Source organism: Taurulus bubalis (genome assembly GCF_910589615.1).
Source record: "Taurulus bubalis genome assembly, chromosome: 4".
Classification (NCBI taxonomy): Eukaryota; Metazoa; Chordata; class Actinopteri; order Perciformes; family Cottidae; genus Taurulus; species Taurulus bubalis.
In genome coordinates this window covers 14,590,925-14,735,103 of record NC_136592.1, presented here as the reverse complement: position 1 = coordinate 14,735,103, position 144,179 = coordinate 14,590,925, and the positions used below count along the sequence as shown (strand labels likewise).

The 144,179-nt window shown below is 42.2% G+C and overlaps 1 protein-coding gene across 1 annotated transcript; it reads left to right on the top strand.

The window, feature by feature from the left end:
- Positions 1–38,040: 38,040 nt before the first annotated feature.
- On the top strand, positions 38,041–123,026 carry zfhx3b (zinc finger homeobox 3b; the record flags this gene model as incomplete). Its single annotated transcript, XM_079216990.1, has 10 exons — positions 38,041–40,512; positions 40,665–41,244; positions 43,593–44,089; positions 67,302–67,533; positions 100,330–100,437; positions 109,702–109,835; positions 110,389–110,589; positions 114,053–114,176; positions 114,710–120,307; positions 120,841–123,026. The coding sequence occupies 10 exons, from the start codon at positions 38,041–38,043 to the stop codon at positions 122,562–122,564; spliced, it is 11,670 nt and encodes a 3,889-aa protein (XP_079073116.1). The 3' UTR covers positions 122,565–123,026.
- Between the last annotated feature and the right edge of the window lie 21,153 nt (positions 123,027–144,179).

Genomic DNA, 144,179 nt, shown 5'->3' with positions numbered 1-144,179 from the left:
TGTAAATGTAATTTTAACTCACTAAGCTCTAAAGAGTATTTTAGTTTATTTTGACCTGTGTTGGTGTTTTGCTTGCAAACACAAACCACACATGATCAGAATATATACTATTTGAATGTAGGTTGTGAAGGACCTATTAGAAGTGAAAAATTGCTAACTGCTCTCGAAAAGCACATTCAAAGATACACACATTTTATATTTTTAATGAGCTATGAAAAATATTTTAAGTATTTATTAGAACTTAACATTCAGCAGAGTAGTAATGCTATTCCGTTTTTTTAATACTTGAGTGTGTGAATGCCAGTAAATATCTAGGCCGATCTGATTGCCGCCGCCACCTGATAGTCATTATCAAATCGAACGATGAAGCCCCACTGTTATAGATGCTGAATGAACGATAGAGATTTGGATGCCTCAGTTCTTTGGCCCAGCACTACTTTGTTATTTTACATTTTCTTTCAGTTGTATTGCAATAGTGATACAAATACACTGCATGATCGTTAATTTTTTTTTCCGTTTGAGAATGTATTATTATAATGCATATTGTTGCTGGTATTGTGTTTGATTGCACTGATGATTGTTTATGTCAGAGTCCCACCTCTGCAGACATTGTAATTAAAAAAAAGATATACTGCATGCGCGTCTGTCGCCATCCCATCTCATCTCTTCAAATAAGCATCTAGCTGTTGCAGTGAGCATGTCCGTGGATTTATGAAAGAATTCTGATAGCCGACACTGTCCCGAGTGTAAAGCATACAGTATATGCCAGGTGTCATACAGACCACATTAAATATTGCACCAAACTGTAAATAAACCAACATTTCCTCAAAGCCACAATATTAGACCTCCACATTATTCTGCACGGCGTCTCTGTTTCGTGTGCCTTTGCCACCCTTCTTCTCCTCTGTTGCTCTACTCCTCCCTGAACACATGTGGTTTCTTGGTCTCACTGTACCTAAGACAAATGCTCGTTCCCTGTTTCCTTCTGTTAAATGAACAAACATAAGGACCCCGGTGCCTCATAATAAATTGATTAGAGAGAAGCAGACTCCCACACAGCAACACCGAAAACTAGAGATGTACAGTGTGTGTGTGTATGTGTGTGTGTGTGTGTGTGTGTGTGAGCCTGAGGAGGAGGACACTACTCTCTTTTTCTCTCATATACCAACACAACAACTAGACATGTATATTTATCCAGTTTAATGGCAGTTCTGGTCTGCTGTTCCTGATGCTCTCACCTCAGTAGCAGGCTATGCTCTAACTACTGTTGTTGCGCACAGTGGCAGCAGCTGATGTCTCATGACAGCGGCAGTGCCGTGGCTTTTACATATTGGACATGGAGCTCTCTGCGAATGTTTGGTTTTCATTCTGACGTTCAGTGCCACATAGCAGAGATTTGGTCTAGGCTGGAGGGGGTGGGGCAGGTCCCATGGGGCTGACACAGGGCTAGACGACCGTGACAGGCTGGTGACCTCGGCTTTGTGACGTCATTTGCCTCGTCTGGTCACCATGGCATTCATTTTCCCTACTGTTTAATGAATGAAGATAGGGGCCCGGCTAGTTTATGCAGCTATTGGAGATGTTCTGGTGAATTTGGAGACCCAATGCGAACAGAAGAAAGCATTAATCCTTTTTATGATAATAGCGTGAGCTTAAAATATCCCGTTTATCACCTGTATAGCTGCTGTATGTCTGCAAGTCTGTCACTCTGCAGTTTAGGTTTAACTAAAAATAACATTGTCTTCTCTTTTTCTAGCAGGGCGTAAAATTAGATTTTTTTTGGTTTAACTCAGGTTGTAACAAATGGCAAGAGAGCATTGTTGTGTGAAGCAGTAAAACAAAACACACCCTGACCACATATAGGAAGTCAGACTGAGGAAAGAGTGAAACTCAAAACGGATACTGACTCTTAGAACATATAAATCATATGCATTTGATAGAAATTAAAGAAATGGCCTCTTAAATTAGGTATAATCTGGTCGGCATCTTCTCTGTAGATCCAGTGTTGCCTCTGCAACTCAGGTAAGGTGCGTATCTATATCAGCAGGAGGATGTCTATAAAATAGGCTCCTCTCATTGCCTGCTTTGTGTTGGTGCCAGGTGTTTCCTCGTGTTGGATCATGCCCTGATGGGGAACAACAGGCCACATGGCAGGTGAGAACCAGGTTTTTAGAGGATAGATTTTCAATTTGTGGTTTTCCTGTGCCATGAGCAAAGCTGAGAAAAATCTTGCAAGCAGTGTAGACTGTAGTAGTAAAGTTGCACTCTGGGCTGAGGATTAACACAGGAAGTAGCCTATGTATGGTGCAGGAGCTCTGTGCATGTACTCTTTCCCTCCAAGCAGCACCAGGAACAGGACAAGTGTGTAGCTGACACAGCCTTTGTTTATTCTGGAGAGAATATGGGTTTGGAGGAAGGAGAGAAACAAGAGAGGCGGTGGTCAGGGCAAGGGGAGGGATGTGGGGCACAGACAACAGTCTCATCACTTCCTTCCTTGCTTGTAGTTTTTCTCTTCTTTTTTTTCATGTATCGCCATTGTTAAAACAACAGTAGAAAGAAGAGGAAGTGTAAAACTGAGGCACAGGTCCCGTTATAAACAATAATACATGAAAAGTTGAAAGTGTAAACTGTAATTCTAATCAACCAGCTTGGTCAGGCACAGTACAACACTTCCCTTGTTGCTCTGCCAGATAGGGTACATTAACAAGCCTGCATGTTTTGACCCTGATCAAAACAGAACGCTCATTTCTCACACTCTGTAGACCCCTGGCTTCATTGGAACAGCTCTGTGCGTTTTTATGTACAAATGTGCATGAGTGTATGATTGTGCCTAGATATATCTATATGAGGTATTTCCTGTCTTGCGCATATCATTTCTGTAAAAGAAAACATCCTGCACCCTCTGTCTTGTTGAGCGTCAGTCCTGTGGTCAGGGCAAACATGTACTTTCACATGACAGATGGCTGTGTGGGCCTTCAACAGGAAGCCTGGCTACACTGTTTCACAATCACTTTAGAAACAAGAACTGAGTACCCGTGCTATGGTGTGCCGTCTGCATTTTGTGTAATGGATGCCAGCTTGCCTGTAGTGGGTACAAGCACAAGGCAAAGGGAGGGGGTACCCCGACATAAGTGGACCCCTGAGACCTCCTGGAGGGCTAGAGGTGTGGCGAACGTCTGTTTTGGGCATGGCTTGTGTCAGCGTGTTTAGCGTTTGCCTCTAAGGGCATTTATATGCAAATGCTAAACAACCTATTGGGGTGGCTAATTACAGCAGGGCCTTTGTGTGTGCCAGGCAGTGAGAAGCGGGGAGTTACTAGCACGCCAGGCCTGGACTTCCCCTGCTTGTTTACTCATTGTCTTTCCTTATTACCCCCTCATTGACACTCCTCTTTTCTGTGCAGTTTGCATGCATGCTGGCTCCTCCCCTTGTGGTGCCGAAGTTAATGTAGTAGATTAAAGAGGCAGCACTCTGGCCCTGTTTACTTCCTCCTTCATCTGGTGGTCCAGCTCTGCTTTACTCTGTCGCCATTCCTCCTGTAGCTAACGTCTAGCCTCATGGTACTCTCTCTCTTTCCTACAATTAATGCTCAGCTAATTACTTTGGGTGATAAAAATGCATTTAGGTCAGGTTCTAATGCAATGCAAATTTATGAGCAGGCAGAAGCAAATATTAACTTGTAGAGTCACTGATAGTCATTGGCTGGGGACAAAGGTACACCTCCCTTAACTGTCAAATACGAAGGTTTTTATGTGCTTTCGGTGTCGCTGCCTGTTTTTTTCTTTGTTGTCAGGGATCTAACAACAATGACAGCAGGATGCATTGGAAATGTTCCAACTGCATTTTACCAGAAACTCTATTTTCTTCATCATATAAACTAGAGACTGAAATATGAATTGAATAATTCCTTTTCCTGTTGCTGCCAAAATGTCTGTCATTATTTGTAGTAATAAAACCACAAACAAGTTCTTGTGGTAAAAGGTGTGTACAATTTCATAATTATATCTGGATTAGTTTCAGTTTTGATAGTGTTTCTGCAGATAATTCAGTTTCATTTTGCTCTCCTTAAAAAATCAACTTCAGCCTTATCTTCATTATAGAGTAACAAAGACTAGTAAGTGTTCTCAACATATGTGTGCACTAGTCTGTCTCATTATTCCCACTATATTCTGAAATCTTTGCTGAATGCACAACCATATCGAACCAGCCTTGCTGTATTCTTGTGAAATGATTTGCCTTGTGTTAAAACAAAGAGAGAGGAAGAGAGCAAAAGCACTGACTGGTTTAGTGTTGCCTCTCACTTAATTTTTCCACTTAAGTTTCACAGTTTTTTTCCATGATTTGCCACTACTTACTACAACAATTACACCCACACTTTTATTTGTTCTCCCTCAGACATACACATACCCTGACACACACATACTATATGCAGGGGGAGACTTGGCTGGCCAAGGAAGTCGGACTGGATCAAAGGCCGTGTGTAAGGGAGCCAGGGTACCTCGTAGCAAACAGCTGCCCCTTGCTGTCTCTGCCGCTCACCCCAACCTGACAGCAGCCAGAAATATGAGGCCTCTCCAGACCTCTGTCCTGGGAAAAAAGGACAGGACGGCACACATACACTCAGAAAAGCTTTTGTTTCTGCTCCCTCTCTCTCTCTCTCTCTCTCTCTCTCTCTCTCTCTCTCTCTCTCTCTCTCTCTCTCTCCCTCTCACTCAGACATACAAAGAAGAAAGAAAGCCGTTTGTCTATGCTCATTCACTCATTCAGACACAAATAGAAATCTTCGTTTCACATATACACTCCCTCTGCCAACCTCACACAACCATTCAATTATCACATGCTTGATTTCTCTTTATTGTCTGTTTGTTAAACTCTTTCATTAGCTGTTTTAGTCAATTTGGCGCAATTTGTCTGTCAATCTTACTCTGCATTTGCCTTTCCCCCACTTCCCTCAACATTGTGCTGCTCTTTCTGTGCGCTAGGTCTTCCTCAGCACTGTCTGAGGCTGTTTTTCTTCTGCTATACTCTTGTCTCCACCTTTCCTCGCCACATGTCTGGGATTTCTCTTCCTCTGCTCTGCGTCTCTGGCGTGTTCAAACTCTGACAGAGTTGAGAAAGGCATTCAGCTCCCTAATCCAGGCTCACTCTATCAGGAATGCTAATACGTGTGATTGTGTGACCCGGCGAAGCCTGGCAACATCTGCAGGAGCCTATGGCGAGCCCCCACCCAGCCACCCTGCCCCCTGCCTTTGAGCGTTCACTCGCTGCCATTATTTCATTGTTTCACTTCACGCCTGTGCCTGGGCAGTGCAGTTAACCCTCTGTTGCTCAGGCTGCAGTCCTGCACACAAGGCCGCAGGGGTACTGAGGAGGGGCAAATGGGTTTGGGACAGCCCTTTCTCAGGACAGGCCTCCCCGCCTGCCCATCTGGACCTCTACACACAGCTCTACCCCTCACACTGTTTACTTATGCATTCTACTACCAGCATTTGTGCTCATATAGTCTGTTTAAACATGCGGCCACTCGTCAGTTTAGGTATAATTGTAGGAATTACCATCTGTGTCTCAGTGAGGGATTGTGGTGTTGGCCAATGAAAACCTGTTATTCAATTTCCACCCACCCATTTGCCAGGTATTGGAGTTGAAAGGAATTATTGTTGGGATAGTGTCTTTTTTTAGAAAGATGAATTACTGGTAAAGCACAACTGTCAAAGGGAATCTGTGTCAGGCTGGAGTGCTGCTGATTGAATTACCCCTCTCCTCAGTCCTGGCTGTACTCCTATATGTATTCAAGCTACACCATACTATAGACAAGCAATGGGGCAGATTTATATGTTCTTCATTCACATCCTAACATCAAGCATTTAAAGCTTTAGGATTTGTATACCTGTCAGAATTCGGCCCATATCGAAGAAGCAACTAACTTTAGGCATTTGAACATAATGAACTTCTCATGGTCGCAGTGGTTCTAATTATTTCACCTAAAAAACCTACAGCCACAGTAGTACACAATTATTTTTACATGTGCAGCAGCACAAAATAAGAGGTTCTAATTATCTAACCGTGAGCTAATTTAGTTTGTTTTCTACCTCAAATTTAGATGTGAGCCCACAAACTCTTTCCAATGCAGAGAACTGAACCGCACAAACAAACAAGGAAAGGGAGACAGCGTTGTACCTGGCTGCAAAGTCTCTGGTAACCACCAGGGATCCACATTCAGTGACCTGTGTCACTGTTCTGTTAATGTTGGAACAATGATCTTGTCCATTGCTTTCAAAACCACGATTAATCATTATATTTTTGCAAAGCAGAGGCCGTGTTACCATGGGGACATAAAATTACCCATGCTGCTTTGCATATCAACAGAAAAGTTTACAACTGCAGTACAAATCTGTGTAGGAGCTGCCACAGGCCCGAGTCTTTACAGAGGGGAGCCGATCTTCAGGGACCGTCTGTCTCTTCCTCTGACCTGTTGTTCAGCTTCACAGGCTGTTTGTAGTGCGCTGAAACAGATTATTGGGCCTTCAGAATGAATGAAGCTTTGATGATTTCCTGCATTCTCTTGCTGTTGAATGCCCTTGTAGATTCCCCCCCCCGCCCAGCTGCTTTTAAATTCCTGAAAAGTTTCGGTTTTCCTACTGGTCCAACTGGCTCTTTTTTTAAATCGGCTTAGTAGAAATATTAAAGTATATTCGAAAACCAAAAAGTGAATCTGTAAAATCAAGCGTTTATTGTATTTATCTTGCTTTGCAAGAGACCATGATATACTATTTAGGACTGGTTAGAAAGCAAATTATTTGAGTTGCAAATAGAATTAACTTACATTCTCTGAGTTTTTATTTTTATGATTGTGATGTTCAGTTACAGAACTTAAAGATAGTGAAGAAAAAAAAGATAGTCAACATCTGTCCATCTGAATTTTAGTTGAAAGTTCTCCACCCTTCTGTTGTTGCTGCTGCAAAAACGATTAAAACGGAATACGAGCCATAGGGGAATATAAGTTGGTTTACCGTGCCAGTTCCCGTGACGGCTCATTTAAACCAGGGATGGAAGGATGTCCTCCATTTTTAAGATCAAGCTTCGCGCCATAACAGGCGTTCCCAGGCTTCATTTACATCGACAACAACATACTTCTCTGCAATGGTTGTGTGCTGTGCTATGTACACACACTCTGGCATTGTTATGAATCTGTACATTCTAGCTACATTGTGTCTTACTAATATAAAATATAAATGTTTGATTGAAATAACTGCAGATTACAGCTCCCCATTCCTTTGTTTACAGACATGTTTCAGGGTTTCAAGACACTTTAAAAGGAATGGGCTCTACAGAGCCAAATTGGATCTGGGTATGTAAATACTCCTCTGATGTTTAATGAGAAACAAAGTTAGCTAATTATAGCAGCTCTGAGAAACATGAGGAGGACAGTGGGAAATGTTTCCATCACTCCCTAGCTCTATAGATTACTGCCTAATTGCCTCAATCGAATCAGGCGGAGACATTAGCCAGAGAGGCAGAGAGTGAGAGAGAAACATGGGGATGGGGCTGATTACACATATCCGTCGGTGGCTCTTTAGATAATCCAGCCGTGGACCAGCAAGTCGGGCTCTCTGACATAGCATGAGCCTGTCTGTCTTCCCTTCCCCCATTGCAGTTAAGAAGGTGAGGATAGCAGGGTGCTCTATGCTCTCCTGCCGCACCAACCAGCTGCAGAGGTGATTCATACTCCCATGCGGAAGTTTTTCAACTATAATTACATGTAATTCTGACACATGTTTATGCCTGATTTTACCAGACAGTTTCTCCACTAATGACAAAGTAGCGCATAACATCCTCCCAAACATTTGTTACAACAATATTCCTCTACCTTATTACTGTATGTTGTAATGTTAAGTACTAGTGTAGTTAAAAACATACAGTGCTTGTTTGGCTGACCCGTTGAGAAGCTGGGAGAGTAGTTTCTTCCCTTCCCCAACAAATGCTGCATTATCTGCTTTGTCAAATATGAGAAGTGCAAGACAGTGAAACACAAGACAAATAGTACAATGAAATGAGAGACTGAGTTTGTTATTCTATTTCTGTTAGTTCCTTTAACTCCTGTTGATGATGGTGCATGAGAAAGGGAGACTTTTTGCATGTAACTGTTAGATGTGTGCCCTGCTTATGTTTGTAGGTAGGGTGAGGGGAATAAAAAGCTCCATTGGATCTGTTTCGTCCTCAGAGCCCCATGATATTGAGGTCAGCTGTCCAAAATGATCTCATGTTAAGGAATCGGCGAGTCAGCAGGGTCAGAGCAGAACCGCCATGACGACACTTTCTCCACGGTGATAACGCTGCCCTCCTTTCCCTCCCCTTTGCTACCTCTGCATGGGAACAGCAGAGAAGAGTCTCAACTCTGTCTGTGCCCTTTCGCTCTGGAGCAAAACGGTTCTGCCTTTGTTCTCTTACAGAACCATGTTCAGAAATCACAGGAAGATGGTAAGATTAATTTAATCTTCACAGTTCTGATGATCCAGAGCTGCATGGCTAATCCCTCCATATTTTTCAATCCTAAACAAACATCTGACCTGCTGAAATTAGTCAACAGAAAATAGCTGTTTCCTGGATGTCATGGCGGTGTAAACGGGTGCCTGAATAATCCTTCCCTTAGTTTCCCTGGCAGGATGCCATCGAGCATGGCGTTGGAACTGCACGTAGGAGTCTGTGTTGGGAACCCAGACCCCAGCCGAGTCCTTTTTAACAGTTCCGTTGGGAAAGTAGGCACTGTAAACAGATAATGCCGCTCATGCAGAAAGGGCCGGAAGTGGGAGGTCTCACTTGTCCAGGCAGTTAGAATGAGCACTCTGGGTGTGAATCCTTGGAAAGTCACATGGGAGTTGGGCATTTTGCATCAATGTTACTGCTCATTTACATTCCTCTTCTTCCTGCCATTGGCTTCAGTGTTGGTAGACATGGCTGTATTGATGAAATACCAACAGTTGGTTTACCAGCTGTTGAGCTGAATATTGTTGAAGTGTATTGAGCAGAGCTTTAAAAGTGTGTGTGTGTTGCTCTCAGGTCTTGTGTACCAGTCTCATGTGACTGACTGTAAGTAGGCTACGGCTCATATCTCTATTCTATCCAAAAATCAGTCACATACGACCAGGCTATTTCACTTTCTAATCCTCACACCACCTTCACACCCTTTCTCTCTGTCTCCCTCTCTCTCTTACACACCCGTGTTCCCATAATTTATGGCTGCCGGGTCCTTGATCAATTGATAGCAGGGAATCCTTTGGTAAATAGAGTTTTAGACACATTGCCAATAGACCTGGGCTATTGATTGGTGTGTAAATTAAAAACTTAATCAGGTCTCTGAGATAAGATTTATCTCCGCCCCAAGCAAATTACAGGGCTGACTTCGAGACATGAAGGCAGGCCGGTGGGCAGAAGAGCATGGCCCCTTCGTGGGTTCCAAGTCTGGCCACGGTCTCAGTCCTGTTCCTGTTTCACTTCCGGTTTCAGTCTCCACTACTTCTGTCTTTTGGAAGAGACCATGAAGACTTTCAGTGTTGACATAATGGATCAAGGATTTTCCTGTACTCTTTAGTTTGAACAAGGCTGGCTAAGAGTAACCATTTGAAGCATCTGGTGGACATATTTATCCAATATGTCTTATTGTTCCATGATGCTCTTGCAATATGGCTGACCCAAGTGGGAAGTGGTTTTATTTCTTTATCATTTTATTCTGTTTAGCAGTTTGTCTTGTTCAGTCTTGTCAATATTCCCTCTCTCCCCCCTCTTACACTCTCTCTCTTTTTCTTACTGTGTGTTTAATCACTTACTTTCATTGCTGCCTGTGATGAAATATGTAAATCATTACACCCAGCTTTTATTTCTTCAATAATATTCTCATCTTGTTGAGGTCATTTTACGCCACAATAAATTCATGAACACTCATACGCACATGCAGTGTTGTCTATATTTTATATGTATTAAGACAATCCTTGGTATTGCACATTGATCAGTATATGGATTTCCACAGTAATTGCTGAGGGAAATTTGCTCTGTCTCTACTCTTCTTCATTATTAATATTGGGAAATGGGTGTACATTCAAAATGTCTCTGAGTATAATTTCATCTTAAAATAACGAGGGCACTTTTAATTCATGCCAGCTAATACAGTAGAATTCATACTGAGAGCTGGGGTCTCCTCAGGTTTCACAGATAACAAAGACATGCTCACTGAGGATACTGGGATAGGTACTTCACAGGTATCTGTCTGGATCTTTTAGTCAGTAATTAAAACATACATTTTTTCCCCCTTGTGATTAAGGCTGGTATTAGGCTATGCTCAGGATTATAGCACATCCCATTATCTCTGGTTAATGTCCTCATATACAGAGGCCATATAAATGACATTGACCTAGGGAGAGGGAAAGAGGACGATGAAAACAGTTGAGGAGGTCACAAGTCCATGAGCAGATAGCAGTAAATACACATACATATAGTAAAGTGTGCAACATCCCTGAGGACTATTATTTTGGTGATGAATATACAGATATCATTTTGGGTTTGTGAAGTGCCGGGTAAGTGTTAGAGGTTCCCAAAAGAGCCGTGCAACCTAACCCATTCGGTGGCTACATAATGGTATCCACACTTTCTCTTTGTCTAGTTGTGGGGGAGGCTGAGACCATCAGTAATAGGCTTTTTGCCTGATAAGCCCGGAAAATACTCGTTTAGTTAGTGAAAGTGCAGTGGGATCCTGGCCTGATAAACCCGCTGTTTCCGTCTGTAATACCCAACAGCTAAAATCAATAGTTGGGATAATTCTCCCGCTAGTTGTCCAGTCTCCTTTATCTGCAGCCTTCCTCAACCCATGTACATGGGGGTGGTGGTTAGCTTGAGCATGCTTTTATGTATTAGATGTTATATAGTCACACTTAATATTACTGTTTTTTGCGAATGTTACTTGCATTGGTCTGAAATGCCATTTTCAGTGCCACTATGGAAAGGAGTGGACCACTACTGCCAAATGCTTTCCTTAAACTTCCTGTCATTGTCCAACTGTTTATTAACCAGTGTGCCACTGTTGGCACTGAGTACTCTGGAGGGCATACTCATGGTAATTTTCTTGGCGTTGTGGGTCCAACTCCCAGCAATTACCTCAGGTGTTGTCTCTGAGTGAGTGCATGTATAAATCTGGTGGGAGGAAGTGGCTGTCAGCGCTAATTCAGCCCCGCTAAAATACAGCACAGGTAGCGCCTCTGAAACAGCCACGGGATCGAAAGGTTCTGACAAAAGACAAGATAGATCCCTCATAGATTTAGGATAGGAGGTGCATGAGTTAGACGACGCTGACGAAGGCTTTAGACCAAAACATGCAAGTTTTTACAATTCTTCGAATTTTCAACCCTGTGATTACCCCCTTTCTCTGTGCACATTTCTAGAAGGGGAGGTTGTGTCAAAACACCTGATCAGACATAGTAAATAAGACAGAATTCCCCCCTATATCACATATATACTCCACTGTCCCACCTCAGCCAGCGTTATCATTTTGCTGGCAGGCTCTCCCAGAGTTGGTTTCTGTGTAATCTCTTTGGCCATCACAGCACTGCTGTAAAATACGGCCTCAGGTGTTAGAAGGCAGGGTGGTTAGCCTACGACGCCGTTACCTAAAGTGCAGTGTATTAAAAAGCAGTCAGGGCCCTGGATCACAGTATATCACAAGGCAGAGGCAGCGATAAGGCCTGCCTGCTCGCCCGCAGATCAATGAAGGTTACTGACATCATATCACAAAGTGAAAGCGAGTGCTGCAGCCCCTAGCTATTTATCAGCAGTGGCTCGGACATGAAAGGGGTGGAGGGGAGGGAGGACAAGACATTGGGGGCTCAAACCTTGACTCCACCCCTGCCCTGTCACCTATTCCTCCCCTGGACTGCGGAGGCTCCCGTAGGGCTGCAACAAGGATGCTAGGAGGATATTTAGAGCTAGTGGACTGCTAGTACTGAGTGATTGGGAAGTCAGGAAGATTGACACTGACAACTTTCCATGATATTTCAGTACGGGCAACAGCTCATGATGTTTCATTGTTAAGTTATTTGTGTCTCTTTCACTTCCTTCCTCTTTATTTCTTTATGTTTGGGAGTGTAAAAGTACTTCCAAGGTCCTAGATTATCAATTAAATTCAAACATTTGTATTGAATTTAGTTTTAGTTTAGTTTATTGCTTTAGTTGCCAGAGACACTGCACATTAATACCATTTCTGAAAATATGCCAGTTAGCCATGAAAGCCAAATTTTCATTTGTGGCCCTCGGGGCAAGCAATTATAAGCACAGGCATTAAGAATAAAAGCATTGGAAATGCAATCATTGATAAAAGCAGTGAAAAAAATGCAGATCCAAACAAGTCGCCCTTGTAGATAGTGTACGTGTTCCCTACTTGTCCTGTAATCTACAGCCACCTAAGGTAACACAGGCCTGTAGATTTTAGTTGTATGATAGGTTAGAAAGATGCAATGTCAGCTTTGATTCAGAAACACAGGATAGCTTCAACCACTGCACACTTATCTGTAACCCTCTTTTCTTCTTCTCTTTACTTTTCCACAGCTTTACCTGTTTATTGCATTATATATCATAAAGCCCTATTCTCCTCACTTATGTCTGCATTAGTATGGCAGTATTGAGCGGTGTGTATGCGCAAAGGCACTTTTGCGTGACCATGTGTGGAGATCATGCTTACAGGTACTGTATGAGTTCCATTTATCAGCTGCCTGGGGCACAATGTGGAGGATTTCCCCCAATGGGTTAGTGTGTAACTGCTCTGTCAATACATGCTTGTCAAGGCTGAGAGAGTGTGGGGAAAAAAAGGCCCCTCACTCCAACGCACTGAAGCCACTTATTGAGCAGCCAATAGCTATTTACCTCTTGACGGTGGCAGGCGGAGAGGGGACCCAGCCCAGCCAGTGGAACTCTGTGGCTCATTCCCCACTCCCAGGACTTCACAGCTACTAGCTTGGTCTGAACCAAGCCCATCCTGAGCCAGGAAGCAGAACCAGTGGCTCAGACAGGAGACAGGGAGGTCTGTGTTTATGTGGAGCAGGTTGTCCGCTCCTGGCTCCTGGTCTTTGCAGGGCCTGGCTGTGTGTGCAGCTTGCTGCTGTAAAGCCCTGCTTCCTCTCTGGAATCTCGGTGTTGACAGAGAGCATCTGGGCCCTGGGAGAGCTTCCAGCTTGCTGGGTCCTCACATGTACACACACAGGGAGTGAGGGATGGAGGGGGTAGAGTAAGAGAGGTAGAGCGCAGGTTTCAGCTAATACACTGTATATCATCTCTGTATATCCTTTCCAACTTTGCTGCGCTCATTGACCAGTTCATGATCCTATCTCTCAATCTGCTCCCCCCTCCTGTCACCACAAGCACCTAAAGTTGGTATGTTTTATGAATGGGTTTGTTGATGGGTGCTTCTTTTATTCTCACCTACTTTCATTCAACAAAGAAAAGAATGTTGTCAAGGAGGTGTTCATCCTCCCTCCTCTGCTTTTGTTTTATTAGACCTTCTTGCTCTAGTGAAAATCCCCCTTTTCTGTGCAGATCCCTGAACTGTGTGTTGGAGTTGCGGGTCGCCTGTCAGGACATGTCCCATATAACTGAGTCACAGAGGGATTAGTTAACCCTCACAGTACTATTGAGGAAGCTTCTGCCAAACAATGCACAGCTGAGATGTGTGGAAGGAAGGAGAAAAGATAGAAAACAAACATGTGCAACACATAGTGGACAATACAATTCAACAGGCTGTATCACCTAAAGAAGTCCCCTCTCCCAGCCAAGTGTTATGTAATTCATGTATATTAAACTGAAATAAGATGTCAATTTTACACAAAGTAAACTTTTCAAGAGCAGCACAGCCAGATTTCCGGCTGTTAAAGAACAGCTGTACAAACAAAGACAGGAGAAAAAGAACAAGAAAAACACATTATATCAACATTTAACAACAGTTGCTCTGTAATCTGGAATTACTTCCACAAGCAAATGAGGGGCCTGTGTCAGGCCAAAATGAACTTGGATACTATTGGCAGGAGAAAGTGCTCATGAGAGGTTAGCCCAAGATGTGAAGGTCCACAGACTCATCTTAATCCAGGAGGCTTGTACTTAATCGCTTTTGATGTGCATGTGAATATGACCTGCTTCAACATTCCAGCCCTGACCATACTAAGTTCAGAAGACCAGGGCAGATCTGAGCAGAGGGGAGGGGGTGAGGGGAGTGGGGTTGTGGGGGTGGCTTCAGCTCACACTAATTGGCTGCCAGGCTTGTCTATACTGCCTGGGGCAAAAGGAATACCCTTTTCACAACCCAACAGCTCCAGTGTCTTCCAACTGTCCTCTTCCAAACCCCCGTTATTTTCTCCAGGCCCTCCTGTGTCCCCACAATTAAGTATGCGTCTGTGTGCGTGCTTGTCTGCGCACGTGCATGTACATGCTACACTGTGTAAGCTGGCACATTATTAAGGGGAATTCCAGTGAAAGAGAGAAGTTGAACAGAGAAGGGTCTGTCCCCTGGATCTGCAGTGGGTGGCATCCTAGCATTCTTCTTTGTGTGTGACTTCTGCCCACAGTGGCCCTGTGTATTTCTCTGGTTGTGTCAGTGTTATATTACTGCCTGATTGCACATAGGGCTACTATATGAGAACCATGAGAACTCCCATCTGCCTTGAGTTCACTGAAAGAAGTTTGAGGAGAGTTGGAGCTGTTGTCAAGCCAGGCTTCGAGAGACTAAGTTGAGAGATTTGGCTGAGGCAGCCTAGGGCTTTGTAGCCAGGCAGTCATCCAGAGTGACAGAGCACAAAGATGGAAAGGGAAAGACGAGGGTAATGAGAGTGACGGAATATTATTAACAAATAAGAACAAATAAGAATGATTTGGCATCTGCGAGTGTAGTTCACATCCAGGCACACCCATACGTATGCACACACACTTTGGTATAGCGAAGAGAAAAAAACTGGCACACTGTAACGCCTTGCCAAAGCATTGGAGAGTAGTACGAGCGTATGCCTCTTCCTGTTTTGTCCCTGTGAGTGTGTGCGCGCTGTGGAGTGGTTCAGGTGCGGTTAATGCTGGCACCAGATCTTCAGGCCCGCGGCAATAAACAACAGAGCAGGCAGGAGGCCAGATGCAACTCCACAAACTTTTAACCTCTCCCTCAGCTAATCCCTCGCCACACTAGTAACTCTTTTTTTTTTTTTAACTCATTCTTTCACCTCTCACTCTCTCTCTGTTCTTTATTTCTCCTCCCACTGCCTACTCTTCTTTATTTATCTTTCTCTCCTTTAGTCCCACTCTCCTTTTAAGTGAAGTCAGTGTGCTGACCTCTGAATAAAGGCTGGAACACTACAGCTGTTACTAACTTCAAACAGCCAATGGCTCAGAGTGGAGCCTGTGCAAGTGTTAGGGGCAGAAATAATGTGCCTATTAAAACTAACTTAGAGCCCTCTTTACTCTTAAGGCTCCCTGGGTCTAAGTTGACCACACCAAACCAGGCTTGATACAGCTCAGCCGACACAATCACAGTGCAGCCAGCCCTGACCCAGCTCAGCGTGAGATAAAGAATGAGCTAAGACAAAGACACTGTTCATTTTGAGTCCACGGTATCTGTATGATTTCCACTCTTTGATATGATCTTTCCATGGTGTAGGGCAGTAACAAAGGGTCACCTACGCTTCCTCACATTAGGCGCCAGTTCCATCATTTGACTGGAAGCCACCTATTGTAGCCTCATGCAAAGCTGTTGAGGCCCCCAAATCATACACTAGTGGTTAATTCTCTGTTCAACACAGTGCTTTTATATTTCTTTTTCCTGGCACACACAACAAGTACAATGCAAAAAGAAATAAAGAATAGTAAGTTCACTAGGGCACAATAAAGTTTTGAAACAAATGAATGTGTGCTGTTCATAGTTGTTATTAGTTAGATCTCGATCAGTGGAAAAAGTTAACCTCTGTATTCATAGAGCAAGTTAGGCTGACAAAACCCAGGTCTGGTCTACAATGAATCATCTACCTCAAGCCCATATTAATAGAACTTGTAAAAATGGAAGCTGTCTTTTATCCAAACACTCACAGAATGTCTTTATGATAGAAAGGCTGAGCCAGAACCGAAATGGAAAGAGTCAGGATTAGTCACTCCACTCCCATGTTTGCTGTCTCTAGCTATAAAGGGTTTCATGATTTATTATCTGTACAGATGGTTTTCACACCTTGACCTATTCCCCCTAACCTATAAGTAACTTTTAAATTTAGATTCTCAGTCGTTGTCCTGTTTCTTCAGAGAGCTGAGTTGCCCTTTAGGGCTGGCTGCCCGTTTACTGGGTTAACATTCCAGTGGATGCTATTGCCTTCCAAAGCCCCTCATTTACTTAGGACACAAGCAGGGTATGAAAATCAGGCAGCTAAGTACATTTGTGTTAAGCATAGTTATCCAATTTGTTTAAAACCTTGCTTGTACTGAACATGTACTTTACGTTGTAAGCTTTAATCTATGTTCAGAACACCAAACATACTGTCCAGCACTTGATTTAATTATGCTCTCATGTTTCTCTGTAGTAAACCACACTTCTTGCACTTTAAACCTAAATGAGATGTTATAAGATAAGTGTCATGATTTTTGTTTGTCACCCTTGTTGCTTATTAGTTGCTACACATCTTTTCTTGAGTGCTGAAACTTGTCTTCATAACCATTATTTTCTGCAGGCCCTCCTTTTTGTGTGCGTATGTTTTGTGCCTGTGTTTGTCCCTTCTGAAAAATAATTACAAGTTCTAAGGGTTGTCATTATGAGTCTGTCTGTCCAGTCTTCCATCTGACTACATGGCTGCAATAGGTTAATTATATGTCTCATGTTGATGATGTCACCATGTTGGCAACCTTTCCCAGGCTTGTTGACACAGACTTAACTGAGCTGGACTGGGTCCTCTTGACGGTCCTAAGTTGTGATAGCCGCTTTATTTTTTTCTCCCTTTTTTGTATGTCTTCCTTAAAAGTTTCAAGAAGAAGTAATTATTTTAGGACAGTCCTCGTCATCGTCCCCAGAGAATCATTTCTGCTTATAGCCCTCCTCCTGATGTTTAGTGTATGTTCCATTATCCAAACCTCTTATCGGTGGGCGCTGGAGCCGATCCCAGCTGTAATTGTGCGAAGGCAGGCTACATCCTGGACAGGTTGCCAGTTTATCGGAAGGCACATATATAGACAGACAACCATTCACACTCATATTCACACCTATGGGCAATTTAGAGCCTCCTATTAACCTGGGCTGCATGTCTTTGGACTGTGGGAGGAAGCCGGAGAACCCAGAGGGAACCCACGCTGCCATGCGCAGGACGTGCAAACTCCACACAGAAGGACTGCCCGTGATCGGGGATCAAACCCGGGCCCCTTTTGCTGTGAGGTGACAGTGCTAGCCACTACATCGTGCAGCGCATGTTTGGAGATTTTATTTATTACTACGGTGTATGAGCAAGAACAAGAATGGACTTGTGCCAAAAAATATATAGAAAAAAGAATATGTGTGTTTGTGTTGTGTGACTCATATTATTCTCAAAATATCCCACTTGACCTTTTATTTGAATGGTTACAGGTGATATAAGTATTCAAAAGATATCCATAACTTGGTTGCCTGGAAAGCAGTAGAGTAGTATAAAGGCAAAAGCAGAAGTACATGTAGAATGCATTTCAGGCTGACGGGGGCGAACGAGCACGTCTAGGAATGGACATAACATTCCTCCTGGAACACCTGAGAGGTTAGGCGGATGGTGACTGCAAGCTAAGAGAATGTTGAGTGCAAATCTCTGTCGACAAGCTGTGCCTCCTGCCCTGCTTCACCTGGGGAATGTGTTACCTAATGGGCCACAAAACTGCCTGGAGACCACTGCTCTCTTATCGCTGATATTAGATGACCCTGCAAAAATACAGAAATCCATCATGAAGAATAATACTCTTGCAGAAAAGTAGGATTGAAAGCTTTTTCTCTTTTTCTGTGGACAGAAGGAAAGAATGGTAGGTAATGTTATCTTGTTCACAGTTACAAGAATCCTGCTTGCAGAGGCTATGGGTTTCGAGTTTCTAATATGTATATAAAGTTTCACTGCACAATGGACCTTTTGTCTAGAGCAAACTGAACACTCCCCCTCCTTCTCTTCCTCCCTTCTCTTGTAAAAAAATGCATTCATGTGCTTGTGGGGCTGTGAGGACTCAGGTTTCTGCTATCTTTGTGTGCCATGTCGTCACTCGCCCCCGCGAGCTGAAATGTGCATCTTGCACAGGCAGGCACACTGCCAGGGCTGCTTCCAGCCATGGATTAGGGAGAGTCCGCGAAACAACGGACTCCTGACAAAACAGCAGCATGACAGGTAACTGAAGTTGCACTGGGGAGAGGAGGCAGACGATAATTACAGAGCTTTTTGTTTTCTGGGCACTCTTAGCTGGCTACTTAAGTGCCTGATCTGAAATCTGTGCCTTGTAATTACAGTAGTGGGCCCCATTAGGGCAGAGGTCTTGATGGGGATTATTCTCCTTCTCTTATTTCCTCTGTATGTGTGAGTGAGACCTCCCCAACTCCTCCTGCGTCACATAGAAACCACAGCAGTCAGGGCAGAGGGTAGAGCAGAAATTAGCCTTCCTCATATCTGACTGTCCTGTGTGCACAGTCACATTCACACTCGCTGCCTGATCCCAGAGCCACTGAGATGACAGCACCACGACCTGTACTTAATGTGTCTGCCTTCCCTTTGCCCGCTTCCCTCCCCTCTTTTCTAGCTCCATAATACCTTTGCTCCTCACGCTGACGCTGAGAGATTTGTGTTGATTATGACAGGGTTGTCACAGTGATGAGCGTGCAGCGTGACGTGTGTCATGTCGAGTTGACAGGGACTTTTGGCATGTTTTCTGTGGAGATGTGTTGTGGCTCTTGGTGAAGCTGGCCTAAACACCACCATAACTGTGTCCCCAGGTAGATGGAAGAATGCCAAGAGATTTGCCGGTGGAGTTGCAGGGGATAAACCTTGGCAATGAAGGTATCACTGTGTCACCATAGAGAGAAGTACAGAAACGGAGTGGGAAAAAAAGTAACAGAAAGAGAAATAAACAGCATCCATGTGATAGGGCTCAAAGTGGGTTAACATAGAAGGGGTCATCAAACGTGTCCAACTTCTAAGCACAGAAACACAGATCTACAAATCAACATTAGATAGATCCTGCCTCTTTAAGCCGCTAGCCCTGCTAATAGATTCTTAAGCACTGGTTTTAGTGCATGTTAAACCAGGATTACCCAATCAATTGCGGTCAGTACAAATAAGGATTACTTACAACAGTACATTTTTCTTGTTGAGAGGCTACAAGCAGGGTAAATGGAAGAAGCAGCGCTGCTGTTGATGCAAAGAGCACCATGTCCACCAGATATAAATCCTAATTTTGTAGAGAATCCCCTCAAACTGTTTCTGATAGTTTTCTGTTGAAGCTATGTTTTAGTTTTTTATTTCCTGAACATGGTACATTTTGCCTTAAAATATTACACCAAACAAGATGTACAGTCTAGTCTGGAAGATGATTAATTGACTCTATTTCCCAATATATACTGTATGTATTTAAGCATGTTTCTGATGGTGCCCAGCCTGTAGGCTGTGTGAAGAATACATGTTTCAGTAGGTGTGGAGGACTGTGAGAGTCAACCCTCAAACTTGTCCTTTCTTTGAACTCAGCTTTGTTTACATTTGAATCACAATCAACAGCTGTAACCTCCTTCACAATACCCAGCAAGTAAGGACATATATACTTGCCAAACCAGATCCCTGCGCTCATGTGTGTCTGTGTTTACACGTTTGCTCTCTCCCGCGTGAACCACCACACACCCCTTAGATACCAAAAATACATAAACCTGTGTTGTATAATACTAGGTTGCATATGATTGGTTGACTAGCTGCCTGTCATATGTGAACCAGAGCTATTGTCTCAGAGACCTGAGACAGCAGTAAGTATGTGTCATTAGATAGGATATGCAATGGCTTTGAATGGGCTTATGTGTCGTTTTAACCTCTGCACATGTGTCAGTCCGTCTTAAGAGAGCAGCCAAAGATGTGGAGAATTCTGCAGTATTTTACCAGAACCTTCTGACTTATTTCTCTTTCCTGCCAACACACACACACACACACACACACACACACACACACACACACACACACACACACACACACACACACACACACACACACAGACAAAAGCATTCCCTCTCTCATTCAGTTTTCCCCATGTTGTCAGTCAGTGCTGAGTGACTGGTGACTAACAGCCCTCTCCTGTGAAAGGTCAGCAGGCTCCTTGGAAAGAAAGAGTCAGCTGTCTTTTTGGAAAGCAACTGTTCTCAGAGCATTCAGTTTGTCTGTCCATCCGTCAGTCAGCCATTTCTAATCAGAATATGCTGTTAATGTTGGAGAAGGACGATGAGACAGTGGGATCTCGATGGTGTTCGTGATGGGAGACATTTGAGGCTTGTGGTGACTCAGGCTTCACAGAATGAACCATTTTAGAACCACAGCCAGACAGGAAAGGCAAGGTGTTGTACCGTTCCTCAACAACACTTTTGTCTTTACTTCCATAAGCAAAACCTGCTGTTTAATACTTCAAGAACTTAACAAATCTAATTATGTTTATACTGAGGTTTAAGTCATATAGATCCCTTGATTGACTCTGTGACAGACAAAGCTAATGAAACATAGCCTGTTTTGTATGACTGTGAGGCAAAAGCGGGCTAAGTGCAGGGCAGCTAATTGCACGTTTTTGTGCTATATGAACCAAATTTGTAGATTCAATGTTTGTTTTTTCAAAAGTAAAACAAGATCCCACCCCTTCGAAAAAAGTGACTGTCTGTCCCCATTTTTAAATGAATATGACTTAATTAAGAAGCAATGAGAGTCCACAGATAGCATTCCTTAATTAGCTTAAGTTGGCTGTTGTAACCAGATCCACTGCATTAATGACAACACAGCCCCTGTGAAAAGCATCATTGTTCTCAAGATAATTGTCCTTTTAGTTAACGCGGCCTGGGAAGGGCTCTCCTTGTTAGAGGAGCTGGCTGGGACCAAGGACAGCCGGAGGCAGGGAGGGGACCGGGACTGATACTGGCCCGGTGCCCGTTGTGACGAGCCCACTTGTGCCCTCTGCTGAAATCCCCTTAGTATGCAGTGGAATGAGCTGTCCCCAGGGTGTGGCACCAGGGGGTTGGTCATTAATTATATACCCTGAATCTTAACGAATGAGGAGCAATCAATAAAATAAAGCAGATGTATGCAAATAGCATGCTGATTATACTGTCTAATGACATGCCATGTTGTTGGCAGGAGAGGGATGAGGTGGGGATGGAGGGAGGGGGGGAATACAAAATGAGTCAAAAAGCTGGGGTTGTCTCATGTTTAAAACATGAACTGATCAGACATATACTGTACATTGTAAATTATTTGACTCCATTGTTTTAATGCATTATATTTGAGCAGTGTTTTGGGCTTTGAGTCTGGACTGCTCATTAGCCCGTTAGATCCTATTTCAGATCTTATCATTGTAGTTGTATGTTTCTCTGTAAGAACAGGGGCAGTGACTGACAGCCAGGAAATGGTGTGACTTAAGGATTGAGTTTGTTCGAATTTGAACAAGATCGGGAAACTCTGGTGGAGTCTGAGCTGTTGGGGTGTTGTTGGAAGACTGATAAGGCTATAAGGAAAAGGAGGAGAGGTTAGTTCACCTGCTTGGAACTCTGCCCCTGCATTGAGATCTTCATTATATCCAGCCAGCTGGAGCTGTTGGAAACTCTATACCTGCCTTTAAGCAAAGAGGGAGGGCAGCCAAGAATTAACTGCTGCCTCATCCTGGCCTCCGCCAAGGATGCTGTCTGCCTCCATTCATAGCGAGCGTGAGAGGACAACGAGAAAAGAACAGAAAGGGGCGGGGAAAGAAACAGTGCTGGTAATGTGTGTCACAAAAACCTGAAAGAAATGAAGAAGAAAGGGGAATTAGTTGTATTACGAATAATGTATCCTGCATCTCTACAGTGAATTTGGATATTTTGTCTGTACAATAGAAGTATAACAGAAAAATGCAAGTCTTCACTTCCACAAAGAGAATACAGCTCATATTGGTAAGTAGTGTAGATTTCATGGCCCAGCTATGTCTCTTTGTCTAGACTGCACTCTGGTAAAGGATATTTAATCCACTTTACCTGCAAATAGATAATTAGATATTATTCTGTGTTAATGGAGGTGTCATCGAAAGAGAAAGAAAGTCCACATTTGTCACAAAATGGGATATTAACTAACACCAAAGTTGACTTTATTTGGTCACATTATAATAACAGTCCATGTATTTCAATTGATGCCTACTGATAACCTGTCATGCTTTATTGCCAAAGTGCCTGACTAGACCCAGGCTTTGATTACATTCTCCCATGGTTTTCCAGTTTTCCTTCAGGACAGTGAAATGCTAAACCTTAAGCACTTCTGGAGGCCAGGACAGTCCAAGGAGAGGCCAGGGAACAGGTGGTGACCCTGTGCAGCCTGGGAGTATATTATTGACCAGGGTCTAGCGGCTAGATTGATTACTTTATTGTATTGCCATGAACCTCAGTGGCCAGAGACATCTGGTTGACCCTGACTGGACAGAGCATCGCAGTGACCCTCACCTTACCTAAAGAGTTATGTGGCTTTGACCTGCTCGTTAATGGGGGGAGTCTTGACCTGCTCAGCCAGTGGCCTGAGTACAGAGCTGAAGTGGGCCTATGCTTCTCCCTCCCTGTTGTCAGTCCAGGTAATTTAGAGGCTGGGGGCAAGCTAGGGTCTTGCGGGGGCCACTTTGTTTTTGGGCTGACTGTGTCCTGACTTTAGACCTTCCTCTGACCCACCAGTGTTCATTGTGTCAGCGAGATAGGCAAAGCCAGGGAAATGTTAATTAATCTTCACCAAATTACACCGAAATGGTGGAAAATCAATACATCTCTATCAGATATCCTCACTTCCAGCTAATGGTTCAAATAGATGGCTCATGGTGAAGGGGATTGATCATTTTCTATGCTAAAAAGGTTTTATTCATTACTAATAATATGCAGGTGTATGGAAAAGTATTTTCTATTTGTGGCATGTTGGACTTCCACATAACAAGTGGAACCTTACGATGCCGTGTGCGGTGCAGCATTTTTCTGGGCTGGATGCCACGTTGACTAACCTTGTGCCCTGTATAAACAGGGAGAGACAACAGGCAGCACAAGGGAAACAGCCTTTACTCTGGTAGAGGCTGTTTCCTCTACCATCACTTCCTACTTCCACTTAGCTGACAGACAGAATATCTGTCAGGCAGGTTTTTCCTGTGCTCTACATACTTTTTTAGTTGTCAGCTGCAGCTTCTTATCCGAAAAAACAACCATGCACTATGCAAGCTGGGTAAACAGTTGATTCTTTAATGCTTATTCCATCTACCCCTCATACTGTCTCTTTTCATTCATTCTTTAATTTGCTCATTTCTTCAGTGGAGGTTTCCCAACATTTCATAAAAAGTTACATTAGGCAAAAAGGACCCATACTTGTTTATAACAATTCATGATGCATCACATCTCACAGTTATTCTACCTATACACATCAAAAACGTCTTCCCACTTTACAATGCAGATTTATTTCTCATCACCATCTTTAGCACTTGTTTCCCCTCAATAAATGGGAAGCGTGGCTGTTGAGTAGAGAAGAGTTGATTTGCTCTCTGTTTGAAGTGGATACTTCTTTTCAAAGCAGGATTTGAGTCCACCTTTCTTGAGAGTGTCTTCTGATACTGAGCTCTGTCTCTATAGGAAACCCTCTTGTTCTATTGCTTCCATTACTTTTTCCAAAGGAAACATTCATACAACAGTCAACACTGGCCATAGTCAACCTTAACTCATTTCAAATCCAACCCAAATACACAACTCATATCTTATATCACATTCTACCTATTCAGAAATAATGCAGCTTAATGTGCTGCCTTGTAAGAGAATACATGATTCATTGGTAGTGTGAGTTTCTAAGATGATTCATGTTAAAGAGAGGCCTGCTTGCAGACTAGTGTGACTCATGAGGAAGGTAGGGGGGCTGACAGCAGGAGACAAGAGGTAGGTCGTATGTTTTATGAGTCCTCCTTACATACCTGCCCAAAGTGGGGAATGCATGACTGCACCCACGCAACTGCAGCCGTTGTGGCTAATTATCGACAATCATAAGGTGATGGGCAGGACAAACAGATGTTCCTGCACATACACACTTCTCCGTACGCCTCAAAACACACCATCCGCTTCTGTTATTGGTTCAAAAACATTTCTTAACCAAGTGATTAAACAAGCGCGCTGTCAATATTAAGCCGCTTTCATTAAGACCCTGTATAGCATTTCTGATGCTTCTGCAAAAAGCCCACTGCACTCCATCACCCACCCTCCTTTTGCTCTGTCCCAATTAACACTCAGCCCCCATTACATTGATTGGGAGAGGTGTAGTATTGGCTAGGTGGGCCATGAGCACATTGATCACATTGACCCACCATGTGAACCACGAGAAAATGTTGAGCTGCAGATTTCTTACTCCCAACAGTGGATTGAACAAAATTGCCAGTGGACATGAAGCTGTTGTACACTCTGTGTATATATTGTTTGCATATGCATATGTATATACGTGTGCCTATTCCCATCTGGGCATGGCTGCGCTGTGTTGTGACAGGTTTCAGTACATGCGCTTTCATGTGGTTTTAAGGACCTAATAGGCACACGCCACACCTAAACTATATTCTTTGGGGGCCCTCGCTATAGAAGTGTAGTTTCCCCCCCGCCTCCCATCATCTAATCCTGCCTGGCCCCTTGCACGCATATACACACACTCCCTTAAAGGGCAAACCGCTGCCCCACCTCCTGAAGGTGCACCTGGCATCTGCGAGTCCACTCCAATTACATCTCCCCAATTACAGGTTATGAACCAATTAGTCAACCTCTCGTTTTACACTGCCCATCACTCTCCCTCCTCGCAGCCTTGCAGCTCAAATATGGGGGCATCTGTTAGAGATGGGGCAGACGGTCCCTATCATTGACGACATGAGGGAGGTTGCTGGTCTGGGACATTTGCTGGTCAGTATATCTCAAGGGAGATTACACACTGTTTTCTTTTTCTGGAAGAGATAATGGTTGACGTGTAAAAACGTAATTTATCCAGAACACCTGTCTGGAAGCAGTTGTCTTATTGTAAGAAATGCATACCTGGGATTATTTAAGCTGTCAACTTGTAATTTGTTGTGGCACTCAATTTGAACTTTTAGGGTGAGCCAGTGGGCCAGTTCTCACCTCCTTGCGAACATGTTTTTTCTGTGTGTATGTGCAAGGATGTGAGCAGTAGCACAAACGTAGATAAACAAGTTTGCTCATGCTCCCATGAATGGGTGTTTTATGTTGTTGTCTGTTATGTTTTCTTATGCTTTGTTTCTGTCTGTGGTGGATTTTGTTGTGTGTATGTGTGTTTTGCAGTGTATATGCCTGTCCTCCCAGCCTAATGGCTTCATTCCCAGTTCTAGTTGACATGTGTGAAGACTCTTAGCTATGCCCAGTACACTTGCATAGCAGCCTGAGTGGAAACTCACCACTCGATAGCGAGAATTCATTTACAATATGGCACTGTATCTGGCTGCTATTTCGTCTCACACGGATACATACCACCTTACACATGGGTGTGTGTGTGTATTCACACACAGCGCTTGGTGCTGAGTGTGAAATATTCCCTCATCGTATGGGGGGATTGAATGGAGCTGTCCAAGGGCCCAGGGTTAAGATTCAAAGACTTTGCCTGTGATCTCCCAGCTTTCTGTTTTCTTTAGTATTCTGATTGCACTCTTCCCAAAGCTAGATCTTGTTTATCTTGTTTGCTGGCATGCTTTTTCAATGTCAAAACAATGACATCATTAATTAAATTTGCATTAAATGTGCAGTTCTGGAGGACCGCTAGGAAGTGCTGAATCTACTGCCACTGAGTGAGGTTTATTTAGCTGTGGGAAAAAAACAATTATTTTTTTTGTCAGTGCATTGAATATTATGCAAATGTATTTTGCTAATATTGGTATGTGACCACATGTTTTCTGCTTCTTTTTTAATATTCTTCCTGTGATAACTCCTGCCTCCGAACTCCTAAATCCTAAATTATGATGTCACTTACGGAGGAAAGATAAACAATATAGACATTGGTGTCCAAACAAAGTCTTCACTTAATACAAACATCCAGCAGATGTCAGTTTTAAGGTCTCATCCTTTTTCCAGCATTTAGAATCAGGTCTTCTGCTACTTTACTCACCTATGCCAAAGATAACCTGAAATCCATGAATGGATTTTCCTGTATTCTGTACAGTACACATAGCAGTTTTTATGCCCTTGACACATGCTCCCTCTGACTGAATCAATGAATGTTATGTGTCATAAGTGTAATGCTGTGGTCCTCCTCGGATGCTTGCTTTTTCCTTGAGAGAGGCATATGTCATTGCCTTGAGCCCCTGATCCTGAAGCTAATTAACCAGCAATGTAAATTACACTTTCACCATTTGCTTTTCCTTATTTCTCTTCCCTGTACTTTTTTCTTCTTCTTGCTCTCGCCCTCTGCTCCACCTCAGCTCTCCATTGTGACTTTTACATAAGAAGTGCATGACATCTTACCATCCCCATCTGTGAAAGCCCATGACCAAATCCCAAGCAGATGATAATTCTTTATCCTCACCCGTTAGCTCTCTTTGTCCCTTCTCACACTGTTTTTCAGAGAGCTTTTCTATTTGAGGGCTGTCTCCCTGCCTTTGTGTCTTGTGTATCTGTCTGAGGATTCATCCCATACACGTAAAGCCCAGATTGAGAATATAATAATATATAATAATAATAATAATATTATTATTATTATTATTATTATTATTATTATTAGTATAATATAATATAATATTCATGTATAAAGCCCAAGGGTAGACTGGTGGAGTGGTGGGAAAACTGGTGCTTTGACTAGTTTAATATGCTGAAACATGCATGCATCCAAGCCAATGTAAACCTTCTCATGTCCATGCATTTCGATGTGTGCCTGTCCTCTGAGGAATGTGTGGGATCTCTTGCAGTGTTTGACCTTCAGACCTCGGGCTCACGTGACTGAAATTCTGCTCACACATACACACATATGTCACATACAGTATGTGCACACAACAAACAAGCACTCAGCTACTTTCATCATCTTGCTTAGAAATAGAACCTACACTACTTAAATCTGTAATAGTACCCACAAGCCCCCAGAACTCACATATAAGAATACCCTATGATAAATGTCAGTCAACAACACCCATTTAAATCTTGACTGTTCTTAGGCTGTTGACCCCAGGAGTTCATGTAGCGTGGGTGCTCCAGTGCTCCCCTACCAAGCCTCAGTGGTGCTACGCTGTGCTCAGTAGGCTTCCCAGCTGGGGCCCAGATGTGGCAGCCATGTCATGCGGAGCTGGGAGGCAGAAGATAAGAGGCCAAAAGTAGGCCCGCTCCTTGGTCTCGGGTCTGTTCCGCAGCGGTTCAACTAGATGTTGCGGTCGGTGCGATCTGAACTTTGACAGCCCATGTCATGCTTAATGCCTCACTTCCCAAATACAGCTCAGTAGGGCTGATTTATATCTACCAGGTGCTAGTGTGCAAGCAGCTCTGGGATGAGAGGAGGCATGTGGCCATTTCATTAAGGCAGATGAACAAGGGCTGCAGTGTGTGTGTGGAGATGATGGGCAGCAGGCTGGTCTTTCTCAAATATAGCTCAGTAGCACTATAGCTGTCACAATACTCAGACCAGGCGGCTTTGCATTTCTTAAAATATCACACCAGTTTTTGCTTCTCGCTACCTCTCACTTGTCTGTTTCCTCTGTCTGTTTCCCTCTGCCCATAGAGATACAATTTTTGAATGTTTTCCCAGCACATGCCTCCCCAGACCAAAGTGCTTGGACACTTGTAGACACCACTTTGCCAAGTTTTGATGTAAGCACTGAGCTTTAATGGCCATGTATTTGTTGTTTTTCTCTCAGCTCCTGTGCAGTAAAGATTCCTTGACTCTGCCCCTCACTCTCCTTCTGTGGGCCATGTTTGCGGCACAAGTGTCATCTCTCTTTTTGCCACACACACACACACACACACACACACACACACACACACACACACACACACACACACACACACACACACACACACACACACACACACGCACACACACACACACACACACACACCTTATCTATTAGGGACTGCTTCATTTTTTGCAATTGCATTTTAAAATGGGGTTATTCTGTTTCTGTTTTGTAGTTTGATGGCAGCAGCTCTCATGTTAGGTCTCTCTGGAGGTCTGTGGCTCATATGAACACTTATGATTACTACTACATGAGGAACTGTCATCTCTTAGTCTTTTAGTTTTGTTTAATTACCTCTTTATTTCCTGCCAAACTGTAGTATTTTTCCTCACACAAGGGTCTCTGAACACCGTGGTCGGCTCTGTCAGTGCTCAACGTAGCTACAGAAATGCTGTTTGATGTTCCTCGCACACTTCAGAGTCAAGTGCTGAGGTGTCTTTCAGCTTTGCCCTACAGGCCACCTTGTTATACACTTAACAAGTTGTTTTCTTTTTAGTTTTTCTTCCCTTTTCCTATGTTGACAGTTCCTCATTGCTGCTCTACTCAGAAGGAATGCACTTCACCTTCCAAGGTTTGCCTTGGAATCTGTCCTTGTAAACTGTAGGGCAAGCTGTGCTCTCCTATAAATATGATGATTGCATCAAAATCTGATTTATGAGTGCTCTGTTTATAAACTGCCAGCGTAAAGATGAGGCATCCCATTGACATGTAAACAAGGGCTCAGTGGGTTTGTCTTCCTGAAGTCACATAATCGTTTCTTTTTATGTTTCAAAGAAATACTCTAAGATGCTCCAGCAGTATCGAGAGGAATTAAAATACAATTTGATGAGTCTATTTTCCTTTGTTGGGAATGAGACCAATCTGAATGTGATAAATGTAATTCCACCTGTCAGATTCCCTCCTGTTTATTCCCAATGAATAGCTCACTGCATGCTGTGAGTGGGAGCACTAACTGCTGACGTATGCCACTTTGGCTCAAGGATATCCATGTCTAAGAAGTCAGTGATGTTCATTAAGGTTGGGATCCTTTTAATATTCATAACAGGTCTGCGATCCCACTCCTTTGTCATTCTCAAACAAAAAACGTGACCCTATTGTCTCTCTTTGCTTTGATTTTACAGTCTTTTGACAGCCAGTGTCCCAACAATTTTAGTTCACTTCCTCTTTTAAAACACAGGGCACATTATTCTTTTAACTTTATGAACTGTCATCGTTCAGCAGTAGAAGAGGGCAATAGAAAACACGTTTCCCCTGAGGTTTATTGTTTGAAACGGGTGCAGTTTTTTCCCAGGATAAGGGCTTCAGCTAAGCAGAGAGGAATTTGGGCCAGGCCTCATAAAAAAAGTATTTGTGTACCAGAAAGATTTTTGCTTTTTCCTTCAAAATCGTTGTCATTAATGACTTTAGCAAATGTGAAGTGGGGAGTGAATGGTTTGCCTGTGCAGGGTCTTCAAAGGAACCCTCTAATTATTTATCCAGGATATCCTACTGTAGAATTAGAGGCCGGGTCACGATTGGCTTTCATGCCTTTTTCCACAGAATGGTTTCACTGGGACACCAACCCCTGCTCTGTGTGTGTGTGTGTGTGTGTGTGCGTGTGTGTGTGTGTGTGTGTGTGTGTGTGTGTGTGTGTGTGTGTGTGTGTGTGTGTGTGTGTGTGTGTGTGTGTGTGTGTGTGTGTGTGTTGCTTGTGTGAATATGTGTGTATGTGTGTGGTGGTATATGTGCACATACAAATGTATGTGTATGGGACTGCACTGCTCCTCAGTATGAGGCGTGTAAAAGAGATAGTAAGTTTCCATTTTCCACACATAACACTGCATGACTTTCTATATCTCTGCTCTCACCCGGGACAGCTTTCACCCACATTACTCCGGTTTCCTGGTCATTTGGCCTTCACATGGCTTCTAAAAGGGATCTTATCACCCTCCTCAGGTTTAGACACTTAACCAAACACTGGGCCTAACCCTCAGGCTGCTGGCACTGCCTCACTGCTGCACTGCAGAGCTGTGTGACTTAACTCATCTCATCATACCACTCCATGCACCTCAGAGGGTGTCCCATCTTAACCACTGAACCACATTATAGATTTGCTTTTTTCTGTTAGCTGTATAGTCATGTATAATCCAGTGGAAAATGTATTCTAAGAAAATACTCCATTAATTTAATACGTTGGGGTTTTCTAAATCTTTGAGCGTTTTTTGAGACTTTGAGAGTTTTGCTAAAGGAGTGTGTCCCTTTAAGAATGCTCTGCAGTGGATATTTATCTAATTCCAGGTGCTAGTGAACCCTGTGTTTTACCAGGTGCAGGTCTAGGTCATTACTAAGGTATTTGTTTTCCAGATTACACAGAAAGGCCCAGGATTATAGACATGTTATCCATGTCCCCTATCTGTCTGTCAGGGCATGATCCCTGCATGGAGCCCGAATCCTTCTCCACTGTATGCTCCCGTCTGCTGTCATGACTGCTGGAGATTCCTTAGACCACATCCCGGAGCTACCATGTTGTTCTTTCCCCTTCTTCCGTCTCTCTGTCAACAGGGGCTTGGTTTGCTGATCAGTGTCGGCTATCCTTAATGGAAGTAGAAGTAGCGGTAATGACATCTCCCTGTTCGCCCCAATCCCTGCAATTCCTCTGGGTTTGGATGGCAGTGTAAGGGAGCAGTGCTGAGTGGTGATTGGATTGTGGGACATGTGTGTTTGTGGTTGGGGGTGTGTGTGTGTGGGGCGAGAGGGGGGGATTTAGCCGCAACGATTGGTTGCTGGACAGCTGATGGTCTTTCAAAAACATTTACATAGAGCCCCACAATTGTGATAATAAACCATTTTATCATTGGGCTCCCAATCAATAATGCGGCTTCTTAAGGTTTAATATTTCAATGGTATTGATCATTTTAACAACTGTGTGTGTGGTTGGCTTTCCTTAACTGCAACGCTGCGGGGAGTTGTGTATGTGTGCATGTGTGTATATATGTGTGTGTGGCACCGTGCGATTTTGCCTTTTAGGCAATCATTTTCTGGATTGACATAAATCAGTTTCCCACCTTCAAAAGGTTGAGTGATTCTATATTTCACATTTTGCTCAGCTTTGCAGTCCTCTGTACGAAGTGTTCTGTCCTTTACTTTTAACAACATTCCCAAATACGTTGTTGTCAGAGGTTCTCTTTACCTCCCTCATCCTGTTACTCTAAAACAAATGTAATGAAGTGAAGCTCCAAAAGCACTGTAGTTAGCAGATTTCACTTCCATCCTCTCTTGAGAGAAAGTCTGTCTTCTGCAGATATAAATAGGGGCAGATTTGATAATTAGTCGAAATGAAGGTCCTGGGGCACAAAGACTTTGATCAGCACATCTCCCCTTGTCCCTGACCTTTCATTGGACATGTGTCTTTAGCTCTCACTTTCTCTCTAGCTCTATATCTCAATCTCACTTGCTCTATCTCTCTATCCTTCCTGTTAATCTGCAAACTACAAAAACACAGTTATACATACTGCATATCTACATATTTCTCTTATGGGATTTCAAAATATTTTACATCTAGAAATCTTCCCAAGGATAATAATCAGTGTGTTGTTTTCTGATTGATTAGTGCCAGACCAACCAGTGTACAAAGTGTTCTTTTAGCCCTTCTGCATTCCTCACTATGGGAAAGTCAGCATGGCATGCAAAAGGATGTGAAGATCCATGTCAGACTGTTGCAAATCATTCAATATCCATGTCTGTTGGTCTAAAATTGAGTGAAATGGGGGATGTGTATCTAAATAATCTGATAAGAATTTGAAAGACACGGATTGAAATTCTCTGTCTGTCTCTCTTTCTCTCTCTCTCTCTGTCTTAAAATGTTACAGAAACCCCACTGTGTACAAGTGCATACTGCGTGTGCTCTATGCACTGGGTTGCCTTGGGGCAATTGTTAGCTTGTGCCCAATAGTCGCTCTCTGATTATACATCAATACCTTAATTCCAAGGATAATTAATGCTCTTGTAAATTACAAAGCTTTCTAAACAAACCACATGGGATATAACAGGAAAATAATACAGTGCAGCCCTTCAGTGTGGTCTGTAAATGAAAAAAGATAGCTTGTGGCTGCCATAATAAGAACTTCATTTTGTAGTAATTCAAATAGCCCCTGCTTTGCTTTATTCTTAATCTGGCATTCCTCAGAAACGTGGTTGTCATTTTATTTTTAGTATTAGTCTTAAAGTTTCTATGCAATGTTTTGGCAAATGTGTTTTTCTTTCCAAAAAATATAATAAAGCAGTCTCTAGCAGCATACAAATTTAAATAGAATGTATTTTGCCTGCTCACCCTTTATATATTTCACTGTACTGAGTTTTGAGTGAAATTATATGAGCCTTCTCACATTCACAGAGAATGTGAGAATCCCCCCCGCCCGCCCCATGGAGGTTGCTAATTGGCGGGAGGCTGGGAGCTTCCTGCTCTGTGTTCGCTGCTTCCCTTTGCTTTGCCACCCCAACAGGTCTTTCACCAACACTCTGCAGAACCCAGTAATTAACCCACAGCTAATTAACTACTTCTAATTACACCAGCCTGCTGTTTCTATCACACCCTCCAAAACTGAAGAAACACTCTTGTGCCATGTGTACAAAAAAAATAAAAAATCCCCTCTAGAGGGTTTTGGAAGTTAGCTGAGCTCCAATCAGATCCCCATCAGACTGCCCTGTGTATGAGTACCATACAGTTCTCCACATTTCACTGCTGCCCTGTCTTAAATCACTTTTCTTCCGTTCTGCAGTATGGAATGGATTAGCAGAATTTGATGGTGTTGCGTAAAGGGTAAAATCATTTTCAAGGTTCTATTTCAAGTCTATTAACAAAGGAGGCAATTGATACTACAAACAAATCAATTTTGCTTTTTTTCTGGCCAGTTTTTTCTACTAGTGCAAAATGGTTACTGAAATTGAATGCTGTGAAACTAAAACAATCAGCACATTGCCTCCTGGGTATTTGAGTTGCTCATATTGTAATCAGCAAGCACTATTTTAGCTGTAAGTGATACATTTGTTCCAACACTAATCTAATGCATACAGTACACATGCAAGACAATATTAATACAATATGTGTTCTGCAGTCTTAGTCTCCAACACATAATGCTTCTAGGTTTTCACTGGCTGTAACACGACAGAAGCTACAGGCCCCCGTTTTGCTATCTCTGAGAAATACTCCCAGACATGCCAGTGGCCTGCCCCCCCCTACTCACACACACTCATGTAAACACACAGCTCTGTTCTTCCCAGCCTCAGACTCAACACAGCCACGGCTATTTCTGTTCCACAGACTGATAGCTCCTACTGAAGATCATTGATTTTACGGGAAGCCCTGTTTACAGGCTGAGTGCCATCGACCTGAGGTGACTTTTTGCCTCCTGCAGTTGGAGCAATTCTGGAGCAGCCTTACGTCTGCATTAGCAGAATAACAGACAGAATATTTACGGCACACAATAAACAACAATGCTGCACATGGTTAATTGTCTGATTTACAGTGTTGGAGATCAAAGAGAACAAGAACTCCATGTACCTAATATAATTATAATGGTGTGTTGTCTATAGCTGTAGTTGACAAACTTTTTTGGCTCACAAATCCATGACGAAGTTACTGAAAGATACATTTTCCCTACTTGAATTGTTGTCGCTGCTTATTTTCATAAACATATTTTATAAATATTAAGCATTTTTTATGTTGTAATTTCATGCATTTATTTATCTTGATCTTGTACGGTTCTTGTGGCAGCAATCTCCCTGTTTACTAGCACACTTGCACACTCATGTTAGCATAGTTATTCCTCAGCTGAGTATCAGGTTATTGTTCTAGATAAAGGCTAGCAGGCTACAGTCAGTTGTGGCAGAGAATAGAGTAGATACAATAGCGAACGAGTAGAGAAAGACAAAAAGAGACTCTTTCAGTGCAGTGTCGGAAATGTAAATTCCCTCACTGTAGGATCACAGTATTAAAACCAGAACTGTTTCAGCCATGTTTGGAATTAAAATTGACTTGTGTTTAAGAGTGCAATGCATGCCCCCCTTTATTGATGATTAATTGGAACAAACCTAGGAGATAAACCCGTCTCACTCTGCCTGAGGACTACAATGGTTCCCCCATCAATGAGCATGTCCCTAGTGCAACATCAAAGGCCTTCCCCTGCTTTATCAATAAGAACCCTTCCTTCCCACATCTTCCTGTAACTTGCTTAGCGTTCACGCCATTGATTTTCCAATAAGCGCCCCTTACCCTGCGGTGGCTGGCCAAGCTCTGTGATGGCTCAGAGACCAGACACAGACAGGCAACATCACTGAGGGACAATTGAAAATCAGATCTGGTGTAATGTTAGGGGTCCTCTAGGTGTATTAGGAAACTGTGTTTTACCATTTCAAAAAGGTGTTCCCTCACTGCTGACGTGTATGCGAATATGAGTAAGGGTCAAGCCTGCATCATACAGTATTCACAGCGAGGGTTGAGTCTGACCTATTTCCCTCAGGAAACCCTGGAGAGCAAGGTCCTCTGGAGGCAAGGCCAGGCCTCCAGGCAGGTGATCAGGCATGCTTATAATCAGATGGTTCCTTAGCCTTTAATTCCTCCCTTAGTTGGCCGGTAAATCCCAACTAATGAAAGGACCCATAACTTATAACTTATCTTATTTTCCTTCCCTACCTAATGACATCCAGACCCGCTCTGTGACAGTATTCATTAGGACTGAGACCTTTTCGCAAGATTCAACCTTATCTGCTTTGTTAGGGTGGTGGGAGGAGTTGGAGTATGACTTTTTGTTTTGTTTTGACAAAGGAGAGATAAAGAAAGAGCAGGGGGGACCCTGGCATAACGCCTTTGAAGGCAGGTGGCTGCAGGAGTGTGAGTTCTACCGTCAGGATCTGTGTGTTGGCATGCTCTCCCTCAGATCAGCTCAGGAATCCAGCCTTTTCTTCCCTCTGATTATCTTGTATTGTCAGCTAAGGCTTGTTTTGGCTGCATACAGCCTGCTTATTGTCAACTCAGTGGGCCCACATTCAAAATTACAATACAACACAAGGGCAGAGGCCATGGCAGGATTACTTGTTTTGTGCAATCAGCACTAGTGCCAGTATGCAAAAGAAACTTACAAAACTTTATTACAGTAACATATTACAGTATATAACCTTGCATAATACCACTCAGCAGTAGTCACCTTTAGTGGGCTGCTCCATCATTCTGATTTGTGGTTATTAACACAGTCAGCACACAGAGACACCGGCCTTCTCCACTTCCCCTCTTCTTCGACCGCGTCTCTTTGTCTGTCTCCCCGACTTGTTTAGTGCCTCCCAGAGATTAAAGCTTTTCCTGCTTTAAACAGGTGTCACTGAGCCAGGCAGACCTCCTAGAGACAAACAGCGTTATATCAGTTGGCCCATCTGCGACTTGCCGACTCCAGACAATCCCATTGCTCATCAGTAACCACTGCAGGTTATTGAATTACACCATCTTGATTTTAAAGGGCAATCCTGTTTTCTGTAAGCAGTGGACACACCAAGCTGGCTCAGAGCCCCAGCACTGATCAAGAGTCATCGTGTTATCCTGTCTCCTGCTAATTGCTTCAGGTATCTTACAGCAGTAATAGGAATGGATGGGAACATACACATAGTACAGTACACTGTATCCACTGTGTTCAGACTCAAGACCATGCAAAGATGAGAGTAGAGAACTTTGGAGGTCATTGTGAACTAACAATCTTAACTAGTAGTTGTGCATATGGGCTCAGTGTTCCCAGGCTTGGTCGAGACAGGCAGTGGAATCTGGAGGAGGGGCTGATGGACTAGATTACAGGAACAAGGTGTGAAACACTCCATGCTCAGACAGGACACATGGAGACTTTTTCCAATGAGACCATCCTTTTAGCCAACTCCCATGTTCTGCTTTTTTTCCCCATTTCATTTTGTGCAGTTTATCCAGATGCTTTTAGTTTGAAGAATCATTGTCTGTTTGACATGCGGCACCTTTTTTTTCTTGCATTACTCTGACTGCCCTCAGTCTATTTGTGTGAAATGGCTGTTGAGCTCATAGCCTCTTATTAATGGAGCAGATAATAAATACAGACCAGTAGGGCTAGTATCCCCTCACTCAACATGGCAGCCATCTCTAAATCATGTCGGGCTGTATAAAGCAATCTTGTTAATAAGCCAGCCAGTCTAATACCTTTCATTTTGTATGCAAAGCAAGGCAAGGGTCATCAGGGTTGGCTTCTGTTGTGTGTAAACAAAACAATCAGGTGGACCATACTGACAGAAAATGTCCCTTGGTATTTATGACAATAACATCTACATCATCTTTGCAGTCATATTATAAATTAAACCAACACCATAGCTTTATCATTATACTACCTCTTTTGTTATTATTACTTTGCCAACAATATGCTCGTTTGGCCTGTTATTGTTCATTCTGAAGTTCAAATCCAAAAACACATCTTTTTAATGGAGGTCCATTATTTTTTTAAGTTTAAGTGCATATAGACTGGGGAGGTCTCAGGTATTTTGTGTGGGAGGCAAGCTTCATCAGACATTCATGAAAAGGCAGACAGACATTATCCATCTATCCTCTTCCTCAGTGCTTAATATGTTAGGGTGTGGGGGTAGACTCCATTTTGATCACAGCTGAAATTTGCATCTCTAAGTAAATAAGTAAATAAATCAAGTGCAAGCAGTGAATCTGCTAATCAACCGGGACATGGCAGTGTGCTTGGTGCCGGGAAACTTTGCTCATGTAATATTCAGTACTGTTGGGTTAAAGGGCAGCCCAGAGTTATTGGTTTCAGCCCGATTGCCCCCTTTAATCAATGTTGGCTGCATCCCTTTAATAAAATTATTAGCTCAGCAGTATCTTGTGCTATCATTTTATCTCTTCTGCGCTCTAAATTGCAGCTTGTGCTGGGCCTCTCAGATGCTCTGGGCATGGCCAGCTCCCGAAAGCTCAGCCCCAATTTATTATTTTAGAGGCATTGGATGGCTGGAGTGTTTGAAACCAGGCTCCGCGTAGAGGTTATTGGATGCAAGATCTAAACACAGCTGCAGGAAAGTCCCAACCTAGTTTATGTATTTTGGGTTCATAGAAAATAAAGCCTTTTATTGCTCTTGTTAAAGTTCATACATATCTATATCAATAGACCAAATGTATTATTTTCGTCTTATATGCACTGACACAACTTGAAGATGGAATGATAGTGGTGATACTTTCTTTTTTTAGATGCAGTTTTTCCTTTTTCCAGTTATGTAAATGCACAATGGGCTGATGGGTGGCTTCTCAGTGTCTAATTATCTCACGAGGAATCTATTTGATCAATTAAGTTTGCCTGTTTCTTTTTTTTTTCTGACTGCAAGTTAATTAAAAACGGATGTAGGATTTGCAGACTATAAGATTGGGGGTGTTGTTTGGAAGGTGAAGATAAAAGATGGTAGCTTCTTGATATGGCAGGAAGATGAATCATGAACGGCTTATTAGTGCTTGTCTCAGGTATTGTGTTAAAGTACCTAATCTAGCGTAATGAGCATGGTGTCATTTTTCCAATTATATCTCAGACTTTTGTCTCTCACCCAATGCAACATACGTTTGATTTTCTTCTTATGTGGTTCCTATACATAGTGTCTCTTTCATATTTTCTCTATCTGATCTTTTCTGAATGAGCATAGTTATAATTTGGAAAATATAAACATTTAGGTTTTCAAAATTGACATGGTAATTGACACGTTGTGTGCGCTTATCTGTACGTGTCTATGTTTACATTTGACCCCTAACATGCAACAGTAACCTCTAATCTCACCCAATTTGTGTTTCTGCAGGCCTGGATGCAATGAACGCCTCATGTAGGCATCAGCATGGACAGCTGTGAGTCTCCTGTGGTTTCTGGGACAGACGATGGGCTCGGCTCCTCCCAGCAGCAACAACCACCACAGCCCTGGAACGATCACTCTAGTTCACAGGTCCCTTGCACCAACCAGGCACCGTCCTTGGACCCCCTGTCTCTCTCTGCTCCCTACCCTTCTCAACCCCAAAATCCTAGTGCACCTCATGACGGGGTGAGAGAACTGCAGTCCCAGCAGCAGCAGCCAAAACGAACATCACCCCAGGCCCACCGTGATAGCTCTGCCACAGGCCAGCTGCATCCCAGAAGAGAAGGTCTTGAGGAAGAAGAGCAAGAAGGAATAAGCTGTGGAGAAGAGGAAGAAGCTGAGGATTTAGATGAAATGGAGATTGACAGCTGTTTCCCCAGTCTTCAACCCTTCCCTGGGGTGCCAATGGCTTCAGTGGGAGGGGGCATGCCCACTCTTTTGCGACATCAGCCCATACGCCAGCAGGGAGCACATGAGAGTGGAAGTGAGGAAGGAGAGGAGGAAGAGGAAGAGGAGAGTAGTGATGTGGAGAACCTGGCTGGAGAGATAGTCTACCAGCCTGATGGCTCGGCCTACGTTGTCGAGAGTCTCAGTCAGTTGATCCAAAGTGGTGGGGGCATGGTACCCGGCCTGCTTCCCACAAACTCTCTCACCAGTGGTGGAAAACCGGGGGAACCTGCTGGGACTTCATCCTCAGTCTACCCGCACATAATCAACACGTTCCACATAGCCTCGTCCTTCAGGAAGTGGTTTGGCAATTCAGACCAAGGTTTCCCCAATACCTCAACCATGGCAGGCCTCAGCCCTGTCCTGCACAGTTTCCGTGTCTTTGATGTGCGGCACAAAAGCAACAAGGATTATCTGAACAGCGATGGGTCTGCCAAGAAGTCCTGTGTATCCAAAGATGTTCCCAACAACGTGGATTTCTCCAAATTTGATGGGCTAGCTCTATATGGCAAGGGTAAGCCCATTCTCATGTGTTTTATCTGCAAGCTGTCCTTTGGCTTTGTGCGTTCCTTTGCAACTCATGCCGTCCATGATCACCGCATGACACTGTGTGAGGACGAGCGGCAGCTGCTAGGGGACAAGCAGGCATCTGCCATCATCCAGGGCATTGGGAAGGACAAAGAACCCCTCATCAGTTTCCTGGAACCAAAAAATAAGAGCACTCCTCTGTCACCTACAATGCATCCCATTAACTCTGGTCAGAGCTTCTATGGCACTTTTAGTGGTCTTCATCTGGAGCCTGGAAGCAGCAGCAGAGGCAGCGAAAGCCTCCTCAACAAAGACTCTGACTCTGGCCTCCACCAACAGCAACAAACCCCGCTAAGCTCAGCCCTCTCTATTGGAGGGCTGAGCATTCCCAAAGCATCCACTCTTACCTCATCCCCAGGCTCTGCCAAAGACTCCAGTGCTCTACCCAAACAGGGAGGGAGAACAGAGGAGTCTGCAGGGAAAGAGTTGGCATGCAAGGGAGAGGATGGGGACACTGAGGAACATGAAAACAAGGCGCACCTATCAGGCCAGATGGGGGGCTCAGAAGAAGAGGAACTGTTATTAGGGGGGGAGGAAGACGAGGTAGAGGCAGGAAGCTCTGCAGTGGCCTGTGGTGGTAACAGTAGCAGTGGCGGGGGTGAAGCAGGGGAACCAGCTGTCTCAAACCAAAGCATTTCCAAATCTCCTTTATTAATGCCTAGTAGCGATCTCCAGCCTTCTGCCTGCACCTCTGCGGTCAGTTCCGCACTCAACAGCAAAGACCCTGCTTCCACTTTCTCCTCTGTCAAGAAAGAGGGTTCAGCTGTAGATGGTGGGGGGAGGACATCAGATCTCCCTCTGAGCTTTAACTGCCAGGGACTCACTGTTCCTGCAGCAATGGCGGCAGCTGCCGTCAGAAGGAGCGAGGATGACACTGTTGGCCCTTCCTCCTCACCTCTATCCTCCAATGCTGCTGCTGATGAAAGTGCCAATCGAGATAGTGCCACAGCTCCAGAACCAAATGATTACCCCGCAGAGGGAGAGGAGGAAAATGGAGCCCTTCTGCACCATCACCACATGCACCACCATCTTCATCACCTCCACCCTTCATCTCATAGCCACTCCCACCTCTTTCCAGGAGGTTCTTGTGATTTTACTGGGATGGGCGAGTGTTCACAGAACCATGGGCCTGGTGGCAGCGGAGGAAGTGGGGTAGAATGCCCTAAATGTGACACCGTTCTGGGTTCCTCACGCTCCTTGGGTGGTCACATGACCATGATGCATTCACGCAATTCATGCAAGACACTCAAGTGTCCGAAATGCAACTGGCATTACAAGTACCAGCAGACGTTAGAGGCCCACATGAAAGAGAAGCACCCAGACTCTGGGGGCACCTGTTCGTACTGCACCAGTGGACAGAGCCACCCTCGTCTGGCTCGTGGAGAAAGCTATACCTGTGGCTACAAGCCCTTCCGGTGTGAGGTATGTAGCAAAAAAGATTTGGCAATGCTTCTGTGTTGTGTTGTTGGGCCCTTTAGGCTTTTGTAAGATGCAATATGATGTAGTATGATATTGTAAAGTAACATATGTGTCACTTTAATGCAGTTCAAGAGAAAATGTCCTTTATATTCTAGGTGTGTAACTACTCGACCACCACTAAGGGCAACCTAAGCATCCACATGCAGTCGGACAAGCACCTAAACAACATGCAGACGCTGCAGAATGGAGGCACCATTTGCTCTGCGCAGGAGCAGGTGTTTGGACATAACCCAGGAGGAGTGGTGGCTGTTCCCTCAGTGACCCAGGCCAGTAGCCATCACCCTCCCCACCACCATCCTACACAGTCCTCCACCCATATGGCTGGACCGTGTGGGGCTCCCTCCCCAACCAAGCCTAAGAGCAAACCTACTTGGCGGTGTGAGGTATGTGACTACGAGACCAATGTGGCACGGAACCTGCGTATCCACATGACCAGCGAGAAGCACATGCACAACATGATGCTACTCCAGCAGAATGTGACTCAGATGCAGCATGGCCGGCTTGGCTTGGGAGCCATGCCTTCTCCCTCTGAGGCTGAGCTTTATCAATATTACCTGACCCAGAATATGAGCCTTCCACCAGGCCTCAAGATAGACCCAGCTGGAGCCGAGGCCCAGTTCCTGATGGGGAGCTTTCACCTGGATCCCAACATGGCTGCCCTAGCCCCTGCACTTGGTGAGACCCATTCTGCCTCTCTTGCTCTCAGAAATGCCACTAGTTGCCACAAAATCCCCAAGTTCAGTTTAGAGATGTTTCTTTTGTTTGGTCTTTATTCCAAATGCATCATTTTACTGGAGAACAGAACATTAATGTCATTCACACACAAAATGATGAGCAGTAATATACTCATATTGCCCGTCTCCACTGCTACATATACTTGGGAATTTACCACCACTTTTTACTTTTGCCCTGCCTTGCTTTCTCATGCCCTAATGTATGCCTGCCCTAGTGAGCTTGACATAATTCTCACATTTTACAAGCAGAGGGGTTACTAAAAGAAGAGGAAGAGATGAAAGAAAGATAACAGCAGGGGGCTTACCCCAGACCCTCTCCATATTTTCTTACTGATAGTGTACATGAAAATAGTCCTCACGACAGTATTCCTATGCTCAATGCCTTAATCTTACATCCATAGATAAACCTTCTTGTGCACAAGACCAGTCTACCAGTTAATTCCATCTACAAATAAACTATCTGTACCTTCAGCTATATACATGTATGTGCCAAGTAGCACACAGAAGCCCAGAGGCACTTTGTTTTTCCTTAACAGGACATCTAAGTGACACTGTATTGACTTGATTATAACAGAATTTCAAAGTTCAATCTGCGATACCCACTTTTGCTCAGAAAAGGTGAGTTTTGGAGCAAAACATCTATTTTCTCTACTCCCTGCCCTCCCCCTCAAGCAGCCAGCCTCAGTCATTATTCCCAAACTGTTGCTGAACTTCACCACTGGAGTTCTCCACTTTTTCCAACTTTGTAATTGCAGCTATAAATTTGATCTTGGTCAAAGACGGGAGGTTAGAGGGCTCAGCATGCGTAATTCAGCAGCATAACAGAGTATTTGTCGGACCAGTTACAACCCCACAGTTTGTACAGACTTGTCTACAACTGTCGCCAGTTCAAAGACACAAACAAAAATTGATTGCTGTGACTAATTTTGTTTCCCCTCTTCTGCCATCTGGTTCATGTTTTTGTGAGGTGTAATACGCATGTTACAAGGGAGGCAATGATGACACAGTCTGGGCCCATAAACGACAGTGGTGTCATCCTTGGTCACACTTTAAGAAACTCTTAAAGCTATCGTACATAAACACTCTGATAATAATTCTACAGTATGATACACAGGGTTCAGTAAACCTCTTGAATGATTATGCCATCATAAGGAGATCTCAGGCCAGGTGGTTAAAGGTTATGAATCTGCATAGTAATGGAGCGTGAGAGCCAGGTAGAAAGGAGAGATGCAAGGTGCAGGAGAAGACAGAACAGGGATAGCGACTGGGCATGTGTGTACCTCTAAGCGAGCGAGAGTTTAAGAAGCCATGACTGGGGAGCTTGGTCTGTGAGTGATTTCAGAGGGCTTTTCAAAGGTCTCCCTCTCCTATAAAAACTCAGGTAATGGATAAAAGTCCAAGAGCAGGCTGCATACTGCAGCAATAAATAAAAAGGAGCTGCTGGAATTAATTTAGTGTAAAGCCAGGCAGGGTCAAGCCAGCATGCTCAGGCTGGGCATTGAACGATTAAAGATCAGCAAACAAAGGCAAAAACTCTGGTTGCTCTTACCTCATATATATTTTTTTTTAGCCTTCCAAGACTGTATAGACATCAGTTCTGTGGTTGGTGTCATAGGATATGTGCTTGCCTTTTTTCCCCCTCTTCATCGTACGAAGCAGAATTAATCTGTTAGGTGTCTATATTGATTTAGAGGCAATCCAGAACGAAAGAAGCAAAAGAATTCAAGCAGAGAAGGATATTTTAATATTATTATTCAGTGAACAAGGGCGATGAATTTGATTTACAGTAATGTGTGCTTGGGAACTCCTTAGTTCTTCAGTAATGATAAAATAACTTGCTTTTTCTGTGGCGCTCATGGCCTCTCGAGTTGATTTACAGGCAGGCCATGAAAGTGTACCTGCCCAAACAGGGCAATATGTGCGTTCATTATCTGGCAGTGTGAGGTTTTGGTCTCTGGGTTTTGATAAAGTCCAGGCTTTGTTCTTTCTCAACTCAAAGCTAGGATAGCTATAGGTCCATAAACACATACATGCACATTATCCTCCATGCAATATCATACCGACCAACAGAGCGTGTTTTTTTCAAAGTTTAACAGAGATGTTTTAGCTATGAGAGTGGCACAAGCTATGACTTCCTTTCGTAAAATTAAAGTAAAGAGAGCTCTGATTTAGACTGTAAGCTTTGAATATGTCTAACACAATTATAAGTGTGTGTATGCAGCCATCTAAATACCTTTCTTTCCTCTTTTCCTCTGTCTTTTGTCTCTTTGTGTTCCACGCACATTGTAGTAGGTGGAGAGATCCCTATGGACGTGCGGCTGGGCGGTGGGCAGTTGGTGTCCGAAGAACTGATGACCCTTGGAGAAAGTCTATCACAAACCAGCGACCCCTCCCTCAAGCTCTTTCAGTGCGCCGTATGCAACCGCTTCACCACTGACAACCTGGATGTGCTTGGTATGCATATGGGAGCTGAACGCAGCCTACCGGAGGAGGAGTGGCGCGCTGTGGTGGGCGACTCTCACCAGTGCAAGTTGTGCCACTACACCACACAGCTTAAGGCCAACTTCCAGCTACACTGCAAGACAGACAAGCATGTGCAAAAGTACCAGCTTGTGGCCCACATTAAAGAAGGGGGCAAAGGCAACGAATGGCGCCTGAAATGTGTGGCCATAGGCAACCCGGTGCACCTGAAGTGCAATGCCTGCGACTACTACACCAACAGCCTGGAGAAGCTGAGGATGCACACGGTCAATACCCGCCATGAGGCAAGCCTCAAACTCTACAAGGTTTGTGTTCCTCAAGCTCCTTTCTCACAGCCACCACTCAACCTTGTCATGACCATTTTCATAATATTTCCAGGAGAAGTGTGTTTGTGTCATATTTGGGAGGATTTATTACCCAATGGCAAAATGTGTCCTTAATCTTCTGGCCGCTAACTTAATATCCTTTCACAAAACACGTAACTGTTGTAGTAATAGTAGGCCACACCACTAAATTAGGAGCTTTTCCAGGGCATGAATGATGGCTTTGTTGTGTAACTCTTGCCTTCAAAGCTGTCACATAGAGGCAGGGTCAAAGTGCTGCCATGAGGAGAACATGGCAGGTGAAGCTGGTTTGGAGGCTTAGGGGTGAATCAGTAGGAGACGAATGAAGAAGTGTAAGGAGACAGAGGTTTGGTGCTAATACTCCTCGGAGCGGGAAAGGCTGAATCGTTCTCGACAGCCGTATTGATTTTTGCTGGACTTGGAGCTTCACCTTCTCCTCTAATCATTCCATAATAGCCAATGGATGAACACTCTCCGAACAAATGGCCATAAATCTAACAGGCCTGATTCCACTTAGGTATCTATCCTGTGTGTCTGCGGCTTTGGCCACTCTGCGCTTAACCCAAACTGGCAGAGCTGCACATGCACACACATACAACACATACAACAAAACACTTACAAACAGTGACAGCATACACTCTGTGTCTATAGGCCGACACTACATACACATCAACACAATCTAACAAACAATACTGTAATGTGCACTGTCTCCTCGTAGATTTTGCCTTTATTTGGAAGGCAACTTCTACTTTCTTTTTATGTGTAAAACACTTAAAAAGTAAACAGGAAAAGTATTTAAACAAATATTGTTTGACACCTTTTTGGTATCTTAGTATTTTATAGTCTGACGTCTTTTAGAAAGGAGACACAAAAGGCAGCGTGATGTTTTTAATCACATTAAAATCTAAGGTGAAGTGGTCCATTTTAACTCCCTCAAGAGGGTGTGTATTTGAAAATTTTCCAGGATTATGAGCGGATCCTCAGAACCACTGGCATAACAGACATGTTTCCTGTCCACAAAGCCTTGGTACTGGAATCACAGTGTGAGAGAAAGTGTTAGAGGTGAAGGTGTGACATAGAGCTCCTAGTACAGAGGTTAATGGGGCCAGGGGACACATAGGGTGTTGAGTGGAGACTATGCGGTTTGCACCAGGACAAGCAGGAGCACTGCAGGAACATTTTTAAATGTACAGGGTATTTATAGATGTATAGAAATGCAAATATGCAACATAATCTGCGAATGTGTTGAGTCAGTTGTGAGACAGCAGAAAAGCATAGCCAGTTATCCTTGTTTTTTTCAGCCCATGGTCATCCTCTCCTGGCCTTTGCTGCTGGACTTACTGGTCCACATTCCAATGACAGTATCACATTAGACCAAAATAGATAGGCTCTGGCATACTCTCTGTCTCTCTCTTCCTCACACCTTTTGGAGAGAGAGACTTTTTTTTGTCTCTCAGAATAGGATACATTTTATAGTACATTATGCTTCCACTTTGCTGTAAGCCCAAAAGGCTGAAGAGAAACATGTTTTTTTTCTCCTTTCGTCTCTCTTTTCACACAAGTTTTTAAGAGAGAAGGGACATATGTCATACTGCAGCTCAGACTGTGGGGGATTAAATATGTACAACACATCCAGGCATGATCATTTTTTATGACTTAAGCCTCTTAAGATGGCTCCATATTTCTTAAAACCAATTGATCTTCTGGGTAAGAGTGTGTGCATTTGTCCAGAAATTACCTGCTCTCCCATCCCGAGAAAACTGCAATCCTCATAAACTCTCCTTCCAGACAGAAGTCAAAAACAGAGATATTGGAGTTGACAAGAATTATTACAATACTTTATGACTCACAAATGTGATTAGCGGACAACAAGTACATGGTTGTGATGCCTCTTTGGCAGGAAAGGCTCCCTACTTGACAATGTCACAGTCGTCATACTGCATTTGATTTACTAGCCTGGTAGCGATACTGACAGGCTGAAACCCACAGTGCCCCACAAGCCTGTAAACCCAACTTGGTATATTATGCAAAGATGAAAAAAGGAAAATCACCATTCATTTATTCTTCCCAAAAGAAATCCGATGCAAATAGCACCGTTTTTAACCTTTTTGGGTAGAAAATAAATCATCAAGTCAGCATAAACAGGCTGTATGATGTGGGAGATGCTTGGGACACTTCACCCAAATCAAACTGGTTTGCATTAAACAGGCCCTTTGTGTGCATAGCTCCATATAAATTGGAGCCTGTAATTACTGGAATTAAAAAGGAAGGTTTAAACTGAGGGCTAAGCTGGATGGGATAATTTGAGAGTCTGTGGTATGCGGCCCATATTAGGTCTTTCTAAAAATATCTCCCCCACCACCCCAACTATTGGAATGTTCCAAAAGACCGCAGAAAAATCCTGCCAGTCATCCTGGCCACACGGACCACCACACAGTGGGAGGGAGGGAAGGAGGGTGATGCCGTCTTCCCTTGTGTGCTGTGTTCTCAGCTGAGACATACCCTTCCTGAGCGCTGTGTGTCCTTCCAACAGATCCCTTTGCTCTTGAGCTAACTTTCACTTTCTCTTATTCCAATGGACCATCAGGTTTATTGTGGCTCTGGTGACAGCATGATGGCCACCCATCCGCTCCAAGAATGGTCACTCCTAAGCACAAATAGATAAGTCCTGTTGTAGCCCAAAAGTTAGTTTGTATACTGTATGTTTTTAGAATATGAAGCTCTCCGCTGAGATTCTCTCTTCTTCTTGAACAAACCCGGCTTCCATTCTCATTTTACAGTTAGCCCGTATGTAATACTGTGAGTGAATATGATAGCCCTTATACCAGCAGCAGAAGGCCTCAGGGCTTGGCTATGTGTTAGTGTGGAGGTGAGATGAGTGGAGCTAATCCAGCTCCCAGGCCCTGGCTGTTCTGGCCAGACAGAAAGGGTAGGACCTAACCAAGTCCAGCCACAGGCCTCAGCTTCCAGTCAAGGGTGGGGGGAAAGGGGAGGAGCATGGGGAGTTAGCTGGCTACCTTCTTTGTCTCGAGGGCCGGTGCAACCGGCGGTAATTGAGATTGATTGGATGTTATTTTTCCTCTTGCAAATGTAGTCCATTAGCTTGGCACATGCATAATCAGTTTAGAGCACAGTTAGCCGAATGTAATCATGTTCCTCGGTGTCTGCTAGCACAAAATCCACTCCAGATGCCGCTTGGCCATGGATAGAAAGGGAGAAAGTGCCGTCACTATCAGATGGGGAATCTTTAACCAAGGAAGTCTTGACACCCCTCCCTCTGTCTTGGTCCCGCTCTATTGAGCACACACATAACTATACAAACTTCTCACCTATCTCTCTCTCTCTCTCCACCATACATAAACTCAGTCACATCCGCCGTCTGCTCCTCACCTATGAGAACATCGTGTTAAATGGAGCCCAGCAGCTGGCCCATTAACTAACACAATACATCTGTATCTTGGATGAAGTTACTGCTCTTATTTTACACTTCAGTGCAATCCAAAAGAATCAGTGAACACCGAGGAAAGAAAATGTCTCCACTCTGCAGAGGGCAAATAAACACAATGAAACATGAAAGAGGGAAAGAGGCAGTAATGTAAATGAAGGTATTAGTGGTTACATGAAAAGGCATTAAGGTGGCTCGCTGATGATCCTACTCAGCAGAAGTACTGGCTTCTCAGTCTCAGGAATGCAAACTGTGTTGACCCCTGCCCATTAATGATCATTACTACCAGGATTGAATCCAATTCTCTCGGGCTCTACAATAGTTTGTTGTTGGGGTACAACCACTAATGGGTCATAGCTATATAGAAAAATATCAATCATACAGAGTTCTTTAGTGTTTTTCAGACTCATGCAGGACATGAGTCCTGCTGACTAAGACTTAGGCCAAGTGCCCACTAGATGATAAGATGACTGATTTTAGTATCCTTGATGAGTTTTCGGATTTTTCTGGAATGTCCCAATAATTCTTGATATTTTTTGGTAGGCTTATCTTGTGGTCAGATGAACAAGCCAATGTCACTCTGGCCAACCTCAAGACAAATATTACAGCAAGTTTTGTGAGATATCCTCGAGCCAAATTACGTCTAGCGGGCACCTGGCCTTACCCTCTTACCCACCAGATATTTCTAAGAAGAGGAGGGGTAGGAGGAGGATGGAGAGACAGACAGGAGAGAGGGGATGGGGGCGACAGGAGGGTTGGAAGGATAGATACTCTGCTAATTATCATGGCTAGCCTATGATTGTTCAGTAATAGTGCTCAGTGGGAAAGGTTGCAGCAGTTCCAGGAAGAGCTGAGCTCTGATTTACTGGTACTACCGCTCTAATAAAGCGCTTGCTGCACATCCTGGGAGACAGCCCATTCTCTCCTTTCACATGCACAACCGTGTGAATGCAGAGCAATCTTGAAATCTAAAGTGCCAGCAGATGACAACATAGGGCTCATGAAATGCACCATTTTAATTGCACAAACAGAAGTTATTATAGTATGATTCTGTACAAGTGATGCATGTGTGATTAAGGCATCACACTAAGGAAATATTTCAATTCTGTATATTCCCCCTGTAACACCTTACCAACTCTGTAACAGTCATGGTTCTGAACCACCCAGTTGCCCTCTTCGTGTCAGTAGTTGCCTGCAGAACGTTGAGCTCTAGTGTCTTAACTCAAACTGACCTCAGTTACTCTGAGTTATGAGGGGAGCAAGGAAAGAGTGGCATTCAACAAAAATCAGGGTGAATTGGAACGAGCGGTCATCAGGCTGGGGGCGTATTTGGGTTTAGTGTTTAGCAGTGTGCAAGAGTTTCACAACTTTTCTAGCTCCCACCCCTTGTGAAGGCCAGGATGAGGGTCAGCTTTTGACCTGTGGCACAGCTGCTGCTGCTGATGTTGCTGGTTGTATGTGCAACAGCCCTACTGTGGGTGATGCAGGGACTACAGTGACAGTGAAAGAAAGCAAAAGACGGAGAGCAGAAAGCTGCAGGGGAGGCTGGTCTTTTCCCAGCTTTTTTTCTGCTGTGGCTGTTTACTACAATTGCCAGAGTTAAAAGGGCCCAGTGCATTGCAAGACCAGGTTCTTGGTCCTGAGACTATTGTGGCGATAGAGATGCATTCTCTATGTTCCATCACACATAGCCATAGGAGGATTAGAGAAAGGGTAGAGATGATGTGTTACATCGTCAGCTTGGAGTTGGAGATCCTTGGTCATTGCGTTAATGGTTGTTTGTTTTGATTAGATATTTTTGTTTTTGGACCAGAGCAACAGTGCACGCTTCTGCTAATGCGCATGGAAGCTGCTGATCCTGTTATCTCCAAGCTGATCAGTGGAAAGGGCAGATTGTTTTTTGGGGTAGGAAAGGAATAGGGCGCATGGATATTTTTTTGTGACTTGGGTTCATAACAGTTCAAGGCAGAGATACATTCCATTTTGTGTACAGTAGGGGATTTTTCACTGTAGGTAATAATGTATGGTGTAGATCCCCCCGCCCCCCTTGACAGACAAGAAACAGCTTATTTAACATAACTGTCAAACTTCCTTAACTTTATACCCCTCAGGTTACTCTGCCTCTCTGTCTAGGTAATATTGCTTTTTTTCTCTCCTATTTCATATATTTTGGTGTTGTCTCCACACTATTAATAGACTTAACAACTAGGTGTGAAGGGAGCCACAAAACCAACCAGTATGGCCAGTGAATCAGTGGGAGGTCTAAAATGGGGGGTCTGCTTAAGGTTAAATGTCTTTAATCCGACCATGCTGGAAAACTAAACATTCTCCTCAGCTACATCCTCTGTCTGCGAGCCCCATCCCACTCATTCTACTTACTCTTCAGCTTGTAAGAAGTTCCTTGCTCCTCACTTGAGAGCAAAGTAATGTTAACGTTATTATTAAATCAACAGATCTAGCTACTATAAAAAAGAGGGCACATAAAGCTTTACAGGCTTGAAATTGTCTTGGAATTGTGTGATTATGACAAATGGTAAGATAAAGTTATTTCCTTTTAAAGTGATTGCAGGAGATTGGGGCAGTATTGAGGACACTTACATATTGGAGAAAGTTCTTCCTGCACCAACTGAAGGGTCTCTGTATCTAATCGGTGTTGTACCTCTGCTCAGCCCTCCTCCATCTTGTCAAGATGATATTACAGGCCTGTTCCTGTGTTTTTACCATTCCAACTGTAAAGATGCCAGAGAGATAGTATCCCATTTTCATTGTCTTCAAAAAGTATAGGACATGTAATCTAGGACCTCTACAATTTTCGATAAATGTAATATGTATCTGGCAGTTGAACTGCAGTAAAATTAGATGTGATGTAGGCTGAATGCCATTACATTTACATGCACACAAATAACCCAATTACTATGAACACCGAGACTGAAATGATTGATAACGGCCTTTTTCCTGTTTTGCAGTTACCAATCTGCCCCACTATTTGTTGTTGAATGGTCAAGTATATATCTGGAATTAAGTGTGGTTGCTTATAGGCCCACAATAAATAATAATATAGTAACACTAATGCTACTTTGGGGATATTATTGCTCTAAAGAGCACCTTAAAGTAAGCTCTATTTTTCTGTAGTGTCAGTTGGAAGATGAAAGCTGCTGAATGCAGTGCTAAACACTGAAAGACATCAAATCTAGCTGCTGATGTATTTTTAGTTCATGCAAACATACATGTATGCTATTAGGCTGTTATGTCTTGACTGAAACGTCTCACAGGTCTTTTTGCCCAACTGGTCAATACATCGGGTGACCTATAGCCACTGCCCCTAAAAGACTAACAGTGGCAATTGGCAGGTAAACACTGCTTTGATAAGGCCAGATGGAGGCTCCTGTGAATCTATGTAGCTCCTAAGCTGAAGGGATGGAGAGAGTGAGGCAGGCAGGCTTACCGGCTCTGTGCCATCAATACATCAGTGGCTAAGCCACCAGATTAATGGCCTCCGAGTGGTCAGGGCCACAAAACTACTCAGCTCTGAGGTCTGTGTTCAGTGGAGCTGTACATGAAAGCAAGGTAGGGGAGAAGGAGGTCTTAGGTACTAGGATGAGCACACAGGGACCTCTATTCTGTTTGGGTTTGGCCTACAGAGTAGAGTCATGGGACCGATACATTTTACAGAATGATAGATATGTGCCCTGGCTGTTGTTTCATTCCCACTTGTAAATCCAAAAGGATGTTTGAGTTGCTAAACACAACATTATAAGCAGTACTAAGTCGTTTAATCCACATGTATTTATCAGTGACATCATTTAGTTTGTATGCACAACTTGTTGTATTTGTTGTTTGTTGGAAGGCTGCTTGGTTCAAACTGATGCTTGATTTACACTACTGCTCAGAGCATGTACTGCCTTCTTTTACCTAATTTCTTTCTACAATTATGGTCTTTCCATTTTGTGCTCCATGGTTTACTGTTGGATTGCAAAACTCCAGCAATTTCTCGACTGGATTTCATTGTTTTTAGTGATGCGTTAGAGAGGTGCTGATGCCTGCATGCATGCTAACCTCAAATAAGTATTTTTTGGATGGGTTATATAGAGCAAAATGTGATTTAAAGTTGAGTGAAACGTCCACATCACCACTCTGTGACCACTATCAAGGCTTGAGTAAAGATTAATCATCCACCAGTTTCCTGAGGTTTATTTTCTAGGTATAATTTTTATTTGAAACAATGGGGCCTCCGAGGCCCTTTCTTTAGTGCCAAGAGAGAATAGCCATCTCTTCCTGAACTTCATGGCACTGGTTGTCCATCCATGTTTTGCGTAATTGCTCTGTGCTTGAGTCTTGGGTTAGAACTGGGAGCTGTAAATCTATCAGTGTTATGCAGACAATGTTTTCTCCAGATGTAGAAGAAAAGAATTCATCCTTTTGTAATTAAGCGGTGCAGCCCAGGGTGTCATGCGTTTTTTATTGGGGGATCTGGAAAAGATCATTTTGCACCTTGTTTTCTCATCATGCCTTTTACTCTTCAATACAAAAGATGGATCAAATGGAAAGACGAAAAATGGAAAAAGTAACAGAGAATAGAATCTCTTGTTTAAACTGCATTTGGAAATGACTACGTCGTGATGTAAGAGGTAGCGATGAAGAGCGTGGGGTGGAGGCACAAAGGGGACAAAGGCATAGTCATGAAACCAAGGCAATTACATAGTTTCCCCGATGAAGAATATCAGGGGGGAAACATCTTTTTTAACCCCAGGAATGTTCCCCAATGTTATCTTTCCCACGGGTGCCATCTTCTACACCTGTGTTCTACTTTAAACTAAGAGAGAGAGGGAGTGAGTTGTGGAAAGTGATAGTGACTAAAGGAGAGAGAGACAGCTTTAAGAGTTGGGGACGAGAATGCTCTTCAGTTTCTCAAGGGCACAGATACTTTATGGCCTCCACATTCCTGCATGACAAACTGATGCCCAGAATAGACAGAGTGGCGTTGGAGAAAAAAAAGAGTTTAACTACCAAGCCTTTAAGCCCCACCCCAATATATCAGCCCTGTTGCTTGCTCACCTTCACCTCACCCTGCTTCATTTATGTGGCAAACCTCAGGGTCACACTGTCTGACGCTTTTCTTTTACTAGCCAAAGCTGGTGAAAGTGAAGGACTGAAGTGCAGGCTTTTGTTCAGCGTAAGCAGCTCCACACATTTTTGTTTTATAAAGTCCTTTTCAATCTCATGTTGATTTACAGAGGCCTCTTTCCTCTGAGCTCTCTTCAGAAGAGCAGACAACGGAGGAAGTCTCCATAGCCACTGAACTCCAAGGCTCAGTCCCAGATCATATACTTTCTTCCCTTACTGCCTTCCTTGCCAGCCCCACAAACTCTTTTTTATAATGTCACCATATTCAATCAACACTAGTCCTAAAATTAAGGACTGCTGAATAATTCAAACTTGGATCCTTCATTCCGATGGCCTATCTCTGTCACTAGATAGGAATGTCCTTAATTTATGCTTGTTAGGTTGGAATTGTCATGTTGAAATAATTTGAACCATAAGGGCTGTCTGTGCAGCTACTGTTTCAATGAGGACTTTGGGAGCTGTTAAAATTTGAACATGAAATTCTGAGATCTGGAATGCAAATTATTATTCAAATGATCAATGTATTAATTTGCATGCTGAGAGGCGTGAGGGAGTGAGAGAGCTTCTTAATAAGTTCTGTAAAGCAAAGTATTTTATTATTTGTTTCAGGAGTGAGGGCGTATCAATTTTGAAGTTATGAGTCCCAGTGTGAATTTAATATTTCTCTCTCTTTCACACACAAAACATGTGTTTGTGCTCACCAACGATCAGACACATCTTTCTGTTTCTCAGGAAGTATCATTGTACAGATGATGTGAAGAGTACACAGCAGCTTTGGAGATCCATGGGCGGTATGGACATTATGGCCTCCTAATACAGATCTCCTAGTTTTCTTTGCAATCAGCTCGTTTTGAATTTCTGGAGAGATGAAATTTCAAAATGCCTGGGGTTGTGGGACATTAAAAAGACTTAAACCTCAGACTCAAGCCTTAAGCAGTTGAAACTGGTTGAGTGAGAATCCAAATAAAGGTAGACCCATCAGAACATTAAACTATTCTGAGAAAAGACAAAGAGAGATTGCAGGACCTTCTGTTTGTACTCAGATTTTCTACCATCTTGTCTTTCAGTTCTCAAATGGAGCTTATCATTTAATTTTCCTCAATGTACACATTTTTCTCCTTTTTCTTAAGCTTAGTTTCTAGTGTGCACTTTTATTTCTGAGTGGTTGGGGGAAAGGGATGGTATAATTTGGTGATAGTTCTTTGGATCCTTGTTATCTGTGATCTTCTGGGCTTTTTGTTCTTTGAGTGGTCATCTTAGATAAGAAGCAAGTTTGGGACCCAATAGCCTGTAAAACAAGGCCAACATGAAATAGAGAAAAACATATGTGTTTTGAATTTCATTCTAATAACTTATCATTGAAGGATTGGGTGGCTCATAGCAAAAATACTAACCATCTAGTTAAGAGAGATCAGTCCTTACATCTGGAAGAGAGGTTAGGGTTTTTTAGATGAGATATCCAGCATTGGAGTATTTACAGTATTCAACTTAACTTTTAAATCATTAAAAATGATGAAGCCATCTCCACAAAGTCAGGGGTTTATATATGAAAATCAAACACCATCTGCCATCTCTGATCAGAAGCAACAGCCATCAGGCCAGGGTTACCAAGGCAGAACAGGAAAAGCCATTAACTGCCAATCACTGCATCGATCGACAAGCCAGTCCACCACTACCACCCCCACCCAACCCTGCCCACAGACACACACATACAGTTCATTGGCTTTTACTGTACAGTGCACACAAATGCACAAATGCATACACGTGCACATAGCCTTGCCTTTACCACTTTCTCTTTGTGCACCCGCACAACGTGATGTCTAACATTTGGTCGGGTTTGTCTCTTTCCCGCTTGAACCGTGTTATCTTTTAAATTATCTTGAGTCTAGATTGCAGGATCAACATTCTGTTCGGTTTAGATAAAGGTTGTCTGACTTTTCTTTATTGGCTCAGTAAACCCAATGAGTTACTTGAAGGACAGTCAAGATGCCGTTAAAAAGATATTTCCTTCTGAGCATAGGTTTGTAATTTCCTCATTACCGAAATGCATCTCAGTAAAGTCCATTGCCCTGTCAAAATGAGAGTAGACACTCCATTCTGCTCGGTCTCCCTCCACATTTTTGGAGTCAACCCTCAGATAAAAAGGGAACTAATAGAGTCAGTGAAGGGCAAAAAGGAAAAAAACAAGATTGATTTTTGCTTCTACATTTTCAATGGTGTCGCTAGAACTGAGGGTCATTAGAAGAATATTTACCTACTTCCCAATCTAATAGAGATGTTGTATATCAGAGTGATCTGGATCAGAGGTCAGGGCAGGGGGAGCAATTAAAGCTTATGGATCTAGAAGCTCTGGGTCTGTCACATTGTGTGTGTGTCTTAAGCAGAAACAGATCAACTAGAAGGGAGTCAGAGCCCATCTTTTTTAACATGGCTGTAATAGTTAATAGAGCATTGTAGCTGATGAACTAGTGATGCGTTAGTAAGAGACACTAATGGATATGTGTGTTTATGCACTCCACACACAAGCACATGCTTGGCTATGCTGTTACTCGCTTTGGTTGAATCGGCCTTCTCTAAGGCCACACAATAGCCAGAGACCGAACAGATATGATGGATGTGGCCTGGGGCCTATGCGCTCGCTCTGCATCTGCGGTGGCCTCATCCACACATCAGCCACCGAGAGAGGGAGGGAACACAGTAGGGAGGGAGGGATGGAGGGCAGAGATACAAACCAGACCAGCCATTTTCCTCGTTCCGCTCATAAATATTTGTGTGGCTGATTTATAAACAGTAGAGCAAGAGAACAGATCAAAGTGAACTGTAACGCTTATATAAAACTGGGGCCTTTTCACGACACTGCCCTACACACCATGCCCGTGCCTATTAAAGACAAAGCTATATATCATGAGGCATATTGGCAAGAGCACTGAATGGCCACTCACTTTAGAGCTCGGTCTTCCCCCAGTTGTGACTCTAGTTCGTATAGCCAATCATTTCAAGTCTCTCAAACACTAGTTAAAGGCCATCAATGTGTGATATAGCTAAAACTCAACCTTCTCTTAGCCTGTGTAAACTCCCTCGAGGTCAGTGGCTACTTAGGTGGATTTTAAATGGTTGTATTAATGCAAGGCAGCCATATTAAAACATAGCCATGCCGTGAAGAGTCACCGTGTCCTGGTGGTGGTAGAGTAGTGTTCGTCACACTAGACAGCTGCACATGCTGATTCAGGCAACACAAAGGCCAAGCCTCCTGTACGGCAGAGAGGAGGGATTAGGGTGAAACAGTCTGTGTACATACTTACGTGTGTGTGTGTGTGTGTGTGTGTGTGTGTGTGTGTGTGTGTGTGTGTGTGTGTGTGTGTGTGTGTTGGAGTACAGTACTGGCCTCATGTGTCCAAGCACTGGCAGACACGGACATCAACGACCATAGCAATTCAGGCCTGTTAGAAGCAGAGCAGACATTCCACACCTACGAGCAGTGTTTACCTTCTGCCCCTCCACACTCACACACATACACATATATCTCCCATCCTAACCCAGCCCCCAGCCCGACAATTCATTTCCCGGTCTGGGTGCAAATGTGAGGGAGCAAGATGTGCTCTCCTCAGCTTCTCTGATTAAGAACAGTTATAGCTGGCAGATGCAGAAGAGCGCCATGAAGATGGCTGTTCGCTAACCTCTGTGGCAGAGAGAATAGCATGGGTACCGGTAGAGAAAAGACGGCCCATTTCAATGGAGATCCCCCCCTTTGTCCACCATCAGGACAGGGTGTGCTCAGTGTGGTGAGGCCTGGAAGAGTTGCTGCTAAAAAGCCTGTCTCTCTGTCTGTATGTCTGTCTGCCTGCCTGTCTGTGTGAGCGCCTGGAGACATCTGGTTCTCTAGCTGTGGGAACACGGTGGCATTAGTTTTTTCAGGCGTGTCACCTAGTGCTTACATAACACATGGGTTCGGTTTTTGCTCAAGGGCATGGTGAATTGTTATAATTGGCCTCTGTGTTATACAGAAAGGATTTGAGACTATTTGATTTATAGCCTATTGGTATAGTCAAAGAGAATCCAGATTTGTTTCTCTAACCTCCCGCAGTAGTATGAGGGTGTGCTGCTATCTTGAACGGCAATTCGAATAATAATACCCCTTGTCTTATATTTTGCTTTCCACCCTACATTCTATTCTATATATTGTATATGGCGTGCGAGTTTCATTAGGTAGGCAGGCATTGTAGAAGGGTTTGAGAGAGACAGAAGACTGCAGATTGTTTTACTCCTGGTGAGTCTGAGTTTCTGTGCGGGGAGTTCAAAGTCCTGCTGAACATCAGAGGGCTGATGCTGAGTGAGGCTGACTAGCTGCAGCCTGTGGTCTGGGAAGGGTTACTGAATTATTACTGATGGTTTCAGGGGTAACTGTCCGACCACAGGACTGGGGAATATTAATCATTTATTTGATTGTCCGCATGTGCTGATTAATCAATTTGAGTAGGATCTGCAGGATTAACTACCCTATTATTCCCCTGTAAGAACAGATAAGGGATAAGACTTTAAAATATCATATTCCATTCATCATTTATTTTTAGGTCCCTGCTGATGAGGGTGAAATAAAAACTGAGGTGATATTATGCAGAACAGCAACATGGGGAAAGCGTTGAGGGAGAAGGATAAAGGAAGAAGGGATGAGGAGAGAAAAAAATCTCCTAACTGCAGATTTTACTACTTCAGAAGATGGGGGGAAAGATACAGCTTTGTATTTCTTCAGACATGGCACAGAAACCAAGTTGTGCAGCTGGGAGCGAGACAGCAGAGAGAAAAGGGGGGAGGAGAGACATGAGGAACAGGAAGTTGATGGGAAAGTGATAGCTGTCTCCACCTGGAGTATAGCCTGAGCTGTGTGCTAGGAGGGAAGGCAAAGCAAGGGAGAGGAGTGAGCTGCTGCATTTGATTCCTATTCTGTACCCTGGTTTTGGTAAGTTTAGCTCTCATACCAAGTATAGCTAGATAACTGATCCAACAATGTCACAATTCTTGTTTACCCCACTCACTATCTATTCAGTCTATAAATTCTCAATCTGCCAGCTGTTTAATGTGTTATGTCATGTGGTAATGCCTTTGATTCCAACATGCCTCCGTTTGTAAATACAAGAGGCACTCAAAAGGCTGTGGTTTCTTTACAAGCATGGCGCCCCCGGCGCTTTGGTTGGGAATGCATTGAGAGGAAGAAGGATTGAAAGAGTAAGGGAGGGAGTGAGAGGTGGTTAGAAACTGTATACACTTCCCGTTGCTCCTCTGCCAACCCTTCTCCCCTCTGCCTCTGGTTGCGCAGGCAGGCAGTGAGTGAGAAATGTGAGAGGGAGGAGTATATCCTCTCTCCTGGCGGAACACAGCACCGTAATTATGCACTTTTCAGCAGGTTTTACCTTTAACACTTTCCTCCCGGGTTTGAGATTAGTGCTCACCATGCTTGATTTACTGCACAATTACTGAACAAGAGCTCTATTTAATCAATAAACAGGAAGGGGAAAAGTGGTAGGCTTTGAAGTATAGTTTGAGATTTTTTGCACGATTGAGCAGTGTATATGGTGCAGCCAGGAAGGGCAGCGTGGCTGCGATGCCAGTCTGTAAAATATCTATTATATCAGGAACGCCTCTTTGCTTTACCAGCTCTCTTAGCCTCTTTACTGTGCTGAACTACTGAAGTGGAAAATGACATTTTTTTCTTTATGACTACTGTTTAGCACAGAGGTCAGCAACACATTATCTAATAAGGCCATCCTCCCAAAATATTAGATTATAATCACAAATTGTGCAATAAAAGTGTGACTGAATGTGATCTTATAACTTGTGTGCAAAAGTTATGTTCGAAGGGATATAAAGCACTCTTGGGTGGTAGCTTGTTATGCCCTGTATTAAATGTCCCCAAATGGGCAGCCAGCACAATGACCTCCATGGTGACACTTGCTACTGGCAAGAGCAGTTATTTTAGGAAGCTCCAATGGTCGACCATCACAAGTCTTTCTGGGGCTTTGTATAGCTTTTTGCCAGTGTGAGCTAAGCAGTAGGCTTCTTCCAATTAGTCTGGTCTGTGTTTGATTTTTAGTGTTGACAACCATATCTCAGCTGCAATTATGCTGCACTGGGAATGATGAGGGTTTAGGTTATTGATCCTCAATTGATTACCCTGATCAATGAGCACTTTTGTTTCTTTTTTCATGGAAAGTGGAGTTATGTATTTTTCTTTGGCTAATGAGCAGGCCCAGCAGAATGACCCTGTAAAGATAGCTGTGTTAGCGAGTCACATGTGTATTAGTGATAGAGTTGGCTGTGCTCATGGGAAAGAGGCGGGGTACTGCACAGAGCAACATTCATCAAAAGTGAACTACCTCCTTGTCATAGGCTACGATGGGTTTCATGAAGAAAAAAAGAGGTCCCTGTGAGGGGGGGTTGGTGGAGCAACAGCTGTGTCTTTCTGAATTGTAATGATAGGGTTCTAATTCATCATGGTAATAACCTAAAGACTATTAGGGATATATGATTTTGATCCAAGTTATGGAAGCAATAGAATTTTTCACTACACTTAGATGTTTAGCTTTTTATCTCTTTTTATATATAGTTTAAAACACCCAACGTTTAATGTCAGGGTTTCAGTCATTAAAGTTACAGCTTTTAGTTGCAAGAGATGACAGGTGAATCGGGTGGGTGTTTGGTGCATGAATTGCTTGAAGAACCCTCAACAGCAGTTTCCCTCAAACAAGGTACTTCATGTTCTATGCAAATAAGCCCACATATAGACCCACTCTGTATATTCACCTCCACTCAACCCCACTCATTAATTTTCATTTTAAGAAGAGGACCTCTCAAAAGCCATGATGCCCCTTTTGTCGGTGCAGTGCTTCTTAAAGAGATAGCATTGTAAGACTGGGTTAAATATTGACACAGGCTGAGCACATCATCACTGTTCTTAATTAGTGTGTGTCTCTAGAAAGCTTGTGCGAGGGCAGTGCATGAACAACTAACATTTCCCCTTATGAAATCTCAAACACCCTCTCACCAAAACACATTTCTATGAATTTTACATAAAAAGGATACAGGATAGTCAGAAAGCATACAGTGTTACAGTAGCCAGAAGCAACAACCAATTATGTGGTAATGAAATATTTACACTACCAAACTGAGTATGCCAGGGGTGAAAGCTAGATAATACAAGCCTGAGGAGACTGTATTCTGTGTCTCCTCTCTGCCGTTACGTCAGCGAAAACGTGGAACAGGAGATCAGCTAATGACAATAGGCTTAGAAGCTAGAGCGTGGGCAGACCTGCAGTTCAGTAAGTATAGCTTTTGGTCACCCCCACTGCAGTGGGCGCATTTACGGGATTTTTTTGGGATCACAGTACCCCACAAGGTGAGATGGGGACACACCATCTTGACATTGACTCTCTAGAAGGCCTCGTCAGACAAGTTTTTTTGATGGAGTCCTTTTGACTTCTGATGGCTACTCCCTCACAATAATATGCCGATGAATCTGCATTCACGGCAGAGTGTGATGTTTGTTCTTGAAGACTAATTGTGTTTGGGTAATGTTCCTGCTCTGAATTTAATTCTCACTGACTGCATTAATCATTACAAGTGGTGTTTGCCTGTATCTTAATCCAACTCCCTCCTATCCCCGACTCACTGTCTCCCTCACTCTTATAGGGATCTTTCCCCTCCGCCCTCGCCAAACTCTTTTTCATCCTTTGCCTCCATCTACCAAGATTGTTGCTGCCCACATTAGTGGCCATTCTGTCATTGTCAGCCCTGCAAGTGACAAAGGAGAGTCAGTGAGGTGTTGGAGACTCTTGCCGGCTGTGTGGGCGCAGGGCTGCCTCTGCCTTTAGCCCACTAACGCATCAGAGACCTACAGTACCGCCCAGTCCAGATCTATGTAGTCTGTCCGTTGTTCTTAGTATGCATACAAGTGCTTCCATTAGCAGCCCAATATAGCTCTGTTCAAAACAACCTGTTCATACATTTCTGAGATTTCCTCTAAATCACATGGAAGTCAAAGATGATTCTGTTTGATTGATAACTTGTCAGGTATTCCTGTGATTTGCATTGCAAACAACAACCCCTCATAGGGAGCATCTGAAAAAGCTGCATACTTAAACACAGGATCCACAGTGCAACAGGAGTATATGTTTTCTGAGTCTTATATGAAAATGTCATTGTAGCCTTGAGATATTGCTGTTTTGTATTTGTTTTTTGACAGCACGATCACAGTTAAGACATGTTCTTTTCCTCCCTAATGTCATGAGTTATTATTGTGATAAGTGTCAGTTAGACACTGATGCATTGAGCTGTTATTCAAACTCAAAACCTGAAACGTTCAGCCTGCTGTGTGCCTCCTGTTGTGCTCAAATGAAAATGAAAAAAAAAAATCTTCCCCAGCCCTGTATAAGTAATTATTGTCACCGCTGTCCAAAATGGAGGGGTTGTGATGTTGACTCAGTGCTCTGGGTAATGGAGAGAAGGGCCAGGGCAGGTCCTGATATGCCCCAATCTGCTTCCAGATGGTATCTTGCCACGGCACATGTCATCAAGTATCTGTAACAGTTGTTTGGGTACCCCCATGGCTCCACCCTGCTTTCGCCTCCTGCAGGCAGACTCATTGTACTGCAATTCTGGTAAGCTCCTCCCAGCATGGCTTTCATAAAAGCACCAGGAGGTTAAGCTGTTAATTAGCTACTGAAAGAGGAGGCCAACAGCTTGCTGTTAATTTGCTTTACTCTTTTTTTCTTATTTGGATATCGACATCATTTCCTGCCTATCATCACTGTGTGTCACAAAAGCAGGACCGAGCTCATTAAGAAGGGAGGAAATGTGTTTATCTGGCTACGATGAGAAGTGCACATTATGTATGTATAGCCATGCTTATCCAAATGTTCTTAATGAGAGAGACCCTGGACGCCAGTGTTGGGCTCCTGTGGGCATAGGCCCAGGCTCGTTATCACCACACAGGGCATTGATCTCTCTACCGCCCGCTTGCTTATCCTCCTCCTCTTTCCCTTTCAAAGACAGTGACTCGCACATGAATTATGTGGGCACATCGATCAGCTGATTGAGAACTATTGTTTAGAGCCCCGGGTCATTATTGAAAGAGGGATTACCCAACTCTTGTTTTGTGCGTGCGCATGGGAGAGTGTATTACTCAGCTCCTTGTCACTGCACATACTCCCCTTAGCTCACCGTCGTTTGCAAGGGCTCCACGAATGTGCACACACTTATACACGCACTGAACACATACAGCAGCCTACACAATCAACATGGCCCAAATGACTGCCTGCATTGATTGCCTTCCCTCTGCAATTATGTTCCCATTGTTTACTTTCTAGCATCTTACTCATTCAAACGGAATTCAATAATTATTGCTTTATTTAATGTTAAAGTAAGTAAGAGTGGTGGGTGTGGAGTACCAGTAGCTACATTGTGTGTAAGTGTCTCCACGACCCCTCCCCGGCTACTTTGTTTCATAGGCCTATGTTAAGTCATCCTCTCCAAGGACACCTACAGCGATCCGTCTTTTACCTCGCTGCCCTCCCTTCCGACACAGAGGTCCGTTTTGTTTCTCTATTCCCTCCCAGAGACAAATATGTAGCCTGTTTTTATTCACCGGTAGTGATGGAGCAAGGCAGTAGAGAAAGCAACGTAGCACATTACGGGGTATGAGACAGAGGGACAGGAAGCAGTGGAGGGGTGGCGGGGATTAGGAAGAGTAAAGGAGAAGAAAGGACCAGGGTGGGGATGAGGTTCAGGAAGCAGTAGGAAGGCAGTTTGAGCCAGGAATACACGGTCCCCTTAATCCACAACCTAAATTGTAGGCATGTTGCAGTTTGCAGTGGCTAATTCAATGCAGCCACCGCACTTGGCACCCAGTGGGGCCGGTGGTTGTGCTGCCGGTAGACAGGGAAACACAAGCCAAGCTGTGAGCACTCACTGACTCCAGTCACTCAGCTTCGCTTTCTTAAATAACCTGTTGACTTTCCAGGGGAATCCCAGAGTTCAGATTTATGAGAAACAAACCTCTGCACGTGTACAAAAGCACTGCTGCTGGGAAGACAGAGGTTATTAAATTAAAATAGTTTCATTGTCTAGACCCCAACCCCAAACTTAATCCTCATCATTCAAACATAATCCTGATTTATAACCTTCATAATTGGGCAGTTACTTTTCATATGTTCTCTTTTGGATACAATAGGATAGTAAGAAATATATACATGTAATCTAGGTACATGCATATGGACACAGTTGTCAGACAGTGATTAAGCCATACAAGGGTGTTTCCTCTCCCTTTGGTCACAGTGTGTTTTTCAACCGAACAGGCACATTACATTGTTTCCTTTCAGAGTGAAATAGGGTTACCTCACTGGTTATGATTGCTCCCATGACATCACTATGTTTGAATAACAAAGGTGCTGCTTGACTTATTCGAACACATTTCAAGCCAAAGACTAGTTTGTACATTCTCTTCCCAAGGGAAAACTCCTACCTCTGTGATTTTAGAGGATACAATTGTATCATTCAAATAAGGAGACAGGTCTGCATTAATCCAATGAATTGCATGGCGTCAGGTGTAAATTGCAATTTTCTAAACCACATAAGCTTCCGACGGCACACACACATAGACACGCTCAGACACCAGCTTCTTGTGCTGAGAATAGGGATGGAGGGACAGTTACAAAGCAATATCCAGGCAGATACTCACAGGCTCCCTCACAGAGGGAATTTGGCAGCGCTCTTAGAATTGATAGCTATTTAGCTCACAGATAGTCATCTGTTTTAATGCATTAATTTTGTATTAACAGCACTGCCAAATTTAATGGTGGAAATTAGGGAAGGATCGTAATGGTATGTGGCTTTGTGTGTGAGCGACTGTATGTGCATGTTTGTGTGTGTGTACATTTCTGATGTCCTCGTTGTCTATATTGTTGTACGTGTCTGCTGCGTGTACATGCTGTATTATACTGCTCCATTGGGAGCCATTCTTTGGAATTACTGGCTCTCTGTCTCCCTTCCACCCTTCCAGTAATACCCACCTCTATCTTGTGTTAGTTGGACTCTCTCAGCGACCACACTGTTTTGTGTTAAAGGTGCACTTTTACTTTGCATTTAAGTGCATGAAAATGCAGATGTATGCAGTGCCCTGGGTGGGTGGTGAAACTGATACAGGCGTGTATTGCCCACTCAGAGGGCAAGGTGCACTGGAGAGTTGTGTGAGAGAGGATGGGGTGGTGCCCACACCGCCCCTGTCCCTCTCTACCTGAAAAAGCACAGAGCACTGCTTCAGCCTCCACAGTAAGAGATAAGGTGCTCCATGGAAGAGAGAGGCTTGAAAAACTATGATTGCATTTTTAAACTATGAAAATCATCACAGTGTAAAACAAAGCTTAAAACTGGGCCTTTCAGCAGAAAAACACTGATTAGAGGTGACCTCTCATGTTAAATATAATTAAGAAAATATATAACTAACAAATGCAGTATAATTTAGGGTTATTCAACTAGCCACAGTTTTTACTAGTCGCGGACTAGTAGCGGACTGCATCTTTCCTTTAAAACACTGCATTAGATCTAAAATATGTATGTGTACCTCCAATCAATGTGTCTTTGTGATCTGGTCTATCAGACCACACATACATTCAAATGCATGTCTCTCCCATGCCCAATTGCTTTTGAGTACTGAATCTCCTATATGACTGCTGTAAATTCCCAGACAGTGCAGTGGTATTGAATTCATGCCACTGACCCCGCCAGCTTCCCCCCCTTATGCTCCACAGCTCCCCTCCTGTTGGGGCCTCGATAGGGCGCTTAGAAACCCCAGAGCCGGCCGACCAACTCCTCCCAGCTCAACATGACTTTTTCATTAAGCCGCCAAATTCCTGCACTCCAGTTGGAGGTGATTTATCAACTAGGGGCTTCATTGCAGGTTCATAGAAAACAGACATAGGCCCTGTCTCATGCATTATTATGTTTCACATTCAATGTGCATGTGTGGGTGTGTGAGGGCGAGCGTACTGTGTCCATACTGTGTTTGGGCTCTTAGCTATCATCCTATGGATAATTCCTACAGAATCCAGTGACAATCTATGTTAGATGTAGTTAGTGCGTGTGGCGATCAGAGGGGTTTTGCACTCATGGGCTAAGCTATGCTGTTCTCCCAGGCCCTATGGTATATGTTTGCCTCAGTCCTCTCTGGAATACTGAATGAGCAGGGGCCACCTCACTGATCACTCATTGGTTTGATCTCTTACCTCGTTCACTAACTCTAAAATGTCCCAGACTTTGTTGGGTCGTAGCTAGTGCAGAGATAGTGAATGTGGTGGTTTACAGGTGTAGCCATTTGACATTGAAGACAGAGCTACAAGCACTGGGGCAGGCACATTTTAGCTCTGTTGAGGCCATCTTCCTGGCCAGTCAGGTTTATAGTGAGTTATGGTCGATTCAGGGGCAGGCGGTCTCAGGTTCACTCCTATATAAACCCTGTGCTTTTTATGGGAAACTATAAAACTCTCAGGATTTTACCTCCTGGGACTATCTTTGAAGTTTTGGTCAGGTGCTGTCATTTTTTTAAACTTGCCTTCCTTTTTTTGCAGCCTTGAGTCATTTACTACAAGAACTCTGTTTTTTTAATTCAAGACATCTGCTCTGAGTAAAAGCAGTTTGCATGATGGATTTGGTGTTATCTATAACTGAATCTGTCTCTCAGGTTTCTCTACCTTTGTTCTGATGCAATATTTGTGCTTAGAGGAAAAGGAGGAGAAGGAGGAGGGCTCCCACAATATCCTGCAACACCTATTCATGACATCATGGATGGCTTAAAACGAGGCGAGAAAGGAGAGCACACAGAGACACAGAGCCTCTTACAATCACCTAATAACTCTATTACACCGAGCTGTGGGGCTCACAAAAAGGAAAGAGAAAAAAAAATTCTCATTCCTTTTCCTGGAAGCGGTGTCTTAATGCACATTTTAGGTGTAGAAGTGAGAAATATGAAACCAAAGAGAATGAAACACAATAGCTCAGAAAACCCCATAGCAGTATTCCAATATTGCCAGAAAATTAAACATTAGGAGAAAGGGACAAGAGCATTTTAGGGAAGCATAATATTGTTATGACTTTTTTTTCCACTAGCCTGTCAACACCTGATTTAGATGTAATGCGGTTAAATGTCTAATGTTCCCAATGCTTTTACATTTTCCAGCCTGCCAAACATGAGAGCATAGTTCAGTTTCTTTTTGATGAAGGGTTCAGTTTTCTGAACTTTTATCAAAGTGTAAGCCTGATGTGTAATGAACGCAGCGAGGTTTGTTCTCTTTAAATACAGAATTGATAATACGACCTGATTGACTTTAATCACAAGCTTTCAGCACCGTTAATGACTTCAGTAATTATCTTCTTCTTACGACGTGTTTCGTTTACATGCATATATTCAATCCAAAATTGTCGGACATACATAACATTTAAATATACACTAGATTATTTTGTTCTCTTGGCATGCCTCACAGGAGACATGGGCGCCAAGGAGATATGAGGGAAAAGAGGAAAACCTTTGGTGATTGGCATTGATCGCAGCCGCAGAAATCCACAGCGAAACAGCGAGGGTTTGAGATTAGAAGCAGCACATGACAGGCATGACACAAGTGGCCATACCGAGTCTGGGGCTTTCATTGTAAACATGCAGAAACAATCAGTGTGATGCTTTAGAATAGTGGTCAATAACTCTGATGCTCACACCAGGCCCAGCCATATTGTGTTGGCCTTGCATCATTGATTGAGCCATGCAGAAGGTAATTAGATTGGAGCGCTGTGGTGTGACAAGAGGTTGTGGTGGTATGGTGTCACTATGGGGCGTTAGGCATGTTGTGACACAGCGGAGGATGGGCTGAAAGCTGGACTCGGCCTGCTGTTGAGTCTTGGAGGAAGTGCTGGGGTTGACAGGTCAATACTATTGCTGATTTCCCATCCTCTGAAGGTTGTCCTCCTGTTGTGGAATGTCCCAGTTCCTCTCAGAGTGTACTAAATCCCCCTCCTGCCTCACCACCGGCTCACTTTGCCTCCGTTTCTCTGTAAGAGAGCAAGGATTTAACTCGCCGTGATCAATATTTAGTATTCCATGCGTGAAACAAGCAGATGTTTGGAGTTTCCTTTTCAGAGACGGGAGGCTTCTGTTGAGTGAAGGGGATCAATGCTCCCTTCCGTCTGCGAGGCTGTAGACCCACGGCTTCTGAAGGGTGGCTGATGTGATTCCTGCCTGTGCTCGTGCCCCGGAGATTTGCGTGCGTCCTAGGCCTCTCCTGTCCTGTTAGCCCACTGATACAGACACTCACGCAGACAAAGTGCGCAGTCCAAACAGTTGTCCTGAAGTGGAAGAGGTCTGGATGTTAAACAACAGGGCTGTGATTGGGAATTGATTTGTTCATTTGCCAACTGTTTGAGTGAAAGTGAGTCGGTGGTGCCTAGCCAGCTATCTGCCATCTACAATAACCTCTTTCTCTCTTTCCCGCTCTCTCTTTCTCCATGTTCATTTCTCTCTCTTCTTGTCTCTTCCTCTCGCTCTCGCTCTCTCTTCATTCCCTCCCACAGCACCTGCAGCAGCACGAACATGCGGTGGAGGGTGATGCCTGCTACTACCATTGTGTGCTGTGTAACTACTCGACCAAGGCCAAGCTCAACCTGATCCAGCATGTGCGCTCCATGAAGCACCAGCGCAGCGAGAGCCTCAGGAAGCTTCAGCGTTTGCAGAAGGGCCTGCCGGAGGAGGACGAGGACCTCAACTCCATCTTCACCATTCGCAAATGCTCTTCTTCAGATACAGGTCAGAAACTGCCCCTGTGGGCCTTTTTTGTTCGGATCTCTTCATGTGTCTGCCTTTGTTTTACTCTCTTGATCTCTCTGCGTTTGCTGGTGTCTCTTGTACACATAAACACTCATCCATCGCTCCGCTGAGACACTTTATATGTCTGAGTTATCAAAATGTGTGTTCACAATTTCTTACTCTCTTCATTTTACATTTACCTCCCCATAGATGTATGTATATATTACTATTGTTAGATCAGAATAATAGCATGACACACCACTAAGTATAACTTGTTCACACTGTCAGAGACAACATTCCTGGGAGTTATGTCCCTCAATCTCATTCCAATAACTTTATTTTTCTAGTGTATTTTTGATATTGATACAATTTTAGGTCAATCTCATTGACATAAAATAGTTCTGCCTTCAGCAGCAAAAGCTGAACCCTGTTAATTGGAGCTGTCCTTTTCAGCCATCAAAGACATATTGAGACAGAGCATTAAGGCCAGAGAAGGAGGAGCCGAACAACAGCAGCAGCAGCTGCAACAACAACAGGAACACAGCTACAACAACAGTAGCATGACTGAAACAAAGTGCCTGCTCATTTATTATGGACTGATTAGGAAGAGTGAGCTGGGGTCAATTAACACTCTTTCTTTGCAGAGATTTGGTTTTCCAATCGCTTAAACTCCTTTGCCCTGACAAAGGGGCCCTATTGTGTGTCCCTCCAAGAGGGAACCAATACTTCCCTCGCACACATGCTCGCTGTCTATGTTATGCAGGGGGGGGGGGGGGGGGGGAAGGCCAGCCTGTGAAGATGCTTTGTTCCAAGAAGGCAGGGATAATGAAGCCAGCGGCCGGGAAATTGCGCAAAAGGCAGTCACAGATCTGAAGCAAATCATTAGAGAACATATTTAGCCGAGCAATTAGAGACAATTAAGCTTTCTGCTCGCTGCACTCAAAATATGTTAATGACTACAGTACAGTGGACAGGCGAACATGCAAAGGCAGGAGGAAGGGCCAGTTAGGTTAAAAGGGTTGGGGGTTGGGAATTTACTATTTTTGTGTTTAGAGTTGTTGTTCTTTGTCAAAAAAGATTTTTCTTTTTCTTTTTTTTTGCAGATGTTAGTAGGTTTATCAATCCTTTTTTCTCTCTTAACCTTTGATTTGCTAGATGCCCATGTTTGTGCCAGGTTGAGGGATCCACGCTTTAGGTTAGGTAATGGGCCCCTGTAGTGGGGCTGTGTGTGGGTTGTATCATTACACACACATAGACAGCAGTTACTCCCCTGCAGAGCATCATCAAATTACAATAAACCCTCACTTACTTGAGCAGACCACTAGTATTCAACTAAATGTAAAAGGAGCCTTCATTCTGCTCTTTTACAACAAGCTGCAGACAGATAAACATAAACACAAGATCAGTGATTATGATCCATTATTATTTAGATCTAAGACATGGTTTACAATCCAGCACTACTTCCATGTGTTTCTTGAGATGATACAAATTTAAATTAAGTGTGCAAAAAAGAAAAAGCATTTTGATCAAATTACCACAATAGTCATCATACCTCTTTGTCTGTAATCATTTACTCTAAAATAGCTGACCTCTCACTTCTATTACCATCTCACACCCCAGATTCCTTGTTCCAACAGCATCAGCTGCGCCGGCCCACCTCCCAGTCCCACCCCTTCACTAGAAATGAACCATTTCCTCCCAGTGTAATATTTAATTTCCTATTTGCTAGCTCTTCTGTGGCACAGGGCCCTTTTTTGTGGTTGACGCATACTTGCTAAAGTGGTGGAACATTTTCTGGCTTGTTAAAACAAAGTTGCCCCTGGATTTCTGGGTCACCTAGGTCCTAGACAGTAATTCCCTCGCATGCTGCTGTTCTGTGATCCTGCAAGTGGTCTCTGCTGGTATAAGGTGCTGCGCTTGTAGCCTGCCTGGGATCCTTTCGAAACATATGAAGCCTTCTTTTTCCCCAACAGTCAACTGATACCTTTCTATGACAGCTATGGAATTAAAATTGGCGAGCTCATGCAATATCTGATGTGTTTTACACTTCACAACGTTGCATATTAATGCACCTTATGTGGAGGCAGCAGACTGTAGGGATTTGTTGCCACTTATCTCCTCTGGGCTGAATGTCCGAAGAGAGCAAGGGCAGCAGAAAAGTGGTTTCTTTCTAATTAGACTAACATAGGAATAAAAGGCTTGCATTGTTTTAATTCTTGCTCATACTGAAATTGTGCCGCTTAAGCATGTTGCTGTGTGGCCCCTCCTCCATTTGTCTTCTTTAACCCTTTATCTGTGGGGACACAAAGGGACCACAGAGGGACCCCAGCCCCACACAGCTGCACTGTGTGCAGAGATCACTGAATACAGCTCAGCACTGACTTGAACCAATGTGCTGTCTGCACCAGTGCTTGTCTTCTAGTTTTTAGGATAGCAGCTCATTACTAGGTGGCAGGTAGACATGTACTGTATGTGACAGAGAAGGCGGGAGGGAAATAGTAAATCTCCCATATAGCACTTACTTGTGAGGACAGCTGGCTTGACAGCATGAGGACAACATGTATTTTAGGCTTAATGCTTACAGAGAAAAGGTATAACCTAGTGTCATGTCGATATCAAGCGGAGGGTTAATGGTGACTCCTGACAACGCTAAGCATCAGGATATGTGCGTATATACAGTATATGGACCGATATACAGTATATGGAGAACAAGAGAAATTGGTGAGGAGTGGATGCAAAAGAAGTGGGGGATACAAATGTGGGGAGCTTGCGTGTGAGAGCGCGTGTGACACTTTGCGTATGATGACCTTATTTCGTATGAATGATGTTCACCAGGGCATATAACTCAATGACACATTGAGGTTTCTCATTTCTTAACCTTTAATAGAATTATTGAAAAATTATCAAAGTTATTTTTTTAGAATAGAGAATAGAATAAAGTTACATTGCACTGAAGAGAGGATGTCCTTCTGCGAGAAATGTTTGCTTTGTTCTGTGTATGTGTGCATGTGTGACAGAGAAAATGAGATCCAGACGAGAACATTTTATAAGGGTAAAATATTAGTATTTTTCAGTGGCAAACGTCTGTGCGTTTATGTGTATGGAGGAGGCAGAGATGGAGAACGAACGTGGCTGACAGTGTGGATTAGTTCCTGCTGTAAATCTGCCTCAGTCACAGATGGCAGGCCCTTGATCGCTGGGCTGTGACGGCTTGGCTCTCATTGCAGGAGGAAATCCCTGTCTGTGAGTCGAGGAGGCTGGGAAGGAGAAGGCTGGGGCCGGGGCCGCCTGGGCAGCCACCAGTCATTGTCTCCTGTCTGTGTCGACATACACTGGGTGTTCAAGGGCAAAGACAAGCTTGGGAAGGGGTGATCTTACTTTGACTCAGCAGTTGTTCTCGACCGCACCTGGAGCGCTTGTAAGTGGAACATAAGCCTCCAGTTTAGATCAGTGTTACTTTTAATGACCAGTTTGAGAAACTGGGCAGGGGAGTTGTGTGCATTATTAAATGAAAATGAGACGAAAGGATGCATATAAATTACTGCATAATAGTGGTATCCAAAATGAGATCCATTGTTTGTTTCCCTAAAAGGGGTGCGCTTTCAGGGTCACACACCTAATAGTAAGGCCTGTTCTGACAACAGAGGCATTTTTCTTCCCTTCCCTAATGTCTCCCTCTCCCTCTCTGCCTCATGCATAATTCTTGAGATGCTCTGAAAAAGCTGGAAAATGGGCTGAGACAAAAAAATACGCGATTAAAGCCAATAGAGAAAAGTCACTCATATTTTCACATTGGCATGACACATTGCAGCTCACATTGCGATTCAATGAAGGCAGACAGGATATGTTGACATCAAATCTGTCAAAACAAAAGTACTCTTACTAATATCTAATGCACTATTGAACCATGCCTTCATCTTTTAGTCGTATCCTTTGCTTCTAAGCGCTTTCTTTCAACTTATTAACAGGGCTTTACTCTCCCCCTGCTTTCATACTCTATCATACCCTGCTATCTGCATGTTCAGTGGCTAAGTTAAGGCCGCTAAAGCCAGGTAAAATCAAAGGTGAGCCAGGCCACGCTCTGATGGCATGCAATAGCCTTAGTCTGAGCTTTTGCTCCTCACGGGCAAGAGCAAAACAGACGGTAGCCATTTCTGGAATGTCCTCCTTTATTTATGCTTGTTACAATGCAAAGTAAACCTTTCAAGAAACAGGATATTGTAGCCTCTAACCACAAGACTCTTTCTACATGCCACATTATGGCCAATCTGAAAATAAGTTGTATAGACAGACACTGCCGCAATGCACTTTTAATAAAGGCGGTTATTGCCCTGGTGATGCAGAGTGGATATGAGGATGAGGACTGTGCAGGCCCGGATGAGTAGGGCCCCAGAGGGCCTGCAGCTCAGTCAGGCCTCCGTCAGTCGCCTGCCTTCTAATCCCTGTCCGAAGGGCATCAAGGCAGCATAGGAAATTGTTTGCTGTCCACAGAACGTGCCAGGAAATTCATAAATACATTACTTTTCATTTTGAAAATATTACAAAAGACTAGACGTTTATTAAAAAGCCAAAATGATGGCTTTATAGATTTTCCAGTTGTGTATCAGCATTCATATGACCATGCTGCTCTAACTAACACAATCAAGTCGTTTCTTTCCCTGTGCCCCCTGCTTTATGGACCAGCTTGGTCTGAATTCCTCTGCAGGCTCATCCTGTAATAGCAAATTGACCAGAAAGCCACCACGCTATTCTAGGATGGGCTGTGAATAAAAATGTCTTCTGTCCAGGTTTTTACGACCCCAACCGACTGAACCCTCGTTCTTTAAATACTGGCCAGCTCGGCTGGAAGGCGTGTAATGGCTGGGTCCTGGTTGTGCCAGCCTGTCCAATTGATCTGGCTTAGAAGAGAACAGGGGCAGGATAAATGTCAACTTTGAGTGTTTATATACACAAATAATAAGAATAAGAAAAGTGATAAAGTCAATGAGGACAAGTTGAAAGCAATAGCCTCTCCACATCGGACATGAAGCTTTTTTAGTGCAGTATTTTGGGATGCATACTCATGCTGAGTTCACCTTGTGTATGCCCTGTATGTTTTAAGCCCCATGTATAATGTTACCGTCAGTTATGTCATGTGGGTGTAAATATGCGTTAGATTTTATTTTGCAAACTCGCATACCCATAAATGAGCACACACATAGGTGTCCACTTTGAGAATCAGGACATTTGTGGGTGCGAGAGGCTCTCATCCAAGCCCATTTTCCGAGGAGACTTGCAGCACATTATAATATTGGTTTCCCTCTCTCTTGTCATTACCAGACACTCTCCTTGAAAGCTGATCCAAAAGATAGACAGTCCATCAGGAGACAGTCATCTCATTTGTACTTACTAAACGTGTTAATGAGTTCTATTTTCAGGCCTTGAGGCTTTGCTGCTTGATATTGGAGCAGAGGTGGTGTGAGGTGCTGGATGGCAGGATTAGGAGGAGCTTGGAGGGAGGGGAAGGAGGTAATGCAGTAGCCCTGCTGCCCCTCATGTCACTCACACAGAGTGACCACAGCCTCCGCAGAGCTGTCAGTCAGGGCTGAGGGCGGGAAGTCTGTGGTTCCAGACAGACACAGCCAGTGGAGGAGAGGATAGATTAGGTGACAAAGACATAATGATTGTGATGGGTTTAATTATAGCAGCAGTCGTGTCACTGCCATACAGGTACATGAGATGAAGGTGAAACAAAAAAAAAACAAAAACAAACAAACAGAACATTAAAGAATGGGTTTTGTCAACACATACTTGGAAGAATACTTCTCCACAAGTGTAACTAACTCTCCACTGTCTCTTCTAGTTTGATTACAGTTACAAAGAGCCAGTTGTGTTTATCCCTCATTATCAAACTCACTTTAGGTGATTGTCTTTGTCAAAGAATGCAGACCCAGCACATCGTCTACAATGTACTTGTTAGTAAAATTACTCCCCGTTGCTGTGTCTACGGTGTATGGAAAAACTGTAAGTCGCTTTGGATAAAAGAGTCAGCTAAATGAAATGTAATGTAATACATGTAAAATAACTTGCATGCTGTTGCAATACAATGCAGATACATGTTCTCTTCTTTGGCTTTTCTTTACCTATTCTCATATATTTTTTTTTTCAAATGTTTTCTGCTCACTCCTTACTTGAACTTCGGCCTAAGGCGCACATTATCATCTTGCATCCAGCATGTTCTCATCTATGATATTGATTGTAGTGCAAGCGTATGCTAGGTAGTCTAAGAACTACAACCAATACATTGCTAAACACTTAGATTTCTTCGTTTGTTACTATGTTTTGGTATTGGGTGAACAGTGCTGCTCGCTGTAGAATTAGGCAGCTCAATTTGACCATAGGCAGCATCAGAGAAGAAACAGAGAAGTAAAGTTTGGCAACTATCGAGTGAGTCGAGGCTAGGAAAGTTTTATTTAGCCATTTTTAATAAGGCTGTTTGTGCCCCCTAGAGAGAGCTGGTGGATCAAAGGGCATGATCTGTGCTATGGATGAGTTCACCCCGGGTCCAGTAGAGACGATAGCCCTCACTGACAGCAAAACAAAAGCAGAGAGTGAAGGATACCCGATCCAGCAGTATGTTGCCCTCACACTTCGAAGGCTCCATTTGAATAAAGGCAGATGAAAGAAAGACTGGCTGAAAGCACAGATGTTGCGATTCATTATCCACTCTCTGATAGATAAGCAAGAGTAGTGAACAGACTGTCTGTAAGTGCACGTGTGTATGTTGCTCAATATGATAATGCACATTACGTTAGTTTCATTTGAAGAAAGCACCCTTACACCAAAAGCCATACAGACACATACAGAATACACACGAAACACACACGTGCATGTTTTGGGTGCATTAGCAAAAAGAGTCCCCTCCAGTGCCTCACCCACATCAACTAAAAGCAGCCAGGCATATAGCAGCAATGAGAGAAGTGCAGAAATAATTCAATAGTGAACCTTTCTAACCTTTACCTGTGGGCGTGAGCACCAGTCATTGATTCACACTGTGCTTGACAGTACACTACACACCACCTGAGGAGGGTGAGAGGAGGGTGGATGAAGAGAATTGGATGAGTCTGCTGAAAAACACGAAGGATAATATGAGTGGGAGGAAGGCTCTGCTGTGTGTCGGTGATGGTGGTGTGTGACATTAAGGGAACTTTCCACAGAGGGATACTGGGAATTATTCTGTATTTGTCTAGTTTCCACATATATTGTCCCTGTTGCCTCCATGCAGCTGGGTATCAGCAGACAGACAGAAATTCTCACACCATGTTGAGTGTGATACCACTGGCGTAGTCTACCGTAGGCTGCTATTGATTACAAAGCACCTTCAGGTCTAGTGCCTAAGTCTGCTTACTTCCAGAGAAGTGTCCTGTAAACCTGACACACAGTAAGACATTGATTATCTCAGGATATGTGTTGTGAAGAACACTGTGGTTAATGAGTAGAGCACATGCAGCACAGAGGCTCTTGTTGTGTGGTGGCTATATGGACTGAGCAGTCATCCTGTGAAGGCACTATTTGGTAAAGAAAGGAAATTCGGGGGTAAGGTATGCCCACAGCCTGACTCTGTTCAGCTAGATGTGAATGCCTGCCAAGTGACACTGAGACAAAGTTGGATTTGTTTTGTGACATTCTTACAGTTTGACTCAGATTGATGGTGTCCCTCCTGATCCAAATGATGGCCTATATTTCACAGTCTCTCTTTGTCTGCCTGGAAACACTGCTCTGTCGCTGCTGTTTTATAAGTGGTTCTTCCTACTGTCCATTTGGAGAAAAGGAGCTTGAATGAGCATAATGATGAATGATATTTACACAAGGAAAAATTCATGAGGAGCCGGCATCTACAGTGTAAATGCACACTGAACAGATAAAGTTCCACAACGACCATAAAGAGAGAAAAGGAGTTTTATCGCAACAATTTAACCAATTACCAAACAACATGTTTGTTAGCAGTATCTGAGGTTTGGACCCATAATCAAACCCTTTCAGATTTTTTTGTTTTTTATGTACTTGCAATATTGTTTAATTACTGCGTTTGGCAAGACATCCTCTGACAAGGACATGGGTAGTGAAGAAATAAAAGTTTGCACATGTTTATCCCTTGGTGAGAGGTGACATAGTGCATATATCATACTGCAAATAACAAAGCACAGGACAATAGTTCTTTGCTCGTTGTAAGGGCAAAACCAAGAAAAAACACATTCCTTAGTATTCTTTGAAATATTTCTTTTCACTTAAAACCAAATTTGCCAACATACAGTTTTAAGAGAGAAGGCATAGAAACAGCAGAAGAAAAACACCCTGGCCAATTTGAAGCATTAAGATGAATAATCCACTGTTAGAAAGCAAGCAAAGGTCAATTTTGCTGCTTGCTCCGTAAGCATACAGGCGAGCATATCGAGTAAATTCAGCTGTGCTGCACAGTCAAGGGGGAAGGACAGTCTCCTTTTTGGCATTAGTCGGCTATGCTGGACCAAGTGCTGCTATAAAAACATTTTCCAGTTTTCACACAGGAGGCAGATGTTTTTTTTTTTTAAAGGAAAATATTTTTGATGATATATGTTCACTTCAATAGCCAGTTTGAAAGAATATATTAATGTTTGTCCAGAAGTATTCAGGTGTTGGATCTGAAATGATGTGACAGAACAACAGCCATTTAAAAAATAATAATATATCTATTAATTATACTGTACTGTAGTTTAACTGTTTATTGTTACTTAAAGGCATATGATCATCGGCTCATTTGTGTTTTAGCATGTTTTTCTCTTCACTTTCTATTACTTTCTATTGCGTGAGGACATAAAAAGAAATCCAGGTATTATTTGTGGAACTAAGTAAAGAACTGAAAATGATTAACCTTAGCGATGGCGGGGGGTTTTCTGGAAATGAGTTCCTCGAATGTATATGGGGAATGTTTCAAGCTCCTGGGAAAGCTGAGATGGGGCACATATTTGTGTGTGAGATGTAGAGTGGAGAACACAGTGGATGTGTTTGAATCCATGTCACAAGTCGTTGTTAGTCGAACAGACAGGCCAGCGCTCAGAGGCTTACTCGATTGAAGGTGGCACAGGGGCCGGAATGACAGCCAGAATTAGGAAAAATGGGCTGTGTTTTTGTCATGTTAAACCGGGCAATATAATCTAATTGGGTGAGGAAGAGCGAATGGCAATACTTTTTTTGTTTAAGGGCCCTCTGCAGTCACTTTGCAGGACCCATTGTGCATTGACCACAATAGTATTAGTTTGTGCTCTTGTTCTGGACTCTTCTTTTCTCTGGCGCTCTGCAGTCAGCTCCTGTCCGTTCCACTCTGTCGCCACGCTTCACTTCCACGCTACGCCAGTGTTCAGGAAGGGACTCCGAAACATGCCCCCCATCATGATTACCTCAACCTCACTCTCCTCCTATCCTGTATTATCCCACCGTCGCCATCCTCAAACCTTCCTGTCCTGCTTTCTAATCCACTATTAAATATATACAGATAGAGAGGGAAAGGCACCCTTCTCTGCATTGTCTGTAGTCCTGTTGTCGACTTTTGCCCCAAGAAGAGAATCTTTATATTCTTGTTATCAGTTTCACACACAGAAAAATATTTTAAATGGGCAACAATTGGAATATACTTCAGTCCTCTCAAGTGAGAGTTTTTTCATATTCTTTAAAGATAGGAACCATCTTTGAATTAGTACTTGAGCCATACTACAAAGAAGAGCACTTACGTTTCATGGTATGTTCTCAGAACAAGCCAGAGCAATTATTATGTTGCTTAGTGACCTAGTCTGCTTCTTACTGTATAGAGAATTATAATGCACAATACGCAAAAATATATGTATGGCCTTGTTATGATGTAGAAAGGGGATATCAACCCTTATTAAATGTTTCTAAATGTGTATGTCTTGGTATTTGCTATAATCAAGGCAGAATGCATGATCCATCTGTCACTATCTCCAGCAGAGCTATGTGAAAACTGCATAACTACTAACCACAGTGTATTTAGCAGAGGTGTCAAGTAACGAAGTATAAATACTTTGTTACCTTACTTAAGTAGAAATTTTGGGTATCTATACTTTACTGGAGTATTTATTTTTCAGACAACTTTTTACTTCTACTTCTTACATGTTCACGCAAATATCTGTACTTTCTACTCCCTACATTTTAAAAATATCCTCGTTACTATTTCATTTTGGTTTGTTTTCACTGCGGCTTGTCATCGTTCAAAAACACACACACAAAAAACCTCTCCGCCCCGTTGCCCACAGATTCTTTGCGCGCGCACACAGGTGAGCGCTGAGCACACACACCATCGGACAGAGAGCGTCGAAAAGTATATCGCGTGAAAAGCAGACCGCTATATCTGCATTTTAAACGCTCCCAGGGTGAAGATGCAACAGCAGCTCTCTTGTGAGGAGCAACCGGAGTTCTCCTCGCACCGGAGCATATTACATATTACAAAAGTACACGGATATAAAACTAAGTCATTAATAAATACAAGGACAAATGCCTGTACTTTCGGGTAAATGGTTACGGTACGCCGTTAACAGGTTACACTTGCGCATGCGCGATTTGACGTGACGCAGTGAGCTCCGTGAGCTTGTCTTTTCTTGCTGTTGCGCTTCTCAAAATAAAAAAACAGATCTAAACTCAAAATTGAGCATGAATTGAGAGAGGCCGTATCAAATCTACAACCCCGTTTATAACAAATGTGTCGAGGAATGCAGGTCACTGCAGCCACTAATACTGATACAACCTGATGGCTCACATATCTGCACTCATTCTGTTTTGTTTGGCAAAAAAATTAAAATTTAAAAGCTTATTGTTTTCCACAATGAGCTATTCAGTAGTAACTAAATATGAGTTATTTTTTGCACAGATAGAACTTACACAAAACATTGTCTGATGGGGCAATCTGATTTACTTGAAAGTCATTGCAATTTTCTTTATTCTGTTATTTTTAAAAGCACAGATGAGTCCCACAATTATGTTATTTACAGAAAAAGTTTGAGAACCACAGCTTTAAGTGTTTGTGTCGGAGTCGCCACCACCGCCGCCTATTTTGCACTATTACAATACTTATAGGCAACTAGTTATCATGTCTTCGCTCCATGAAACACATGTTAATGCTCAGTACACATATGGTACTTTAATGTATTTGCATTGTATTAAAATGTGATCATTTTAAATGGCCATATATGCAGCTGAAACAGGTAGCCTAGTGCATCCCACATTTTTCAACGTAACATTTTAAAACATTATAGTCATTATGGCCTTTATAAAAATGATTGTTTTGGGGGAGGTGGGGTAGTGCACTATAGGCACTATAGGCAGCTTAAGAGTTTGTCCTTAATGGAAAAAAACATTCCCCTTACATTACTTTTAGTTTTATACTTTTAAGTAGTTTTTAAACCAGTACTTTTACACTTTTACTTAAGTAAAAAGCTTGAGTTGATACTTCAACTTTTACAGAAGTATTTTTAAACCCTAGTGTCTATACTTCTACTTGAGTAATGAATGTGAATACTTTTGACACCTCTGGTATTTAGTGCACTGGTAATGGCCCTCTGCCTTCAGAAGGTGTAATCATGCGCGATAAAAAACGGACCCAAGTTACTAACCTATGAGCAATCTTGTGTGCATTAAAGTGTACCTTTTTTGCTCCAAAGGTCATTCATAACTTGGTCGTGTTGTTGATGTACAGTGAGAGATATTGATTGAATAATGCATTAAGTGCTCACAATCCATTAGGTTCTGTGAAAGCGACTGGAGGGAAGACTTGCTCTTCTCGCACTATGTATTTTCACCTCTCCCTTTTGTTCAAAGGGCATTATTTTTGTTGCCAAAGTTTAAGGGACAAAAGCCTGAATATCTGCCAAGTAATGCATTCAAAAGAACATTTCTTCTCATAAGTGTCAGTTCAATTATTCTGTAAAACTTGACAAGGAACTGCTCTTACATTTGGCTGCTGCTCATCTTGACCCAAAAAGAATACATCGTTCATAGTCACCTAGTGTAAACAAGCATACTTCAGCATCTCAACGTATGAAAAAGATTTACTGTCCTCTTTTTAGTACAAAGAAAGTCAGATGTTTATTTTGAACATACAGTACCGTCACCAAAATTATGCCATCTGCCACTTCTCAATGCTGTCAAACTGACTAACCATTCATTTGAAGAGTATAGCATAGATCATAAGTCAAATTCAGTGATGAGAAGAAATATTATTTTCAACCTTGCAACTGTTTTAATGACACAGATATGCTTTATTTCCCGGGCTTTGTGTAACTTTTTAGGATGGTTTCCAGAACCAATGAGAGTGAGGGCCACAGGGTTACTGCTTTACTACTTAGTGACAAGAAATAGAAGACCTTTATCGCCTGGGCCCGATGCAGGGAAGCCTGTGAAAGAGGCCTGAGAGTCGGTCATTACCTTAGAAACATGGGCTGCATTAGAGATTCATAACAGTGTGCCATCTCTGCACCTTTCATCTCCACCAGGGCTAGCTCCATTAGGATCTTTTATCTTTGTGCTGATGGCTGCTCTTGATAATGGGGCTGCCGAGAAATCCCAAAAAGTAAAGACTCACCTCTGACACTGTTGGCCCTCCCTTTCTTCAAGTAGAGTATACATCAGAGTACATTAGAATATATATATACACTCTTATGTGCAGTCTTAAAACCATTTATTATTATGTTTAAACATTTTCCTCAAGAAGTTGATATCCATTACTGAAGTTCAGTTAAGGGTTTGTGGTTTCTCCACATCAAAGTTGTTGCTGTCCCTCTCATGTCCCTCACCTTTGACACTGCAGTCTGATCATTGTCAGAATCAGAATCAGCTTTAATGGCCATATAAGTTTTCACATACATGGAATTTGACTCCGGTTTCACTTTGCTCTTCGTACTGATACACAGTAACAAGATAAATATAAAAAAAGACAACAACAAAAAGACATTAAGACAGCAGTACCAAAAAAAAAAGTGCAAATAGTGCAGATGGAAGAGTCTGATTAATTGTTCATCAGGGTGACAGCCAGTGGAAAGAAGCTGTTCCTGGGTCTGGTGGTTTTGGCATACAGTGCTCTGTAGCGCCTACCAGAGGGGAGGAGTTGGAACATCTTGTGTCCAGGGTGTGAGGGGTCTGCAGTGATCTTTCCAGCCCGCTTCCTGACTCTGGAGGTGTACAAGTCCAGGATGGAGGGCAGGCTGGAACCAATGGTTCTCTCTGCAGAACCTGATGATCTGTTGTAGTCTGATTCTGTCCTGTCTGGTGGCCAATCCAAACCACACAGTGATGGAAGAGCAGAGGACAGACTGGATGATGGCGGAGTAGAACAGGATCAGCAGCTCCTGGAGCAGGAAGTTCAGCCTCTGCTAGGCCTTTTTGCGGATGGTGTTGATGTTGGCGGTCCACTTCAAGTCCCGGGAGATTGTGAATCCCAGAAACCTGAAGGACTCCAGCGCAGAAACGGTGGTGTTGTGTATGGTAAAGGGGAGTAGTGGGGGGCTCCTCCTAAAGTCCACTGTCATCGCCACAGTTTTGAGCTTGTTCAGCTCCAGGTTGTTCTCACCACACCAGAGGACCAGCCGTTCAACCTCCCGTCTTTACGCAGACTCGTCACCGTTCCTGATGAGGCCGATGACCGTTGTGTCGTCTGCGAATTTCAAGAGTTTAACCAACGGGTCCCCTGAGGCGCAGTCGTTGGTGTAGAGGGAGAAGAGCAGTGGTGAGAGCACACATCCCTGGGGGGCGCCAGTGCTTGTGGTCCGGGTGCTGGATATGATTTTTCCCAGCCTCACCTGCTGCGTCCCGTCTGTCAGGAAGTTTGTCATCCACCGACAGGTGGGGGCTGGCACGGTGAGCTGGGAGAGTTGTGTTCTTCACGCAGCCAAAAACCTTTTAAAAAATTAATTTGCATTTTCTTTCTTTACGCATGCTATCAATAAACATGTCTCCGCTACCAACATGACTGGGAACATTTTCTACAGTTTCGTAAAATATTGGCATACTTTTTGCTGATGCCCCATGAAAATGCATTAATGATATCCCATGCAAAGCCACATTGAAAACTTTGCTTTTGGCCAGACAAACACAACTGCATAATGGTATAGTAATTCATGCAAGCCAATGTTTTTCAAATGTTACAGTAATTATGAAAAATATTCGTACTTTTAGCCTACATTGCCGCAGCAGAGCAAATCTCATTTCCAAGGCAAAGCGTAGAAGGAATACACTGAATAATCATTGTGTTTAATGCTCTGGTCATAATCTCAGGTTTTATGATGGTTTTCTAATGATTTTCTAATGATGTTAAATATTAGTAGAGTACAGCCATAATTTGAACACAGCAGTCGTTTTTTCAATGCTCTACCAGCACACTCGATTGCAACTACAATGAATATCGCACTGGGAATGAGATTTAGGAGCCATCCCTTTTGGTGTTTTATTTTGCTGTCTTTCCAGCTGCTATAAATCCTCATTGCTGTGCGCTTGAAGCCTCCGTCCTTGCCTGCCTTCCCCAGGTGGGAATACAATTAGGTGCAGGGGCCATTTCATTCAGTGCCACTGTCTGTCCACCGCAGTCATTCGTAAAAAAACGCTGGAGCTGTCCCACTGGAGAAAACAGTGCACTCCTGGGAAATATAAAAAAACAAGGAAAGAAGAGGGAGCGACACAGAGAAGGAAACAGTGGAGCACAAAGACGGGTAAAATCTCCAGAATTGCTGTCAGAGGAGATACAAGCTTGGCCTCTGATGAGTGACAATTTTGAGCAAAATATGTATTGGAGACAAAGGCTTTGTCTCCTTCCTGTGCCTTTTCAATGAATTACACCTCTCCACCCCCTACCCCCAGCTTTTTAATTAAATGGCTGCAGCTCCAGCTCTCTATCCGTAGCTCCCCACATTACAGGGGCTAGATAAGGGATTGCTATCTGTAGCATGTTAAGAAAGGCTGCTGGGCAGCCAAGCCTCATGAAATTTGTCACAAGATCTCATTTTCCTCATTGCCAGACGTGATGCTTATAATTGATGTGGAGGCAGCAGTAATTTATTGGCCGTCTGCAATTATCATCCCCTTCTAGCAGGGGGATGTGACTGCAATTTCTAAGTGTGTCTGTTGTTGGTGTGTCTGTGGTTGGGCTGTGACATTGTATCGTATGAATTAACACAAAAACATGTTTCTCCTTATCGCATGGTTAGTGTGTGTGTGTGTGTGTGTGTGTGTGTGTGTGTGTGTGTGTTTTTGCCACTTATGAATGCAAATTAATGACAGGCTCCATATCATAAACAATGTGGGGCCTGTAATGCAGCCACGTTCAGCTGAGATGTCGTGGCTGTCAGTGCGCCAGCTGGACTTTCACACAGCCGGGGGGTGGAAGGGCAAGCAGAAGCCTGGGAGGTGAGGGGGGTCAGAGAGGGCGGGGCAGAGGGGCAGAGGGGGCTGGTGGCGTAACCCTTTGTCCACAGCTCCTCCTTATGTCTTTAGGGTTTGTTTTCACATAGTAAAAACAATGACAATGGGGGTAGATTGTTAATATAGCGTCCGTCTGAATAGTGAGGCGGTCAGACTTAATATATGCAGTCATTTACGAGTGTATTTCAACGCAAAAGTGATTCCTCTTATCAACTTTTTATTGCCATATTCAGAAAAGGAAAATGCAAATTGTATCCAGAGGCTATTTGCCACCATTATACTAGTGACATAGTGCGCTGAAGTAATAGTGGGTAATAGAAAGTGTTAAACACACCTGCAGTGATTCCTAGACGCCTCCTTAAATTAGAGTGTTTGGAGTATATTAATTTATCTGTGCTGGTCAAAATGATACATTTTCACATTGGCAATATGATCTGCAAAGACACTGCATTACTACAATCTGCATTCATTAACATAGGAACATCATTAGTGGTATCAAGACAGCACTTCAGCTAAAAAAAAAAGATGATTTATGGCTTCTCTACGGTTAATGTGAACTCACCAGGCTGGGGACAGTGTTGTCCACACATTAGTAATGGTGGCTGGGGTATTCTGTGTGTGGATCTGTCTGTTTGCCTTCATGCACAATGGATTGATTATACTGACTATCAATAGAACATACTGAATTTTTTTAAATTAACTTATTTGAACATTTATATTTGCTCGATAAGTGGATGTTAACAATTGTGGTGGAAAAAGATTTTTCCGATTTGTATTTTTTTTTCACAGACATCACCATTTAAGCTTAACACACACACTCAAAATGTACTTTGAGGGGGGATGTCCATATTCTTGCAGTGTTTTGCACTCTTGTATATGCTCTGCAGACAAATAGCAGGTTTAATGGTGCACAGATTTTCCTGTTGCATAGCGGTGAGCTCCATGGTCAGAGTGGATTGCTGTCATGACATAGTGGGTAAGAGAATGAGGAAGATGAGGGCTGTCACCAGCCGCCCCTCTGAGCGTGCTCCCTTTGTCTGGGGAAATGGAACCTGTTTGTTTTGTCTACCTGCACGCCTGTTGTGTGCAGTTGCCAAATTAGACTTTCAAATCAAGAAGCCAGTGGGAGACCAAGACTGTAGTTTTCTCCTTCCCTTTAATAATCATCCCTGTTTACTCTTCGGGGAGTCATCTTTATATTTTTTTTCTTAAATGCGCCCTCTAAGCCGGGAGAGTGTCTTTAATAAAGCAAGCAGGCAGAGCGCCGTTCTAACATGTGAATTGCACAGGAGAGAATTGAGAGATGGAAGCAATAGCGGATCACCGGAGGAGGGGGGTGAGGGGGCTGCTGCCGCTGCACCCTTCATGCTATTATCTTTATGGCATAGCAAAACATGCTTCAGGCAATCAGCATGAAATTGTTAATTGCTCAGCCCGCTTGTGTGTTGCTCAGGGGACAGGGGCCTTCAGGAGGTCCTGCATCGAACGAGTAAGGGTTGTCCGACTAACTGCCTGCACATTTGGTCTGTCACACGACACATAACACTGTCCAACAAATATGTTGTCTCCTCTCACTCTCAATGACCTTCACAGAATTGCTGTGGCAATCACCAGAGGCATGTTCTACACAGTGTATTTAATAATGATATATTCTTGCTTCAATAGAATATGTAATTGTTAAGCAAGTTTTGTGAACAGTGGATTGGGCATATATTTAGCTTAGATTGCCACAACGATGGTTAATCAAAGGTAAGGCAGGAAAGTAGGCTTTAATATATAAAGCAAAAGTTGTGTGTGTGCAGTCATCATTGTCTTGCCCTATCTGAAAATGCCCCCCCTCCTAAAGATTTTATCTTAATACAATTTAGAGGCACAAAAGACCTTATTTAGATAGTTTGTATTAAACTATATTTGTATGTTGGCCTTAGTCAGGTTCTTTTTTTTTTTTTCTCTGAAATATAATCTGTGATGCCTTTTGGTCAGGAAGCCACAGATGTAATGAACACTGTGCGAGATAGGAGTCAGAAGTGAGTGAAACAAAACCCTTTCCAAAAAAAACAAGCTTTTTTAAAGATTGATTCGAGAGGCATGAGGATGACGATCACAGAGGGCAATATTGTCTCCAACATTATTCAAAGAAAACCAACGAAGCTCCCGCCCATGTTCCATGTACTTTTCTCACCGTGTGTGGGGTGGCTCAGAGGAGGATATGTATTATAAGACGTCTTTTCAACACCACCCCTCCCGTTACATGCTCAGTCGGAACATAATGCCCCTCCTCCTGGGCTATCAGTTTTGTTCCTGTTGGAGGAGAGGGAGAAAGAGCAAGGTTACACAGGGCGTCATATTAATGGGGCCTGTCATGCGCGTTGATCGTCTTAGGCGTGGAGGAGGATGAGTGCTCAAAAGGTGTTGTCTTCAAATAGGATTTCTGCAAGTGAGACATCCTTGTTGGGTGATATCCCCAGAGCAGCCACTTTCTTATAGAATGATCTGTTATTAAGCAAATGAAGTGCTGCGGGCCCAACGGTAAATCCCTCCACTTTGTCATGGTTTGCTCTCAGTTATCACACCCTGCTCCCTCATTCTTTCCTGATGTTCTACCCATTTCACCATGTTATACCAGGGCACCAGCCTTGTATTTGAAGCCAGTCGCCCCTTTGGAGCATGCGTGATACAAAGAGGATTCCAAGTTGTAACCAATGATTTAAATTTAAAGGCCCAATTTGTGATATAAATATGGATGGGAGAGTAGGTCCCCTACTGAATATAAAATGTACTCATCAAATTCTTCCATCACTTAAAGATTGTCTTTTAATATAACCACTTACTCTAAAAGTTTAATGTTTTCAGATGTAGTTACTTTGAATGTTAATTACTTGAGAAGCAAGTAATTATGTATGTTGATAACATTTATTAAAATTGCGTAACTTAAAAATAATACAGGAATGAAGTGCAGTTAGAGTATCAACTTACATTTGTTCCAGCATGTGTGTCAGATCAGTTGTCCTTTGTTTCTCCCAGTAGTGTATAGCTTGTTTGTTGCACCTCCTGTGTGCACCCTTGGACTACTCTTTCTAGTGGCCAATCAGAGACTGTTTAGCCCTGACACCCTATCATCAGCTCAATCGGTCCACTGTGCAACGAGCCCCGCTTAAGGAACAATTAGGAAATCCCTTAATGAACTGTGGTTTGACATGGGCCTTTTGTCCTGGCCACCCAGATACATGATAGAGGAGAAAGAAGGGGTGATAGGAAGGGGGCGGGGTAGACTGGGGGAATGGCAACTGCTAGACAGGAATTGATTGCATTAATTGATATGCCAATATGTAAGCTTGTTACATCCACCATTGCTTAGGATGATGGCTAACAGGTCTTGCTGATCAATGCAACCAATAAAGGCTTCATCCATTAATGAGCAATGTGGTAATTAATGTTATCCCTAAACCAATTACCTCAGGCAGTGCATCTACATGAAAGTGCAGCAAATAGTCCAACCAGATTATCTGCTTTTTACTCTTAGCAATTTTATCATGCTGCCTTTTAACTGCTCTGAGTTAACATGGCTGTAAGGTTGCACTCCGTCTTTTCACAGCCCATGTATATACAAATTGTTGTTACATAAATTACAAAACCAGCTAAGTAGTCAAAGCTTCATATTCTAACCTAATCCACTTCATCTTGATCCTCTATATGGGGATTCTATATTATATATATATATATATATATATATATATATATATATATATATATATATATATATATATATATATATATATGGGGGGATTCATGAATTCATGAATCCCCATGTTACATTCAGTATAGTTTGCGGTGAAGAATATGTCTGTAGTGTGTGTCCATAGCCACAAAAGCCTGAATGTCTTGATAGTTGCAACAAAGAGCAAGCCAGACAGGCCGAGCCAAGTAACAAATCACAGCTCCCTCTGATAGACACACTGTCTGCACATGAATAATAACAGGTTTATAAATCAATGCTATTGTTTTATGGTTTAAAGTAAGTATTGTCTTACCTGGAGTTCATTACCTTGTTCGTTGCTCAACAATGTTATTAATCTCATCCTCACACGCTGAAAATAAAACAGGATTTTCCACATCTTTTACTAAGGAACAAAGGAGAAAGTATAGTGTGACAGTTGAATAACTGTAAGTCGGACTTTGGAAACAATAGAGTGTTAAGTAAATGACATTAGGGCCCTACCCTCCATGTCTTCCTCTGCCCATTTACAGTAAATGCTTTTCACTCATTGAGCGATACATGGCAGCTGCAGTTGATTTCAATTAATTATGGAAGCTTGTCTGAAATGTGTTTGTTTAGCTGTACACTTAAATGTGTTAATTTTGTTGCATATTTAATAAGAAACACCTAAAACGCATTCATATATTAAACACTTATTTCTGACCTTGTAGGGGAGAGCTGAATTGAATACGTAAAAACTAATGCGTTAATGGGGAAGTCAATTTTTTAGACTCAAGTATAAAACAAACTTGACAAAAGAAGAAACAGAACTAAGTGTGAGATGATGACTTATTAGTTAGTACAAGCCCTTTACATCAAAATCCAGTTTATGTAATGCGTGTTGCAGAAGTGCAGAAGGCCCATCTGTCTCTCAGCCCATTATCCGAAGCCTTAATCGGGACTTACAGCAGGGCAGGCTAAATAAACAGTAAGTAAGTTGTCTTGGGTAGAGGAACGTCAATGCCTGCAACTTGCTCAAGCCTTTGCTCTGAATAGTTCAGTATTGACCCCTCAGGACCCCCCGAGAATTCCCTAATTGAAAATTAATATTGAATCAATGCCGCGGGCCATTTGCATATTGATTATAAACATCCAGGAAGGCACCAAGTATGTCTTGGATCAATAGGGCCCTTCTGCAGCAGGCCGAGTGCACTACATCACATGGCAGCTGCCTGCTCCTGAGGTTAATGACTGCTGCTTGTTAAGGAGCTCTTGTCAGGTAGAATCCAGCCGCAGGGTCTTTCTGCCAAAGTTGGCAGCAGGTGAACTGTGGAGGGCGAAAAAGGAGGTACAGATGGAGGAGAAACCCTTTATTTTAAAGCTATACAGATTTGTCGTTGCATTAGGTGTGTTAGCGACTTGAAAGCATCATTGTTGCTTTTTATCAATTTTTACCCAGTTTTTAACATGTGTTATTTTGTATTTATGTCTTTAGTTGTTCTATATACTGCAAGTGTTACTGAGGTTTTGACCTCTTTTGACTTTTTCTCTCCTTTATGCACCTTGGAAGAAGATTAAGTTGTGCCAGAAACCCTACCAAGCCATGGCGTCTTAGCATTGAACCCTGACCACTCCTTAGCACACACCATACAATACTACAGCCGTGTGTGTGTGTGTGTGTGTGTGTGTGTGTGTGTGTGTGTGTGTGTGTGTGTGTGTGTGTGTGTGTGCAGATAAAGAAGTTAGGCTGATCAAAGATAACACCATCTATCTCCAGCCCTGAAGGGAGCAAAAACAATATTAGGTAGATCAAAAAGGCCTTTTTTTAAATTTGAAATGAAACATTCACAGCATTACAAGACATTGGAGACCAAGAACCCTCTACTTTTAGGCACTGATTAAGATTCAACACATACATTCCTCTCCTAAACTCTCTATAATAGTTTCCACATGTTGAAGAGATGTTAGGGGTGGAGGCAAGAGAGAGACGGGATGGCGGGGAGGCAATTGAGAGAAAAGGTTCGATGCAGACAGAGGGAGATGAAGAAAGAGAGCTCCATCAAACTACCTTAACTGGTAACGTGAGCATAAAGTCCAGCAGAAACCTGTCTGGTTTAGTGGCAATGTTGAAGCCTGGTTAAACTACAGGGCTCTCTTAAAACGGACAATTCTCTGAATCCACGGGAGACAGCAGACCTGGTGTGAAGCACATGTGAGAGCAGCTTATCCGCCAGTCTATGAAAGACAAGGTCTTGAATTAATGCCTCTGTGCAGACTGTGTCCATTCTCACCCTCGACACCCTCCACCCCACATACACACACACATGCACACACACCCCAACGCACACCCTGCACTGGGAGCTGGGGTCTGGGAGTGGAAAATGGAGTGCTGGGCCCAGAGAACCACGCTGCATCTGATTGCTTCATTACATTCCCTTTCATTGACTTGGTTGCACTGAACTGATGAACTGAGGCAGTGGACAAGAGCACATAATAGGAAGAAATGAATTCTTATCACAGCCTTCTCAGGAGGCCATTGCTCCTGGCTGCATGGAGCCAACCGAAGCCATAGCTAAATGGAGAGGAGGGGGCTGTATCTGGGCCCATTCATGAGCCAGAAGGAGAATCTACTGAGGACATGATGGAGCTTTAGGATGTTGGATCAGTACACAGGAGAGGTACCATGAATCCACAGAGAGGCATATTATTTGTTGGCAACTTGTTTTAATGATTAGTTTGGTGATTAGTGTTTGCTTTCTCCTGGTAACTGACACCCATGGCATAACTTTTTTTTCAATTATTTATTTTCGGCAGTCCTCCAGGGACAGACATCTGCTAGTCAGAGTCGCTGCTTTCGGCCCCATAGCAGCACCCAAGCATCAACCACTGAGATGAATAATTAATTTTATACCTTACCGGGCTCTCACCCCTAACTCGCCAACCTCTGGCTAATGAGTGAGAAGAGTCTTCTGCAGCAAGGACAATAACAGCACTATTATAAAAACAACAGCAACACTAACAACCACAGCCATGCATACAATAGAAACGCGTGATGTGTATAGCACAGCACCAATTTAGCAGCCGGCTTGGTCTCTATAGGGGTTGTTAATCCCTGACCATGCTTTAGCGAGGCTACGAACTCCACAACTCTGCCCAACCTGCTCATTCCATGCCTACATGCACCGTCAGCACTGCAGTGAGGAGGAGGCGGGTAGAAAAAACATTTTACAATTGCTTCAGATGTGATCCTATATTAACATAAGCGTTTCCTGTAAAAGTAAAAGTAACCTTAAATTATGTGATGTTGTGTCATCATAACGCTCCACAAATATGCAGAAATAAAAATTGCATTTAGTGGAATCTGCTGATAAGCCGATCAGGTATCACACATACCTGCCAGTGCTCTCTCTCCCCTCTGCCTCCCGGCTTCCATCAAATCTTTCCCCTCCCCCTCCTGCTTATACCTGTTCACTTGGCACAAAATGGATGCTGTAAAGCCATTTAATTGGCCTCCACTTCAGAATCCAAGGGCATTTGAAATGTCTCTAATAATATCTCTTCCCCTACAGAGCTGTTCTTGACAGTGTTAGGGAAGAATGTACCTTTTTGTAAACTGCTGTCTTGCTGCTAGATGACATCAGACAATGCTCATCATATGATCGCTTGGCCTTAGTGATTGCTACTGGGGTGCCATGGGTTTTCATTTTTCCTATTTATTTTTTTAAACATGGGGTAAATGTTACAAGAGCAGTATCACATATACTAGTCATTTTGGTCATTTTAGAATAGCCAGCCCATGTTTTAGCCACATCATAAGTTCCATTTTGTTCCCTTGCCTGTCTCTTCCTCTCCTTCTCCTGTGGCTGAGCCAAAGATAACTGAGAAGCAGTGTTTGACTGTAATCACTCCAAGTCTCTTTCTCTGGAGAGAAGCACAGCGGGCAGCACGGTTCCACCCCTCTAGGAGCTTTCAGCCCACTTTCACAGTATTATGACATATACTGAAGAATCAGGCAAAGACAAGTTTGTGTACTGCACAAGCACATGTCTTTAAAATGTATAGTTTGATGTTGTTTGGTATATTTGACCCACCATGAGAGGTAAGGCACAACTGAATTGGTCATTTGAATAACCTTTACGGCAATGAAAGGAACTGTCATGCAGAGTGCTCTGTCAAGTGTTATTTCGAGGCATTTTTGAATCTCAGGTAAAAGTGAAAGCCTAAAGCAATTTGGCATACTGATTAGGCTCAGATTAATACAGGCTGAATATACCACTGAGATTAGAAGGATAGTTGAGTTGGTCCATTGCATCCCATCGTCTGGCTCCAAGTCTATTTTGTAATTAAGGCTTTAAGGTGTGTGTATAATCAAATAAATAAATAAATGCTGCTGCTGCCAGAATTATGTGATAATAAATTAATACATTACAAGAAGTGAATAAAGGAGCGGCTAATTGCATGAGATGAGTCTTTTTCATTAGCCTTTTGAAAGGAAATTTCATTATATGCATCACAAGCCTGCCAGCTGAAATCCAGTTTTAAAAGTATGCAAATAAGTATTAAGTATATTATGTTCGGAAAACCGTAAGAGTCATTTGAATAAACATCTAGATGTGATGTTGTTATGAAATAAATCTCTTTTCACTCCAAAGAGTAAAAAGTCGAAGTCAAAAGAAGTACAACACTGATGCCTTATAACCCAGAGAAAGGTGCTGAAAGTAGGACAGATTGGATTGAGACATAAATATTGACATATCTGCCTTGATGATAGCATGAATACATCAACTAGCAATAAAGGTGATCTAGTCTTGCTCTAGTCTACTATTCTTGCTCACAAACTAAAATAATAAGTATTTACGTACTTACGATACTTGCAGTATTGATATTCTGTTTTGTTCGGTTTCTCCATACCTATTGTTGCAAGCAAAACATTAAGTTGGTTAAACACATCTCCAATAATTGCACTGCAAAGTTGGTTGATTATTTTGTACATAATTACAGTGGAAAACAATCTGCCTATTGAGCCTTTAATGGCAGTAATACAGAAAGCAATTACCATTACTTTGCTGCTCACACTAAAAATAAAGATTTCTCTCAATTTAAAAGATCCTCTGCTAAGGCTAATTGTGTGAGGTATTGTACAGACATCTGGCTGTACATCATTTGTAAGGACTAAATGCTGATCAGTCAGGAAAGCCTTTACAAGCTGTGTCCTAAGTGTGTGTTTTTGGGACTGCTCGGCTGCCAGGGAGTCTGATAGGCCTTGAATTATTTATCTATCAGGCTGCTGGACGGTAGTCACGGCGACCTAGGCCCCGTAGTGGTTGTCTGGCGACATCTCCCTCCAACAGTAGCCATTAGCAGAAAGGGGTGCTAATGAGCAGGGTGCAATGTGCATGGGACCCTCCGACCCTTCCTCACTTCCAGACCCTCCTCACTGAATAAAGACGCACGAAGGATTTACAAAGATCTGAGTGCAGAACTTTTTAATTAGGGAAAAAACGAGGTTAGAAAACTAAAAGATTGAAAAAGAAAGATAGAAACAACCACCCGTTTTCCTATTAGGGAGAAATGTCAAGCGCGGTGGTGAAGCAATAGTCTGTGTGCATCCCTTTGTTGTCCTCCCTGACATTGAAGGCTAATTTTTCATGGTTGTTTGAACTGGAAAATGAAAGAGAGGTTTGCGATTATTTCCTATAAATGACAACACAATCGCATTACGCTTCAGTACAAACACAGAGAGGATATTGCCTTTTCATATTTCATGTGAAAGTAATGGATGGGCTATGCAAAGAGGAACAGAAAGAAAGACAAATGGTGAAAGAAAGCTCCCCGTGTTTGATTTGTATTAGAAACTGAATGGATAGAGCTAGCAAGAGTTTTTTTTTTTCAATAAGTGGTAGCACTCTCATGGATGTTTTAAAGTGCCTGTGCAATGTAATCATTGGATTTCTTTAGCAATTAGCTATGAGCAACCAGCCGGTGTGGTTGTTAGAAGAAAAGTTGCCCAGTGTATCCACTGCTGTTTCTACTAGAAAAATATATATCCATAGTGAGGTCCCTCCACACACTGTCTCCAGGTAAATCTGTAAAAAATAAGCGTAACAGATAAATAAGATAAAACACCAGCCCACCATCCTCCACCTCTCATCTCAACTATGCTGAAACATCTAAAACGTAGCAGGCCGTTAAACACACATCAATACTACCCTATATTTTGAATAAAATTGATTAGCAAAATCGGTATTCATAACCTTGTCGGATTCTGTTTTATCTAGTTGTACGCTTTCATAAACAAACAGCTGGTTAAGCCCTGGGCTGTGGATGGAGACAGGGAGGTAGGATGACCATCGACGGAGAACGGCAAGCCAGCCCACTCTGGTGGGGCATGCTAAGAAATGTGTTTGTGTACTTTAAGTTTACAAAGATTGAAGGACTGGCAGGAAAGCTTCTGCTGGCAGGACTCATTTAAATAGGACCCGTGTGGGAGCTGTGAGCGGGACTCCTAACACGCGCCAAGGTAGGCGCTACATACAACCAACCATGGCAACATTGATTTTTTGAGCTAATACCTCCACAGAACAGTCCACAGGCAGATAGATACACTACAAAGGTATGCAAATGGTGCATTCAATAAATCGACAGACAGAGATCTTTTTCAGACAGTCCACTGTACTGGTCTGCAGTGCCTAAAAGGAGAGATAAACAGATAAGTACCTGTTAATGGGCACACACATACACAAGTGTGCGCGCTCAGACAAACATACAAGCACCTGCCTGTACCTGGGAAAACCTAGATCGATAATAGAATTTCATGTTAGGCAGAACCATTTCAGAAAAGCACATCAAATAAATCCTGAGTCTATCCAGCATTCGCATTTAAAATGAACGTGCTGTTTTTGATGTGCATGCTTTATTTTTTATTTCCAAGGGTTTCTTCAAGAATTTTTTTTGCTCTATATTGTGTGTATACTAACAAAACAAACTGTGGGTATAGTCATATTCAGTGTGCTTATTAGTCAGATATGAAACAAAAGCTGCTGGGTGTATGTCATATATAATAGATGTGTGCTGTCTTGTTAAGCCCAGCAGGCTGTATGTGGCTGTGTCTCTGTGGAGATAGGCTCTGAAGCTCGCTGTACCTGGTAATTAAAGAGAGTTTGTGGCAAAAGCCAAACATCAGGAGAGATGAGCTATGAACAAAAGAGCTGTGACAGTTTCAGGTTATGTGATTTTTGTGTCCCTTTTTTGCCAAATGAAAAATCAATACATTTTCCGGGTTATACATATTCAGAGTGTCCACCATGCTTCCGCCCTGATGGAGAGAGGGGCGGGGGACTGTGGTCTAGAGTGGGGGAGTTGCCTGTTCGCCTGTCATAACTGTACCATCGCATTTTCCAACCCACTGGTGAATATTTCAGAGTTGATGTGATTGCCCTTTATGACAGCGGTGATGGTTTTTTCCCCCCTCTCTTTTCAGACACCCCTTCAGCCACCCCCACACTCCCGTCAACCCAACCCAATTCTGTTTTGTCCCTTTGAATAGCTGCAAATAGGTGAAGGCATTGTAGTGTGAGCTGGGGGAAAAAGAAAAAGATGCATTAATAAAAGGAGGTTGATTTAAGAGGAGGCCGCAGTGGAAGACAAAAAGCATAGATGCATGGCGGGGGGTGGCAGAGAGGCAGAGTGACTCTTTGTGCAGGACAATGTCCCTCAGGCAGAGTAGATGGGAGAGTACTGCCCAGTGATGTTTTTGCCCCATATCCAGGCTTTTAGCCCACCATACTAGCAGGCAAAAGTACAGCCTGCATCTTCCATTGTGGACATAATATGTACGATCGAGCGGTCATCATCTTGGACATTCAAGGAAGTCATGGTGTAGTGTGTGTGTGTGTGTGTGTGTGTGTGTGTGTGTGTGTGTATGTGTGTCTGCAGGGACAGAAGAGTGAGCAGTCCCTGAATGCTCACTCCCTGTGCAGCCACATTAACCTAGATCCTCCTCTCCTTCATCACTCAAGTAAAACACAAAGAGAAAAGAACTAGAGCGGCACTCACTTTATCCACTTTATTTGCAATGTATCTAAACATGCCATTATCACGAGAAGTATTTCTAATTAGTATTATTTCCCATGAGATAACACGTTAGGGAACATATTTAATACATCACATGGTGCTTAATAACAGTTTTTAACTTACTGAGTATCAAGAGCACAAAAAGGCAGCCACATTAATGTTTTTTTTTTCTGTTAAAGAATACATGCCTTCTATGTGTGATGTGACTCTTTGTGACCTGAATGCGGTGAGTGTCCTTTAAAGTGGTCAGGACTTTGAAAGGCAAGGGGGGTCAAATTAAGTGTTGTGTGGAAGACCTACTGGGCTGGTTTGATGAGCAGGCACCACCTGGAGAGCGGAGAAGGAGGGGAAGCCTTCATATTGTTCTAAGGCAGTGTGAGCTATCACTGCTGTTTGTGATTAACTTGCCGTTTAAAGTTTTTTTAGTTATTAGCTGCCCTAACCTAGGACCCCTCCTCCATCTCCTGCACCTCCTCCTCTGCTGCCCTCCTCCTCTCCCCCTCCTGCCCTCAGCCCCATGGAGACACAAAGTATTCATTCACATTTAGATCCTGAGGTCACAGCAAGGCCAGCAGGGAGAGGCCAGCGAGTCCCCCCATAGACAGGTCAGGAATCTAACACGTTACTCCGACCAGCAGCTCTGAGGTAGCCTACTCTTATTTCCTTTCAAAATGTGAAAGTGTGTGGGAGAGGGAGCGAGTGAGAAAGTAGTACAGCGGCAGATGCACTTTCATTTGGTGTGTGTGTGTATGTTTGTGTGGCAGGTCTTGTGTTTGTATGCGTTTTCTGACATTTTCCTACATTGATTCTGATATATACATATATATATATGCAATAATGTGTATTTTACAACACTTTCATTCATTTTAAATATTACTGTTTGCTTTTTTAAATGTATCTCTAAGTTGTAGTTCATATGAATGAATACATCTGGAATACATCAGGCTGATGAACACACAAATCAGTATGTTATTTAGAAAGCATTTTTTGCCAACATAACATGTGTCCACATTTTAACTCAGCTTTATTCTTTTATAGTGCAGTGGCCTGTATGGTAACTGATAGTACCATGTTGTGATTTATTGGGTGTTCATAAGCAAAAGCCCTTCTTGTCTCTGGCTAGATTGTGGTTGTGTTTTGCTCTGTTGTGGTTTTATGAGAGGTAGCTTATGAGGGCATAAAGAGGTAGCTTGAGTGAGTGAGTGAGTGAGTGAGTGAGTGAGTGAGTGAGTGAGTGAGTGAGTGAGGGAGTGTGTGTGTGTGTGTGTGTGTGTGTGTGTGTGTGTGTGTGTGTGCGCGTGTGTTTGGTAGAGTGGGTTTCTTAGGGGTCACAGTGTTTTCCTATGTGTTGTGCTTAAAAAGGGGGGTCTTGTGTATGGGGCGCAGAGGTGCTGATATGAGGAGCGTACAATGCATGAAAGCCCTCAGCATGGGTCCTGTGTCTCATTGTCCCATGGTACCCTCCTGTCACTTTCATTTTGCACCCTCTAGTCCGCAGTCAGGCCAACTTTTATATAAGTAAGGGGTGCAAGGGATGATGGGGGCAGCAAGAGGGAGATTTTTTTTTTTAAGTAGGGGAGAAAGATAGAGTCTGTGAAGTGTGAAATAAGATTGCTTTTTATCTGACAGTGCAGCGTTAAAGAAAAGGAAGCTGTCAGGCCCCGGATAAAGCGGGAGGAAGCACACCTCTCTGATTTACAGTGCGATCCTGTGAAACCTGGTTAAAATGATAACAACAGCCTCAATAATCATAATGAGAATAATGAGAGCTTAGACACACAGCTCCACACAAGAGCCGAGAGAGAAGCAGAGCTCAACCCTACTCAAGAGCCGGGGAGAGGGAGAAGCTCAGCTCACCCCCTGCACTGCTTCTCCAGGACTTACGAAAGACAAGAGAGACAGCCCAGACAGTGTTGTTGACTGAGATACTCTATATATGCAACAAAAAAGAGCAGACTGTCACTGCTGTTTGAGGACGACTGGAGCCATTCTCAGGTAGGACTGGAATTATGTACTTTAAGAAAGGCAGTTATCATCATAGCAGTGTATTCTGCTGAGGCCAAGGATGGAGGAGGAGCCTGACCTAGTGAAAGATATCTACAGTGACTATTATTACTTGCTCCTGCTCTTCTCTACAGTCTGGGAAGGAATACTGGAAAGTGCAGTGGTTACTATCAATTATTTATCAGGCCGTTTGTGCTTGTCAGTCTGATTAGCATTAGTGTAATCACTGCTCTTCAGGGGAAAGGAAGGCTGCTCTCCCGCATCTGAAGGTAATCTTGCCGTTTTCAGTGTCTCATCTTCACCGGACGCCTCTTGCATAGCATCTGCTTTTGTCATCTCCACACATTTCTTCCCTTTTCCCCGTGTGTTTCTGTCTGTTGCTGCTCGGCCCCTTCCCCCGCACCTCATTAATGTGTTTGAGCAAGTTGCTCTCGCCCAGCTTGTATAGAGTGACACCTATGGGCCTGATTAAGCATCTGCACTCACTGGCAAAACACAAGAGCGGAAGGCTGCTAAGTGTGTGTATGGTGCATGCGTGCGTGCGTGCGTGCGTGCGTGCGTGCGTGCGTGCGTGAGCGAGTGTGTGCGTACGTCTGCGCGTGTATGTGTGTAAGATGCTGGAACAGAGAGCCCACAGACTGTCCCCACTGAGTGAATGGCAGAGCAAAGCTGATATTTATATGCTCAGAACAGATGAGTGTAATCTCTGTGTCGGCAATGGGTTTATTCAGCTTGCATGATTAGATTAATGGAACTGTTTCATATCATTGTATTAGGATGGTTAATGAAGACAATTAATTAGAAGACAACCTTCAGGCTATTGTCCTTAACATCTCTCAGATTTGGGTTAGAAATGGCCTGCTGCCATAGCTTTGAGTGTTTCTCCTCATCTATTTTCAGAGTTAATCTTTGGCTACAGTTTTAGTGTCTCTTTCATTTGCATCCTACTCTTAGGCCACTCATGACCTTTCATTAATTATGGTCGGCCTGGCTTTAATCATTCTGTAGTAACCATTGGAGATGAGATGAGGAATAGGCAAAGCCATTTGCCACTTAAAGATGCAACGCTGCTCCTGGAATTAAATGTCTGCATTTCTGCATACATTATGGACGATGCTCTGTGTTGCGTGTGCTAAAAGTGTCATATACGTTGATTAAACATCTAAATAAAGAAGTCTTGAAAACAGGAAAAACTATCAGTGCACATGTGCGCATGTACAGTATGTACGCAGGAAATTGGGGGTAGGTACAGGGAAGATAAACAGAATTAGAATGTTGGCTGTCTATCACAGTAATGTTTAAGCACAACGTGTGTATTAATGTGTAGGTGGGTCATTACTACAAGTGTTACATAGCTGCGAAATGACACCTTGCCCCATTTTTAAAGGTGACAAAATTTACCTGGGGATTATTGTGTAATCTGAGCACCTATGCAGCTGTACAGTATCCTAATTCTCACAGAGTTGTGGATATGTATGTAGGCAGGAGTTAGATGGGATTTTGGGACTCAGTAGGAGGTCTCTGGTTTTCTTGGAATGTTTAAGATCCGCCTCACCAGCACGGGATGGGCTGCACCGCATGGAAGTCATGGGTTGCCTTGGAAACATAATAGAAACATGGTTGAAAATAATAGAATAAAATGTATTTGTGTGTGGGATCCAGAGTACACCTAAATACGCTTTTTTACAAGGAGTCAGTCATCCCTTTTAAATATTTTTGTTCAAACACGGGATCATTGGATCACTGGATCGGCTTTTAGCATTAATGTGTAACACAATACATGCACCAATCACTCGGCTCAGAAAGCTGTGTCCTACAGCATTGCTATCAGCAAGCAGGAAAGGGAAGATATTGCTCCCGTCCTGCCAGTAATACAAATTCCATTGACTTTCATCTTTTTTAAACTGAATAACCCCATATGCATGCATAATGCCTTAGTATATTTATGTAGCCCTAGTGTGTATTCAGTCAACCTTTAACAGACGAGACCGTTTTACATGTGACTTAAAAATAGCAGGCTTGTTGTAGATTTTTTTCGGCCGACGGAGAAAAAGACAAAGTCAATTTCATTTTACATGCACAGCAGAGAATGAAATGTCAAATCACAAAAACAAAAAAATTATCTACCATGTATTTTTTACTTACTTTTAAAAGGCATCTCTATTTACACCTTTTGGGGGAAATTGTTTCTGAATATTCTATGAGTAAGACTTCAATCCATCAGGTTCGGGTTTGGGAGAAAAGCCATCTGACGTGGTTCAGAGATGTATGAGCGTTCACAGTGTATGTGTGATAATGACACATACCAGAGTTTGAGAACACAATGTCAAAACTCCATATACAATGTATGCAATGTTTCACTGACAGGATAAACAGTGACTGTTGGGGATAATGTAACATCATAAAAGTGGTTTTGGCTGTGGGTAGTGATGTGGAGTGCTAAGATTGGATGTGTGATGACTGCAGGGCTGAATACTTGAACAGGATATTTCAGTAGCTGTTGTAGCATTGTCAATATATCAATAGCTCACAGAGTAGAGACCTGAGCATGAAAGCATTTTCAAAAGAGCATTTAAGTACATTTGCTGAGAATTAGCTGACGTGTGTAATAACTGATAGGGCCTATTGACTGCGGCCTAGTTTACTGTTGTCAAATCAATGCTATTGCATGCAAGACCCACTACTTTTAAACAAACTTAACAGGCAAAGGGGATGTTCAGGGGGCACTGGAGGGAAATAAACAAGATTGATGCCCTTTTTATTATCTGTTTTTGCTATCTTTCCTCTGTGTGTTACTTACAAATGGCGTTATCGGATATCCATTGTTTGGACTTCAATGCTCCTAAATGGTCTGATATATCGAGCTGAGGCTTTTAAGGTGGTTACAAGGGATTTCTGCCTTTGACTTGGCATAAAAATAAAATGAATTGTGGCTCTGAAAGTTTTAAATATTTATGATTTTCTTTTTTTTGCAACAGCAAGATAGAATAAGTCAAATGAGGCTTGTATATGTAACTAAAGTAGCAGATTGCAGCAGGATTGTAATGAATGATTGCCATTATGTGTGAGAAAAAAAAATTAAGGCTTGTCTACTATGCGGTCTTCCTTTTGAAGGATACTGCTACATTTTTTTCCCCATCTGCCCACTTCAGGTTACATGTGAGGTTTTTTCCACAGTTACATGTCCGCATTAAACAGTGGAAACCATATTTTTGGCCTTGAATACATGGATACATATATGTACTGCCAATACAATATACAATAAATACATAATAATTACAATATTATAAGAAAAATATATAAAAAAGAATTACTACAATAATGCTCAAAAATATTTGCCAATAATCTTCCCCTATGATATAACTCTGATTTTATAATTCTTGTCAAAACAAATTTCACAGTGATGATCAGACAGCACAGGACAGAAAGCAGATTCTGCCCTCTTTGTCTGCTAGCCTTGCAACTGTGTGTCAGCATATGTAATTGTTGCAAGCTCCTATAGAAAAAAACGCTGCCGTCCCTTTAAGTGCTTCCACCAATTCTGATGGCGTGGTGATTTACATATCCCATCCTCCCTCCCCCTTCAGGAGAGCTGAGTGAGGATGTGGAGGCTGCTAGTGAGACCACCACAGACCAGGAGGACCAAACCAAAGACAGAGAAAGTGGGGGGGAGAAGGAGCTCACCAAAGGGACAGGTAAGGCCAATATTTACACCACACACATTTAGGAAACTATTCACAGGAAACATGTGGCCCTGCACCTGAATGGTGCTGAACAACCGGACTCTTGTTAATTTAAGTAAACCTATTTTAACAAAATACTGAGAGTCTTTTTTAAGCATTAAACACTCTCTAAAATACTCCCACTTTCATGCTGCAGGTTTCCAGGCATTAAATCCCATCAGATACAGTTAGGAAAAACCACCAGTTTAGATAATATGTTTAGGTGACATGTGACCCATGTTTTGTCTTTGCTCAATAGGCGATGTAAAGAGAGGGGCCTGCATGTATAATTCCAGTTGAGCCATGCACATGTGATAGCAATGCCCTTTTCTCAACTTTCTCAACAAACACACACACAGAGAGAGAGAGAGAGAGAGAGAGAGAGAGAGAGAGAGAGAGAGAGAGAGAGAGAGCCTGTGTTTAATCTTATCAGATCAGGATGGTGTTATCTGTCGACTTTTTTATTGACAGGTGTAGGTGGTGAATCCTAAGCAGGGGGTTGGGCTTAGGGTGAGGGGAGGAGCTTTAGGCCTAAACAATACCTGGTCTGAGGGTCCCAAAAGAATGTTTTGAGCAAATGAAATTGGGCTATTTTTTCCAGTTTGAATGGTTCAGCATGCACGTGTGGAATCTTTTTCTCTCTGTTTGTTGGATCTTTTACGACAATCACTACACCACATGGTGAAAGAAAGGTATAAACTTTGAGTAATGTTTGAGTTTTTGGTATGATTAGGGTCAGTCTGAAAGGCCCGATATTGTTTTAACAGAAGGACATTTTGCAATGAAAGATTACAGCACTGATGATGTAGAAGTACACCACCAGTTATGGTTCTTATAGCAGTGATGTACTGCCCTGTTGTTGACGTTACTATAACTATAAATACTTAAGCTAGAGTAGTTTTTGGCCAAAAAAAGTAAGAAGGCCATGAATGAAACATGGTCTGAAAGTTTAAAGCAAGAATCTGTATTTAAAATATTGTACCGTGTATGTGCATCACTGCATCTAACTATATACAAAGCTTATGTTTACAGACTGATTACAGGTATCTGAAACATCTGTGAAAATTAAATATAGTTTAATTTTCCTTTTGTATGCACAATTTACTTTGTACGCCTGTGTGTTGGCAGATAAGACATCTCTTATTCAATAGAAGAGAGTTCTGATAATGATGACACTGAACAGTAACAGGCCTGGATAGATGCTTCTCACTTGTCTAACTTCATGTGTTACTGCAGGATGTTTTGATTTACACTAGTCAGGTTAAAAGCTGTAAAACAATTCAGACCTTTTGCATACCTAAGTTTTTTTATAAAGTGTAGGGAAAAAACTTCATCACAGTGTTTGAAGCCTAGCCTTTGTAAAATGTCTTTGATATTCGAACTTCTATTTTAAATGAGGCTGAGTTGTTTGTGCTCTTTGAAAGGGCGACACTCTTCTTTGATGGAAGAAATAATGATATGCATGCCTGACTGAATATGGCTAAAAGTATGTTTTAGCACATCAAAATAAAGCACTTTAAAAAGCATTAAAATGAGCTGGCCGATTAATAATTCACTCATACCTGTGGTGCACAGGAAGACGACTCCTCACATTAGGATTCCTCCTTTTTGAAAGGCATGCAATTTGATACAAGCATATTCAGTTCCTTTCCTCCCCTCTGTCAGTCGCTAATCACCAAATAAGTGTGTTTCTGTGTTTTCACAAAGGAAATATGTGCTTGCATATGAAAAATGTACAGCTTCCCAGCAGCTTATTAGAAACGCTTAGTTAAAAATAGCATGTGCATTAGGGAACAAGGTCGGAGGTTCTGTTTGATGTCAGTGAAAAGGTGGGTGGGTAGGTTGGGCTGGTGGGTTCAAGGCTGTGTTGTCAGCGAAAGGTTGACAGCTGTAGTTTAATGGAAGGGTCCCTTTTTTGTACTTCAAACTTTTTGTGATTGGTGATTACAATACCAAGACAAAGCAAATGCAGAAAAACATCTTGTGAGGGGGGGGGAAGTAAGGAGGAACTCACAATGCATTTGGAAAACAGAGGAGCGCTTGTTTGGGCAAGTGCTTGTCTCAAGATTCTTCTCCAGTAGGCACACAAAAGATGTGTATGTTACGGTGAATACGGTGTATGAGCGTCTTGGCCAACCTGTTATTTATCTGAAAGGTGCTCGGTCTCCCACTGTCTAAGGCTGAGCCTTTCTAAGGTCCATCATTAGAACTACTGAAGTATTTCTTCTCATCGTTGTCATGTAGCTGTTGGAACAGAGCACAACATTGTACCTTTACAAATGACAGTTACTGTCAGACAGACAGCATTAGTGAACACAGAAAAAAGGCTTCCTCCTTTTTAAAGCCACTGTCAATCTTATTTTCTCTTTCTTGTTCCACAGCTCCTCAGTATTCATTAAAATCATTTAGAGGTACATCAGATGCCTTTGTAAAATGCATATGTATACAGCATGTCATCTCTTGAAAGATGCCTTCATTATTCTGTTGTTTTTTATTTATCTCAAAGATGATACATACATTTACATGTACAGGCATTCAGACATATGTAAATGTCATATGCTCCCAACACATAAGTAATATGGTGCAACTTGTTATGATTATGCAGTATATTATATAAGTATATATACTGAGAGAAGAAAATACAAATTAAAAGTTAAAGTCAGTGGAATATTACAATCTTAATGTATTTGGACAAAGATGTTCATGTTGGCCGTATCTGCAATTTTATCATTCAGCATGATTAGTAATTCAAAGGGTCATTTTTAATGCTCGGTATGAAATATGTATAAGTGGATGAGGCTCTTTCCTCTCTCTGGCAAAAGGGAAGAGCTTCTGCATAGGAACAGGATCCTTCATTAAGGCAGGTGGTGTATTTATGCAGCAGCTGAATGTATGGGGATGCAGCAGGAGAAAGGCAGGGTGGTGAGTGGAGGGGAGATGGAAAGGTGGAGAGAGCAGGAAGAGGAGGGAGGAGGGGAATTGTTAATACATCTGCAGACTTGGACACTTTGATTTGACACATTCAACATAAATGTATGAGACAGGTTGTATTGAAAATTATTAACAGGTAAATGATTCTGTCTTTGTTTTTTAAGTGATCAAACACTGCAAGATATGTGAAGTTAGTCAGAATAAGATGAGGGTTTATGAAGGCCAAAGAACTTGAGCTATATTGTGCATTTTTGGAAATTGGGAATCATTTTATTATATAAATTTGTGTTTTTTTTAGATGCCATCATCTCAGCCAGGTTGCAGCCTTTCTTTATTCAAACATGGAAATAGTTTTGCGAACAGCACATCAGCACGCAGTGAATCTCCTTTCACCATCACTTGCCTTGCTAGACTTTGTCCGTGTAAGCTTGGGCTTAAATGTTGCTGTTGTTACAGTGTGTAGGAGTATTTTGACATAGTTTTGTGGAGCACCAATTAAAGGTGACATGCAGCATTCGATTAACTGCTGTTTTTTTGGCCAAATAGTGCATATTATGGTATTTTCTTACATAATTATGCTGGAGAGCATTGTTTATACCTCTCATGTGCTGAGCATGATGAATACAATCAAAATAGGTTAAATCTATATTTATGCATGATTAAAACGTGATGCATTTCAAAATGAACACAGTGGGGATGTTGTTTGCTTGCCATGCCGATGTTTGAAGCATGTACCGTAGCCTTGTAAGAGATAATAATAATATAGACAGTGTAAAGAGATGGTAAAACATTATGGTATTTTAAAACTAGACATATCCTAAAAAATAAAATAAAAATATGTCTATGAGTAGCTTGCATTATCTACAGGATGTTCCAAATCTTTTTTATGAGGCTCCCACAGTGCTGTAGGTTTTCACTTCAACTAGCTAAAAAGTGCTCTAAATTATGTTCAGTTAAATATCCACACTGTGCCTGTGAAACCGTTCCATGTCCAGGTGTGCAGGAGAATCACGCTGTAGATGCATGTCTTCTGTATAATGAGCATGGTGATTAGCATCCCCTAGACCCAGCATTGTGGCATTGCAGTCTGCTCATATTTTACTGCTCCACATTGTGTTGTTAGTCTTCTGGTGTTGCTCATTTAGAAACAGACGTACAAAATGTTATGGATTGTTCTCCGTATAACAATGCAGATATGTAGATTTAATATTAGCTGTGGTCGATGCTTATGGTTAGTTATAATCAAATTATTCAAGTTTATGTTATTGTTACTCTAAACTGGGAGACATTCAGTGCAGTGGTGATTTGTTGTTACTTTTAAACCCTAAGTAGTATGAGAAATCAGGAGACAAAGCAGTGAAAATGTTTACATATTCATATCACGTCTTTTGAGTGCTTGTCATCCCTCAAATTGTAATTCCTTTTGTCTTTGAAGATAATAGGCCATAAATTGTCCTTGTTTGTGAGCCAACTCCCCGAAAGCTCAGTGTTTATGAGTTTTACCACGGGGTGTCTAATAGGCAAGCACCAGTGCTGTGTCTCAGAGCGCCCTGTTAAGGTGAATGCCATGTCATCCTGTTGTTCAGCGGATTAATAACGTTCCTGCTAATTAATATCTCCTTTCAATTTCATCTAGAATAATTTGTCTTTCTTGCAATCATGTCGTTAGGCTGTCCTAACATCCTTATACTACACAGTTTAGTGTTTTGTTTTTGAACTTCATAAATAGTACATTATTTCATAGCTTAATATTGGCTTCTTAGTTCAAGGTTTCAGTTTTCTTGTTTTTCTTTCTGCGCAGAATAATTACCTGAGAAATATAAGAGGAAATGGAACACTGCCCTTTATTGCTCGGGATTTCTGACAGATTACATTTTTGATAAAAATGGGAATAAAAACAGAAAAAGAAAAAGGCAATATTCAGGTATTGTTAGCATAGCATTAACAGAGAATGACGTGAGTTGAATCATCTCCATATTAATGGCCAACTTGCCGGGGGAATAGAGGTAAGGAGTTTCTACATTACGTGAGGCAGAGGCAAGTCAGAAGCCCTCTAAAATGTGAAGGTGAAAGGTTTTATGGAGTTGGGGATCAGAGGACAAACTTTTTAGATAGTGTACCACTGAGGAGCCTTTCGGTTCACCATGCAGAGGAATTTTGGGTTGGCTTCAGTTTAAATTGATTGGCAGACTGTAGCTGTTCTGGGCAAAGTGACAGTAAAGTTATGCAGTCTCGCTGGCGTGGATGGACTGGATGATAGGTTACGTTTTTTACAACCGAAGGTCTGAAGCTGCCTCTGCGAGACAGGAACTGTGGTAATGAGGGGGCAGAGGCTCCGGAGATGATGAGGACCCCATGTCAGTCAGTAGGAGGGGAATTCCCCTCTGAAACACCAGGAATCTTTTTCCCATCCTTCACACCTTTACATATCGTTTACTCTAACTCACATTTTAGAATATGGATAACCTCTCCCAAGGACAAAGCCGATGAATGGCAGCTGTGATTACACTCCTAGAAGATTTCAATGGCAGATGACCTGTTGTGTCTAATTCAGTCTGTGCTGTGTCAGTCACTCTGTTCAGCAGGCATCTTTTTTCCCCTTAAAAGCACAACAATGCTGTAATTGCTCCAGAGAATAATACAGTCCAGCTATGGGAGGTGAGACAAGGTGCCAAAGTCCAATTCACTTACGGGACTTGACAGCACAAAAGCCTCTGGTTTACGGAAAAGGGGCATGAATTAATAATCACCTAATTGGCTCTTAGGTTTTTTTCTCCACTCCTGCCCTGCCTTTTGTGCTTTCAAACAAAAGTCCACCCTGTGTATCTGTCAGAAGAGGTTTGGTGTGGATGGGGGATCTGTGTCTAATGACCAGGCAGAAGAGGTCAAGCTAACAGACAGACTCCTGACAGACATTAAGGTCACTGACTGAGGGGGAACCCAGAGTGGTCTCTGTGGAGGACTACTTGTAAATGGGACAAGCATTGGTAATCTAGTCAACCACGGAGGTTTAAATACTGTGACATACTGTGGTTTTAGGTCCGTTCCTTTACAGTCACATAAGGCCTAGTGATAAGACTGTAACTTCAAGAAGAACTCGGCCAGAGTGACAGCAATATTATTTATGAAAGAGAAAACAGCAGGAATTATTCTTTAATAAAATCAACAACACACATTTTTGCAACTTTCTGTGATTTATATTTGTTCTCTCCCAGCCACAACCACCAACAACACATCAGAAAGTTAAACTAGACCTCACCTGTAGTTGTTGGAAGCTATTCTTGACATCCATAGCATATCTCACCTTTCTGTTCTTTCTTGACTACATTGCTCCTGTGATAGTTGTACATCCTGTTTCATCAGGACCTAATGTTTTGGTCATTGGTTCCGATCTGCTCTTATTGTAGATCCATATGTGTCACGTGTACGAATCTGTGCTCGGACACAAGTGTCCAATATGCCACGTTAGACTGTGCCTAATGACAGAAATCTCTATTTCATTCCCAGCATTCAATGTTGTGGTTATCTTTTTCATCTCCCTTGACACAAAAATAACTGATACAGAAGTTGGATGTTAGTCATGGTGCCGGTGATGGTGGCGGGTTGTAGGGTTCTTAAGAGAAGGCGATTGATCAGATTTATATAGTCCTAATTGGCCATGACGAGAAAGACTGTCAGAGTAAGCCCCCATAACTCCATCCCCCCTCTCTCTCTCTCTCTCTCCATGTCTTTCTCACTCACACACACACACACACACACACACACACACACACACACACACACACACACACACACACATAAACACAACACACCCTGAGCTGGAGCCGGGTTGGGCCTCTTCCACAGCAGCTCTCTAGTGCCTTAGCATAAATAGCCACCTGTATTAGCTTATGGAGTATACTTAAAATCAATTATGTTTATCCTCTTAATTGTGAGACTGAGAGGATACTTCTGTCTACTTAATCCATGCTTACTTTCTGTATTGTATGTATGTACCTTAAAGCTGTATGTATGTACATTCTATGAGGCTTCTGGTGAAAAAGTTTAAGGTTGCTTATGATATTACTGAGTTACTGATGAAGAAACAAAAAACACAAATGCAGAGACCAGTATTCCTAACTAACTCAATAGGAAAACATATTATCGTTATTAAATATAATTATCATCCCCACACATGTGACCAGTCAAAAGATCAACCAGATTGTTGAGATGTGAAGGTGACCACAGATGACCATCCTTGTTTTCCTCGAGAGATGAGTTCTGGTGAAGTAAGAGTGGACTGAAATGGAGTTTAGGAAAGGAGGAGGAATTGGTGAAGACAGTGCCATGACTGAGAGGTTAATGTCAGGGAATGGGAGGTTCCTTTTGTTTAACATTCCCTTTGTTTATTGGTGGATGTGTTTAATAGGATTGACTGTGACTGGACCCTAATAGGGCCTCCCTGGCTGATCCCGGTGTCTCTAGGAGATCTCGCAGGCTGCTCTGTCCAAGGCCAGGTCCCGCACTGGGTAATCAGCTCAACTGCCCTCGTCCTGATTAGAGCTGACATTTTAATGTCTCGAGCAGAAGCGTGGTCAGCCCTGCTTAACCCGACCGACCACCCCTCCCCTACCAATGCCCTCTGTTCTCAATTTGCCCTTTCAGGACTGTACAAATCAGGCCAAATTTAACTCTTTATGGGCTTGTTAGGGGTTGGGAAGACACCTGCTTAACTTTCACAGTGAATTCTTTCCACTGGAGACAAAGCGTGATGTTACTGCCGCTCCCCCATGCTGGCTCCTCTGCTAAGCCCTTGCTTAGCTGAGTGCTCAACTGTGATGCCTTTCTTTGTGCCAACTCTAGTTTCTCTTTTTCTTTATAAAGTGGGGTGGTTTTAAATGTGGTTTGCAGGGGCTCCTCTGTGAGGCCTTGCTTTGCAGACATGATATTTTGTTACTATTGGTGCCGTTTGCATTAAAAGGATTAGCTGTGTGATTCAGCTTGTGAGCTATAGTGAAACACTCGCTGTCACTGTATGGGTGACTACAATGGAAATCTTTTCAAAGATTGGCAGCCACCCATTTTTACATTTCCACAGACTGAGCACGGAAGCATGTCTGTATCCTGTGAATATTCTGGGGTATGACTAATCATCAATCTGATGCCATCTTTGAGCCCAATGGCATGTTCTTATGTCGTGAAAATCTTCGAGTTAAATAAAAGCTTGTTGTCATATGCGACCTAGCTTTGAGAAAATATCGAGATTTGCTCAGGGGCTTGAAAAGAGGTTTTCTAATCTTATGTCCTCTTATACTCTTTGTCACAGTCCACTTGCACATAACTATAACACACAGGAGAAGGATTAGCTGGTTACAGAAATGCCAGTGAAACGGAGAATTTCACTGGCAATCCCCTGCTTTTGGGGACAAAGAACTGAGGATTTTACAAGCTGGGTCAAACTGCAGGCACTGCTTGATTTGTATTTCTTGATCCCCTAAAAATGGCCTGATCACTCTTTTTCAAATTATTTAAAATTTTGCCTATGCAGAACTGGTCAAAATATAAAAAATCTGAATTTTACTGTTTTCTTCAGCTCTTCTATGTGGATTCCTTCAGCGACGACTAGAACAAAATGTAGTTGACATAATTGACAAGATATAATTGCAAACATTTTAGTGTTAGCTTTTTTCTTAAATATGCTTGCATTACAATATCAACATCACTTAACTGGTAAAACAAATTGTTGTCACAATACTACCACTTTAAAATATTTTACATTAGCTGACATTTGAGCATCACTTCCATGTGAAATATGAATGGTCATAAACTGTTATACAGGTAAAAAATAATTACAGAAACACTTGTGTTTAAAGTTGAGTCTGGTGTGGATCTCTTTACCCTTCTTGCTGTATGACGCCAGATGTTTATGTACCTTGTCTCAAGTTAAGAAACTCATGTGGACTGAAAATATGTGGTGAAACCTAAAGTTGCACCCTGTGGCAAATTAATATTTTCATTAGCGGTTTATGGTGTTGCATGATATCTTGACAAGCCAGCATTGAAAGAGACGGCTCCCCTGCAGCAGCATGGGAAGACAAGCAAAAAGTGGTGTTTTTTTATGGGGAGACATGAATTGGATAACAACACTTTATCTGCCCAATTCCCATTAAATACAGTTACATCACATTTAAGAAAGGCATTCAAAAGCCCTTTATCCACAGTTGTATTGATTGACCTGCTCCCAGGCTGCCAAGTTCTCACCTTGCCTTGACATGTCTGCTCTCCTCTCTTCATCTCTGCTTATGTCTCTTTGTGAATCTGCAGCAGTGTCTGGCCACTCGGAACGGCACCAGTCCGATTCCCCAACCCCCTCCAAAAGGCCGTCTTCGCGGTCCGAGACGTCCGAGAGTCCGCTCTCCTCAAAGCGTCCCAGGACAGCTGAGAAGAGCGCTACGGAGCAGGTGAGAGTTAGAAACAACCAATTCTGGTAATATTGGCGTCCTCAGATGTTCTCTGAAAACTCTCTGTTTTTAAACTTCTTGAATTAAGGGACTCTTGCTAAAGGTTATCTCATCCTCAAATACCAGACCCTCATTATGAGCTTGAAAGTTACACACCAATTAAAAGAAGAAATGTAAAAATATACTTCTAATCATTTTTAGTTAGTTATCTCTGACCCTTTTTTTATATTATGCAGGGTTTTTTTTCTCAAAAGTATTTTAGCCTTTCTGCTGTAGTTGCACTGCTAATTGTGTATAAGGTGGGAAATCAATATAGTATTTGACAGATGAGCACACTTTGAAGTAGGTGCCAAGACTCAGTGGTGCTCAGTATTACACAGTTGTCTGTGATCAGAGGGATCTGCCTGCTTGAGGGAAGGAGGGCCCCAATCTTCCGCCTGATCTACAGCTCCTCTTCAAGCAGGCCAACTGTGCTCGCCACATCCATTTCACCCCATTAACCCTTTGTGGATCTGTTTTTCTCCCTCTCTGTCTCCGCCTCTCTACCACCCAGATGTACCAGTGCCCCTACTGCAAGTTCACCAACACGGACCTGAATCGTCTCAGAATGCACGTGATGACGCAGCACTCTGTCCAGCCCATGTTACGCTGCCCATTATGCCAGGACATGCTCAACAACAAGATCCACCTGCAGTTCCACCTCACACACCTTCACAGTGTGGCTCCTGACTGTGTGGAGAAGCTTATTGCCTCAGTAAGTCCTTTGTTGGGATTTGTTATCGGGTGGTTGGAGGTGTTGAAGTGTTAACCATTATCTTTCTGGCTTTTGAATCATTTCCATTACCAACCTGCATATTTCAAGGTAACCTGACCTTTTGTTAGATAACTATGTACTAGATTGGTAGGGAAAGTACACAATGTTTATTCTGGTCACCCAGCGCCATTGCAAAGAGAAAGAAAATGCATTATCCATAGTTTATATGAGTCAGGAAATGCAGTGTCAGAAAAAGCACAATAGATGAACAAATGTATGACCATGCTGTCTGGATAAGATGTATTGTATACATAGAACCAATCTTAGATTTGATTACAATTTCTCCATGGTAATTTACATGAAACTACAGCCAATTGTGCTGTATAGGCCCAACACATTGCTACTTATACACATTATGGCCATCAGATTGCAGACAATGGGTCAGGTCAATGACCAGTGAAAGGAATCAGCAATGGCAAGAAGATAGCTCTTAAACAATTCACCCTGGAGTGTCTGCCTAGCTGTGAGAACAATTGTCAATCCTGTATTCCCTCCTCTAAATTACCAACATTCAGTCCTTTATCAAACACAAAGAATGCTGTTAATTGTGAAATGGCTACAGGCGATCCCATTGGCTCATTGAAAATGATTGGCCCTTTTTAAGACACATATTTTTCTCCTCTTTTCATTGTCTTAATGTGCCCATCATCAGAGAGCCTTTCTCCAGCTTTTTTCTAATCACATTCATTTGGGGAGAAGAATTCATAATCTGTTTTTGTATTTTTTAATGATTTCAAGATGAGCAAGTCTCTCAGCTCCCAGTTAATTTATTACTACCCTGACATTCTTGCCATGTCTTTGATCACCTGTGTCCTTGCCAAAACAAAGCTTTTCATAATGAAATGTTGAAATAATTGGGACACAGATTAATCAAACTTGAATGAACAGTTTCCCCACTTCATGAAATTCAAGTACACACAATGAAAATGTTATTATTCACTAGAAATCAGGTCTTGTATAAAACTGTGTATATTTATAGACTGTGTAGAAAACAAAACAAAACAAAACCACAAAAAGCAATGTTCAGGTCCATTCCTACGAGAAATAACATGCCTGATTTTTTTGTATTTGTTGCTTGAGTCATGTGGTCTTCGACTCAAGTTCGATTTATCTTAGCTGCAATGCACTGCAGCACAATTTTCTACCATGAGAGAAAACTTTCTTTGCTTCCTATAATGCTAATCAAAGGGAAATGAAATTGTATTTGCCCTGTTTTCTTGTAAATCACTGAGCAAATATTTTCTCTGTTGTATACTGTGAAACTAAATTGCCTGCTGGACAATCACATAACATGTCACTCTCTCTGCTGCCTAGCCATCTTCATCCCCCATCTAGAAAGTAAATGGCAAGCACCTTAGTATGGTAGACGGCAATATTTATTTATTTTATAGAGGTAGTAATGTACTGAACCACTACAAGAGGACCGTGATAGAACAGATGTAATATAACACACATTAAAACTAGCACCTTTATATAACTGGTAAATGCACATGGAAAGCTACTTTATCCTTTTCACGTGTCTTGCCAAGCATGCATAATGATGCATTCACTCTCCCACCCTTCATCCGCCTATCATTTTTGCACTCCCTCCTTTCCTCTCCACCCCATGTGCCTCATGCTCATATACAGTGCATATATATATATATATATATATATATATATATATATATATATATATATATATATATATATATATATATATATATATATATATATATATATAGGATGTCCCAGTCATCCCTCTTCACTCACTCTATGTCTCATTTTCTGTCTGTGTAAGATAGGGGTAATGAAAATAATTGTGCTTCATTAATTCTGAGTCTGGCTGCATGATAGCCATTTTGAACTATGTTTGCCAATTAGGCGGTCCAAATTAAAAGTGACCTTGGGATACCCTGCACTTTCTACTAATCGCCTAATGAAGCCGTTGTCTGGAAACAGTCCACTTTGTAATGTAAATCATTGCTTTTTGGTTTTGTGACTTTCAATGTTGGTTACATTAATTTCCTCTTTTCATTTTGAAGAGATAGAGAGGTAGCAAAAACAAAGAAAGAAATGTCTGGATGCTTTCTGTAAAATTTGGAACAATACGAACTAAATACATTGTGTACTTTATGATGGAAAGTGTTAACTGCTCTACTTAACCATGAAACTCCTGTTGCTTGAGGATGATTCTGCTCTATTTGGATCTGGCCTGCAGGCTATATGACATGCTACAGTACATTCAGCTGTCTTCTCACTGTGCCTATTAGAGGAGTAATTTGAAAGCTTATGATACATATGGTAAATTCACCAAAGCATCAACCAGACAGATCTGACCACTCTTACTTTCCAATACAAATTCCACCATGATGCTTTCTTTAATATTTTTATTTTGTCTCCATCACTTGAGACATCTTTTCTAAATATGACTTGAAAGGTCTACCTAATAAGTCTTAAAGAGTGAAAGGTGAAAAACACCTTAAAATGTAGCTTCCCCCGTGAAACTCAAGGGCAAAGAGGAGGGATGTAGTGGAGTGGTCAATTGAATTGCAGCATGTGAGTGAAGCTGAATAATCTGTTTGTGAAGTTGACAGGGCACCATCTTCCAACCTCACCCAGTTTCAGCCAGTGATTATTGTTAAATTGGGAACGCTAATTAATTATTTTGATGAATTATCAAGTGTTTGGGGTGAAAAAAGGTTATCAGAAGGAGACATTAAGAAAGTTAGGGGAGAGCAGCAAGAATAAACAGAGGTTGCTGTCCTTCACACATGATTAACTCCAACCTTTCGAGAGCAGGGAGTACCTGGGTTTTTCTCTATTCTTTTTCAATCAATACTTATTCGTCCTTGAAATATTGGAATTAGCTCATTTAAAATGCAAACCTTATTATCAGCAATGAAATGTTTTTATTTAGATTATACTGTTTTATTAAGGGGCTCACAGTCTAATTCAGCAATTCTTTATTATTTAATTGGCACTTATAACTACTATTTAAAATTATGGAGCTTAAGCTGAGATTTAAAATGGCTGGACTTAGTTTACCTACTTTTCTCCTTTTATTACAGTAGTCATTTTTCAAGAGTTTTTTCATTCGTCTTATTTTATTAATTTCCCTCATAAAGCTTTTAGCTGGCTGAGATATTGTATGACACAAGGTCCATCATCCTAATTGGGGCAGCAGAAATAGGTGCATGCTAAAGCACATGACTGTGAAACTTAACATGCACATCCATAAGTGACGTTTCGAGCTAATGCTCTTTGAGCTTTCTGATTTGTCTAATCCCCTTCTTGGTAACTGCTTGGTGTCTCCACTTGTTAGTGTCTAGTTTTCCTGCAATCATTTAAACTTGAAAATAAACTACACTATCACTCAGCTTGATTATTCACACTGGAATCTCTTTGTGCTTTGTTTTTCCAGGTAACAGCATCTGAAGTACTGCCAGCAAGCATGTTCATACCTGTACCTAGTCCAGACAGAGAGTCCCAGAGCACCCCTCATGCTACAGCCAACTCTAACTCTGAAGATACAAAGAAGCAAGCTGGTTAGTATCTGACTTTTAGAGATGTGGGGATTACTTTTTTCCATACACAAATTACTACTAAATGTTTTTCTAAATACATAAATCAATTACAGTAGTAATCTATACTTTCTGTATTGACCATATTATAACCATATTGGAGGTCATTGCTGAGTGTACACTAAAGGAGATTGGACTAAATAATATCCCTTTATGCATATACTAAGTCAGTTGTTACTACATAGACTGAAAATAAAGAAGCATTATTCAGGTATTTTTGTATTTTACAAAATAATATATACACATTTTGGCCAGACAGTGTAATGAAGGACAATGCACTCATGCTAAAGCCTTCATTCACAACAAGACAATATTAATGATGGTTGGTATTCATGCACCTTGTAATAAGTCAGTCTTACATTTTGTTTACACCTTCCCAAGAGTACCAGCACAATGAGTGTTTTATTGTCCTTTATTGACCTACTTTGAAAAAATGTAACATTGCAAATGTTGGCACTTAATGAATTCCTCTCTTCTTTCGGTTAATGTATTCACAGATGCATCAGATGCTGACCCAGAGAAGGGAGTGTCAATCGCTACAGACATAGCTGAAGCTCGTAAGTCCCCTCTGGAGGACCAACAGTCAGAGAGGGATGATGCCACAGGATTCTTGTGCTGGAAGAAAGGCTGTAATCAAGTGTTCAAGTCCTCCAACTCCCTCCAGATGCACTTCAATGAAGTTCACAACAAAAGGCCCCAGTTGCCTGTTTCAGATCGCCATGTCTACAAGTATCGTTGTAACCAATGCAGCCTGGCCTTCAAGACTGTGGAGAAACTACAGCTCCATTCCCAGTACCATGTGATAAGGGCAGCCACCATGTGCTGCCTCTGCCAGCGAAGCTTCAGAACACTACAGGCCTTGAAGAAACATTTAGAATCCAGCCACCTGGAGCTGAGTGAAGCTGATATCCAGCAGCTTTATGGGGGCTTATTGATGAATGGTGACATTATGGTAATGGGGGACCCATCCTTTGGGGAGGAGCATGGAAGCCTGGGAGAAGATGACAAAGAGGGAGATGAAAGTGACCCAGAGGAAAAACAAAGCCCAACAGGCAGTGACTCTGGTTCACTGCAGGAGGATTGTGGATCTGAACCTAAACGTGCTTTGCCATTCAGAAAAGGCCCCAACTTTACCATGGAGAAGTTCTTGGATCCATCTCGTCCTTTCAAGTGCACTGTATGCAAAGAGTCTTTTACACAGAAGAACATTCTTCTGGTCCACTATAACTCTGTCTCCCACCTGCACAAGGTGAAGAGGGCTCTTCAGGAGTCTACTACTGGCCAGCCTGAGCCTACCAGCAGCCCTGACAACAAGCCATTCAAGTGCAGCACTTGTAATGTGGCATATAGCCAGAGTTCTACTCTGGAGATCCACATGCGCTCTGTTCTACACCAGACCAAAGCTAGGGCAGCCAAACTTGAAGCAGCAGGAGGGATCCCTAGCTCTGCAAGTGCTACTGGTTTAAGTGGCGGTGGTTCCAGCATCAGCACTTCAACATCTAGTCCAAGCCCAGCCAGCAACTCAACTACTAGCTCTACAAACCACAGTTCTTCTGGGCCTCAAACAGGTCAGAGTATTCATGGAGGAAACCATATGAGCCAGACTCACAGCATTGAAAGCTTGGGCAATTCTTCAGTGAGCTGCCATTCCTCACCATCTGAGAACCATGAAGTCAAAAAGTCAAAGTTTTCCGACATGCTGTCTTCTAGGGGGCTACAGCAACAGCAGCAGCAGCAGCAGCAACAACAACAACAACAACAACAACAACAGCAACAACAACAGCATCAGCAACAACAACAACAGCTTCAGCAACAACAGCAATTGGCTCAGGCTCAAGCCCAGGCTCAAGCCCAGCTTCAACAAGAGCTTCAGCAGCAGGCTGCTCTTTTGCAATCACAGCTATTCAACCCAGCACTTCTGCAGCACTTCCCAATGACAACTGATTCACTTCTCCCCCTGCAACAGCAGCAGTTGCTATTCCCTTTCTACATCCCTGGAGCAGAATTTCAGCTGAACCCGGAGATCAACATCAATGCCTCAGCACTTGGCCTGGCAGGATCATCCACCTCCTCACTGCTGGAAGATCTAAAAAACTCAGCCCAGCAGGCCCAGCAGAGTTGCTTGCAGCAGCAATTGATGCATCACCATTTTCAGCAGCAGCAACATCAACAACAACAGCAGCAGCAACAACAGCAGCAGCAGCAGCAGCAGCAGGCTCACTCACAGGCTCAGGGGCAGATGGCATTGCTGCAGCAGAGTGCATCTCTTCTCCAGCAGGCTGAAAAAAAGCAGAGACTGCTCTCCTCTCAAAATGAGAAAGACCGAGAACTACAAAGAGAGAAGGGCAAAAGTGATAAAAATGAGGAATATCTTCACAAAGATTCTACAGACAGTAAGCCAAGAGAAAAGAAAGACATTCAGCATATTTCAATAAACATAAACCATGATACTGGCTTGCCTCCACCAAGAATTGCTTCAGATGCTCGAGGAAATGCAACCAAAGCCTTGCTGGAAAATTTTGGATTTGAGTTAGTAATTCAGTACAATGAAAACAAACAGAAAGCTCAGAAAAAGACAGCTGGACCTACAGGATCAAGTGGTCCAGGTGGGATAACAAGAGTGGTTGACCCCATTGAGGGATTAGAGAAACTGGAATGTGAAGCCTGTGGGAAGCTTTTTTCAAACATACTGATTCTAAAGAGTCACCAGGAGCATATCCACCAGGCTTTCTTTCCATTTAGATCCCTTGAGAGATTTGCCAAGGAATACAGAGAACAGTATGATAAACTCTATCCACTGAGACCCCCTACACCAGAGGCTGCTCCTGCTCCTCCACAGCCTCCTCCTCCACCTCCACCACCCCAAAGAGCTCCCACACCAAATATTCCTGTCTCTGCTGCCTCACTCACACCTCCAACAGTATCTACCCCACAGCCGCAAGTTCAAATGGCCCAAATTCCCATACCAATGGATTTGCCCCTCTTCTCGCCGCTCATGATGCAGGCCATGTCTCTCCAGTCCTTGCAGCCTCACCTACAATCTGTTGATCCAAGCCTGGCATCAGACCTGGCCCAGCTCTACCAACAACAGCTTACTCCAGCCATGCTACAGCAGCAACAGAACAAGAGGCCACGGACACGCATCACAGATGACCAGCTTAGGGTTCTGCGAAAGTACTTTGATATCAACAATTCGCCAAATGAGGATCAGATTAAAGAGATGGCAGACAAGTCAGGGCTACCACAAAAAGTCATAAAGCACTGGTTCAGAAACACTCTTTTTAAAGAGCGACAGCGCAACAAAGACTCACCATACAATTTTAATAATCCACCAACAACAACTTTAGAGGAAACAAAAATTGACTCAAAACCTCCATCCCCTGAACCTCAGAAACAAGAATACTATGGAAGTAAGAGATCATCCAGGACCAGGTTTACTGACTACCAGCTAAGAGTGCTACAAGACTTCTTTGACGCCAATGCTTATCCTAAAGACGATGAATTTGAACAGCTCTCCAACCTACTGGGCCTCCCGACTCGTGTCATTGTGGTTTGGTTCCAAAATGCTCGCCAGAAGGCAAGGAAAAATTATGAAAACCAGGGTGACGGGGCAAAAGAAGGCGAAAGACGAGAATTGTCAAATGATCGCTATATCCGTACTTCAAATCTGAACTACCAGTGCAAGAAATGCAGTCTGGTTTTCCAGCGTATATTTGATCTAATAAAACATCAAAAGAAGCTGTGTTACAAAGATGAAGATGAGGATGGGCAGTATGACAGCCAAAATGAGGATTCACTGGATTATCCCAACGATTGTTATACTCCCTCTGGGTCTTCCTGTCACACCCCAATGCCCTCCTCTTCAAGTCTCTGTCCACTTCCACTCTCCACTTCAGCATTCTCACACCTCCCATCCACTGAGAAAGAGGAGGCCTCACCAGCATCGACCTCAACCCTCTATGACGAGAAACCGAAGCTGTTACCAGCAATTTCTGCTGATCCACGAGAAAACCAAACCTCTATTAAGCAGGAAGTTGTGCATCAACCCCAATCTGAGCCACAACACCATATATCCCAAAGAGAAGAGAAGATTCAAGCTATTTCCAAGCCCATCAAACATTCATCTCCTTCCTTCTCTCAGCAACAACAGCAGTGTGGTCCCTCAGCCTCTCAGACAAGCCAGGCCTCGTCACAAAGCCCTCATGTGAGCCTCAATGAACACCTGTCCTCTGCCACACAGCAACTTGCACAACAGATGATCCCGTATCAGTGTGAGCAGTGCAAGATTGCCTTTCCCTCCTTTGAGCATTGGCAGGAACACCAGCAATTACACTTCCTTTCTGTGCAAAATCAATTTATCCACCCTCAATTCCTAGACCGTCCAATTGATATGTCTTTCATGCTATTTGATCCCAACAATCCTCTACTGGCAAGTCAGCTACTCTCTGGTGCAATGCCGCAGATTCCCAGCAGCTCTGCCACCTCTCCGTCCACCCCCACCTCCACTATGAACTCCCTGAAGAGGAAGTTAGAGGAGAAAGCTGGCACAAGTCCAGGAGAGAACGACAGCACAAATAGCGCGGAAGAACGACAGAGAGACAAGCGGCTCAGAACCACCATCACACCTGAGCAGCTAGAGATCCTTTATCAGAAGTATTTGTTAGATTCAAATCCTACGCGTAAAATGCTTGACCACATTGCTCATGAGGTGGGATTAAAAAAAAGAGTAGTGCAAGTCTGGTTTCAAAATACCAGAGCTAGAGAGAGAAAAGGTCAGTTTAGAGCAGTAGGGCCAGCTCAAGCTCATCGTAGGTGCCCTTTCTGTCGAGCTCTTTTTAAAGCAAAAACTGCCCTTGAGGCACACATTCGCTCTCGTCATTGGCATGAAGCCAAACGTGCTGGATATAATTTAGCTCTTGCTAGTATGTTACCTGAACAGGAGGGTATGCAAATAAAAATAGATGCACTAGATGCATCAAGCTACTCCCAACTGGCCCCAACAAACAGTGATGGGCAAAGCTCATCTATGTCACCAGTGAACAAAAGCATGGATTTGTCTCCCAGGGCTTTACTGAGTCCATCATGCATTAAAGTTGAAGGAATGGAAGATTTTGAGAGCGCAACTATGTCCTCTGTGAACCTCAGCTTTGATCACAGCAAACTGGATAACGATGACTGCTCTTCAGTGAATACAGCCATCACTGACACAACCACAGGTGATGAGGCTAATGCTGATAATGACAGTGCTGATGCAAAGCACAGCCAAAATAGCGGTGATTACCTATCTAAGTCTGGGGGCATAGCCCCCATCCTTGAAACTGATGACCAGATGTCCTCTGGGCTGGTAAGCCCTGCAACAAGCTATTATACTAAGGACTATGACAATGAACATATAATTGATCACAGTGAGACATCCAGCATGGCAGATCCCTGCTCACCAAGTCCCGGGGCCTCGGGTACCAGGAGCATCGACAGTGGAGATCGACCTGGCCAAAAGCGCTTCCGAACCCAGATGACTAACCTCCAGTTGAAACTCTTGAAATCCTGTTTTAACGACTACAGGACTCCCACTATGCTGGAATGTGAGGTACTTGGCAATGACATTGGACTTCCAAAGAGAGTGGTTCAGGTGTGGTTTCAAAATGCACGTGCCAAGGAGAAAAAGGCAAAGCTCAACATGGCCAAGCACTTTGGAATAAATCATACATCTTACGAGGGCCCGAAGGTTGAATGCACTTTGTGTGGTGTCAAGTATAGTGCTCGCCTCTCTGTTCGTGATCACATCTTCTCCCAACAACACATCTCTAAGGTGAAGGACACCATTGGCAGTCAGATCGATAAGGAAAAAGAATACTTTGACCCAGCCACTGTCCGCCAACTGATGGCCCAGCAAGAGATGGACCGCATTAAGAAGGCAAATGAAGTTTTAGGACTGGCGCAGCAGCAGGCTATGCAGCAGCAGGGTTTGTTTGATAACCCTGCAATGCAGGCTTTAAATCTACAGTCAGTTTATCCAAATCTGCAAGGCATCCCACCTGTCCTTTTGCCAGGGGTTGGCAGCCCCTCTCTTTCCAGCTTTAACTCATCTAATTCAGGTATGTATCCATTTGGATTCTACACTAAATTATGATAAAGTATTATTAAAAGCTCAAACTTGAGGTACAGAATTGCAGATCTGTTTTATAACTGAAATGTAACATCCTAACCAACTACAGTAATCACATATTGAACTTGAATGTGAAATCTAATAATAACAGTAGAACACAATACTTCTCATCAATCAATCAGTCTGTTACATGTACTCATTTACACTGTCACACATACTGTATAATGTGTACCGGTAACATAATGTGGCGTTTTGCTATTTTTGACAGCTTTAAGTACAGAATCCCTTTAAATGTCAACACTGCTAGACCTATTGATGCCACAACAGAGTGAACAAATTGCTCACTCTGACTGACTTTCGCTTTATAAAGATTGCATAAGTGTATTATTATTTCCATTTACCTCTTCCGTGTGTATATTATGACAAAACGTATCTTTACTTATCATATATTTTAGATTTTTTTCTTTCAAAATTAATTGTGAAATACACTTATACATTTTTGTCTGTTTGAAAAATTCCCAGCTTTATCTCCTCCGAAACCTTCAAACCTCCTGACCATGCCTGGTGCCAGTGTTCCCTCACCAAGCCTCCCCACATCCGGATTACCCAACAAGCCCCCCTCCTCATCGTCTGTTGCCGGGTCCAGCCCAGCCCAGACAAACATGTCTGCTTCCCACTCAAGCCCCACATCCACCTCCACTTCCTCAACCACCCAGTCGGGCTCCCAGCCTGAGCCTCCCAAAGAACGTGATGCTGAGAGGGTAAGAGAGAAGGAGAAGTCCAAGGAAAAGACAGAGAAGGCCTCAACCCCATTGTCAACTGGAAACACCCCTACCCCTTCCACTTCTGCTGCCAGCGCCAAGAAGGAGAAACCAGATACAGCTGTACCTGCCACCTCTATGCCCACACCTGGCATGGAGTATGTGGTAGACCCTGCCCAGCTTCAGGCGCTGCAGGCAGCTTTGGCATCAGACCCTACAGCTCTCCTCACAAACCAGTTCCTGCCCTACTTCATGCCTGGCTTTTCCCCATATTACACCCCACAGATCCCTGCGGCTCTCCAAGGGGGCTACTTGCAACCTATGTATGGTATGGAAAGTCTCTTCCCATACAACCCAGCATTGTCACAAGCACTGATGGGCCTGTCTCCAGGGTCCCTGCTGCAGCATTACCAGCAATATCAGCAGAGCTTGCAGGAGGCACTGCAACAGCAGCAGCAGCAGCTTCAGCAGATCCAGCAACCCAAGGCGAGCCAAACTCCCTCTCAACCCTTGGGGGATCGCAAAGAATCTGCCAAAGATACAGTGAAAACAGAGCGGCAAAAGGGCAAACACCATAGGGAACCACCTTCCTCTTCTTCTTCCTCCTCCTCTCATAATAAAGTACCCTCTGAGCAGAAAGAGATGGATGGCAAAGCTGTGGACCTCCATCTAGACCAGTACATCGTCCCCAAGGTGCAGTGTAAACTGGCATGCCGCAAGTGTCAAACAGTTTTCACCAAGGAAGAATCGGCTATTAACCACCTTAAATCTAACTGTTTTTTCGGTCAGTCTGTGGCAAACCTGCAAGAGATGTTGCTGCGTGTCCCTGGTGGCGTAGATGCAGGGGCTGGAAGTCTCTATGACTGCCTGGCTTGTGACACTACGTTGGATGGGGAGAAAGCACTCAGTCAACACCTGGAATCGGCATTGCACAAACACAGAACAATCAAGCGATCAGCCAGAAATGCCAAAGAGCACGCTACTAGTTTATTACCTCACTCTTCAGCCTGCCTCCCCAATCCTAACACCGCATCTACCTCGCAGTCTGCCACTCATCCCATCAGCAGCCCTCCTCCCCCGCCAACAACATCAGCCACCATGCCATCCTCTGCTGTCTCCTCTTCTCTGTGCTCCTCCTCTACTACCCCACTCAACACCACAGCTGCCGGCAAACCATGGCCCCAGGCCCCTTTCTCCAGAGCTTTAGCTGGAAAGCCCAATGCCAGTCCCTCCTCTTCTTCCTCCGCTTTTCCTCCAATGTCCTCACCTTCAACGGTTACCTCAAGTTCATTGAGCACCTCAGGAGTTCAGACCTCGATACCAACAGACGTCTTTACCGACGAGTCTGACTCTGACAGCAGTCAGAAGTCAGCAGACAGGCTTAGCAGGACGGCAGAGGAGCCGCAGCAGCCTGGCTTTGTCAAAGACAGTAGTAGTTGTAGTAGTAATCTTGCTAGTGTAGGAACAGACTCCATCAGATTGTAAAAGAGCTTTCAGTGATGGACAATATTTAAAAAACACAAAAAAAGACAAAAAAAAATCACAAAAGGAAAAAACATAAAAAGCAGCAATGTTAAAAATACATTAAAAGTATACAAACCAATTTCAGAAAAAGATGTGTAAAGACTAACTGCAATTCCAAAGCTTGTAACCAAAAATTTTAATGTTAGTGGATTGTTTTCCCATATCAACATGCTGGTTTTCGTTTTTGTTTTCTTTATTTTTTGTTTTGTTTTTATTTTGTTTTACTCAACTGAAATACATGCATACTAATATATGAGAATAGAAAAGATCGCCACAGTTATGTTTCGGGTAATAGTCGAGGAATGCTGTACTGTATGGCAATGGACTGCCTCAAAGTTGACAAATGGCCCAAGAACCCTTTTGAGGAAAAACGAGTCAACAAGCTGTCCCTTTGTTTTGTAATGATTTCTACTTAATAGCACAGTCACAAAAAGCCAGTATGTACTGTATGGGAGAATAGTCTATCCGTTTTCTTGCTATTTAAGCATTCAGATACCAATGGCTTGCAAAAGTAAAAGAATAATGTAATGTCTATTTTATTCTCAGGTCAACAGCTCACAGAGGGTTTTTTCTGTTACAGAAATATGTGTTTTACACCTTTGTTTCCAACAGGAGATAAGCATTTTTTTCTTCCATAACTTAATAACAGAACGTTTTAAGTTGAAACTTTAATATGGCATTGTTTCTGGGCATTCAAAAAGGGTAAATGATTTGCTGATTTTAACATTGGAAAACCTTTTAAAGAGGTGAAATCGCAATCCCATTATACCCAAACAAGGAGAGCAATGCAGATATAATAATGGGCGATGAAAAGAATTTTGATTAAAAAAAACAACCTTCTGTATTTATGATAGATATGAAATTTTTTGGTGTTAAGTAGATTGTTGCATTGGAAATGAATTTAAACAGTATGGTAGGTTGAAAAAAACTTTGTGTACATTTAGCTTTTGTATTGTCCAACTTTAAGACGCTTCATTTGATGTTGTCTTGGTCATTCCGATAGACTAGATTATGGACAGGTAATTTATCTCAACTTTGTTTCTGTCTTATTCTCAACTTCTTGGGAAACATTCACCCAAATGCCCCTCCTGACAAGGCAGGATCCTCTTTTAGAATTATTTAAATTTCATGGTTTGGTTGGTATTGTGCTAACCAAAACAAAAAAGATCCTGGGTGAAATATTGAAAGTTTTTAATTTAATTTAATTTTTGTGTTACCTTTGTGCACTTATCACTGTCTAACTCCTATTTCTCACTCAACTTGTTCCTCTCTTCGCACTTATTTTTCTCTGCTCTTCTGTCTTTGTAGATATGTACACTACAAAGCAGGTCTTTTGTTCTTTGTGTAGTGTGGCTACAGTCTTTATTTTCACTGACATTTTTGTTGTCATAAATGAAAATGAAAAAAGAATACTAATAATAATTCTCACGCTTTAAGACAAAAAGAAAATCCAAAGACTAAACACTTTTCACCATTGGTGCATAAATATGAGAAAAGAGGCTTCTTTATACTTGAGGATTTGTTGCTGTTTTTAGAGAAAGAAAACAAAGTTTTAAAAGATAAAGGAGTACGCATCAGAGTTGCCGTTTTTGCTTCTTTGCAAACAGGTGGCTTTTTTACGTAAATACCAAAAACCAAAAAGGGCCCTTGTCCTTGCATTGTGGAGTAGCACCGTTACAGAGCCATTGCAGTTTGTAAGATAGAGGTTATTAATCTTTGTTTGACTTTTTTTGTCACATTCAAATGTCCATTTTTTTTAAAGAAAATGTATAAGGTCTGGTCTTCAAGGACTTAAGTTTTGCTGCTAATGTAGAATTTTTAAAGAAAAAAAGTACTAGATGCATGCTCATTTTGCTTTTGGCTAAGCTTTAACTAAAACAAACAATAAACCAATTTCTTGCCTCTGCAACACCTTTTTTTTTCTTGTTGCAAAAACGGAACTTTGAAGACTGTGAATATATGTTCCAAAGGACATTTTGCCGATTTTGTTTTTGAACAGACCAATGTTTAAAGCCAATGATCTATAATGTTTGTAAAGAACAGTGCATTCCAAATATCACAATGGATTTTTCTTAAGCAAGGATTGATCCTATTTCATTGAATTGCTTTCAATTGTCACAATCTATTTTTTTTCTTATTTTTTTTAAGTGACTGTAAACTGTTGTGTACATTTTTGCATCATTGGTTGCTGACCTCCATATGTCATTTTGTGCTGGCATGGAACATTGCTGAAAATCCCTCCATCCAGTCAAGGTTGTTGCTCACTTTTAAGCAAGTAATAGTGGTTACCAAAAAATGTGTATATTACATCTGGTACTGATGCGTCTCATAGGTGTAGTAACATTTATGCCAGTCAACATACAACTAGTCTCAGAGGGAAATGATGGCAGTTTTGCTGCAGTGTCGATGTGCCCTTCCTGGAAAATCCACCAGTGACTTGTCCCATGTGTCTACAGGGTGCCACTTCCACTAATAGATTACAGGTGTTGAAGGGATATCTTCATTCCAAAGCATTATTTCTGGAAAAAGTAGGAGATTTTTTGAAGATGTCCCTTGATTTCAAATAGTAAGGATGCTTTCATGTCCAAAGAAGTCACACACTTAATTGTATTGCAATGGAAATTGATGTGCATAGGTACCCTTTCACCCTCTTACTGATGATCCAATGAACTAAAACTTTTATTTTTTAAACCAAAACGAAGACATATTTAAGTTTTTGAAACTACTTTTTGGCCACTATTGTATAGTCAATATATTCGCCCTAATGAGTAAGTACAAGGCACAATCTCAAAAGTGTGTTTTAAGTGCTTCGTCTTGAAGAGCAATGTTATTTGGTGTTGATACTACAGCATGCTGTTGAAAGTCAGGAAAATTGGTCTGCAAGCTTGCTACTTCTCTAAAGTCCAGTTCTCTGAAATACTGTTCACATGTACTTTGTTTTGGAAAGTTCTTAAGTTGTACAGTTTTCTCAATTATGTTTGCTTTGTTTTTTTATTTTCAGACAATGTCAGACATGTATTGTTATTTTCCTATAAGTATTTGTATTGTAGTTTCTGTATATTACTTATTATCATAAATTAACACAAGCTTTAATTTGAATTGCTGAAATAAGAAACAAAAACAAAAAATATGAACTGGCCACTTTATGGTGTGATAATGTTCTTTCTATTCATTGTCTCGAAGATACTGTTTGCTCTCTTATTTCCAAAGTGTAATCTTTTGGGGCTCTTATGTGGAAGACAAAGTTGAGGTCTCGACATCAGATTCTGCCAGCATGGACTGAGTTTGTGTGTGTGTGTGTGTGTGTGTGTGTGTGTGTGTGTGTGTGTGTGTGTGTGTGTGTGTGTGTGTGTGTGTGTGTGTGTGTGTTTCATTAGAGCCAGCATCAATTCAATTTTTTCTTGTTTGCCTTTTTTTTAATACATGTTACACACCAAAACAAACTGAACCACAAAGCTGGAATATGAACTGAAATTTAGAAAATCAAATTTTAAAAGGTAATGATCAGAAACGATACCGAAGCACTGAGCAGTTTTTACTTTGATTGAATTTATGAATGTGGCCAAAGCTTTATGCAGTTGAAACAAAAAGAAAAAAAGTTCCAAGTTGTGCCCCTGACAAGTGTATATTTTATTGTGGCACAAAACGCTATTGTGGATAATTGGATCCACTGATCTACATTGGAATACTTGATTTTAATGGACATTTACAAAGAAAGAGATAAAGACAAGGTTTTGCTGTAGAGGTCATCTTTTGCCCACTGTGAAAACGAACGTGTACCTGTATACAGATATAGATATATTTAAAACAAGACATCAACTTTTTTCTTTGTTTTTGAGATGAAGAAGGAATGAAAAGAGAAAAAAAGTACTCTGGGAAGCTTTTGAGATCCCATTAGGAGGACATGAGAGGCTGTGGGCGCACCAAAACTGGGCATGGGAGCCAAAGGCAGGCTCAAAACAGCTTTAAACCCACCTCCTTATTTGATTACTGACAACTCTGTAATGGGAATGGACTCTGGAACCAATGGACATGTGTGACACTGAGAGGAAAGTCCTTAGATGAAACTGAACTTAAGTGGCTCCAGCTGCCTCCTCCTTTCTGTCTGTCTCTTTCTTTCTACAGTTCTGCCTCTGCTTCTGCTCTTTGATGGACATTTTCCAAATTTCAGGACAGGATGGACAGACACGCTTGCTTCATTTCTCCCAGTTCATGTTGCTACCCGTTTCATTTCCTATGCTTGTCTCTGGTTGACAAGTTAAGCTCTCCAGTCAAATGGCGGCTCACCCCTCTCTCTGTTGATTATATAATCTAAAAAGTGAAAATAATAACAGAGAGAGGGGACGGGTTCTCAAAGCTGTCATTCTTAGAGCCAGTTACACTAAAAAAGCGTATTAACCAAAATTAACAACCAAACTAACAACCAAACAACCATTTGCTCCAACTTCAAAGATGAACTGTTACTTGGAGCACTCTGTTCCTTTTGTGACTTCTGGTGCCACAATGTTTTTTTATGCTTTTAGTTTTTCTTTGTTTCCTTGAATTACTCCTCCTTCGAGCCTCATAAGCATGGCTCTGTGGCTCCAGGCAGCCCATCCGAGGGTAGAAAAAAACAGCCTTGCAATGTACAAAAAAGAGCAAGTTAAACCAAAAATGTTGTTCTTGATGTCTTTTCTATACTGTAGTCTTGTTAGCTTTTTTGTTACTGTAATTATATGATGAAGATTTCCAAACTGTACCAAATTACATGGAAACTAACATACATACAACCACATGGAACTTCAGACTTTTAAAGAAACTTTTGTCACAAAACCTTGTTGTCCTAGTTAAGTTGATTGTAGATGGTAATTGAATATACTCCTTTGAAAATATTTCATCAAGTATGTTTCTTGCTCATTGTGATACATTAAAAAAGTATGAGCATAAATTGCACCGGTGTGGATTCATCTTTGAGTGTTTTGGGATTTGACCGCTTACTGTCAATCGATGACTGAGAATTCTGAGAATTGAAGAAAATATATTTGTGTCTTGGGCCCTGAACAAATGTGAAAAAAGGACCAAAAATAATTTTCAGTGTAGACTACGGCATAATTCTGTGACACAATTAACATTGTTGAGTTTGTATTTTCTATTATATTCTGCTACTACTCATTTAAAGAAACCATTCGTAAAACACTAAAACTTGCTCTCGTAACGCCTAGTGGCAAGCTTCGGAAACTACAACAGAAGCAGTGGTGTGGTCCCTTTCATAATTTCCAATGATGATTTCACAAATTCACCTGCTACCTGTCAGGTAACTTATACTGTCTGTACCTAAGAAGTAAGACCATGGCTGCATCATAACATTGTCTAATTTATCACAGATGTCCCTTTATTTTTGTGTGTGTCCTTTGCATATCTCAAGAACCGTTCATCCATTCAACTTCACATTTGGTTTGAAGCAAACAGCTATACAGCTGTTCCCGCTGTGCAAGCAATATTTAGCACAGGCATTGCAGGGATCAGCAGCACTTGTGAGCCCCCGCTTTTATGTTATGGTCAATTTGTACCAAGAGCCAGTAAGATATCTCTGATTGTGCATTTCAATCTTTAGTGTTGTTTGAATTAGAATGCTTAACATTATTTTCAATAATATGGAGAGTGATCTTGTCAGATCCCTTCAGCCTCTGAAATTATATCTGCCTATGCTTTGTACTCAGACGGCTAGATAGGACTCTAAATGCCCTAGCCTAATTAATGCATGTTAAGCAGCAACTGTGAACTCCTTCTGAGTTATAGGTGCAACCTCAAGCTTGGAAAAAGGTAACCTAAAATTAGATTTATTATTAGGAGTAAGAATTATTATTTTTTTAATTAATTTCTGTCAATGTAACCACAGTTTTTACTTCATCCAAAGAGTCAGCATTTTGGCAAACTGATATACATTGTTGATAACTAGAAGCGTTTGCATATATTTCTTATACAAACAATTATGGGAATACAGTTAAGAAATCATGAAGTGAAGACAATTTTATTTTTTAACAGATGATATGTGATAATAAAGTCTTGACAGAAACTCTTTGGCGCTTATAATTTACAGGTAGGTTTGTAATCCAGGAGTGTCTGTGATCTTTTAACTGCTCTATTGCTCATAGAATATGGCAGAATTGTTTCATATCTTTTATAAATGTAACACTTTCTCAGGAACTTTGTGAAAATCATGGTACCTTGTAATCGAACCAACCATCAGCTTGAATCTGAGCATCAAACCTCTAAAGAGAGTTTAAGTAAAAAGGCCATCCTGTGTCCAGCAACAGGCAAGAATTATTGGCCATGTTGAGCCAATTAACACGCAAGGGCACATCCCGAATGAATTAAAAACACCCTAATCCGATCAGTGAGAAAAGCAAGGCCATTTCCTTCACAGGCCTGAACCAGATGGCACTCACACTCAGATGCTGCATTGAAACAGGCCAGGCCCAGTCACATAGTGTGAAATTGGGTTAGTGCCTGAGTCTAACATTGGCCCTGGGCAATGTGAGCTTCCAAACCCATTCTCCCCTGGCCTGAAGGTACAGGGCCCACCATGCCAATCTTTGGCCCCATCTTTAATTATCATTCTCAATGCACCTCACTAACTCAGTCATTTCAGTCAGAGGTGGAGTTGACAGCTTCCTAGAGTCATTTGTCTCTTTTGACCAGTCAACCTTTTACATATCCCAAATAGCCCTTGATATACCACAGAATGTTCTCTTTCGTAGCACATAAGACAAGCACCGCTCTGTTGCATAGAATATCACAGACTCTGTTTGTAAACTCTGACCCAAGCTGGGTGGTGTTACAATGCTTCTTGCCTTGTTGGTATAATGGCTTTTTGGGGTTTCCAAAGCTCTATAGTATCAGCTTTTAACTGTTGCAGGGAATAAATGCTGCAAATGTTAGATGATTCTCGTCAAAGTTACTACAAAAGCTGTGGTTGTGCTATGTCATCTTGGGCCTTGTCTTAAATTAAAAACATAGCTCTCTGATGGTTGTTTGGCTTATGGTTGGTATTACCACTTGACACCACAAAGGCAGAAAATTAAGAGCAGAAGCTGTAAGAAAACCGCACCGCCACATATCCCAGCATCCAATTCCACACTGCTGTAGTCAGGGCATCTTGCCTCCATCTTAGCCAAGATAGGGGTTGCCCTGCCAATCTGTCCTGTTCTTCAGCGTTCACAACAAAATGTGATGCGAAGAAACTACCTTAAATTGTCTGTTAGCATCATACAGTATGATAAAGATTTGGATGAGAAATTGCGAAACTGTAAACCAAGCGTAGTCACTAATTCTAAACCTGCTGAAGGCATTTAGAACATGTTGGATGTAGAATTGTGTGTAAACTGTTTTGAACTGCAATGACGTGTGTGTGTGTGTTACTGTGGACATACTGGATAAATTTGCGACTAAGCTAATGAAAGACCAAGCTAAGCTGGTATGCTTTGCACATGAGCAGCTTTCACTGCCACTGTCAAGGGTTAAACCCTGACAGACAGTCTGGTGAAATAACATAGATGACCATGAAGAACAGGAATTTTACCACCAAGCCTGAAAGCCACATAGCCCCCCTCGATCCCCCCACTACTCACCCCCCATTTCCACCCCCACATATACCTCTTTGCCTGGCCACATTGTCTTTTCCCCTATCAATGTCAAAGGCAAATTACACTATAGCCTTGAGGACAGGTCAGACTAATTCAATCTAATCTGTCAGATAAAATGATGGGTGCGTGAGGATCAAAGGGATGAACAAATGTAAAGGGAGAACCCAGTTTGTTTAGAATTTTAGCCATAAGTTTCTTGATCAAGGTGGTCCTTACATCACTTTATACTCTTTGCAAAGAAAACATGTATACCTATCAGTGTTAGCCCCCACCTGTGCTGGTGAAGTGAGTGGCCTATAAACCCATCTGCCTATACTCCACTTTCCACCCACGTGGGATTTCTGCTGGGGTAGGTGTGGAGGTTGTCTTGGCAGGCTCTGGGCCCTGTCGGAGCATTTCCCATCTCCTGAACACAGGATCAGCCTCGCCATTTTCACAGCACCTTCTGGTTCTGTTTAACAGGAAATGAGGTCCATCAGAAGAACTCTGCCCAAAACTGAGTCAGAATGGACCCTGACAGGCAGGAATATTAGCCTGTGACGGCAGTCAGTAATTGAATGATCGGCTCACCCCCTCCCTCACTCGTAATGAAGAGAATATGTGCTGGGAATGTGTTTGTCCTTCTCTATTCTTCGTCGGCCCTTTTCCTGTCCCCCCCCCCCCCCCCCCCCTCAACCCCCTCACCCCCCTCCCTATTTTTTCACCCTTAATAAATCATTTGTGGGGGTAGAAGTAAGGGATAATTTTACTTCACTTCAAAGTGCTTCTCATGGTGTCATTTCTGTAACCTCAATGTGATGATGCATTAAAAAGGCTTCGGGTGAGCTCTGCTTGAGAGTGATTTCAGCCTTTAAACGAAGCTGTGCTGATAGTATCGTGAGAGAGTGAGCTGAAGTACATGGGAGATCAATTATCACACCTCATTTTGTTCTCATGTGCAAAATGATAATGGGTGGACCATGTCAGATCTGAACCATCAGGTGGTGTATCCTTTCTCCATAAATGTGTTTCACAGATTGTATGAAGAGGTCTGTTAAATCCCTTTAACGGTTAAAAAAAATAAAAGGGAGAGAATTTGGCTTCTCTTTGATCTGTCTTTAAATGTCCCTCTGCAGACAAGATCTAAAAGTGATAAAGACTAAACCTATCACTCACCTAACACTCAGAATGATACCACTACACATTTTCAACACTACTTTCATATTGGAAAGTTTGTTTTAAAAAAGTTGTCTGGTAGTCTTTCCTTTTTGTTTGTCAGCAAACAATAGAACAACTGTCTATCTATGAATGTTCGAGCGAGACGGAGCACATGTGCCACAAAGGAGGTTTGGGTTTAAGGTTTGAGCTTTGAGATGCAGCCTCATATTTCACATAGCTTTGGGGAGAATGGCAACTCTGAAAGGAGTTCTTAATACAATAATTGCTTTGAGACTTGTTCTTATTAATATTTCTCAGACTTGGGTTTTGTATTTTTTAAACCTTAACCAAAATCAGTTGTAGTGTATTGCTGCTGGAATGCCTGTCAGACTGGGCCCTGACCCTGGGCTGGCTGCTATAATGATGGGAAGATGAAAGAGCCAGGCCCATTCCCAGGCTGCCCTGTTAGGGGGTGCAAGCCTGTGAAATGGAAAGATAATGGAGACCAGGTGTGCTGTGGATGCCTGAGACACTCCTCAGTCTGAGAGCTCCTCTCAGTGAGAGGGAGGGCAAACTACCACTTTTGAAAACGGATTGGGCCACAGTCCAATTCCTCACTCCATACAGCATCATGCACACTCAGATGTACTTTAAAATATATACATAAAAACATATACAATAATTACTTCAATACATATGCTAAAGTTTTTGAAGTTGGACACCTACCAAGTCGTTCACCTGTGTCCAAACAGGTGATGTGCTGCCCTCTTCCTCTCATAAAAACTACAGTGTACTTATAAATATGAGAGTGTGAGCTGAAAATCCATATTTTGCATGAATAATGTGCTCCCAGTTGTCTCAGTGGTTTTCATACACATACTAAATGTAACTATTTTTGCACATTTACCCTTTTGTATCAGTCGTTAATTTGTAAAGTAGAGAAGTTTAAAAAGAAAGGTCAGGCAGACTGGCTGCAAAAGTGTTTCTAATTGGAACAGACAGACTCCCAAAGCTCTGCTGTAATTACAATCTAATTAGCAGGCAGCCAGCAGAATCCGACATTCCATTTAACATCAACAATTTAACCCTTTACAAGAACCCTCTAAGAACATATTTCAAAGGTTCATGCAGATCCTCTGGGAGAAAGTCTTACACACTTCTGTCTTCTACAGGAGGTCAGTAAATGTCAATTGGAGAGAGAGTTGCAAATGCCAAAGAGGGACTCAAGCGAAGATAATTCCTCATTAAAGCCTCCTTCATGAGATTTTGTTGAATGATAAATATTAAACATTGATTACATACAAATAGGAATGACTCTCTTATCATCACTGACTATTGTCTTCCTGAGATCATCCCATAATTAAATCTAACAGGGTCCCACAAGTGAGTGAATTACTAATTATTCCCACACGAATGAAGGGCAATCCCTGTGCCTGCCATATGAACAGTGTTGGGGGTAACAAGTTACAAAGTAACGGATTACAGTAACGCAATTACTATTATAGTTAACAAAGTAAAGTAACGCGTTACACTCAAAATATTGGTAACTACACTACTTTACTAGACCTCAGTAACGCGCGTTCCTACGTTACTCAAGACATTTTTACCAGTCCGAAAAGTTCTCTTTTAGTCACACGACACTTCCTGCATGAGCAATCTATCACAGAACTCGATCTGAGTGATTTGAGTGACGTAGCTGTTGGTGCGTAGAAGGAGGGAAGCGGGGAATGGATGAGACGGAGACGGAGTGCCCGGATCCAACTGGGAGGTTCTCTCCAGGTTCCCTAGGATTAAGGATATTGCAAAGCAATACAACACTCCAATCCCATCAAGTGGCACCTGTCTGTAATGACGTGGAGCTTCTAATGAGGACAAGACACGTCTGGTATGAACGGAATCCCTCTACTGGTGAACTGCAGTATTACAACTGTTAAAGCGATCGAGAACACGCTCTTGCACCCGACATATATATATATATATATATATATATATATATATATATATATATATATATATATAGAAAAGATTTGAAAATAAAGTGATGAAAGGGCCATGATGTTTGTCCATGTATCTTTGCGGTTAATTTGGACATTTACTTTTAAAAAAAAAAGTAAAGTAACTAGTAGTGAAGTTACTTTTCAAATGCAGTAACTAGTAAAGTAATCTAGTTACAATTTTCAGAAGTAACTAGTAACTTGTAACTAGTTACTTTTTCTGAGTAACTACCCCAACACTGCATATGAACAAGCATGCAAAGGTAGTCAATCCATAAAAATAAGAGAATATTGTAGGAAGGCACATTCCTATTTGATTTGCTCTGTCTGGCTCTTTAAACGTCATTCTTGATGGCTTATCTTGAAATCAAGCAGTCATTATGTTTACCAGATACGTTTAGGGGAGACACAAGGCCTGCAAGTGAAATGCAAAGAGGAAATAAGCCAATGGAAGTGTGTGTGAATATGCTTCAGGCATATATTGTGTGTGATAGATAACAAAAACACTTTTTTTAGCAGATGCAGTTCTTCTGTCAGGTTGGAATCTGAGAGACTGACCATTTTAACAATAGCTTATTTTCAGATGAAAATTCAGCCCTTCAATTTGCCTGTAAAGTTTCTGATATTTGAATTGAGTTAATTCCTCCACAGCTGTCACTGCACCTGACCTGTCTGGAAAGAATATATATTAAAAGTCTACTTAAAAATGCATTATCTTGATATAGGTACGTCTGGAGTTATGCATCTGGCCCAAACAATTTCCTTGTGTCTCTTTTTGTCTTACAGCTGGAACATCCCTCAGCTGGGTAAGTCTTTCGGAAAAAAAGAGGAAAACATAGTGAATGAGAAACGCATTGACTCTTTATTTTATCTTAATTCTCCAAGCACACTGTTAAGCTCATATAATACAACCTACACAGTAACAGGAGACAGACAAACACTTACAGTTTTACTTAGTATCTGTTGTGCTGCAATTCCTACAATTGTGAATCATACGCAATTAATCTGCAGCATACTGCCTCAAGCCCAGCCCCACCCCCCAACACACACACACACACACACACACACACACACACACACACACACACACACACACACACACACACACACACACACAAATACCCTTTGGTCTGCCTCTCTGTCTTCCTCGTGTAGACATGATACTGTACTCTCAACGTATCAAGCCAAGGTCACCGAACATTCATTTCAAATTGTTGCCTACTGCTGCAGCTTGAAATGAATAAGGCCACCATTTAAATGCTACAGTTATCAAACTCGTATAACAAATGCTGGGCAATCTTCCCACAACGCACTCTTTCCCTCTCCCCTTTCCTTGATGTATTCATTTTTGACCAAACGTCCCAGCTTGACTACTGTAACGAGGTATGATGTATTGAGCCTTGGCAGTTGCCATGGAGACAGCGGTCCCCTCTTACTTGTCATTAGAGCACAAACAAGCGCTGGCATCTAATGTCATTCCAGTCAACATGAGGGAGAGCAATGAGAAAGGGCGAGACTGTGTTGGGTCCCTTACTCCCTTTCCTCAGTTTGCTTCTTGTGTGCATTATTTGGATTGTACTAGATGTCATGGGCCAGGATACTCTGTGCAGGGCCGTTGTTAGGTCATATACCCGGGGAGAGGCACATTTACTGTTGTCTTTGTATGTTTCTCGAATCCCAGTGCTTTGATGTTGGCCTCCGAATTGAAATAGGTGTCTGGATTTCACCGAATAATTACCTGTCTAAACCATTCCTCCTACTTCTGTTGTCATGTCTTGGCTCTTTAATAATTAGAAATGCATTTTCTATAAGTCAGGATTCATCTGACTGTGTGCTTCAGAATGCAAAGATATGTTTTTAGGAAGGTGTTTTTAGCAAATATCCGTCTTAAAGGAAGTTAGTTTTGATGGAAAGTCAGATGACATCCTGTGCTTCTCATTTTCTGAACAACTCTGATGAAATTACAGGCTGATTGTATTAAAAGAAAAGAAAGCAGACAAATGCACATCTTCAATGCCGAGCAGAGAAAAAAGAAAACGCAATAAATGAGTTTCATCAAATGCCACGCAGTTTTCTCTCAGCTACTATCATTTTAGGCCGGGGTAAGATAATGACGTTGTAAATGAGTAATAGCACTGCAGAAGCTTTGGAATATTCCAGTCTATTTTATTTAAGATAAAGCTTTCTACTTGTTGTCTCGGCATGAAAGTGCACCTCATTTTCAGATGTACTTTATCCCCTCATTTTAGTTTTAATCAGTGGCTGCTTTCTAGTCCCGTTGTTTGAGGTGAAAGTGTAGCCGTATGCCTCACTGTCTTTTCTCTGAACATAATCTCTTCCTCACACAGAACAATAATCCTACCTTATTTTTTTCTCGCTCAGTGTTGGTCTTTTATTACTTCCAGGTGTTAAGGCCCCGTCTCCCTTGCAAGCAGATGTGCTCGGGAAAATGCCCTTTGTTTGGAGTTGTGCTATTTGAAACTGAATATTAAGTTGGCAATGCTCTCTGAAGGCAGACAACAGGAAAAAAGACCAAAATAAAAACTAGGTGAATGAGTATTTGCATTAAAGAAGAAGATGTGGAAGATGGAAAAAACGACTGGGATACAGATCCAACCTGTATGTGTGCACAGAAAATAGTCACAATAGAAACTGCTCAGAAAAAATAAAGATGCAGGATCCAAGGTAAAGAAAACAATTGTAGAAACATTATTTTTGTAAAAGCTACAGTATGTTTAGTGATTCATGGGGCCTGTTGGACACCACATCTGTTAGTCAGCCGTCTATTGACTGGTCAGTTTCTGTATGTAGATATATGAGTTTCATCTGGTACGATCTGTTGGAAGAACTTTTCAGTATGGCTTTACTTTTACTGTATTCACTTTCGTTTAGGGAACATTTGTACAACAACAGTTTGACACATGTTATTTTATCAAGGCGTTGTCTTCTCAATAATAATAATGTGTTGCTTGTTAGCTATTTTTCTTGATATACACCTGCCAAAAATAACATAAGATTTTGCAGACAGGAAACACAGCCTGTAGCAGTTGTGTTAGACTTTAAAATATACATTTTGGGCTTTCTCCTTTTTGCTGCAAGGAGCTAAACTGAGATCACATGTACTTGCAATGAAAAGTGGCAGGAAATTGACTAAAGCATTGGAAATCAATGGAAAGTAAATGTGCTCCTTAAGTACAAGTGAACAGCTGATAGCTGCCTTCTGTCTACCTTTCTCGCTTTTCCTTTCTATCTCTTTTTCTCTCTACTTTATTCTATCCCTTTCCACTTTTGCCTCTTCTTTTACTTACATTCTCTTTATCTGCTGAGCCAATATGTTCATACTCAACAAAGAATAATTCAATGTGCTTGCCTACAAGTGTGCTTGTGTGCATCCAAATGGAGTACAGACAATGTAATTATGTTGTCTGCTCTTAGGGTAGATGCCAGGTCAGTTTACAGATACAGTGCTAAGTGAACATCATAAAAGGTGTCACACTTTTCTTAGTGTGACCCTTTGAAAAGGTTGTAGGCCATCTTTTGAAAAACGTGCAGTTTAGCTAATTATTCATAGACTCCATTTAATCATGCAGGGTAATTCTTAAGAACAGATAATGACTAATACAAATACAGCAATGCTGCAGCTCACATAGACAATTATTATTGTAATCTTTATTTGCAGTATTCCCCTTTGGTGCAAAACATCTGCCTGAGATATTGTTTGGAACACAAACACTTGAAAGGTTGATGTACCAAGCCAATGTTAAAGACATGGAAATACATTGGTGAGATGCATCCTTCTCCTCACACTTCATCTAAATCACATTAGCAGACAAATGAATAAAGTCACGGAAGAACACCAATCTACAATCACTTCACAGTGATGATTTGACCGCCATTGATTGTATACAGTATGAAGCGGAAATAAATTGTGCTTAAAGGCACACTGTGGAAAATCTTAACAATATTTCCTCTTTACCCAGTTAACCGCTGGTGGCAGTTATGTGTTGAATGTAAAGAAAACAAAAAAAAATATGTTTCACAAGACACCGTCATTGTAGAGAGGAAACAGGACCAGAAAAGGTTTTTTGTGACAATATCCTAATGGCTTCTGGCTTAAAGCTACTAGTAGATCACCCCCTTGCATGTCCAGGTGCTTAATCATATCTGTAATTAACGTTATGTATTGGCTACTTCTGAATCAATGACACTACAATGAAAAACCTGGTGCTAATATATTTAAAGGAAGCTTTAATATGTTGGCTATTCAACAGGCACAAAAGCCTTATAAAGCTCTCAGCAATTCAAAAACTGAATGTACCTCAGATACTAAAGTTTTGGAAGCTGATACCAATACCAATGTTTCAGATTTGTAAAACAAATCCAATTACAGTATATCAGCCAATATTGTTAATTTTGAGTATTCATCTCTTTTTGATTAACGCTTTACAGTTTATAGATAAACTTGTTAGCTTTATTTAGTGGACAAGACTGACATCATTTTAATATTTCTCTGCTACAGTTTTGTTGTTACTTATCGCCTGACAAACAAAGCGATATTGCTATATCTGTGATAAATTGTTATTTGCCAACATATTGGTCGGGCTCTTAAAGGTTATGGACAGTTTGGGTTTTTAAACTGACTGACCATAGACAATTTCCTCAAACATACCTGACCCTACATGCAAGCAAAGATTGTCAAATAGATTTCTAAATGTTCTTAAATCGGATTGGAATTTAAGCATTCCTGCTGACCCATTTATTTCAAATTTGAGGTTACATGGACAGATGACCCACTGTTTAACCAATACAAATGCAAATTAGGTGTACCTTTTATATTTTCTCTGTGGGCCCTATTTCATATGAATACTTCCTAAAATGTTGTCAACTGAAGGGAAAATATGTTTCGGGTGGTTTAGCATAGTGTCATGGTCTTTGTTTTTACTTTGAAATGTGTGCTGTGTGTTTCTGCCTTTGTGTGTTTTCCCGCCACTGTGAGTATCTGCCCCGCCCTCATTAGTTTCACCTGTCTCTCTTTAGCCTGGTAGTCACCTGTGTCCTGTTGTCTGAATAGTTTCCTTGTGTATTGATAGTTCTATCTTTTGCCTGCTGGTTTGCTTTGTTTCCTGGTTGTATCCCTTGTACACCGTACTATGTATCCCTGTGTACCTGTTCATCATTTGTCTTTTCTTCTTTAAAAAAAACAATGTTTTCTTTATTAAAATCACCTGTATCATCCTCCTGCTTCTTGTGTGTTTTGCGTTTGGGTTCTACTCTGTTTTCCTACCTGCTGCCTTGTGCAAAATATGTAGACTACTCTCTCTGGGCCCTCTCGTTGAACTCACTGTGAACTCCAGAAAATACATTTGCATGCGGATGTTTAGTTTTCACAATCATGTTTCTGTCATGAGTCAATTTACAAAGTCGGAGAAAAAAAAGGTTTTGGCAAATCTTTCATGATGTCAGATCCCAAACAGGTTTAGAGGACATTCATCTTAATCCAGACCTCTCGTCCCACAAAAGATCAATGGATGAAGTGCCAAATCAATAGACTTTCATAGAAGTCACCTTTAGTGTTCATTGTTCACCTAACTCTGTTGGCCTAGGATCTGTCTTTCTTTGTCCCACTTTCAACCAGATCTTATTGTCAAGTGCCTCAAATAAAACACAGTTAAACTCAATATTGGAGGGAAAAAAGGTCTTGCTATATGTACATCATATTTAACATGAGAGAGCTTCTTCTTTAACAGCTGCACAGCTCCTGTGCTAATACTAGCGGTTTTGCATGAGAGCACTTAAAGTGCTGTATATATTATGAATGAAGAGGAGTTACTTGTCCAAATACGTGGCTTGCCCAAAGAGAGAAAGAAAATTATGGGTAAAAGAGCCCTGTAGAGATTTATTTTTATTTTTATGGTTTTGCTGTTGAAGCTCCTGGCTATGTTACTCGTATGTTAAGGTTTTATATGAATTTACTAAAACAAACAGAAGGGAGAAATGTAAACAAAGAAACATAAATCGTCATATCGTGTTTATTGCTTGTCTGGGTATATTTTTCTAAAATTTGTATTTGCTTAAATTCTGTATTATTTATTTGAACTTCTTTACTACACTGTACTTATTTACTTGAAATGTTGCACACTGCTGTTGAGGAGCCGCTAAACAAATTGTCATTGTTCTAACCCCAATAACAATAAAGAGCTATTCTATTCTAAAAGCACAATCTCTCTCCACCCACACCAAACCACCCACCTTCTTTCTTCCTAAAAAGACTGGTGTGAGTATGTGACAAGGCAGGGGTTAAATCCATTGCACCATAAAAAGGAGCTGTTCATAAAATGGAGGAATAAGAAGCAGAAATAATATTTCAAGTATGATTAGTTCATCCGCAGGGCACCTTGTGCGATTGAGAAAGGGGGTGAGAGTGGGAGGGGGTATTGTGCACGGCAAGCAGTAAATTATATCTAGCCTTTGAATGATTCCTGCAGATCCTATTACGACAGTGAGGGGGACTGGGGAATGGTGGGGGGAATGGGGCAGTTGGGAGAGAGAAAAGCAGCAGAACGAATCGGATGAATTCTGTTTCCAGCTGTCCGAATGATGGGGGAGATGAGGGTGTGTGTGGGGGAGGGGAGTGCAGGGAAAGGACAACAAGACAATAATTTGTTCTCCGCTCTAAAACATTGTCATGTAGACGTGCAAACATACAGACTCCAAACACTGTTTTTTTCACTTTTAGTCCAACCATCTCTCTCCCCCAAATTTCCATCAAGTCCTCCTGCCAAATGGAGAAAAACACTATCACCCATTACCACCCCTGCACTACTCCACCCTCCCTGAATATTTGAGAGGCGCTTGTCTGCAATTTGTCACTTTGACTGGTGATATAGTAGCTGATAGTGGCATTAATGTGCTGCTGCTGCAGATAGTCCTCACAGGGAAAAAGAGAGGTAGAATGTATTCATCCACTGCCTCCATTTTCACAATGGTTCCTGAATATTGTCTTTTATTTTCTTTGCACCGGTTAATGCTTTAAAGTTTACATGTAAAAAAAACTCAGCTGTAATGTATTATATTATAAACGTTCGATCATATCTATATTATAAATGATATCTTAAAATATCAACTGAATAATTTATGTTTTTGAATCTATGTATTCATGTTTGATGTAAACGGTCTTCTTATTGTTGTTTATACAATATACGTCTTTATTGACAATATTAGTTTTAATATTAGTTTTTCAGCAGTCTGTACAAATATGGCTGTGCATAACAAATAACACCTTGAAGTGTTCATTGGAGAATTTTAATTGTAAGTACAATTTGTGAAGGAGAATCAGATGTGTCTGTGGCAGGTGGTAAAGGTTTGACATTAGTAATTTATTGACACAAGTGTTGTCATACATCACCTAAAGTTCACATTTCCTTGGATATGAGCTAGGGTTGCAGAACCAGTATTCAACTGCTTATCGGCATCACATTACAGTCTCTGTCCTTTACCAGTAAAATATGTCTTGTCAAAGTGAGTTAATGTAGCCGAAGACTGCAAACTTGACTAAGATTAAATATTACATTTCAAAAAGTTTTCAACACAGGAAATGAAAAAAGGTCAACGTGATGAGGTGTATATTTTCAGTTACTTCATGAAATGTTCCCATAGTCCAGCATCCCTATTCTGAAAAAAAAACCTGTTTGAATTACTGTATGTATGAGTTCATTAATTAAGCCTCATATTGGCAAACTGTGTTGGATATTGGGTGAGTGCCAAAGCAGAGAACAGGGGGCCTGGACATTTAATGCAGAACATTAATAATAACAGGGGAGGGAGCAAGGGGGAATTAAAATGAAAGAATTCTGCACCCAACCTCCCACTTTAATTGCAAATTTAAATTTCCTATAATGGATTCTGACAACTCAAGTCACCAAAATCCATCATTCTGAAGGGTATTATTCCTCAATTAACCTGTCACCCCCACCACCACCCTGCGTATTTCTGCAGGGCTTCAAAGAAAATGAAGAATTCTAATTACTCTCAAATATAAAGCAGATTGATCATCGCGCCCTCCTTTCACACACAGTCCTACAATCTGGTAAATCTGTCTAATTCTAAAGCTCATTCTAATGTGAATTTTCTTATATTTAGCATTGCTAATACCAAATAGCTGAACTATTGTGAATGTTCAATAATGTGAACAGCTTGGGACACAAATTAAATCAGCTTTCTCTCACTTTTCAAATGCAAAGCGCACATAAAAGTGCACATACCGAACATAAAAACTCACATCCATGACTATGACAGTTGCAGTCATATGCACACTTGTAACAGCTGAAGCCACATCCACCACAGCTGCTGCTAATGTCACACTATTCACAGCTGTGAATAATATCATGCCCACCTCTGCTTGCTCACCACAGCCAGATATTCATATGAGCACCCAGAGTTGTGCTGGTTTTGTTCAGCCCAAGCAGCAACCACAACAAAGTAAAGTCAATGCTTGTATACGAGCCTGAAAATGCAGTACTTCTAATGACAGCTAGAGGTTTTCTCCAAAAACTGTGACTATGATAAAGTCAAGAGGGAAAACCTCAACAACATCAACAAAAACGTAAAAAAATTTAATCAGTATTGTTTTGTTTGTTTTAGAGTCATTGCTCCGTCAAGTAGATATCATGTACAAAGCTGTGCTTGATTTGTAGAGGTTCCTCACCCAATTACATAGTTTAGTGTACCTGCTCATCTCACCTCAGGTCTACTCAGGCTTCGTCCCCTTTGCCAAAATCTGGCTAAATTCATGGAGACAGTAATACACAATGTGTAACATCATCTAAATGCTATAATACAAGTGCCTTCAGAAAGCTATTATGTCATCAATGCTTCAATGTATATTGTTTTAGGTTACAGTATTAATGCCAAAATAATATTGCCAAAGTTGAACTAAATTCCCTTGTGTTCTCCTGCTATGTCGTGGAAACAAGTAGACAGTCCCAAACGTTACGCATGGAACAGATGTTGTTTCTTCAAAAAACAGAAATCTAAGTTCTTAACATTCTTTTCCCAGTGCCTGCTTTGGATGGACACAATTATTGTGTGGTATGTATGCACCTCCGCTTGTGAGGTGGAAGACAGACAACTGTATTTTCAAAGTATTGTGGACTGAAGTGAGATGTTCAAACTAATCTTCAAACCAACAAATCACTATGTAAACAAAGTAAGTGGTGAAAAAACCTGTATCAACAGAGGACAGTTATAGACTGTGGCTGTAAGGAGTTGTGTGTCAAATTAGATACAAAATGAGAGCATGGGCTTCTCCCATCTTGTCATCAAGCATGACTTACAAAGTCACCTGCCTTATCCTTCCATCTTATTTGTTGTTGACCAGCCATAGACAAAAATAATTTGCCTCCTCCTCATTACCACCATCAAACCCATGATGGGTTATCTCCTGCCGACTGATCCCCGAAACATTGTCTTAGACATTCACACTTATTAATAAATAGAAAAATTCCAGTTTAATGGCCAAGTATCTTTACACATACTGTACAATCAATTTAACTTCAGTTATTAGTTGCTCTGTTTACTTAATTGAATTTTCTGATAGTGAGACAACAGACACACAGCCTATATTATATGTAAATGTGATTTTAAATACAACATACAACAAAGACAAAGTTGAGACTTTACATTGCCGAGTTAACTGTTCAGGATTTTGATGGTCTGTGACCACAAACTGCTTGCTTTGTAAAGTGGTCTGTAGCGCCTGCCAGCGGTAGAAATTCAGTCGATTTGTAGCACGGCTGTAAGGGGCCTGTTATGGTTTTATTGCACATTTCCTAATTTAAAAGGAATTTTATATTGCCTCTTCAGCTGTGACATTCTGTGATGGTATTGTATTTCACATGCTGCACACTATTCTGTTTATGTCTTGCTGCTTTAGTTTCTATTTCTCCCAAGCCTACGGAAATCAGATGTTACCTTAACATTGCTTCCTTTCAGCATGCCTATCCACTTAACTAAAGCCACAATTCCAACATATTTCAAAGTTAAGATCCATTAAGAGCAAGGTGGGTGAGTACAAAAGAATAATGTCTACATTCAATTCAATTAAATTCAGTTTATTTTGTATAGCCCAACATCACAAATACAAGTTTGCCTCGGAGGGCTTTACAATCTGTACACATGACATCCCTGTCCCGGGACCTCACATCGGATCAGGAAAAACTCCCCCAAAAAGATAGTAAAAACCCTTTCACAGGGAAAAAAAAGGGGAAGAAACCTGAGGGAGAGCAACAGAGGAGGATCCCGCTCCCCGGATGGACAGAAGCAATAGATGTCATGTGGCCAGAGCTGGCAGGACGGCTCCAGGCCAGTTGCATCAGCAGGGCCATGGTTGCATCAGCAGGGCCAGGTCTGGGCCTGGTTCAAGGCAGCCACGAATCCATGGAAAAAGAAAGTAGAGTTAGTAATATGCATTGAAGAGACAATCATTTATCCAGAAGGAGAGAAAGAAGAGGTGAAGAGGAGGAGAGAAAAGAGGAAGAGAAAGAAAGGAGGAGCTCAGTGTATCCTAAAATGTCCCCCAGCAGTCTAGACCTATAGCAGCATATCTAGGGGCTGGACCAGGGCAAACCTGAGCCAGCCCTAACTATAAGCCTGAAACAGCCCTAACTATAAGCGCCATCAAAGAGGAAAGTCTTAAGTCTACTCTTAAATGAGGTGACCGTGCCTGCCCCCCGAACTGAAAGTGGAAGCTGATTCCACAGAAGAGGAGCCCGATAACTGAAAGCTCTAGCCCCCAACCTACTTTTTAACACTCTGGGAACCAC